The 144,179-nt window shown below is 50.5% G+C and overlaps 4 protein-coding genes and 2 non-coding genes across 9 annotated transcripts in view; 3 read left to right on the top strand and 3 right to left on the bottom strand.

The window, feature by feature from the left end:
* Positions 1 to 23,629: 23,629 nt before the first annotated feature.
* Positions 23,630 to 35,574, bottom strand: SNRNP48 (small nuclear ribonucleoprotein U11/U12 subunit 48). The gene is made up of 8 exons (XM_078873956.1): positions 35,388 to 35,574; positions 34,807 to 34,911; positions 34,273 to 34,333; positions 34,116 to 34,190; positions 29,635 to 29,820; positions 28,843 to 28,967; positions 27,878 to 28,041; positions 23,630 to 26,302 (listed from the first exon to the last, which is right to left on the bottom strand). The coding sequence occupies exons 1-8, from the start codon at positions 35,535 to 35,537 to the stop codon at positions 25,546 to 25,548; spliced, it is 1,623 nt and encodes a 540-aa protein (XP_078730082.1). The 5' UTR covers positions 35,538 to 35,574; the 3' UTR covers positions 23,630 to 25,545.
* Positions 35,575 to 36,520: 946 nt separating this feature from the next.
* On the top strand, positions 36,521 to 45,946 carry BLOC1S5 (biogenesis of lysosomal organelles complex 1 subunit 5). 4 transcript variants are annotated; one of them, XM_078873980.1, is made up of 6 exons: positions 36,521 to 36,553; positions 38,750 to 38,789; positions 39,088 to 39,170; positions 39,834 to 39,960; positions 40,862 to 40,920; positions 43,959 to 45,930. In XM_078873980.1, the coding sequence occupies exons 2-6, from the start codon at positions 38,753 to 38,755 to the stop codon at positions 44,142 to 44,144; spliced, it is 492 nt and encodes a 163-aa protein (XP_078730106.1). In that variant the 5' UTR covers positions 36,521 to 36,553; positions 38,750 to 38,752; the 3' UTR covers positions 44,145 to 45,930. The 4 variants fall into 4 exon arrangements, with proteins under 4 accessions (XP_078730106.1, XP_078730098.1, XP_078730113.1 ...); XM_078873972.1 differs by having other exon boundaries at positions 36,548 to 36,690; positions 39,808 to 39,960; positions 43,959 to 45,932; XM_078873987.1 differs by lacking the exon at positions 36,521 to 36,553 and adding an exon at positions 37,345 to 37,363.
* Positions 45,947 to 54,859: 8,913 nt separating this feature from the next.
* Positions 54,860 to 84,377, top strand: LOC144945426 (protein argonaute-2-like). Its single transcript, XM_078873944.1, has 22 exons — positions 54,860 to 55,116; positions 63,328 to 63,387; positions 63,907 to 64,001; positions 64,810 to 64,886; positions 66,306 to 66,423; positions 67,581 to 67,762; positions 68,177 to 68,313; positions 68,708 to 68,842; positions 69,537 to 69,624; positions 71,642 to 71,789; positions 72,239 to 72,358; positions 73,531 to 73,653; positions 74,874 to 74,891; positions 75,909 to 76,042; positions 77,390 to 77,574; positions 78,324 to 78,483; positions 79,409 to 79,499; positions 80,033 to 80,227; positions 80,486 to 80,620; positions 80,933 to 81,034; positions 81,439 to 81,638; positions 82,300 to 84,377. Exons 1-22 carry the CDS (start codon positions 55,095 to 55,097, stop codon positions 82,406 to 82,408), a joined length of 2,634 nt encoding a protein of 877 aa, XP_078730070.1. The 5' UTR covers positions 54,860 to 55,094; the 3' UTR covers positions 82,409 to 84,377.
* Positions 84,378 to 96,347: 11,970 nt separating this feature from the next.
* On the top strand, positions 96,348 to 96,421 carry TRNAI-AAU (transfer RNA isoleucine (anticodon AAU)). Its single transcript has one exon. It is a non-coding gene; the product is annotated as a tRNA-Ile (tRNA).
* Positions 96,422 to 110,153: 13,732 nt separating this feature from the next.
* On the bottom strand, positions 110,154 to 110,235 carry TRNAS-AGA (transfer RNA serine (anticodon AGA)). The gene has a single exon. It is a non-coding gene; the product is annotated as a tRNA-Ser (tRNA).
* Positions 110,236 to 130,499: 20,264 nt separating this feature from the next.
* LOC144945414 (uncharacterized) overlaps positions 130,500 to 144,179 on the bottom strand; it is a 67,228-nt gene continuing 53,548 nt past the window's right edge. Inside the window, exons 2-5 of the mRNA XM_078873935.1 lie at positions 142,574 to 142,685; positions 134,673 to 134,947; positions 132,942 to 133,224; positions 130,500 to 131,536 (exon numbers count right to left, since the gene is read on the bottom strand). Coding sequence (XP_078730061.1) covers positions 131,367 to 131,536; positions 132,942 to 133,224; positions 134,673 to 134,947; positions 142,574 to 142,685 — 840 coding nt within the window. The 3' untranslated portion in view covers positions 130,500 to 131,366. The remainder of the gene's footprint in view (positions 131,537 to 132,941; positions 133,225 to 134,672; positions 134,948 to 142,573; positions 142,686 to 144,179) is intronic.

The raw sequence follows: 144,179 nt of genomic DNA, 5'->3' as shown, positions 1-144,179 counted from the left end.
TGCGCTACGAACCTGGCGACCCGGGTTCGATTCCCGCTCACGGCCAACACCGGTGACGATTATCTGAACATGTCTTGGGCCTCCCCCTAGGTCGACTCAGCCTCAAATGAGTACCTGGTACGGTGTGTAAACATCGCCACTGGGGAGACAAAGGCGGTCGGGCGTGGTGCTCGCCACCCACCCCCTCGTGTATCGTTCCGGCCTTCATAGGTGCTGCTCGCTAACAGCACTTGCCCCAACAGTCTGTTAAGGCTACACGGGGGATCTTTGTCTTTGTGTGCGTGCGCGCGCGCGTGTGTGTGATGCTCCATCGGGAGTCTAGCGACCCGTGAGTAACTTTCGCGCGCGCGCGAATTCCTCGCCTCGTGTCGGAAGCGCGCACTCAGCAGCGGATTTACTCGGGCAAAAAGCGCACACGTGCGCGACAAAGCTAAAGACAAAGGTCCCCCGTATAGCCGTGCACGCAGTGTTGGGGCGAGCAGCACCTACGAAGGGCAGCGTGGCACACGAGGGGGTGGGGTGGGGTGGCCAGCACCACGCCCGATATTGTCTTTGTCTCCAGAGTGGCGACGTTTACACATCCCCACCAGGCACTCGTTTGCTGCTGAGTCGACCTAGGGGACGCCCAGGGCCGGTTCAGATAATCGTCACTGGGTGTTGGTGGCCGTGAGCGAGAATCGAACTCGGGTCGCCGGGTTCGTAGCGCAACGCGCTAACCGCGACACCATTAGTGCAAATACAAAGACACGCATGAATAGTAAGACAAATATAAAGACAAAGACCCCCCCCCCCCCCCGTATATCCTAAGTGTTGTTAGCGAGCACCTATAAAGGTCGTCACGGTACACGAGGGGTGGGTGGCCAGCACCACGCCCACGCCGCCTTTGTCTCTCCCAAGTGGCGATGAAAACACACATCGCACCGGGACATTGACACACACACAGAGGCACACAGAGGCTCAGACACACGGGCGCACCGAATTCGCTATTGCATCTCGATTACATCTCTCGCCCAATGCGCGTTGCATCAAATCAATGGCGACCACCGCTTTGTCGCAGGCAGAGGTTTGGGCGCGGTTCGAATTCCAGCGAACGCCCTGGTTAATACCGCGGTCGTGTATTACAAACACGGCGCGCCGTGCCAATCCGCTTCACGGAGTACGCTCGAGAGAAGGCCATTGTGCGCCGGCCACGTGAGTTCAAACCCGACCCCTGACGACGCCTGCTGTGTATTCGAAGTTTGCGCGTTTCTCTCCCTCCCTCTCTTTCTCCCCGTGGTCGCGTGGATTTTTCTCCGGCTCCTCCGGGGTTTCTCCCTTCACATTTAGCATCAACGGCACGCGTTCTAGAGTTTGTTGGCTACCGTTACAAATGTCCCCGTGATGATGATGATGATGAGCCACTTCGGCTGGGCTACCATTTGTGGTGGCCAGGTCGCTTCTGCAAAAAAAGAGCGACAAAGCTGAGTGGGCCTTGCCTGGTAAATAAATACAAATAGTTTCGATTTAAAGCTTTCGTGACTGCAGGGATTCATCTTCTTGCTTTTTTTTGGTAAAGTCACGTAGAATGGAAATAATAAAAGAATAAAAATAAAACATAATAAAATAATTCTCACGACGTTTCGGCCACAACGCAAGCAGCCGTCCTCAGGTGGAGAAAAGGTCTGTCGAGAGACTCTGTCTCTCTTATGTTAAATTTTTTTTATTTTATTATTTCCATTCTACGTGACTTTACCGAAAGAACCAAGAAGATAAATACAAATAGTTGAGTGGTTCAATAGTTTACACCGTCACCACCTTGTTGAGCTCTCATTCGTGGCCAGGTCGCTTTTTAAAAAAAAAAACTACAAAGCTGAGTGGACCTTACCTGGTAAAACAAATAACTAAATTAGCTTACAGTTCAGTTTATATTCACCAAATGAATCAATAAAAATACACCAAAAAAATCACTCGATTGGAATTCCCAGAACAATTAACGATCATCGTCCACTCCCCTAACAGCGAGAATGTGGCAGGACCCTCCGCAGAACGAGTCTTGGGACTCCGCGAGGCTTTGCTGGGTAAACACGCGCAGCCGCAGACGGAGTAATAACCCTTACAAAGCGGCCGTCCCGATCAACTTCACCTGTGTGACAGTCACATTTCTCAGCGCTGTCACCTCAACGCGAGTCGCCTCCCTCCCTCGCTCGCTCCCACCCTCGCTCCCTCGCTCGCTCTCGGCCTCTCTGCTGGGGGGGGGCGTTGAGAAAACCCAGACAGAGTTCGGTGGAAACTGCCCAACCGCAGAGACAGTGACAGCAGCACCCGGAGGGTGGCGAGGGGCAGGCAAGGCAGCCTTAACTCAAGTCTCCAAAATTAAAAAATTCGATTGTCTGATGTCTTCGTTAAACCGCTAAAGGTTTTTTTTTCTTCACATGCACAAAACAAAACCTCGTCACATTCGTCAACTTGAGGGCGGCGACACGGTGCAGCGGTTATGCGTTGGGGCCGCTCGTTGCAGAGGTTGGCGCGTTTCGGATCCGGTGGTCCGCCCTGTTCAATACTGCGGGTGGTGTGGTGTCAACCACCAAGCGGAACAGACGACTACGCGACCGCCTGCATCGCGGTGGATTATCGCAGACCCCCGCGACCTCGGTTCGAAAGGTCCAAAAATGTTTGCGAATTCTGAAGAATGTTTTTTTGTTACGCCGCAAGTTACTCTCAATTGGGATGACGCACGGCGGCGGTCACGTGAAATATCCGCGCACGCCGTGCGAGTCGCGGGGGCTACTAGACCATACTTCACCTCCTTGGGCTAGATCAGGGGATCGGCGACCTGCGGTTCCAGCTCCTTAGTAACCGCTTTGTGACCGTTACTCACCGCGTGCGTACTTGCGGCTCTTAAAATATTGAGGTTTATTATTTTTATTTGAGAGTGTGAGCGTGAGTATGTGAGAGTGTGAGTGAGTGTGAGTGTATGAGAGTGTGTGAGTGAGTGAGTGTGAGAGTGTGTGAGAGTGTGTGAGTGTGTGTGAGTGTATGAGAGTGTGTGAGTGAGTGAGTGTGAGAGTGTGTGAGTGTGTGTGAGTGTGTGTGAGAGTGTGTGAGAGTGTGTGACAGTGTTAGTCTGTGTGAGTGAGTGTGAGAGTGTGTGAGTGAGTGTGAGAGTGAGTGTGAGAGTCTGTGAGAGTGTGAGTGTGTGAGAGTGTGTGAGTGAGTGTGTGAGAGTGTGTGAGTGAGTGTGAGTGTGTGAGAGTGTGAAAGTGTGTGTGAGTGTGTGAGTGTGTGTGAGTGTATGAGAGTGTGTGAGTGAGTGAGTGTGAGAGTGTGTGAGAGTGTGTGAGTGTGTGTGAGTGTATGAGAGTGTGTGAGTGAGTGAGTGTGAGAGTGTGTGAGTGTGTGTGAGTGTGTGTGAGAGTGTGTGAGAGTGTGTGACAGTGTTAGTCTGTGTGAGTGAGTGTGAAAGTGTGTGAGTGAGTGTGAGAGTGAGTGTGAGAGTCTGTGAGAGTGTGAGTGTGTGAGAGTGTGTGAGTGAGTGTGTGAGAGTGTGTGAGTGAGTGTGAGTGTGTGAGAGTGTGAAAGTGTGTGTGAGTGTGTGAGTGTGTGTGAGTGTATGACAGTGTGTGAGTGAGTGAGTGTGAGAGTGTGTGAGAGTGTGTGAGTGTGTGTGAGTGTATGAGAGTGTGTGAGTGAGTGAGTGTGAGAGTGTGTGAGAGTGTGTGAGTGTGTGTGAGTGTGTGTGAGAGTGTGTGAGAGTGTGTGACAGTGTTAGTCTGTGTGAGTGAGTGTGAGAGTGTGTGAGTGAGTGTGAGAGTGAGTGTGAGAGTCTGTGAGAGTGTGAGTGTGTGAGAGTGTGTGAGTAAGTGTGTGAGAGTGTGTGAGTGAGTGTGAGTGTGTGAGAGTGTGAAAGTGTGTGTGAGTGTGTGAGTGAGTGTGAGTGTGTGAGAGTGTGTGTGAGTGGGAGTGTGTGTGAGAGTGTGTGAGAGTGTGTGAGTGTGTGTGAGTGTGTGTGAGAGTGTGTGAGTGTGTGTGAGTGTGTGTGAGAGTGTGTGAGTGTGTGTGAGTGTGTGTGAGAGTGTGTGAGTGAGTGAGTGTGAGAGTGTGTGAGAGTGTGTGAGTGTGTGTGAGTGTGTGTGAGAGTGTGTGAGAGTGTGTGACAGTGTTAGTCTGTGTGAGTGAGTGTGAGAGTGTGTGAGTGAGTGTGAGAGTGAGTGTGAGTGTGTGTGAGTGAGTGTGTGAGAGTGTGTGAGTGAGTGTGAGTGTGTGAGAGTGTGAAAGTGTGTGTGAGTGTGTGAGTGAGTGTGAGTGTGTGAGAGTGTGTGTGAGTGGGAGTGAGTGTGAGAGTGTGTGAGAGTGTGTGAGTGTGTGTGAGTGTGTGTGAGAGTGTGTGAGTGTGTGTGAGTGTGTGTGAGAGTGTGTGAGTGTGTGTGAGTGTGTGTGAGAGTGTGTGAGTTAGTGAGTGTGAGAGTGTGTGAGTGTGTGTGAGTGTGTGTGAGAGTGTGTGACAGTGTTAGTCTGTGAGAGTGAGTGTGAGAGTCTGTGAGAGTGTGAGTGTGTGAGAGTGTGTGAGTTAGTGTGTGAGAGTATGTGAGTGAGTGTGAGTGTGTGAGAGTGTGAAAGTGTGTGTGAGTGTGTGAGTGAGTGTGAGTGTGTGAGAGTGTGTGTGAGTGGGAGTGAGTGTGAGAGTGTGTGAGAGTGTGTGAGTGTGTGTGAGAGCGTGTGCGTGAGTGTGAGTGTGTGTGTGAGAGTCTGTGAGAGTGTGTGAGAGTGTGTGAGAGTGTGAGAGTGTGTGAGTGAGTGTGTGTGTGAGAGTCTGTGAGAGTGTGAGTGTGTGAGAGTGTGTGAGAGTGTGAGTAAGTGTGAGAGTGTGTGAGAGTGTGTGAGTGTGTGAGAGTGTGTCAGAGTGTGTGAGTGAGTGTGAGAGTGTGTGTGAGTGAGTGTGAGAGTGTGTGTGAGTGAGTGTGAGAGTGTGTGTGTGAGTGAGTATGAGAATGTGTGAGAGTGTGTGAGTGTATGTGAGGGTGTGTGACAGTTTTAGTCTGTGTGAGTGTGTGTGAGAGTGTGTGAGAGTGTGTGAGTGTATGTGAGAGTGTGTGACTGTTAGTCTGTGTAAGTGTGTGAGAGTGTGTGTGAGTGTGTGTGTGAGTGAGTGTGAGAGTGAATGAGAGATAGTGAGTTAGAGTGAGTGAGAGAGAGTGAGTGAGAGTAACAGTGATAGTGTGTGTGAGTGCGTGTGAGTGAGTGTGTGTGTGTGAGGCAGTCGCCCTCCAACAACAACGGAGGGCGGAGGAGCGACGCTCACAACAACGAGCGGAGCGCCGGGTGGCTAAAGCACAGCAAGTTGGCACAGTAGGGGGCACAGGTGGTGCATCAGCCAGTCATCTCGGTCATCTCGGTCAGTCGACCCGTGGCACCTGGGTCTGCCCCGTGACCTCCTGCCAGCGGGCGTTCGACACTTCACGTGGCCTCAGGGTGCACATGGCCTGGCACAAGCGTCGTGGTGACGTCACCGCCACTTAGTGGCGAATGGCGGTTGTTGTTGTTGTGTGTGAGAGTGTGTGACAGTATTAGTCTGTGTGAGGGAGTGAAGTCCCCGTGCTCTCTCTCTCCCCGGGTGACTGCCTCCGACATTGCGAATCAACACGCGTTCCGATTATTCGGCTGCTGCTGCTGCTCTACGTTCCCACGTGTGATGATAATGTTGATGTCAGCCACTTCGGTGATTAGCTGCCATCATCGGGTGCGTGGCCAGGTCGCCTCTGAAAAATAACTTGAGTCAAATAATTGAATTCTATTGTAGGCGGTTAAGCGATCCTGGCATCGCGATAATCGTCATATCGCGGGTTGTAATATCGTATCGTGAACCACAGCATAGCCGCATCATTAGCGTCTTAGGTGTTTCACAGTGACAAGATGTCAACTACCTCGCCTGGTATGCAGAAGGTCGTGGGTTCGATCCCGACCCAGACACCTGGCGTACATTTGGAGTTTGCGTGTCTCTCTCTCTCTCCCCGTGGTCGCGTGGATCTTTCTCCCGGTCCTCCGGGTGTTTCCCTCCACATTTAGAATGAAGGTGCCTTTAGAGTCGTTTGGCTTCTATGAATGTACACGTGGTGTTTAAGCCTACTTCGTCGAGCTATCATTTGTGGCCAAGTCGCTCATAACGCAAAATTGCGATACAAGCTCAGTGGGCACAATCTGGTAAACAAAACAAAAAAAAAGTTGAATTCATACGGCTTGTTTTGCTGTTTGTATAACACAATACGTATACAAAATATCATTACCCACTTACGAGCGTTTGGCATTGACGGTGGGCTGCGAGACCCAGCCCTGCAGCCATCCAGATGGGACTGCCTCGCTCACCACCACCACGACCACCACGCGGACGCCCACCCCCCACACACAACACACACGCGGCTCCTTCAATGGGAGCGGCCGCATGCCCGCTGGGCTACAGCGTTCCACTCATAGCATTCGTTGAAGCCCTGCCTTTTGAACTAGCCCGCTCTGGTCTAACCTCCACCACCACCCCCCATACCTCACTCGCCCGAGGCTGTGGGGAAGGGAGTGATCGATCGAACGGTTCGTTGCTTTTTAGTTGATTAGATGGCTGGGGCTAGCGGCGTGTACTCCGTGCCTGTGCGCATCTCGAGGTGCCGGGGAGCGCTACGAAACCCGGCTTGCCGCAATAACAGTGGCGAATATATGAGGCTGTCCTGGGTCTCCACTAGGTCGACTCGGCCTCGAATGGGTTGTCTGGCGCGATGTTTACGCAGGTGTTGGCCAAGCCACGCGCCCCTCGAGAGTCATGCCGACGTTCGCGGACGCTCGATAACAGCACTTGCCTCAAAGGTCTGTCAAGGCTATACGGGGGACCTTTGTCTTGCGCGTCTCGCTAATGGGAAGCTGCAGCGCTGCGATTGTGTCGCGGTTAGCGCGCGACGGGCTCTCGCTCACGACCAGCAAATAACGGCGGCGGATATTTGAAGCGATCCTCCGCTAGGCTCGACTTCGCCCAAAATGAGTATCCCCTGCAAACATCGGCACTGGGGAGACAAAGGCGGCCGGGCGTGGTGTTGGTCAACCCCACCTTCCCTCGTGTGCCGTGTCGACATTCATCGGTGACCTCTCTAACGGCACTTGCCCCGACAGTCTGTGAAGGCTACACGAGGGATCTTTGTCTTTGGGGGTGTTCAGAATAAGAATTTGTATTTATACTGGAGGAAATCCGATGGGCTTTAAAGCTCTTTTTTTCACAGATGTCCAGTCGGGGCTGGTCCCTTCAAAACAAGGTAGGGCGGTAGCCAGGTAAGCGGTGGAGGAGGAGGGGGGGTGATGGAGGGGGGAGGGGGGGACAGGGGAGTAGGGGAGGGGTAGTACAGGTATGCGGTGGAGGAGGAGGGGGGTGATGGAGGGGGAGGGAGGGGGGGACAGGGGGGTAGGGGTTATCCAGGTAAGCGGTGCAGGTAGGCGAGGCTTTGATTTATAATCGAGACCTTCTGCGACGCGTCAGTCGAGACCCGACACGCAGGGGCAGCTGACGTGACGGGTGAGCGATGTGAGGATGCGGGGGGGGGGCACGTGCGTGTGAGCGCGCGCTCGCGGGCGCGTACCAACGCGTGCGCGTGCACGTGCACGCGTTCGCGTGGGAGTAGTGGCGCAGTGGTGAGCGCACTGCGCTCCGACCTCCGGGCGACGCGAGTTCGATAATTACCGCAAACGGCCAACACCGGTGACGATCATTTGAACAGGTTCTTTGGCTTCCCCTATAGGTCGACTCAGCCTCGAATGAGTGCACTGGTGCGGTGTGTAAACGTCAGCAAATGGGGAGACAAAGGCGGCCGGGCGTGGTGCTGGCCACTCGTGTGTTGTTCCTACCAAACAGACGCTGCTTCGGTATGCGGTGGCTGGGCATGCGTGCTACATGACCCAGCCAACACACACAGTGTTACACACACACACACAAAGATCCCCCGTGTAGCCTTAACACACTGTTGGGGCAAGTGCTGTTAGCGAGCATCAACTATAAAGGCCGGCACGGCACACGAGGGGGTGGGTGGCCAACACCACGCCCGGCCGCCTTTGCCTCCCCAGTGTCGATGTTTACACATCGCACCGGGTATTCATTTGAGGCTGAGTCGACCTAGAGAGGGAATCGAACCCGGTTTTGTAGCGCAGCGCGCTAACTGCTACGCTACTGCTCCCCACTACACACACAGTGTGACACACACAGTGTTATACACACACAGCGTTACACAAAGTGTCACACACACACAGTGTCGCACACACAGCGTTACACAGTGGCACACATACACAGTGTCGCACACACAGCGTTACACACAGTGGCACACATACACACACAGTGTCGCACACACACAGTGTCGCACACACACACAGTGTTGCACACACAACAACAACAACAGCCGACATTCGCCACTAAGTGGCGGTGACGCCACCACGGCGATTGTGCCAGGCTCTGTGCACATTAAGGCCACGCGAAGTGTTAAACACACACACACTGTTACACACACACACAGTGTTACACACACACACTGTTACACACACACACAATGGTACACACACACTGTCACACACACACAGTGTTACACACACACATTCATGCACGGTGACTTAATTTCCCTCCAAGTGCTCGTTTTGCATTGAAGCCACGCGTGGCCGAGACCACCGTGACATGCATCGTACACATCACCTGTGTCCAGGTGTGCGTGCGTGACACAGAAACAACTTCTGTTGGGCCCGATAGAGGCGGGTGGTGGGGGGGGACACGGGCGTGCCACGGACTACAGAAGAGGCGAGCTGATGCGGTACGGGACGACGTGGGGCTGAGTGGATTTGCCAAAGACCCGTGCCAGTCGTGTCAAGATCCACCCAATTGTGTAAGGGAGCTCAGTGCCAGGCGCGGTGCACGTCGAGAAAGCTACTGAGCGGTTGGAGGCAGTCGCCCTCCAACAACAACGTAGGATGGATGAGCGACGCTCACAACATCGGACGGAGCGCCGGGCGGATAAAAACGTACGGCAAATTGGCAGAGTGTGCAGCAGAGGTGGTGGTGCATCTGTCAGTCATCTCACTCGCTGAAGCTACAACACGTATCATTACCGCCGACCTCAAAGCGCCAAATACTTTACATAACCTACTTGTGCGACGTTATCGTCGTCGCCTGGAATTGGTGCCTCCCCTAGGTCTACTCGGCCTTAAACGCGCACCCAGGCTGCGTGACACGTCGGCATTGGGGAGACAAAGGCGGCCGGCCGGCCGTCTTTATCTGGCAATTGACCTGAAAATTTGAAAAAAACCCGCGGCTATACGGGGGACCTTTGTCTCTGTCTTGTGCACTTGCCACGCCCGTAATGGTTTTAGTTTGAAGCGAGCCAAGCAGCGCACGTGACAGCGTGAACACCACGTGAACACCTCGTCACAACAACCTCGTCACATCACAGCCCGTTCACGCGATTGACTCACTCGGCTATTTGCAATCGCCCTCATCACCAGCCGTGCTCCGTCTACTGCTGGATGCCAGAACTTCCTTCCCAGGTCGTTGCCATCCATCGCAGCCCTCCCTGCCTCGTGGTTTGTGATATAAAACATCCAAAGATCCCCCGTGTAGCCTGTGACAGACTGTAGGGGCAAGTGCTGCTAGCACCTACGAAGGCCGGCACGGCACAAGAGGGGGTGGGTGACCAACACCACGGCCGGCCGCCTTTGTCTCCCCCAGTGGCGATGTCTACTCCACCGCGCCCAAGGTACTCATTTGAGGCCGAGTCGACCTAGGGGAGGAGGCCCAGGACCTTGTTCCAGATACAATCGATGTTGACCGTGGCCAGGAATCGAACTCGGCCGGCCGGGGTCCGTAGCGTCCACGCAGCGCGCTATAACCCCCCCCACCTCCTAACACTTGCACACAATCTGTTGCGATCGCTCCATCTCCCCGGCGTGAGCTTCACGAGGGCAGACGTGCACCACCGTCCACGCGTGAACTCTTCTTTGCCAGTAGCAGATGGGCGAATGCCTCTCGCGACCCCGCGATGTGCTTCGTCAGTAGTGACACGATCTATGGAACACGAGTTTTGTCGTTGGGTAGGAAGTGTTTAGTTTTTCTTTGCTCGTGTCTAAATAGTCGAGAAAATGGCTCTTATTCCACGCAAACTTTGCTTTTGTGACCAGGATTTCACGTGAAGGAATGACACACATGCACACGTTTTCTAATTGACAATAGGTACATTTCAAAATATCACTGTCCTGGTCACAAAGGCAAAGTTTGGGGGGAATTTTCTGTACTTTTGAGGCATAAGCAATTAGGAAATAACACTTACTAGCCAGGAACAAATTTTGTTTTTTTGTTCTCCACTGAATTATCCACCCAGAAACTGCGCGGGAGACACCGATTCCATCGATGTTGTTGAGTGTGGTGGTGTTGAGTGTAGTATTGTTGTTGTGTTGTTGTTGTTGTGTTGTTGTTGTTGAGTGTGGTGGTGTTGTTGTGTTGTTGTTGTGTTGTTGTTGTTGTGTTGTTGTTGAGTGTGGTGTTGTTAAGTGTGTTGTTGTTGTTGAGTGTGTTGTTGTTGAGTGTGTTGTTGTTGAGTGTGTTGTTGTTGAGTGTGGTGTTGTGGTTAAGTGTGTTGTTGTTGAGTGTGTTGTTGTTGTGTTGTTGTTGAGTGTGGTGTTGTTGAGTGTCTTGTTGTTGAATGTGTTGTTGTTGAGTGTTTTGTTGTTGAGGGTGGTGTTGTGGTTCAGTGTGTTGTTGTTGTTGCTGAGTGTGGTGTTGTTGCTGAGTGTGTTGTTGTTGAGTGTGGTGTTGTTGTTGTTGTTGTTGCTGAGTGTGTTGTTGTTGAGTGTGTTCTTGTTGTTGAGTGTGTTGTTGTTGTGTTGTTGTTGTTGTTGAGTGTGTTGTTGTTGAGTGTGTTGTTGTTGAGTGTGTTGTTGTTGAGTGTGTTGTTGTTGTTGTGTTGTTGTTGAGTGTGGTGTTGTTAAGTGTGTTGTTGTTGTTGTTGAGTGTGTTGTTGTTGAGTGTGTTGTTGTTGAGTGTGTTGTTGTTGAGTGTGGTGTTGTGGTTAAGTGTGTTGTTGTTGAGTGTGTTGTTGTTGTGTTGTTGTTGTTGTTGTTGAGTGTGGTGTTGTTAAGTGTGTTGTTGTTGAGTGTGGTGTTGTTGAGTGTCTTGTTGTTGAGTGTGTTGTTGTTGAGTGTGGTGTTGTGGTTAAGTGTGTTGTTGTTGAGTGTGTTGTTGTTGAGTGTGGTGTTGTTGAATGTGTTGTTGTTGAGTGTTTTGTTGTTGAGGGTGGTGTTGTGGTTCAGTGTTTTGTTGTTGAGTGTGTTTTTGTTGTTGCTGAGTGTGTTGTTGCTGAGTGTGTTGTTGTTGAGTGTGGTGTTGTTGTTGTTGCTGAGTGTGTTGTTGTTGAGTGTGTTCTTGTTGTTGAGTGTGTTGTTGTTAAGTGTGGTGTTGTTGTTGAGTGTGTTGTTGTTGTTGCTGAGTGTGTTGTTGTTGTTGTTGAGTGTGCTTGTGCGTCACTGCCAACGCAACATCAGTCCATTTGTTTACAGTAACGGTGATGGTGAGGATGTTGACAAGACGGAACCTGATGATTCTTTTGGTGACGATGATGATGATGATTCTGCTCCTATTGATTACTTTAATGCTGCCGCTGAAGATGATAATATATACGATGATTCTGTTGTTGCTGCTGCTTCTGATGATGATGAATGTGCTGCTGCTTTTGACAATCGCCCCGATTATGAAAACGATCACGGTTATGCTTCTGCTACTGCTGCTGTCGATACAAATATCATACGATGCTGTTGATGATGATAATGATGAAGATTGTAATATCTCAGACACACGCGGACACAACAACATCCACAGCGCTCGTGCCAGGCTAGGTGCACCGTGAGGCCACTTGAAGTGTCGAAGGCTCGCTGCTGACGGGAGGTCACGGGACAGACCCATGTGCCATGGCTTGACTGACTGAGATGACTGGCAGATGCCCCCCCCCCCCCCCCACTATGCAAGCTTTCTGCATTTTAGCCGCTCGTTGTTGTGAGCGTCGCTCCTCCACCCTCCGTTATTGGAGGGCGACTGCCTCCAACTGCCCAGTAGCAGCATCCTTCACGAGCCTCCTCCACAGAGGCCGATCTTCACACCGCTGGTGCCAGTCAGTTCAATCAAATTCATATCCTACCGTACCACATCAACCCATCTCATCCGTAGCCCGTGCCGTGCCAATTTATGCCCCTCTATTCGGCCAAACAGAAGCTGCTTGGGCATGCGGTGGCTGGGCATGCGGGCTACGTGACCCAGCCAACGCAGCCTCGCCTGCCGAAGGAGCTCACCGATGATGGCACTTTGTCCAGTTCAAATGGAACACACATGCGCGCACAGAGACCCAAGACCCCCCGTGTAGCCTGTAACAAACTGTTGGGGCAAGTGCTGTTAGCGAGTAGCACCTATGAAGGCCGGCACGGCACACGAGGGGGTAGCTGGCCAGGACCACGCCCGGCCGCCTTTGTCTCCCTCGTGGCGATGTTTACACACCTCACCAGGTACTCGTTTGAGGCTGATTCGACCTAGGGGAGGCCCATGACCGGTTCAGATAATCGTCCCTGGTGTCGGTGGCCGTGAGCGGGAATCGAACTCGGATCGCCGGATCCGTAGCGCAGCGCGTTGACCGTTACACCACCGCTCCCAACACAAAGATAAAGATCCCCCGTATAGCCTTAACAGACTGTAGGGGCAAGTGCTGTTAGCGAACACCTATGAAGGCCAGAACGGTACACAAGGGGGTGGGTGGCCAGCACCACGCCCGACCGCCTTTGTCTCCCCAGTGGCGATGTTTACACACCACACCAGGTACTCATTTGAGGCTGAGTCGACCTAGGGGAGGCCCAGGACCGGTTCAGATAATCGTCACTGATGTTGGCCGTGAGCGGGAATCGAACCCGGGTCGCCAGGTTTATAGCGCAGCGCGCTAACCGCTACACCACCGCTCCCAACACGCGCACAGACGCACGCGCACAGACGCGCGCGCGCGCGAGTTCACCTGCGAGAAAGGCGACGGCTCTGTCCGCCGGAGAGAAGCCGGGACTCCGAGGACTCCGCGGGGAGAGCCCGGGACTCAGCGGGGACTCTCCGAGCCTGTCGCTGCGACTCCTCCGCGGAGCGCCGGGAGCGCTCGGGGAGCGCTCGCCCGATGAGGAGGAGGAGAAGGGGTCCATAGCCGGGTCCCTGTGGCTCCGCGGGACGAGAAGGAGGAGACGGGGAGGAAGGAAGGATGGGATGGAGAAAAGATTGTGTGCACGACGACTCGGAGAGACACGGGGATATTATAGGTGTAGGTGGCGAGAGGGAGGGAATATGGGAGGGGAGAGAGATGGGTGGGTGGGAGAGAGATGTGTGGGTGGGTGGGAGAGAGAGAAAGAAATGGGTGGGTGTGTGGGAGACAGAGAGAGACGAGTGGTAGACAGAGATGGGTGGGGAGATGATTGGCGGGGGGAGGGGGTGAGGAAGATATGGGTATTGGTGATAGTTGTAAGGTCGGAGAGAGAGGTGGGGGGGTAGGAGGGAGACGGTGGCGAGATGGGGAGATGGGGTGTGAGATGTGGAGTGTGGAGATGATGGCTTACACGAGGGAGGGAGATGGTTGGGGAGGGAGATTGGCAGTTTGGAGAGGGAATGGGTGACGTGAGCGTGACAAAGTGCAACAATTATTACTTCATTTTATAATATAACGATATAATAATTCACATCCCTTTGTGAGGCTCACTGCTGGATGGAGGCTGCCCCACGCCTTGTTCATCGCGGGCGTTGTTTGACCATACTTCACCACGCTCGTCGATGCTGGCTGGTGAAGGCGGGGAGCGTGTACATGGGAGCATAGGAGTACAATACAAAACTGAATTTTTTTTATCTGCCTCGCACAACGTAGTTTTGCAGCAGCTGGAGCGGCAGCAGCAGCAGCCACCTGTTTCATGCACACGGCGGTCGCCCATCCAATCATCCGTCCAGTTTCAACCCTGCTTAGCTTTGGAGTAGGTTCTGTGGACGGCAAGTCATCGCTTAACGCGTGGCGGTGTTCACACTATGACGCGTTTTCCGCTATAACGCGGTTCCTCCGATAGGGAACACTTTTTTTTGTTTGCACAACGCCGAACGCGCCCTTTGATGATGCCGATGATAATGGTTGTGGCAAACAAGCTAATTATTCTGTATTTAGCCCACCATGTGCGCTGTGTTTAAGCCGACGGCGAGATGATGCAAACGAATGCACTCGGCACACAAACAGGCGCCGGTTGGATTGTTTGGCTGCAGGGTTTTGGTAGTACATGTTGATTATGCCATTTATTGTGAAAATTCCGTCACAGTTCCTATGATTGCTTTTTCATTGCTTTCATAGCTTTTTTTTGGTGATTTCGAAAAGTGTATTGGTTTAGCCATGTTTGTTTGTTGTAGTACAGAGTTAGACTGATGGCCTTAATCTAAGTTGTCTTGTGGTTGTTGTTGTTTGACTTGCATCCCACTGGGATTTTTGCACACAGCGTTGGTGTACGGTGTTTTTTCTGCAATATGTTGCTGTCATTTCTTGGATTTTCTGTTTGCACTTAGTCACATATTCACTTTAAGATGTTTTCTTGTTCATGTTTTTGTTTTTTGTTTGTTGCGGTTGCACCCGATTCAAGAGCCGAATGGCTCACAGGGTTCTACCTAATAAATGAACTTGAACATCGCAGGGGGGGTTTCGTGAGCGGTGACGGCGACTTGGTGAAGGAGGTCTTCCGTCCAGCAGTGGATTGATCATGGCTCACCGATGACGACGACGATGGTGACGATGCCGATTGATAACAATGATAACAATGAATGTATTACGATGGATTCATGCCAATGATTGATAGCGATTATTGAGAACGGTGATTGACGACAATGAATGAACGAATCGATAACGATGATTGAACAACAATTTCACAATGAATGTGATAACAATTATTCATTAGTTCCATGCGTATTAGTCGACCGGGCGCGCTGTGCCAGCATGAGCTTGGCGTGTGTGTGTGGGATTCTGTGAATGTGCCCGAGCCCCTTTGAATGTGTGGTATTTATGGGCGATTAAAGCAACATTGCTTGGACACTGGGAACCCAGGGCTCAGACAACTCAAACCATCCGTGCACCAGGGCCAGGCTTGCTTTTATACGCTTTTTTTTCCTCCCTTGCCCGAGCCACGGTCGTGCGATTATGGTCCCATGCAGCCCAAACTATGGGCCATGTAGTAAAACCCATAGAGACACATAGAGATACATAGAGACACATAACAACAACAAACAACAAAAACAACCGCCATTCACCACTAAGTGGCGGTGACGTCACCACGGCGCTTGTGCCAGGCTGTGTGCACTTTGAGGCCACGTGAAGTGTCGAACGCCCGCTGGTAGGAGGAGGTCACGGGACAGACCCAGGTGCCGTGGGTTGACTGACTGAGATGACTGGCAGATGCACCACCTTTGCCCCCTACTGTGCCTGCTTGCTGAGACCCATAGACATACATAGAGACACATAGAGATACATAGATACACAGTGAGATACATTAAAGACAAGCCACAGTAGAAATTCTGGCCACGCAACCAAAACTATGAATAATATTGGTCGCGAAAGCGTACGTCTTCAACCAAACTCTGGTCCACGTCGTAAACCCATAGAGACACAGAGAGATGCATAGAAACCCATAGACATACACAGAGACACAGAAAGATACATAGATGCACACATCGTGAAAACAATTAAAGACCGTCCCAACTCGTGTGATTCTGGCCAGGTATGGACCGCAGAGTAAACCCACTGCGGCCTGCGCTCCTTCAACGGAGGAGGAGAAACAGCTGACACCACACGAACTCTCCCTCGGCTGAAGCCCTCTGGTCGTGACCATCAGCAGCAGCAGCAACAGACCTCGACATTAGCATCGAGCTCCTTGAACACGATTTCTGCTGCTGCTGCTACTGCCATCATCATGCGTAGGAACAGAATCGAAGTTCAGTCACAAGTCTCGTCAACAGAGTGAATTAGAAGACGATCCACCTCCCACACATCTCTCCTTCCACTTGCATTTATCTTTTTTTTTACACATCCTATCAGCCGCAGGGCCTTCTGGGAGTGGATAAATTTCCTCAGCAGCGTTGATTTCGACTCTAGAAAAACGTTTGGCGATGCTGCTGCTGTTGCTGCTGCGTTTGGCAGTCGCGCACAATCACGATTAGCAACAACGACTAACAACAAACTCGACACGCTCGTGTCAGTAAAGCTGTTGGCCCTGAAACAAAATCCACGGCAACACCCCCCCACCACCCCGGTTAACGTCGGGGATGCGTTCCTGCACGGTGCGACGACGCATATCGAAACGACGCGACGAAAAGTCACATTTCCCAACCTCCCTCCCAGCCCCGCCGAATCGCCAAAATGAGCGTGCCTATGTAATATATATTGTACTCTGCAGCACGGCAACGGTGTCTTTTATGCCCGACGCAAAGATCGTTCGTGCACAGGGGAGTCGTACTGCGGCAGGGGGGGGGGGGGGCTGAGAGGCGACGCATAACGAGGAGGGGGCTTGGACGATGCCGTCAGCCGACGTTGGCTGTGGGGTAGCGGCGACGGCCGATCGGGTAGCGGCGATAATAATAACGCGGCGACGACGCAGCTGAGAAACGACGTAGAGGTGGGGAGACGTATATCGGGGTATTATTGTACGTATAATAGTATTACTGTATGTATAATAGTATTACTGTATAATTGTATTACTGTATAATAGTATTACTGTATGGGTAATAGTATTCCTGTTTAATAGTATTACTGTATGTATAATAGTATTCCTGTATAATAGTATTACTGTATGTATAATAGTATTACTGTCTAATAGTATTACTGTATAATAGTAGTACTGTATGTATAATAGTAATAATGTATAATAGTATTACTGTATGTATAATATTATCACTGTATAATAGTATTACATATGGATAATAGTATTCCTGTATAATAGTATTACCGTATGAACACTAGCATTACTCATTGCTGTATGTTTAACAGTACCACTCTATGAATAATAGTATCACTGAACCCGTGACGTCCTTGGCAAGACGAGGCCATCGTGTTACCCTCTGCTTTTGTCCCATATTCGTGTCAATTTCGGAAAAAGACACCGCCAAAAATGTACCCGACTGGGCATCTACGTGGCAGATCATCGCCACATCCAGTGACAAACTTTTGGGAGAAGCCTCCTCTAGACGGGTCTTGAGACCCCAACGAGGTTTTCCCCGGGTAAAGAAGTGGAATAATGATAATTATGATAATAGGGGTTTTCCCCATTTTTTATCTGGCAAACTGAAACCTTTTTACAAGGAATCGTGTGTGCATTAACCGCAATGCTTGTGGTCAAAATGCAAACAAAAAACACACTCTGATAAGAAATGCATTCTAGATTTGACTTTCGTGACTGCAAGGATGCATACTCTTTGTTTTTTTCGGTAAAGTCACGTAGGTAACAAAATAATAAATGAAAACAACTAAATTAAATCACGACGTTTCGATTGCAACACAAGCAATCATCATCAGGTGTGACAGCCACAGCAAGAAAATATATTACTGAAGTGGAGATGCTTTGTCCTTGAAACTGATTGGTCCACACCAGAGACGGCTTTCTTTTGAGCCTCGTCTCAATTATAATTATGATTGAAACAGCATTGTGTCTCTGTCGTGGCTTTGTCTTGGGTGGCGCGGTGGTGAGCGTGCTGCATGCACTATACGAACCCGGCGACCCGAGTTCGATATTTGAAACCGGTCCCGGGGCCTCCCGTAGGTCGACTCAGCCTTACATGAGTACCTGGTGCGGTGCATAAACCACATACGTGTCAACCCCTTATCAGTGCCCTACCTATTCTTAGGTTTTTTCGGTAAAGTCACGTAGGTAAAACCTCACAAAAATAATATTCAGGGCCTACCTTGGCTCCTCCCACCCTCAACCAGTATATACACAAGGACTGTTTTTTTGGAATTTCTCTCACTTGATACAGCAATCGTGCTGTGGCGGTTCCACCTGAAGACGGAAGCTTGTGTTGCCTCCGAAACGTCGTGATTTTTATTTTATTTTTTATTTTACTTTTATTAATGTTAATTTTTTACCTACGTGACTTTACCGAAAAACCCTAAGAATAAGTGCCGTACCTTATTACAGACCAATTCAGATCTTATTGGTCACCCCGTGCGCCTTATACATCTCAACGTTCATCCTACAAAGTCATATCACAAGAGAAACACACAAACAAATAGACAGAAAAACATAGTTTTGCCCGTATTGAAACGGCTGTACGCCGTATGGACCTGAAAACTCAACTTCCCTCTACAAGAATACGGGGTGAACCGTGTGGGTTGACAGGTGTGGTAAACATCGTCACTGGAGAGACAAAAGCGATCGAGCGTGGTGTTGGCTACCCACTCCCTCGTGTGCCGTGCCGGCCTTCAAAGTGCGAACAGCACTTGCCCCAACAGCCTGGCAAAGGCTATACGGGGGCCCTTTGTTGTTGTCTATATCTGTATGTGCCAATGTTTACGTGTACATATCACCTCCGGTTAGCACGGTTGGCTGTGTACGGTGCGAAAGAAGTTCAAAAAGACATACGTACATGTGTCTGCGTGTGCCAATGCGTGTGTGGGGGAGCGGTAGTATAGTGGTTAGCGCGCTGCGCTGAGAACCCGGCGACCCGAGTTCGATTCCCGCTCACGGTCAACATCAGTGAGGATTATCTGAACCAGGTCCTGGGCCTCCCCTAGGTCGACTCTGCCTCAAATGAGTACCTGGTGCGGTGCGTAGACATCGCCACTAGGGATACAAAGGCGGTCGGGCGTGGTGTTGGCCACCCACCCCCTCGTGTACCGTGCTGATCTTTATAGGTGTTCGCTAACAGCACTGACCCAAAAAGTCTGTTAATGCTATACGGAGGATCTTTGTTTTTTGTGTGTGTGTCAGTGTGTATATCTGTGTGCGCGTGTCGGTGCGGGATGCTAAATACACCACAGTGGTGATAAAAGAGGCGTTACTAATGAAAACAGTCACACTCATGCCCGTATCTATCTATCTCTGACTCACACTCACACACACGTACTCTATTTCACACAACCCTAGACTCTCACACCCACATTCCCTCACACACAGACACCGACGTTGCCACAGCGCTTGTGCCAGGCTAGGTGCACCTTGAAGACACGTGTAGTGTCGAAAGATTGCTCGCAGGAGGTCATGGGACAGATCCAGGTGTTGTGGGTTGGCTGAGATAACCGGTAGATGCACCACCTGTACTCCCCAGTGTTTCAACTTTGCTGCGTTTTATCCACTCGGCAAACCGCTCGTTGTTGTGAGTGTCGCTCTTCCGTTGTTATTTGGAGGGTGACTACCTGCAACTGCCCAGTAGCATCCTTCACAAACTTCCTCCAATGAGGCCAAGTCCACTCAATTCCACATTCTCCTGTACTGCGTCAGTCCATCTCTTCTCTGTCCCGTGCAGCACCCGTGTATCCCCCTCTATTCGGCCAATGGGCATGCGGGCTACATGACCCAGCCATAACGTAGCCTCGCTTTCCAGATCTGAGCTCCTCACACAATCCAGCCTGGTTAAACTCGGGATTGATCGTAGGCAGGCCGACCTCTGAGGCTTTAAGCCAGCGCAGATACCTTTCTATGGGGGTCCACATATCCAAAACGTAGAGAATGCTGGGCATCACTGTGACCGAGAAACCCCGGAGATTCTTATGGATTGATAGACCAGGTAGCTCCCACACAGCGTTACGCAGCTGATGAACTAAATGAGACCTCCGCTGCCAAACTGGAGCTGGCCATGAACACACTGCCCAGGTATGGAACTTCTCCAATCTTCCCACAACTGCCCCATCACTCATGGGGAATTGAAGGGGTGGAGTGTTCCATACCACAAAATACCCAGGCAGGTGCTTTGTTTTGGTGGGGCTGATGGTAAGGCCCCACCTCTTGTTGGCATGCTCCAGGCTCAGCAGCAGAGCCTCCAACTATTTCTCATGTCATGAATATTCATAACGCGGTTGATCAAAAGATACTATCCCTTGACTTCACTCGGGAAATTATCAGCCTCCCATTGTATCTGCGGCTGATGGAAATTCCTCTGGGACAGCAATGGGAAGCTTCTCGCATAAAGTGGTCACAAAAGATGTTAAACGGTGGAGGGGCCAGAGGACATCCCTGTCACACTTCAAGGTGAACAAGTAAACGGCTTAACACGTAGGCTTCCGCGACCGATATGATCCATAAAGGTTTTTTGGGTTCAATCGCGTAAATGTGTCGTTAAACCCGCCACTACCCGACAGCCAATTAGTAAGGTTTGGCATGTACACACACCTTACTAATTGGCTGTTGTTGGTTAACTCTCCAACACACCGGTGTGCTGAATTAGTAACCAATTGGCACATTTTGTTTACGTGACAAAACTCACAAATTTGGTTGTGTTGGGTCGTGGCTGGTTTAACGACACGTTTACATTTACGCGATCTCACCCCCCAAAAACAAAACTTTATTTAGGTAAACGACTCTAACCTCAGGCCACGCAGGATTGTCCGGGCCTGACCACCATCACGAAGGCCCTTAATCGTCACGAGCAGACGGCCAGCGACCCCGATGGCGAGAAGACTAACCCAAAGCCTGCTTGATGGCACCGTGTACGCATTTGCCAAGTCAACAAACAAGAGACATGCGTCCTGTTGAATACCCCGACATCTCTGCCGTGGGGGTGGGGGGTGAATGTTAACTTGCCAGAGTTAGTATCACCCCGTCCAACACTCCACTTGTAACATACACACGTGCATGGACGGCCCATTTGTCAATCCGCTGCTGGATGAGGGCTTCGACCAAGTTTGCTTTTTCTCCGGGTCCTCCGGTTTTGCCCTCCACGTTTGGATCAACGTGCGCCTCAGAGTATTTGGCTGCTAGATACATGTCCACGTGATGAGCCACTTCGTTGAGCTATCATTTGTGGCCAGGTCGCTCCATAGCTCAGTGGACCTTAGCTGGTAAAACACAATTGTTTATCTTCTTGGTTCGGTCGGTAAAGTCACGTAGAAGGGAAATAATAAATTAATAAATAAAAAAAAACATATTCTTTTATTATTTAATATTATTTTATTATGTTTTCTTTTTATTATTTTATTATTTACCTTCTACGTGACTTTACCGAAAGAACCAAGAAGATGAATCCCTGCAATCACGAAAGCTTTAAATCACAATTGTTTAGTTTAGTGATGGATCGTGAACAGTCTGGGTGCCCTCGGGTTGCCAACACAACAAAACGACCGCGTACGACACAACCGTACAAGGGCTTTGAGAACGGACGTTTACGCTACATATTTTTTTTTATATAGCCGACCACTAAATTGTCAATGTGGCGTGACCCACGACAGCTTATTAATTCTCGATGCCAACACGAGTCGGCGTTCATTATCGCGTGCGTGAGAAACACGCGGGGTTTATTATAGACCTAACGACTCTGGAATGGCCGGCAATAATTTCGCCCCGGCGTTTTCTGATGCCGGTGATTGACATCGGAGGCGACAAAGCCCTCGTCCGTCACTTTTGCCACCGCCCTCACGACGCGCCTGGTGCCTCGCCTGTAGGGACGAGCCCGGCTCGCAATGGGAAAATGTCCGGGTTCAGGTCCTGGTTGGGGTTCGGGGTGGGGGGTGACTTGAACCCATGAGCCCTCCGGGAGGACGGTCAAAGTAACCACTTTGTGGTGAGAAGTCAACAGTGGTCGAACCGTATTTGTTGGCGCCACGGTGTCGGGATGTTAACTACCTCTCCTGGTGTACATGAGTGCGTGGCTTCGATCTCGAAACTGACGCCTGCTGTATATTTGAAGCCTGCGTGTCTCTCTCACCGTGGTCGCGTGGAATTTTCTCCGGCTCCTTCGGTATTTCCCACCACATTTAGAATCAACAATATGCGTTCAGAGTATTTGGCTGCTATACATTTTCCACGATGAGCCACTTCGTTGAGCTATCATTTATGGTCAGGTCGCTTCTGAAAAAAGAACCAAATAGCTCAGAGGGCCTGGCCTGGTAAAATAAAAAAAACAATTTAAAGTCAATTCTAGATTTGAAGCGTTCGTGACTGCAAGGATTCATATTCTTAGGTTTTTTCGGTAAAGTCACATAGGAAAAAAATTCAAATTAATAAAAAATAAAATAAAAATCACGTTTCGGAGGCAACACAAGCTTCCGTCTTCAGGTGGAACCGTCGGTAGTTTTGTCAACATTTTTGTCAGTGAAAGTCCATGACCAAACAAGATTGTCAAGTTTGAAAACATTACCAATGTACGTGGCCAGCGTATGGATGCATGTATCAACAAGAGCACCAGCTTACCGGTGGCTTCATCAGGTATTGGATTTTCAAACGGAGTTATACCGCTAGGAACCTCCTGGTTACACCAGCCCACAGAGGATTATAGTGTCCGTCCGTCCGTCGTGAATCCAAAAATGGGAGGGGTGGGGCTGCATGGAGAGGGGAGGGGCTGGGTTGGTGGGGAGGGTGGGGCTTGGTGGGAAGGGGCTGAGTGGGGATGGTGGGGCTGGGTGGGGGGTGGGAGGGGTGGGGCTGGGTGGGGATCTGCTGGTCACTCCGTGGTGCCCTTATAAAACTCAAACGTTTAACCTACTCACGCCGGCTTGTGCCCGCCCTCAGTCGGGCATATTTACGGAATACACCACGCCGCCGTTGACCTGGCCATTGACCGAGCAACCCAACGTTCCTACCAGCTCCCTCCGCAGCAGGAATGTGTTTGTTCAAACCTGGATAGACTTGCCCCACGATTGGAACGCAGAATGTCCACCAGCGGCTCCGCAGGGCTGTTCACGGCAGACGAGCACCGCCTCAATGTTCATTAGAGCAGGAGACCTCTGACTTTTTAAACCACATCAGTGCCTTTTTTTTTTTAACTCTCTCCACGCCAAATAGGTTCACATTTCAGTGCTCCATTCAAGTGAGCAAAGAAGTGGTGGTAATTCCGACAGGTTATATTACTATTACTGTTTTCATTTCGCCAGGTAAGGCCCACGGTGCGAAACAGCTCCTTTTCAGAAGCAACCTGGCCACAAATGATAGCCCAACAAAGAGGCTCATCATTTGGAAACGTTAAGCAGCTAAATATTCTAAACGCAATTTTCTATTTGTGGAGGGGGAAAAATCGGAGGATCAGGAGAAAAGTCCACACGGAGAACATGCAAACTACAAGCAGACATGCGTCAGGATAGCAGCCACGACTTTCTGTATAGCAGGCGAGGTAGTTAACATCTCGCCACCGTGGCGCCCAAGGCAAGTAGGATGGCGAGAGGCTTGACGAGCTTGAGATTGGTTGGTATTTGGGATGGTGGATTGGCAGTTTTGCCTGGGAATGTCAGGTGTTGTAGCAGGCTTGGGATGCGAGGTGGGCAGATGGCAGAACAGCAATGGAATCTGTAACGCGTTGTGCGTCATCTCCCCCCGCACGTGCGGATTTTCTCTGGGCACTCAAGTTTCTTCCCACGAAGGGGGACAAAAAAAACACTCCATAACGCATGGAGCAGGAAGCCTACTGAAACTCAGCCTGAAGACTCATCGAGGGTTTATTGTGGAACAATGTTTTTCCCATCATAAGAGAAAGAGATGCAATTAAACATTCAGGTCAATAACAGAGCGATTGTGACGGAGCATTGGCAGTGGTGCACAAGCACAAAAAACTCAACACATCCGTCAACATCGCTGCCCCCTGACAGTAGTGATATATAACAGGTGACGTCAGGAAACGGACCTTCTTCATAGCAGATCACCTCTCTGCAGTGTCACCGACGAACGTACAGAATGTTTATCATTCGAGCCATTGCCTCAACATGCACACCTGTTGATTGTAAACGTAAAAAAAAAAACTTGAAGTGCAAGGACCGTCATTTGTAAACCCATAACTTCCAACTGCTCCTGCAGGTCGCGTTACAAATCACGCGTGTCCAGCCGGTGCATGTCGCCGCAGGGCTTTGCTTGAAATTGGACGTCGCGCGGACGTCCGCTGCGTTGGGGTCGGCTGTTGAAGAGCCGGCGCGTAATAGCGGGCGAGGAGGCCGGAGACCGAAGCAATTACGACCGACGCGGCAAAACCACGGCGCGAGCCGTGCGGGTTTGTTCAGCGGCGCGCGAGCCAAGGATGATGGTGTTTTTCTTTTTATCGCCAAATAAATCCATCCGACTTTTACACGTTGGAAGGCCCGAACCCGTTTATTACGAGGACACTTTACAGTTTGACGCCACGTCGGCCCGTGCGATGTAGGGCAGCGGTAGTTAACCAGTGGTATGCGTAACCCCGGGGGTATGTGCGACAGCTCTGGGTGGGAGGGGTGGATGACAGAGGGGGGGGGGGGGGCGTACGCGAGACAAATCACGCAACAGCAGTGGTCACCGTGTTAACAAAAGCACGAGTATTTCTAATGCCATGTGCTTACCTGGAGTGTGAAATTTGGGGAACCCGTGGCCTTGGACACCTCGGCCTTCCACGTGTTATGCTCGTGCTACCTCCCGTTCCGATTGTCACCATTTATTTCTGGAACTTATTTTACAAATTGTACAAAATACATTCTTGAATCCCATCAAAATATCTCTGAAGCGATTCTACACCCCAGCGAATTACGTAACTTCCTCCCAGTCGGCTTCACGGCACCGGTAAGGGGTTTTATTAGTGTAAATATTCAATTGTAAGCATTTATAGTTAACGGTTGTGAAGTGTTAACTGAATGTCGTGTCAATTAGATGTGAACATAATTAAAACGCAGTAATATTTTTGTGTTTGTTATTGTAGCATTACTCGTAATATTTGCCGGCAGGAGTAAGCGGGCAGTCGACTGGGCCGGTAGGTGGGGGGGAGAGAAGACAAGGAAAAGGGGGGATGGGAGCCACCGACGTTATGGTAAGAGTGGGTTCACACCGGATCGGTCCGGGCAGCAATCACCACACACATCACCATGTGACCCATAGAGTTAAGCTCCACCGCGGCTGTGTGGCGAACAGGTTTTATTCACGTCGACGTCAGGGCACGCGACGTCCACGCAACTCGGTCTAACATCCAGTGTGGGGGCCATAGGGCCTGCATCAGAGACGGTCTCTTTGAGGTCCTTTCAAATTACAGCCAAACTCCCGCGTGCCGTGGAGATGTGGTGGTCGTGACGGATCCTATCGCCCACGCTCAGCAGACCGGACGTGCAACCCAGACGACGGCGGTTCAACTCCATCTCGGGTTTCTTGAATCCCATCTACACCGTGTGAACGGGGTTTAACCACGGTCGGTCGGTCGATTGGCAGGCAGGCCACGCGCGTGGGTTAGTCCACCTCTTCCAGCACGTCCCGACGGTGTGGGGAGCAGACCAACTTCCCGTTTTAGAGTTCCCCAGAGTGGAAGCCCTTCCTCCAGTAGCAGCAAGAGCGAGCGGTTGCAGAGCTGCACCTTTACCCGCAGTTGCAGCACCGGCGCACACGGTGCGTCTACGTTGCCTCGCCGCTCTCCTCCTCGTCACCGCCGCCGCCACCACCACACTCCTGGCTCTTCCGATGGCTCCTCTCGCGCTTCCGTTTCCTCTTCTTCTTTTTCTTCTTGCGCAGCTTCTTCTCGGCAATCCCGTGGGAATTCTCGCTCCCGCTGCCGCTGCTGCTCCGGTCCGAATTTGGATCCGGGTTGCGATTCCGGCTCCGATTCCGGCTGCGACTCCGTTTCGGGCTTTGATTCGGACTCCGATGCCGACTGAGATTACTATTCCGTTCCGCGCTTTCATCCCTGTCCCGACTCCGGTCCCGTTTCCTGCTCTGCCGTTCTGGACTCCGATTCCGGCTGCCACTCCGTTTCGGGCTTTGATTCGGACTCTGATGCCGACTGCGATTCCTACTCCGCTCTGCGCTTTCATCCCGGTCCCGACTCCGGTCCCGTTTCCTGCTCTGCCGTTCTGGACTCCGATCCCGGCTGTGATTCCGGCTGTGACTGGCAACCGGGATTTGAATCCGACTCCGGTCCTGACGCCAGTTCTTGCTACGCTCCGGGCTTCGATTCCTCCGGCCCAGGTCCCGACTGCGATCCCTGCTCCCATGCCTGCTCCGCTCCGGACTTTGATGGCGACTCGTGTTCCGACTTCGCTCCCGACTCTGTTCCCGACTCCGGTTCGGATTGTGATCGCGGCCCCAGCCCCGATTCTGGCTCCGGGTTCTCGTCTCCCGGTCATCCAAGCGCCGAGTTTCTCGCGACCTCGACCTGAGAGACCAAACACAACAGCACAGGAAGGAGGACAATGCAAATCATTGCATTCATTGCCATTAGTTTCAAACCATTCAGCACAGGAATGGTGGCCCACAACAAGCACCGAAACCACAGTAAAGCGAGTAGAACCATGATAAAATGATGAGGATAAGCGTCAAGTGTTACAACATTCATACTCTCATTAAATTTGCAAGGCGAACTAATTTTACGTTAAAAGGACATTGAGCGGCGTGGAAGAATGCGCGAAAGGGGGAAAGCGTCTTCAGATTCTGACAGAAGTGACGACAAAGATGCCATTGCAAAGTCCATATGACTGGAGCTGTGACAGAGAACCGACGTTCGCCTTGTCTGGTTCCAGAGTCGGGCTTAACAACGAGGAGGCCGTTTGATGCCGATCCGTATGGATCCGACAAACGGATGCAGACAAAGAAAATGGAACGCAAGCCAAAACGTTGTGCACGGAGAATTTCACGCAATAAATCAAACCGAGACGTGACGAGGAACAAGTGGACCACGGAATGAACGCAGACAAGACATAAATCACGTTTAGCGTTCAGACAGGCAAGTGGGCTTGCACATGACAAGTCGCGGCTAGAAGGGACGATGGGCCGAGGTGGACACTAACGATGGACTGGCAGCCAGAGGTGGAAACATGGCCGGGAGTGCATCCACCACAAAGACAGAGCGATGAAATCAATTCTAGATTTGAAGCTTTCATGACTGCAAGGATTCATATTCTTAGGTTTTTTCGGTAAAGTCACGTAGGTAAAAAATTTTAATTAATAAAAGTAAAATAAAAAATAAAATAAAAATCACGACGTTTCGGAGGCAACACAAGCTTCCGTCTTCAGGTGGAACCGTCACAGCACGATTGCTGTTTCAATCGTGGAAGCTTGTGTTGCCTCCGAAACGTCGTGATTTTTATTTTATTTTTATTTAACTTTTATTAATTATAATTTTTTACCTACGTGACTTTACCGAAAAAACCTAAGAATACGATGAAATCAACTTGTGCAAAGTTGCCGATTTAACTGTTGCATCGCGAGACCCCGAGTGACAGAGACGTCTTGGAGAGGCCTTCATCCAGCAGTGGATAAATGACGTCTCATGATGATGGTGATTTTACAACCAAGGGGATGGATTTATTTTCAGGGAAAATATGACGTGAACTTCATTCCACAAATGCGTTGATCCACCAACTGTGCCGCCGACATCAATGTGGATAAGACGCGTTGCCCCGAACTCTATTCAGCAGCTGCGGCAAAAACTCAGCGCTGGTGCAATGGTCGCTCCCCAGTGTCCTCTCCCCCCACCACTCTCTCGCCCCACCGTCCTCTCGCCCCACCATTCTCTCACTCCACCACTCTCTCGCCCCAGCAATCCCTTGCCCCACCATCTCCTCGCCCCACTATCCTCATTCCCCACCATCAGCTCACTCCCCATCACCCCCTCGCCCCACCACCCTCTCACTCCACCACTCTCTCGCCCCAGCAATCCCTTGCCCCACCACCCTCTCGCCCGACCATCTCCTTGCCCCAACCATCCTCTCGCTCACTCAATGCCTTTTACCGGCTGCGTCGGTCGGCCGTACGATTGTCGGGCGCGTCCTCGTTGGAGGGCGGTGCAGCCGCTGCCTCCCCGCCACTCCCCTCCACCTCGCCCCCCTCCGCAGCATCTTCGCGCCACTGGCGCGCCAGCTCGCCCGTGTGCACGGTGATCACCTCCCGGAGGATCTGAGCGAGCGCCGCGGTGGCGATCCCGAGGGCGACGAGAGGGTTCGCGATGAGACACAACGACCACGCCGTTAACAAGGCGCCCGCGTCATGGAGTGAGGTGCAGCGGTCGTTGTAAAGGGCAGGGAGCTTCTTCCTTACCGAAGGCCGAGTTAGACTTTCAAACACCCTCGACACGGGAACCCACGCATTGACACGCGGTGGCGAGATGTTAACTACCTCGCCTGGTATACAGGGGGTCATGAGTTTGATCCCAAATCTGACGTCTGTATATTTGGAGTCTGCGTGTCTCCCCCACCGTGGTCACGTGAATTTTTCTCCAGGTCCCCCGGTTTTTCCCTCCACATTTAGAATCAACACACATTTAGAGTATCTGGCGGCGGTAAATTTACACGTGATAAGCCACTCCGTTGAGCTATCGTTTGTGGCCGGGTCGCTTCTAAAAAAAGAGCTACATAGCTCAGTGGGCCTTACCTGCTAAAATAAAACATTTTGCTTTAGTTTTAACTCACACCACGGTCTTACGCTGTTACAACGTAATGGGCGGGTACAGAGGCCCTTGGAGTGACAAAGATGACTTGTCAGGCCTAACATATGACCCTCTGGTATCCGATTAATGCGGCTAAGATGCTTAAGTGAGCGCACGAGCGTGTTGGTAAATGAAACCCATAACTCCCAACTCCGAGCGAGCGAGTAAACGTGCAAGTGAGCGAGCGAGTAAACAAGTAAACGAACGTGTGATTGAGCATGTGAGTCAGCGAGCGAGCGAGCGAGCGTGCGTGCATCGAGTGAGCGGGACACCTCGGTGTGGGAGCGCCGGGTGATGTGCACGTTCTTGGCGCGGTAGCTCTGGCGCCGGCGCTTGTAGTCACGCATCTCGGCCAGCACCTCGAGGTGCGACTTGGGGCCGCTCTGCTTCGCCTGGGCTGCACGAGGGACGCGACAACAGACGGAGAGACGGAACGGACAAAAGACGGATGGTGACAGACAAACGGATGGTTAGGCAGGGAAAGAGGAAATATTAAAAATCCAAAAGAGACCATTGGAACCTCATTTGCCAGTAAAAAATATGATAATTGTTTTTTTTACCCTTCTATCTGGCAACAAAACTTACACCTTTTTTACAAGGAGTCATGTTTGCATAGACCACAATACCTGCAGTCATAATGCAAACAAAAAACAAAACTCTGCTAATGATAACTCTGATAATGTGCAGGACAGTGCACATTATCAGAGTTGTGTTTTTTGTTTGCATTATGACTGCAGGTATTGTGGTCTATGCAAACATGATCCATACGGATAGAAGGGTAAAAAAAACAATTATCAATCCAAAAGAGCTTTTATCTCTTCAATGCGTCTTCAGGTTATAGTGAGTGTAGTTCAACATGATATCTCTACGAGACTCTGTGTAAGTCTATGGGTCGCAATGCAAGTCTACGGGCCATAGTACTAGTCTATGGGGCTCTATGCAATTCATTGGTGATGGGCTGAGACCATCAACTCAGTCTGGCGGCTGCTGAAATCCGTACTCGGGAGGTTTACAGCGGTGACAACTTGGCATCTCAGACCTCTCTGATCCACCCCGTGCCTCACCCTTCTTGAGCTTGGCCGCCCAGTCGATATAGAGCTCGTCTGTGATTGGCTGGCTCGCGGCCGCCCCCATCCTGGCCGCCTCTGCCACCATGAAGTCGTAGATGGCGACGCGATCGGCTCGCGTGAGCTCGCACGCCGCACGGTCGTAGGTCAGCGGCACCGCACCTGGTGCAACCGAGTACTCGCCTGCGCGTACACGGCACGTGCGAACACACACAGACACACGCGCACACACACGTACGAATAGACACACAGACACGCGTACGAACAGACAGGCACACACGCACACGAATAGACATGCACACATACACACACATAGGCACACAGACGCTCACACAGCCATACATACAGAAATGCACACACACACGGATACCGGGATTATTCAGTGCCGGCGAGTGTCGAGGTATATCCGTTTTCTTCACAAAACCCCATGATTTCCATTTGTCCCATTTACAGCTTGCAGTGATGTTATTTAAACCACTAATGCAACCACAAATCAAGATGCAGATTCTAGAACGCATGATCTAATGCTACAGTCGGTACTGCGCAAGGACGGTTCTGAACTGGGACTGCACAGATGTTTCCGCAGACGTGGCAACGCAGCTAACGACGAGTCAGGCATTGCTTTTCTGAAATGTGTTAATTTGTTGAACTTTTCCTTTAAAACTGCAGGATTTAGCAGAATTAAGTGAACAACGGTGTAGCTGCGGTGACGTCAATAAACATTGGCCACGATGGCTTCTTGATATTAATCGATTACAACCACGTTTCTGCAGTGTTCATAATGATGGTGAAGTTGAGGTCATTTCTCAGCGCGATTGCATGAACCGCCTGTGCACCGTCCAACGCGGAAAGTAGTCCCTGAAGTTCCCGATTAAAGTGATTATTGGTTTGTTATTTTAGTCCAGCTATAACAGTATTTGAGGTTCTTGCTTGTAACCGAATGGGTCAAAAACTTGATTGGCTTCTGTAAAAGAATATCGACAATGGGATTCATATATACTATTTTTTTAAACAAAAATAAACAGCCACTTGTGACCCTCCTGAAAAGTAGTCAGGAGAGGGCAACCGGGCGGCATATTTAGTCAAACGTGTGCGCAACACCTGCTCACGAGCACAACCACCCACGCTCATGCATCACAGGGAGAAGAAGATCCCCCCCCCCATGCCGCCCCCGCCACCCCCCCGATTGAAGGGCATTCTGGAAAAGATTCAGTTACCGTTCGCCACTGATGTTACACCCATGGCTGAGATTTGAACCATGGTTGCCAAGTCCGAACACTCAGTACTGTGCCACCATTCACTCGTGCACAAAGACAAAGATCCCCCGTTTAGCCTTAATAGACTGTTGGGGCAAGTGCTGATAAGCGAGCACTTATGAAGGCCGGCACAGCACAGGAGGGAGTGAGATGACCAGTACCACGCCCGACCGCCTTTTGTCTCCCAAGTGGCTTTTGTCTCCCCAGTGGCGACGTTTACACATCATACCAGGTACTCATTTGAGGATGTGTCGACCTAGGGGAGGCTCAAGACCCATTCAGATAACTATCACTGGTGTTGGCCATGAACGGGAATCGAACCCGGGTCATTATTTCTACAACTACCCCAGCTCTTGTCACCCGATTACTCTGCTTGTGTGTTCTCAGCTATTGACTCACGCCTGCAGGTCAAGAACCGGTCACTTCTACCACTGGCAGCGAGTGGATACATCTGGATGAAAGTGGTGTAAAGCGCAGTCTGCAACTCAACTCTTATCCACTGCATCTCTATGGACTCAGTGTTTGTATGAAATTACCCAAAACGTCACCTGTTACATTTTGTTCCTTTTTAGCGGCCAGCGTGATTGACAAGCATGTTCGGTTTTTGGTTATTGTTGCTTTAGCGCCTCTGGCCAGTGCAGCAACACCAACAAATTTGGATGGGCTGCTCAGAGATCTTGATACTTCAAGTCGTATTTGAAGTCTGACTTCTCATTTTCCATCAACCCGTCTTCCTTCTTTCATCAGCCTCCACCCTATCATCAATGTGTGCTCGTCTCTCATCTGATGGGTGTCCCAGCTTGCTGTCCTGCCCAACGCCTCTTCGCCGTTACGCTTCCCAAAAATATAACATGACCGAGCCTCTTCCATCTCCTCCAGTGAACAAGACAAAGATCACCCCCGTATAGCCTTAACAGACCGTTGGAGAAAGTGCCGTTCGCGAGGACCTATGAAGGCCGGCACACGCACTGCACACACACACACACACGCGCGTGTGTACACGTGCACGAGACTCGGCGACAGTGGGTGAGCTGGTGAAAGGATACCAGGCGGAAGGATACTGCCAGGGCAGACTATACAACACCCTGGCAGAGCGAGCGAGCGAGCGAGCAAGCGCTAAAACGACCAATGCTTCACTCCGTCTTTCACATACTCACCCCTGTGACTGGGGGAGGGGAGGGGGGGGGAAGGAGAGTGGGAGGAAGTAGGGGGAGCAAAAAAGTCAAAACAAAAAGGCTTTAACCAGCAATGTGATTAATTGTCCCAATTCAAAGGTTGTGAAACGGCTGAAGGCAACTACTCTTCAAATCTGGTTTTCACCCGTCATGTTTTATATATCTCCTTACATTCTCCCTGTCTCGTTTGTATAGTTTTGTTGAATCCATTTGCCTGAATGTAATGACCATTTGCACATATTTTTCATAAAACGCAAATAATCGACTCTCGTGCACTATACATTGTATTAAAATCAATAAACCATACTCTTTGGTTCTTTCGGTAAAGTCACGTAGGTATAAAATAAAATAAATCGCAACGTTTCGGGCGCAACACAAGCGTCCGTTATCAGGTGGGAAAGCTTTCCTACGTGACTTTACCGAAAGAACCAAAGAGTATGGATTCCTGCAGTCACGAAAGCTTCAAATCAAGATCGATAAACCAGTACATTGCTACGTGCCTGGTACCAACGCTGTTACCGTTCGGTGAACAAGAAAAACGAATGCCACCATAGCGCCCTCTAGTGACGTACAGTGACACCACTGGCGTAATAAGGTTGAATACGACTGCATTGTGGGAAGCCGGCACGCCGGCTCCGTTGCCACGCGTGGTAGCATCGTGGGAGCGGACATCAGCAAACAGCAAAAAGAAAACCTCGCTGTGCGTTGCAGATCAAAATGACACCATTCTCGTACGCATTCTGCACACTGCCTGGTGATAGGCACCGACAACTGCATACAGGTTGCAGGTTTCATCCTTGCTAAGGCTCATCAGTACAACATAGCCATCGACCAGTTTGACACGTAGGCTTTGCGACCAATATCATCCATAAGAGGTTTTTTTGGGTTAGATCGCGTAAATATATAAATGTGTCGTTAAAACCCGCCGCCACACGACACAGCCAACTAGTAAGGGTTGTGACGTGAACAGAACGTGGCCAATTCGTCACAAGTACAGCACACCGGTTGTGTGTTGGAGTGCCAAGCCACAACATTTACAATCTGGGCACGACGTGTCGCCAGTAATTACAACCAGCTTCATCAGGCGACAGCCATCTACCATTTCCGCCTGGTGGTGATGCCTTTTTTTTTGCATTTAAGTTATAATTATTATTTTTTTAGGCAGTGTGCGTAGTTATCTGCTTCTGTATTTAAATGCTTTATTTAGACTGGAGGAATCAAATGAGCTAGGAAGCTCTTTTTCACAGATGTCCAGTTTTGACAGTTTTGACTGGACATCTGTGAATGCAAAATTTTAATTGTGTCCTGGATGGCAAATTAATATGGGATTCATCGGTAGGGAGGGGGGCAAGGGAAAACCCATGTGGCACTCGAAGACCTGGGTGTGAGGATGGCATGCGATGGGTCGTTCTGAACGTCTCATTTCAAATTAGTTTTGCATCTCCTGGCCACCTGGCATCTTACTGAGTTTGGGAGTTTCTCAAATCTCTACCCGATTCAGAAACCCCTGTGCCTTCAAAGTAATCCGCTACTGATCCAAACATGCTCTTGAAAACGACATCAAAGAAACCTGTGGTAATGTTTTCAAGCACAATTAAGCACAGTCGCAATATCATTGCGAATTATAATGCTACTGTAATTATAATTGAGCGCAGATCTGCATGGAAGCCCAGCAGGTTTGGCAGTTGCACAGTTCTCCATGTGATCCACCAAACCCTTTCCTCCAAAGTGCTAGATCACAGGCATGCCACCACACCCGGTTGTGCTGTGCTACGTTCTGAATGGGCTGGCAAGCTAATCAGACTCAAGCTCGCACACACGACAGCCGCCATTCACCACCAAGTGTTGGTGGCATCTGCACGGCGCTTGTGCCAGGCTAGGTGCACTTTTGAGACCATCGCATTAAGTGCCAAAGGCTCGCTGGAACCCGGTCTTGTGGTTTAGCCGAGATGAATGGCAGATGCACCACACGTGCTCCCCACTGTGCCAATGCACGCACGAACACACGAGGCCCACAGTGAGTAAATGAAGATTCCCTCCCTCTCACCTGGTGCAAAGAGCCCCATGCCCTGTGAGCTCTTCACCCTCGCCTCACGGATGATTTGTGCTTGCTGCTCTTTGTCTGCAACACACAAAGATCCGAATGAAGTGGGCACATTGAAATCTTGATGGTTTCGTGTCGAGTCGTGATGTGCGACTGTTACCAATCTTGATCGACGGGACATTGGCCTTCTCGTAGAAAAAAGTTGTGTCGATCATCTTCTCCTGAAAAAAAACACAAAATGTGAAAATTTAAATGTTAAAATTCTTCATCCACCCGTGTTACGGACTTGGTCAACTAGACAAGACTGTTTGGTCTCATTCACACTGTGTTCTATCACCATACAAGACGAGACAATGAGCCCCTATGTAGCCTAAACAGACTTTTGGGCCAAGTGCTGTTAGTGAGCACCTATATGAAGGTCGGCACGGCACGCGAGGGGGTGGGTGACCAGCACCAGGCCTGGCCGCCTTTGTCTCCCCAGCAGCGATGTTTACACATCGCACCAGGAATTATATCACTTTCATGGGAAGGCCAATAACATGACGAGGTTTTTCTTAATTAGAACACCATCTTTTCAGCTCACTCCCAACAGCCCCACCTAGTGGAAATGTCACGAGCCACCCCCCGACGACTCCACTACCGCTCCTCAACCGCCATACACTACAGGTGACAAAACACACACTCGGGCACTCGCCTGGTCGTCCTTGGAGTAGCCCTGCGCGCTGAGTCGACATGTCTCGACGTGCCGCTCCAGTGAGGCGGCCGGCATGCGGTGCCCCGAGTTTATGGGACACACAACCTGCAGTTGGGAAAACACAATCCCATCTTTAGCCACGCGGATCACATTCACCAAGACGTACACCCCAAACTTGTGCCCGGTGTCAATAACGTGAAACAAATCTTGGTCACACACACACAAAGCCACCTACAAAACAATACGATGCAGCCACAACTGTTGCTTTACGATACAGGGAGGAAACGTTCGTCTCATGGTCCGGAGAAGACAGGACTGTATGGATGTTGAACCTCTTTCCCACCATACGTAGCCAACGTCAATTCAGTATCGTAGTCCACATAAGCACGTCGCAAAACGTCGCCCAATAGCTATGCTCGTTTTAAAGACACTCCAGAAGAAAGAGCCAATCAGAGGGGGCGTAACAACGTGCGTCGCCAATACGGACTACCAATTCGAAACAGCGGCGCAACGATCCTTAGGTTTCTACAGCGCAGAGGGGTACGGGTGGAGAAGTGAATTTAAAAGGGGGCACCACTTACCGGGCTCTCCTCGCTCGCCGCTCGCTCCAGGACCTCCATGCTCCACCCCAGGGAGGAGGCGACCTCCTCCAGGCGCCGTCGGCATTGCTGCGCGAAGTCCTCGAGTTCCCGCGCGCGACGTTCACGTTCCTCCGCCTCGGCGTCCGCCATTGATGCCGACAGCGGTGGGGGGAGGGGCGGTAGTGGGGGCTGTGACGTAATAGATTTGTTGTAATCTTCTTCTTCCGGAAGAAGAAGATTCTAAAGAATATTCTGAAGTGTCTTCCAGAATCGGAAGACGTCTGTGTGTATTCTGGATAATTCTATCGGACTCTTCGGTTTTTTCGGTAAAGTCACAAAAATAAATAATAAATGTTATAGAAATCTTGTTGTTTTATTATTATAAAAATATAGATTTTTTTTTTATTATAATTATTTTTTTATTATTATGTAATAATAGAAGTATATTATTTTTTATTATTAAAAAAATAATAATAGCAGTATTCTTATTTTTTTACCTGCGTAACTTTACCGAAAAAACCTAAGCGTATGAATCCTTGCAGTCACGAAAGCTTCAAATCTAGAATTCTACCGGATTTAAAGCTTTCGTGACTGCAGGGATTCATATTCTTGGTTCTTTCAGTAAAAGTCACGTAGAAGGGAAATAATAAAATAATACAAATATAAAACAATACAATTTTATTATTTCCCTTCTACGTGACTTTACCGAAAGAACCAAGAATATAATTCTACCGGATTCAAAAGTTGTCTACCGGAATCAGACGTGCAGCTAACGAGAAGGGCAATTCCATCTACTGTACCTGGATTCGGGAGGCCTTCACCGGAATCAGAAGACGCCTACCGAGAAAGAAAATGTACATCTACCGGATTCAGAATCAAATGTTTTTTAATTAGACTGTGGAAGAAGGATATTGAGCCATGAAGCTGTTTTTCGCCGAAGCCGGAAGATTCTACCGAAAACGCCGGGGGGCAGGGGCGGGGCTTTGGAGGGGGCGGGGCGTCGGAGGGGCGGGGCGTCGGAGGGGCGGGGCTTCGGAGGGGCGGGGCTTCGGAGGGGCGGGGCGTCGGAGGGGCGGGGCTTCGGAGGGGCGTGGCGGGCGACACTCGACCCGGAAGTCAAGCTGCACGCGGATCACGTGGGCCCAGTGTTACAGACGCCTTCAGGAGTCAGCTGATGATGATGATGTTGTTGTTGTTATTGATCTGAGTGTTAATTTAACCGCCGTGATTTGTAATTCAGTTATGAGATAAAAGACACTCGGGCTGATGCGAGTGCAAGCGCTTAAAAGCGGTGACGATAATGGTAATGATGGAATTGACGGTGATTGTTGACTACGGATGGTGTGATAGCTTGATGATGGTGGTGAATTGATAGTGCTGATTTCATGATGAATGTGCGACTCTAATAGTGGATTTAGGTGCAAATGATAATGCAATGTGATGATGATGACGCTGGTGGTGGTGGTGATTGTAAAGACGACGGTGTGGCGGATGAGATGGTAATGCAATGATGGTGGTGATGATTCTGATGATGCTGATGCAGAGTTGTTTTTTATGCTACGGTGATTATTTTGGTGGTAATTGATTGAAAATGCTGATGCCATTGATGGCGATGTGCTTGCGATGCAAAGATCATCATCGATGTATGCTGCTGACGTGATTATTGTCATGTTGCAATGACCCAGAATGCGTACGATCGCGTCAGATCTCGGAAGCCACGCAAAGCTTAAAGAAGCCTGGGTATTGCTTTGGTCAACATAACCTGGTGCCTCGAGTTTCCTGGCTGGCTGCTGGCTGGGCTCCTCCCCTGCACCCCGACGATAACTTAGCTGTTGGTGGCTGCTGGTCACCCAAACTGTCTGGGTAACTGGCTAAACGGGATTTTCCGTCTGAATGCATAAACGGCGGAAGAAATTTGAAAAGGTACAGTCGTGACCCCGAAGAGGTGTGGGAGTAACAGGCGGAAGACTGACACGGTTCGTTTAAAATTGCTCTGACTTGACAATTATTACTCCTTCTTGGTTCTTTCGGTAAAGTCACGTAGAAGGGAAATAATAAAAATAAAACATAATAAAATACAATTCTCACGACGTTTCGGCCACAACGCAGGCAGCCGTTGTGGCCGAAACGTCGTGAGAATTGCATATTATGTTTTATATCCCTTCTACGTGACTTTACCGAAAGAACCAAGAAGATGAATCCCTGCAGTCACGAAAGCTATAAATCGAAAATTATTACTCCAGTGTAATGTTTTCGCCAAAATCCTCGAGAATAGTTTTACGTAAAAAAAATTAACCAGATTACTTTTGTGCTTCGAGCTCAGAATTATGAGAAGAGTATACAAATGACAGCCGTCTCTTATTTGTCATTGCAGAGAAACGGCTTCTCGGCTAGTTTCAAATGTTTTCACCCGGATAATCCGCTTGCAACGGTGGCCAGTGTAAAGGAAATGTCACGGCAGTGAAGCAAATTCGAATGTTACACTGCACTGCTGTGTCCCCCCGCTTTGGCCAAATCGCAATGGCCACCGTGGAGACGTATGACCAGAGACCGGCACGACATTTGGAGGCCATCATCATTCAGGAGTGTACGAACTGTCTACGTGCATTGTAAAATGATACGGAAACTCTTTACCCGTGGGACACATGACAGGAACGGGAGTAAGAGTCAAGCAATTAATGCGTGGGAAAAAAAATATAAAGGAATAGGGAGAGGGAACGAATGCCGGGACAGATCAAGTTCATTTATTAGGTATAGCCCTGTGAGCCATTCGGCTCTTGAATCAGGTGCAACCGCAACAAACAAAAAACAAAAACATGAACAAAAAACATCTTAAAGTGAATATGTGACTAAGTGCAAACAGAAAATCCAAGAAAAGACAGCAAAATATTGCAGAAAAAACACCGTACACCAACGCTGTGTGCAAAAATCCCAGTGGGATGCAAGTCAAACAACAACAACATGTCCCAAAGATGGGCAAAGAGGAGGGCACGGCTCAAGATGAGCAGCAGGAAGAGAGGAGGAGGAGCACCCGTGCAGGAAAGAATGGCCGGACCAAGATGTTTGGAATGAGAGGGTGATGATGATGATGGGAGAAGGGGAAGAGAGGGAAGGAAGGAGCGAGCAGGAGTGAGCTACGTGGAGGAGCAACGTCTGTTTTCACAGGGGGCGGGGAGAGGGGGGGGGATTCGGAGTGGGGGTGGCCACTTAGAAGTCACGTGGTTTACCGGAAGCCTGAAATGATTTTGACATAGATGTGCGTTGATGTTGGTGCTGGGTGACCATGTTGATGGATTTTGTTCATTCCGATTTTGTCCCCGCGGGTTTACCCGATTTCAACTTCTCTTTCCACGGACACGAAGACGATGGCCACGCGAACCGGGATGGAAAAAATCGTGAAGGGTGAGCTCGTGTTGTTTCAGTGATAATGGTGACTGGTCTAAGGTGCAGTTGTTGATGGTGGTGATGTTGATTGTCATGGGAAATATTGGTGATAACGAAGATGGTAGTGGCATGATGATAATCATACAGGTTTTGATAGCATAAATTGATGGAAGTATTTTCAAGGAAATAATGGATGATTATGATGATTGTACTGCTGGTGATGCTAATGATGATGATTGTGCCGATGATGCCATTTGTGCTTTTGCTGATCATCGTGATGCTGCTGATAACGGTTCTGATGATGATCGTGTTGCAGATGCTGGAGAGATCAGCACCCGCCTCTTGGACCACAAAGCGTTCACGCATGGCCAGGCTCGCTTCATGCTTCGGGAGTTCGAGGTGAGCATCGCGATCATCGATCCGAAGTTGAGGATGTACAGCCGATGACCGGTAGCAGCGTTATCAAGATCGGCCTCTGGAGGTTCATGAAGGACGCTACTGGACAGTGCCAAGCCACTTTGAAGCTACTGGGCAGTTGGAGGCAGTCGCCCTGCAACAGCAATTACAAGCGGAGCGCCGGGCGGATAAAACGCAGAAAGTTGGCACAGTGGTGGGAGCACAGGTGGTGCATCGACCAGTCATCTCAGTCAGTCGACCCATGGCACCTGGGTCTGCCCCGTGACCTTCCGGCGGGCGTTCAATACTTCACGTGGCCTTAACGTGCACTTAGCCTGGCACAAGCACCGTGGTGACGTCACCACCACTTAGTGGCGCATGGCGGTTGTTGTTGTACTGTATATAAGGCGGTCAGGCGTGGTTCTGGCCACCCACCCCCTCATATACCGTGCCAGTCTTGATAAGTGCTCGCTAACAGCACTTGCTCCTACAGTCTGTTCAGGCTGTACCCGGGATGTTTGTCTTTGTCGCATTGGTTAGCGCTCTGCACTGCAAACTCGTCTATCCCGAGTTTGATTTCCATATTTCTGAACTACTCAAACCAGTCCTGGAGCTCCCCTAGGTGGGTTTAACCTGCAAGCGAGTGCCTGGCGTGCGAGAGAGCAGGAGCGGCGCGGGTACCGCGAGATGCGCCGCTTGCAGGAGACCGGGGAAACGATGACGCGCATGGCCGACTCGCTGCTGCCCGACGCCCTGGCCCTCGCCCAGGAGCTCCCCACCATGCTCGCTCGCCGTGAGTTCCGCGCAGAGACCACCACGATTGCATACAGGCATGGGGCACACGCGCACAGACGCAGGCACACGTAACCAACGACAACGTTCCCCCATGGGGAAGCCCCGTATGACAATTCGGACGATCTTCCATCGGCTAAGTCCCCGATAGCAAAACGTCCTGATAGTCAAGCTACATTCACATTGGATCATCCTCGGGTCGCCGAGTTGATAACGCTGTGCGATAAACACCCACTGAACCACCGTCCAGCAAAGACGAATATCCACCGGATAGCATTAACAAACTTTTGGGGCAAGTGCTGTTAGCGAGTTGCACCTGTGAAGGCCGGCGCGGCACATGAGGGGGTGGGTGGCCAGCACCACGTCCAGCTGCCTTCATCTCCCCATTGCTGATGTTCACACGCCGCACCAGGTACTCATTTGAGGCTGAGTCGACCTGGAGGGGAGGCCCAGGACCGGTTCAGATAATTGTCAGTGGTATTGTCCGTGAGCGGGAATCGAATCGGGTTCGTAGCGCATTGCGCTCACCGCTGTGCCACTGCTCCCCACACCCCCGCCCACCCCACTACCCTCTCAGGCACATTTAATTGAACATTAAACCCGGCCACCCAAGTTGTATTCCCAACCATGGCTAACGTCAGTCCCTCGTGATACCTGAACTTATTCTGGAACCTGCATCCCACCCTCCCCACCACCCCCGTTCTCTCCCTGCCTCCCAATTCACAAACCTGCACGGACCCGCGTGATGGATGAACTACGGCCAAGCAACCCTCATGTCCAACACGGCGCCGGTGGCCTTCGCCCAGCAGTAGTTTGACAAAGAGGCTGTAAATGATGATGATGGAGCGTCGTTACGAGATGTAATGAGCCCCATCATGACTTGCCTTCTGTCTGTTCCACAGTGGAGGCTGCAAACCGCATGTGCAACCGCATCCTGCAGCACCAGGATGAGCCTCGTGAGGTGAGGAGGAATGCCCAGCCCAAATAATCGGCATCATCACCATCGCTCCAGCCCACACACTCATCACCATCACTCCAGCCCACACACTCATCACCATCACTCCAGCCCACACACTCATCACCATCACTCCAGCCCACACAATCATCACCGTTACTCCAGCCCACACACTCATCACCATCACTCCAGCCCACACACTCATCACCATCACTCCAGCCCACACACCCATCACCATCGCTCCAGCCCACACACTCATCACCATCACTCCAGCCCACACACTCATCACCATCACTCCAGCCCACACAATCATCACCATCACTCCAGCCCACACAATCATCACCATCACTCCAGCCCACACAATTATCACCATCACTCCAGCCCACACAACCATCACCATCACTCCAGCCCGCACACTCATCACCATCACTCCAGCCCACACACTCATCACCATCACTCCAGCCCACACACTCATCACCATCACTCCAGCCCACACAATCATCACCATCACTCCAGCCCACACACTCATCACCATCACTCCAGCCCACACACCCATCACTCCAGCCCACACAATCATCACCATCACTCCAGCCCACACACTCATCACCATCGCTCCAGCCCACACACCCATCACTCCAGCCCACACACTCATCACCATCACTCCAGCCCACACACTCATCACCATCGCTCCAGCCCACACAACCATCACCATCACTCCAGCCCACACACTCATCACCATCACTCCAGCCCAAACAATCATCACCATCACTCCAGCCCACACACTCATCACCATCGCTCCAGCCCACACAATCATCACCATCACTCCAGCCCACACAATCATCACCATCACTCCAGCCCACACACTCATCACCATCACTCCAGCCCACACACTCATCACCATCACTCCAGCCCACACACTCATCACCATTGCTCCAGCCCACACGCTCATCACCATCGCTCCAGCCCACACAATCATCACCATCACTCCAGCCCACACAACCATCACCATCACTCCAGCCCACACACTCATCACCGTCACTCCAGCCCACACACTCATCACCATCACTCCAGCCCACACACTCATCACCATCACTCCAGCCCACACAATTATCACCATCACTCCAGCCCACACAATCATCACCATCACTCCAGCCCACACAATCATCACCATCACTCCAGCCCACACACTCATCACCATCACTCCAGCCCACACAATCATCACCATCACTCCAGCCCACACAATCTTCACCATCACTCCAGCCCACACAATCATCACCGTCACTCCAGCCCACACACTCATCACCATCACTCCAGCCCACACACTCATCACCATCACTCCAGCCCACACAATCATCACCATCACTCCAGCCCACACAATCATCACCATCGCTCCAGCCCACACACTCATCACCATCACTCCAGCCCACACACTCATCACCATCACTCCAGCCCACACAATCATCACCATCGCTCCAGCCCACACACTCATCACCGTCACTCCAGCCCACACAATCATCACCATCACTCCAGCCCACACACTCATCACCATCGCTCCAGCCCACACAATCATCACCATCACTCCAGCCCACACACTCATCACCATCACTCCAGCCCACACACTCATCACCATCACTCCAGCCCACACACTCATCACCATCACTCCAGCCCACACACTCATCACCATCGCTCCAGCCCACACACTCATCACCATCACTCCAGCCCACACAATCATCACCATCGCTCCAGCCCATACAATCATCACCATCACTCCAGCCCACACACACATCACCATCGCTCCAGCCCACACACTCATCACCGTCACTCCAGCCCACACACTCATCACCATCACTCCAGCCCACACACTCATCACCATCACTCCAGCCCACACACTCATCACCATCACTCCAGCCCACACACTCATCACCATCACACCAGCCCACACAATCATCACCATCACTCCAGCCCCCACACTCATCACCATCACTCCAGCCCACACAATCATCACCATCACTCCAGCCCACACAATCATCACCATCACTCCAGCCCACACACTCATCACCATCACTCCAGCCCACACAATCATCACCATCGCTCCAGCCCACACACTCATCACCGTCGCTCCAGCCCACACACTCATCACCATCACTCCAGCCCACACACTCATCACCATCACTCCAGCCCACACAATGATCACCATCACTCCAGCCCACACACTCATCACCATCGCTCCAGCCCACACACTCATCACCATCACTCCAGCCCACACAATGATCACCATCGCTCCAGCCCATACACTCATCATCACTCCAGCCCACACAATGATCACCATCGCTCCAGCCCACACAATCATCACCATCGCTCCAGCCCACACAATCATCACCATCACTCCAGCCCACACAATCATCACCATCACTCCAGCCCACACAATCATCACCATCACTCCAGCCCACACAATCATCACCATCACTCCAGCCCACACACTCGCCACCATCGCTCCAGCCCACACACTCATCACCATCACTCCAGCCCATAAAATAATCAGCATCGCTCCAGTCCATACACTGTCCCCTACAGACGGAACATTTGGAATTCACATTTTTAATTTACTGCCTTCTGGCGAGCCAGGGTATAGCACCTCCTCGACCGGCACGTGAAGGTCATTTCACAATATCTGTATGTGCGGTGATCCACCAACCCTCCTCGTTGCTGCCTGTACAGTGCTGGACTAAGGCAGCCATATGCAGCAGCGTAGCTACGACCACCACCACCCGGCTAAACTCCCATTTGATTTCGGCATTGTTTTTTATACGAGATAAGGCCCACTGAGCTAAATAGCCCTTTTTCAGAAGCGACCTGGCCATAAATGATATCTCAATGAAGCCGCTTATCGTCACGGGGAAATGTATTGCAGCCAAATCCTACTGCCACTAACGCAACAAGTTGTCGAAAGTCGGCGGGAGGTGGCCCGACGGTTTGACAGAAGGGCCGTTCGTCCGGCAGTGGATAGATCGCGTCATTCCCCCCCTGGTCTCTCTGCGGGGCAGCATGAGGCGCTGGGGAAGGGGCGAGAGCGGCGTCGCGCCGAGCTGGACGCGAGCGTGCGGCGGATGCGCGAGCACTGCGCCGGCACGGACGCCCGGCACGACCGGGAGATGGCGGAGACGCGGGCACGCTACGAGCGCCTCGCCGTCGAGCTGCAGGAGGGTTACGCCCGCACCACGGCGCCGTGACCCCTGCCCCATGACCCCTGCCGCCCGCACGACGGCGCCGTGACCCCTGCCGCCCGCACCACGGCGCCGTGACCCCTGCCGCCGGCACGACCGTCGCCACGACCTTCGCCGCCAGAATCGGAATCTTTTTTTTGACTGGAGGAATCCGACAAGCTCACGAAGCTCTTTTTTCACAGACGACCAGTAAATGTCCACCGTCGCCACGTGCAGCCCGTGGCGAATGGCGCGGCTCCTCCCACGCTCGTGGCTGTTGTCGTGGCCTTCAAGTGGGTTGCGGCAACAGCCACACGTGCGGCAACAAAGATCCCCCCATATAGCCTTAACGGAGTGTTGGGGCAAGAGCTGTTCGCAAGCACTGAAGGTCCATGCAGAATCAGCTTTATTTCTCCACTGTTGAATCCTTTGTTAAACTGAGCAATACAGGCACCAATATTGTTGGAAATAATTCCAGCACCGCTGAAATCCTGGGTTCGAATCCCGGCAGCTTTCGGTGGTTAAAACGGGGTCCTCAAGTGTAGTAGTGAGTTGATGGGTCTCGGCCCTGTCACCTATGATAGCACAAAAAAACACCACATTCATTCTTAATTTGGATAAATTCAAACTCTTGATTATGTAAAGCTATTGCTTTGTCACACCACTCTCATATGCAAAGAGATTTGTAAAGTGCTGCCCTCTACCGTGTGTGTGTGTGGTTGTCAGGTTTTTCGAGGACACGACTAAACCCATCGATTCGTCGCGTGGGGTGATTGGATTGGTCGTCACATGCCTCATGTACATGTATACTCTAGGTGTTGTATCGCTCTTTCATGATACGTGATCCATTACTAGGATCGCCAGTACCAGCCAGCACTACTATGCATCTGCTATGAAGGGCTTGGGGAATAGGGTAATGCCCCAGTTCAAAGACACTGAGCTGTCGTCCATGAGGCCCAAAACCAAATATTCCACTTGTCGGTGCCACGAGATGTGGCATAACTTGAGCGGTTCCAATTTATTTACTTGGCCAATGATGGTGAATTATGTGATAACCATTTGAAACGAGTGGGTTATCAAATTGCTCACTCTTATCGGCTACTCATTTATTTTGCTACTGTGGGTGATGCCAATGTCTGCTCTGGCCCGTGGACTACTGGGACCGCCTGTGGTTAAACTAGGTTCTCGTTTTCAGAGAATTGATGGTCGTGGTCCGATCACCAGTGACAACACAAAATATGCGTGCTTTGTGCGTTTAATTGAGCCTCGCCCAGATACAAAATTAGTAGTATGTTTTTGCGTTAGTGTTGTCGATCTCTCTGTATGCAGATTGCCCCGCGTGTTGTTCCGAAAATAATATTCAGGAACTGAAATTCAGTTCCCTGAATCTCCCAACACGTGGGGCGATATGGCGGGCATCGTGCCTAGCAACACGCGGTACAACCCAAAAAGCATTCGAGAGCTAAACTTCTCATTGGCGTGTCGACAGTAGCTTGACATTATCGTGCCGTTCGTGCAAATTGCATCTCAAAACGCCGCAGAATTTGTAACACGCGCAGATTTTTGCAGGGAGGCTCAGGAAACTACAAACGAGCGGAAAGGCAGCCACAACCAGCACCAACAATTTCCCAAGCTCTGTCGTCCTATATTGAAATGTTTGTCCAACTTCTTACGGCCTCGGAGCAATTCGCCACACATTGCTTTTGGAAGCAAGTTTCCCTGTTGCATTCAGATGTTCAGACACTTGCCCAGAAGCTATTTATGTTGTATGTTATAAACAGCTACGGTTGATCTAACTTTCAATACAAGTCTCGTGGTTGAATTTGTATGCTCAAAAACTCGTGTGCTTAAAATGTGGTTTAAAAATTATTCCTAATTCACATTACGTAGAGAAATGGAATTACAAAATGTCACGCTTAGGTCTAAGCGTTTTTGGAGAAATGGACATGAATTGCACATGTGCCTGTTTTCCATTGCCCTTGTCCAATTTTTATTTCACAAATACATAATGCGTTTTCAGCCACTTGTAAAGCCTCTGCTGATTGAAGGCATCCCCACACGGCATCTGCAATGGAGGTAGTTTAACCAGTCAAGCATGCTGGCTAGTGTGGGGGGGGGGGGGGTGAAGAGTGAGGAATGGGACCAGTTCAGATATGCAAATTAAAATATTTTGTTTTTGATATCGGGATGAAGGCCCATTGAGCCGGCAAACTCAAGTGCTACCCCCGAGGGATGGACGGGAGTGAAGGGGAACCTGAATGGCACAACAGAACGTTTCAATTACTTCCTACTCATGAGATCCCTGGCCAGGAATCGAACTCAGGCAGGTGGGGGTTTATAGTGCGGTGTGCTTCAACACCGACTTGACCACCAAACTTGTTTTATAACATGGATACACTCATCAGATCAACTGTTTTTATTTTGGAAGTGCGGACTCACGGTAACCTATGTGAGCATACACAGGCATCTGTAAAATAATGTGCATTTGCAAAGTGGATCAATGTTATCGCATCTCAAGTCACCGTACAAATGGTTGCTTGGGAGTTGGCAGATAATACGTATTTTCATCAAGATTAGCACGGTTGGCTATGTACGGTGCAAAAGAAGTTCTACATTATATCGAAGGTGGTTTTAAAAGTTTTTTTAACAGTGAATGCAAGAATGTATGTTTCGGCTTCAAAATGCTGTCGTTTAATTTTCTTTTACCAGTAAAGCCTGGCCAAGTTTCCACTTTTAGGAGGGTCCAGCTATTTTAATTTCAAGGAGTGTTTGGCTTCAGGGTCCAGTCGTGTCATGGTCAGCGCACTGGACTTGCAATCCAGGGCCACCGGTTCAATTCCATTTCCTGGCACAGCAGTTTAAAACCATGGGGAAAGTTGATTAAATCCGCCCCACTGCATTCGGTCCACCCAGGAAAATAAATAAGTTCACCACAGTCGATCGGCAAGCTGGGTGTGGTGGTGTTAAGTGTGTTTAGTCCCAACTCTTCCGAGACATCTGTCCAGTGTGTAAGAGTATGCCAAGATACCCCTACTAGAGTAGAGGTTGTTTTCTGAAGCTGATTATAGTGAACGCCCCTTCTGCCAACGATGGCGTGAGCAGGCAGTTGCAGGGCCTGCACCTTTACATTTTCGCTACAAGTTCGAGGGAGCAGGAGAGACCCCATCTGGCACGAGGTTGAGGTTTATGCAAGATTCCACTCGGAGTTTACAAACCCACTTGGGGGTGTCGTCTCGTGTCGTGGTGGCGTCAGCCCCGCGGGTTTGGAACTTGCACAGATCAAGGGTGGCACAGTCGGGTTTTTTTACAATCGGGTTTAATTGTATTTTTATATTAAACCCGATCATCTGAGATTGGGAGAAATCCGGTTTAATTGGTTCTAATTGCAGAACCGCACTTCGCCAACTTCTCAACGATGGGCTTCATCCATTCCAAACTAAGGAACTCAACGGTGCCCACGATTGTGGAGAAGCTCGTGTTCATCAAGACCAACCTGCCCGCATTCTACGGCTACCCCGTGCCTGATGGCCCCGAGTACGATAGCAGCACCGATAAGGAAGCAGCCTACGCCTATCAGAGTTTCGTATTCATTAAACCAGGTTTTAATTCCCTGAAATCGGGTTTAATTGTATTAATCGGGTTTTTCCTCCCATGACACGGATAACCTCCGTGATCCATCGACCCTTGCTTTCAAAGCGCTGCATCACAGGGGTGCAGTCACATCGCTGTCGACCCCTTATCGGTAACTACCTTATTACAGACCAATTCAGACCTTATTGGGCGCCCCGTGCCCTTATCGATCTCAACGTTCATCCTACAAAGTCCCATCACAAGAGACCCAAATAAATAGACAAAACATTTGTGCCCGTATTGAAACGGCTGTACGCCGTATGGACCTTAAAACTCAATTTCCCTGTAAAATAGGGGTAAAAACCTTATGGGTTGACAGGTATGCAATCACCACCGCGCGTGTATTTTGCTAGCGGATTAAAGTTGCAGGTTAATGCACATTTCAGTTTCAACTTTGCAATGTTTTAAACAAAAATATGTTAGCTCTGCCGCTTTACTGTAAGCGCATTTGAAGAATAACTTAAAACTTGTAACGAGCGAGGAGGAACCACGGCCCTGCGGGACAGGCCGCAACCACGTGGTGAGCGGGTGGGAAAATGTTTCCCTCCAAAGCTTTGCGGTAAGTTCACATGTTTGTGTTTAATTCGTGAGTTTATATGCAGGGAGAAAAATTCAGGCGTGCGTAGGGGGCACATTGTTTCCCCATGCAGATTGGAAGGGAGTTGGGGTGCAATCTCGCACATCTCTCCCGTGATCCACCAATCCTTGCTTTCATACGGTGGTCAAAATCCCAGGCGCGTGCCAATTAAAACCAATTAGGATCGTTGACTTCCGTATTAAAGTTATATCGCTGTTACGCACCGGAAGCATTACGATGGCACGTGTCGCCGTTTTACACGACTGATTTATTAGCAACAAGAACCACTCGCGGAATTGCGCGTCGTATAATTTTAAGAGCGATTCGCAAGCGATGTGGATGTCTTGCTATTCGTTTTGCCACATTTCACGGTGTTTTATATTTTACTAGGTTAGCGATATCATTGTGCACGGCGTGGTCTTTGCAAGGTGGTAATGAACGATGCCCCCCGAAAACAGGTTTCAAATGAACGTTGCTTATTCCAGATCGACATTTTTTTTTATATATATGGCGTTTTAACATGAGCCTATTTTTAATGTAAAAAGTACGGATAATACGATGCTAACATAACAAACGTATGTTAATAGCTTCAAAAAGGCAAGTCTCGACTTGTTCGCCATCATTGTCAACACACGCCTGGAATCTCCGAAGCCTGGAGGCACATCGTGTTATTGTTGCAAATTCTCAGAAGTCTTAACATTAATTTTAAAGCACCCTGTATATCTTCTTGGTTCTTTCGGTAAAGTCACGTAGAAGGGAAGTAATAAAATAATAAAAATAAAACATAATAAAATAATTCTCACGACGTTTCGGCCACAACGCAAGCTGCCGCCTCGACAGACCTGGTTTTCACTTGAGGACGGCTGCTTGCGTTGTGGCCGAAACGTCGTGAGAATTATTTTATTATGTTTATTATTTTATTACTTCCCTTCTACGTGACTTTACCGAAAGAACCAAGAAGATGAATCCCTGCAGTCACGAAAGCTTTAAATCCCCCTGTATATATTAAAAAAAACAACTTGTAAATCCACCGCAGCACGCACGGTCTTCCAACATTTAGCGGTGCTATTTATCGATTCGTTTTACGGACTTGCCACTTTCGTCTTGTGTGATAGCGAACGTCGACCAAGAGGGGGGCCCAAAACGCGGCCTCGTACAGACACCGAACCTGTAACCCCACGGAAAACGCGACGGTCCAAATCAAACTATGTATACCAAAACAATTCCGACGAGATGCTAAGCTCTTTTTAAAAAAAAAAATTACCGTTGAAAAAAAAACACATGTAAGAGGCGGCCAGAGGTGCAATCCCCACCAATCTGGGGGAAGCCCATCGGAGACCTGAACCCTCTCGTTACTCTCGCATCGTGGAGCCCCCCCCCAGGACTCGGCTCGCGTGGCGGCGGAGACGAACTCCTCCCGGCGGCGAGGGCACGAAGGCCGGGCACGCCGGGGCCAGGCGAGGCCGTGAGAAGCGAGCCCGATGAGGTTTGGGGTGGGGGGGTAAACTCGCACCCGATTGCGGAGGCCTTACTCCCCGAATGGTGGGAGCCGAGGTTTGTCAAGTTTTAAAACCAACGTCCGTGGAACGCCTCTCTCGTTTTGCTGGACCTCGGCCAAAACTCAGCAAAAATTGAGAAGAGGCCAAATGAAATAATTAGGGTTAGAACGAGCAAAAAGCTCGGAGGCCAACGGGGAGCGGCGCTGTTTCGGCCTGACACGGCGCCTTATATAGGCGGGAGGGGAGGGGGCGTACCCTGGAACGTGAATACACCACGCACGCTACGCCCCCGAACGTGAATATACTACGCTACATCATAAAGAGGATATGCGCCCCGGAACGTGAATGTACTACGCCACATCATAAAGACGATATGCGCCCCGGAATGTGAATGTACTACGCCACGTAATAAAGGGAGATGCGCGCCCCGGAACGTGAATGTACTACGCCACGTTGCGGCTGGAAGCGCCCCAAAACGTGGATGCACCGCGCCCTATAATAAAGGGGAATCTAGATTTGAAGTTTTGTGACTGCAGGGATCCATACTCTTTGGTTCTTTCGGTAAAGTCACGTAGGTATAATTAAATTATACTGTTTTATTTTATACCGACGTGACTACCGAAAGAACCAGAGTAATAAATGAGAAATGCGCCCCGGAACGTGAATGTACTACGCCTTAGAAAAAAATACGATGTACGCCCCGGAACGTGAATGTACTACGCCACGTATGAGCTGTAAGCGCCCCGGAACGTGGATGTACTACGCCACGTATGATCTGTGAGCGCCCCAGAACGTGAATGTACTACGCCCCGTATTGGCTGGAAGTGCCCCGAAACGTGAATGTACTACGCCACGTATGAGCTGTAAGCGCCCCAGAACGTGAATGTACTACGCCACGTATGAGCTGTAAGCACCCCGGAACGTGAATGTACTACGCCACGTATGAGCTGTAAGCGCCCCGGAACGTAAATTTATTACGCCCGTATTTGCTGGAAGTGCCCCGAAACGTGAATGTACTACGCCACGTATGAGCTGTAAGCGCCCCAGAACGTGAATGTACTACGCCACGTATGAGCTGTTAGCGCCCCGGAACGTGAATGTACTACGCCACGTATGAGCTGGATGCGCCCCGAAACGTGAATGTACTACGCCCTGTCGGCGAGACGCGCGCCTTGGAATGTGGAAAAAAGTACCCATGCCTCATTAATCACTTTTTGGCACGTGGCTTCTTGTTAATTTTATTTTACAGTGCAGCGCATTTTCCGAAGCTTTTGATACAGTCGACCACAACACCCTGCTTAGTAAACTAAGTTGCCTTCGTTTCTCCAAACACGCAGTGGAATGGTTGAAAAAATTACCTCTCTTCTCGCACCCAAACTGTATTCATAGATGGTTGGAGGTCAAACAGTGTTAAGATAACAAAATGGGTTCCACAGGGTTCCATCCTCGGCCCCTTCTTGTTCTCTCTTTATGTCAATGACTTGGGAACTGACCTGGATCATTCCATGGTAAATCTATTTGCAGATGACACAATACTGATTACTGCTGGCCGCTCTCCGGATGACGTGATCGCTAAGTTCCAGGGTGATTTCAACAAACTACAACATCAGCTAGTTGCTCTTAAACTAGTCCTGAATACCTCCAAAACCAAGGTGCAATGCTTCTCACCAGGACTAAAGCAGGAGGTATTTTTTCCCCAATTACATTCCTTAAATAATGATCAAATAGAGCAAGTCAATATATATAAGTATATGGGGTCATCTTCGATTAAAAACTTAATTTTCAAGATCGCATTGATTATATTGGTAAAAAGACAATTAAAAAATGGTTTTCTGTATCGACACAAGCATTGTTCCGTTTGGAATTGATACAAGCTAACATACTTCCTCTACTTGATTACTGTGACATCATATATAAATCAGCCCCGAGTACTGTACTGAAGAAGCTTAACTTAATGTATCACTCAGCCTTAAGATTTGCATTGAACTGCCCATATAGGACCTACCTCTGCGATCTCTACATTGGGTCATCGACAACAGGCCGATTCGCGCGTCTTCTTCATACATCGAAAATATGGTGCCATTGTGGCCAGGAAACACGAACTATATACCATATAGCAGAGGTGTGGACTCGAGTCATGTGACTTGGACTCGAGTCAGACTCGAGTCATGAATTTGATGACTTGCGACTCGACTTGGACTTGCATAACAATGACTTTGTCCCACCTATGAGATGTGGACTCGAGTCATGTGACTTGGACTCGAGTCAGACTCGAGTCATGAATTTGATGACTTGCGACTCGACTTGGACTTGCATAACAATGACTTTGTCCCACCTCTGCCATATAGTAAACCCAGAAAGACAGAAACAGATGCACGGAGACACATAGAGACCCATCGAGAGACCCGTAGAGATCGATAAAAGACGAGCCACACGAATGCGATTGTGGCCATGCCACCCAAACGATGAACCGTGTAGATATCGAAACTACGACGCAGGCTCACTGCTGAAATCTTCTCGTCGTGACCAGCAGCAGACATTGGCATGGAGCTCCTATACTTATTGCTTCCATCACAAGCATGGATAACAACAGTGAAGACCAGAGGTGGGACAAAGTCATTGTTATGCAAGTCCAAGTCGAGTCGCAAGTCATCAAATTCATGACTCGAGTCTGACTCGAGTCCAAGTCACATGACTCGAGTCCACATCTCATAGGTGGGACAAAGTCATTGTTATGCAAGTCCAAGTCGAGTCGCAAGTCATCAAATTAATGACTCGAGTCTGACTCGAGTCCAAGTCACATGACTCGAGTCCACACCTCTGGTGAACACCCTGGCATTGCATTGAACTTTCTTCCAGGTCCGCACGTGGTTCCTTATAACAAGGTGTAATACAGGGCACCTACACTTATTTAGGGTATTGGGATGACAGAGAGGTTGGGTCCCACTGCGCTAGAGTTTAGAGCGAATGCAAAGTATCTTGTGTTTGCACCTCCGATTAGCACGGTTGGCTACGTACGGTGCGAAAGAAGTTCAAAAATACAACTTAAGAGACAAGGATGAGTCTCATTTGCAAGAGTGACCCGGGCCACCAACATTACAAAAGAAAAAAAACCTGAAAAACAAGTACAAAAAAACAATGCAAACAAAAATCTGTAAATAACTGGTCGAAAACAAACGCGTTCCAGCAGAAATTGTAAAGACTGTATTGTACAAACACATCAAACTTATGGCGGGACCCCGGGGTCCCGAATAAACGTAAGTCAAAATCGTAATCAATTACATTTTTATTTAAAGCTTTCGTGACTGCAGGGATTCATATTCTTGGTTCTTTCGGTAAAGTCACGTAGAAGGGAAATAATAAAATAATATAAGTAAAAGTATAAGCATTATTTTATTATTTATATTACTAGAAAATATACACATTTATTTATATATTAATATTATTTTATTATTTCCCTTCTACGTGACTTTACCGAAAGAACCAATAATACGTAATCAATTAATTTATGGCGAATCCGTCCCACCGCGCACATCAACGCGCGGATCATTCTTCTACTGTCATGTCGTGTCCAAGAGCAGCAGCTGCGAGGACGAATACGCGGAAGAGCTGAGCAAGCGAATGCACTCCATGCTCGGGTATGGGCAGGATCACAAGTCTTTTCCAAAGCTGCTCAAACTGCCCACACGACTTAAATCCTTTATTTGTCATCACGGGATGCATAATACAGTGAAACTGCTCTCGTATCTTCATTATTATTTGTGACCAACCAATGTCAGCAGCCAGAATCAATCGATGGCAATCCTATTACCTGCAGATATTTAACAGCGTTGCACCGTTAATTCATCCTGTTTGATAATACTTCTCTTGTCTTATGCATCTGTGCAGATTGGTTTTTTTTTGCGGTTAAGCCATAGTCCCCACATTAAAAGAGCAAAGTTTTTGGTTATATATTAAAACAAATGTTTACGCGAGAGCTGGGGGCTTATGGGTCCCCGGGGTACCCTCATAAGGTTCATATATGTTTTAATTCAATTGAAAACAATTCCAGTTACATATATTACGTTAAGAGTATGTGCTTAAAAAACGACATCTTCCAGATTTTTTTCGATTTAAAGCTTTCGTGACTGCAGGGATTCATCTTCTTGGTTCTTTCGGTAAAGTCAAGTAGACCAGACCTGGTTTTCACCTGAGGACGGCTGCTTGCGTTGTGGCCGAAACGTGAGAATTATTTTATTATGTTTTATTTTTATTACTTTATTACTTCCCTTCTTCGTGACTTTACCGAAAGAACCAAGAAGATCTTCCAGATTATTAGACGCACTTTTCACCCCCTGTGTTTTGAATAAAAAGTTTCGGGGTGTATCTTACCTTACGGGATAAACACGCGTCGGTGACGCTGCTGCTGCTGCTGCGTTGGCTGTGATGCACATGCACAATTGACGATACAACTCAGAAAATTCGCGTCAATACGACTGTGTGTGGCCTGAAAGAAAACTCACACGCACTCACATATGCCAACTTTACACACACACACACAACTCAACATATTGGTCATTAACACTGTGGCCTTAAAAGACAAAAACATATTTAATAGACGACGTTTCGGTCAATGGCCCTTCTTCATAGCACATGCCTAATGTGTTAAAGTTTCTGTGGAATTTGTTAAAGTTGTTCTGTTTGTCACTTTCAAAACGCGTTGGTAAAGTGCAATATGTGTAAAGACACGAAATGAAGATTATCTTTGGCTTGTGTAAATATGTAGGGATCTCCATGACCGCTTTAATTAAACACAAACGATTGCCTAATCTCTTGAGCAAATGCAAAGGGAGGAGTGGATCATTAAAATTAATAAATAACAGCGTGTGGCAACGCAACAAGACGCGATATAAATTAACATAATTTCGCACGTTCCGCGCACATCGATTGGCTTAGGCGGGGCCCACGTACTCATGAATTATTAATCGCGTCTCATGCATAATTCATGAGCCCCAGCGTGGAGCTCCACCGTGGAGCTCATGAATAATAAATTAAAAGCGGGGGCTTTGCCATCCGGGCCAGCCATGCCTCGCTGTGGCGCTTGACCATTATTAACACAAGCGGCGAAGAGCGAGAAGGAACGAGACGGAGAGGGCCCGACCCGCGGAAACAGCGAAGCTAGAACCAGTACGGAATAAGCTGAAGACGACGTTGATTTTGGGTTTTTTTATTTTATATATTTTTTATTTCCTCCTTGTTGTTGGGCAGAGTGCGCTGGCTGCCTGCGCGACCATGTTCCGGCCTATGGAAATCGGTGAGGACGTTTAAAGGGACGGCTCGGGCAAGTGGTAGAATCGCTCGTAGAAGTAGTCCCCCCCCACCCCATGCCCCCACGTTTTGACGTCTCCCAATTCACCTTTGTCGTTGGGCTTTGGTTGATCTACTGCTGGATAGAAATCAACCAAAGTCAGAATTTAATTAAAGCCAAACTCCAGTAGTGCGTGCCATCTACACGTATTTGTATGTCAACCAAAACCAACCCGCTCTTGTTAGATATACCGTTAAGGCCATTGGCTTTAAATGAAGGTGTTTATTGATTGGCACGACCCATTCATTCATCATCATTATTATCAGCAGCGGCCATTGCCACACCACTACTGGATGAACGCCATCTCTCACGTAAACTGCGACGTTTTAAACAATTTGCCGAGGCAATAGCACGGGATACAACACGAGCATATTTGGGGCTCAACATCTCCCACAGTAGACGCGCTATCGGAGTCCCGACTGTGGAGTGTTGTTGGCTCTTGATATGTTTCACCTTCCAATGCCCTGGTTTGTTGCGCTTAATTTTCGGATCGTTGTGTTCCTGGGTGTTTTGTATTCGCTGTGGTCGTCGCATACGAAATTGCTGCTTTTTGTTGAGCTACTGTTAGATGAAGGCCTCCCCATGCAGTGTGGGTTTTTTGGGGGGCCGAGGGTTATTTGACCATACTTAACTATGCTGGTCCATGGGGGTTTGTGATAGCGAGGACTAACACTACCCGATAAGAAAAATAACCACGCAACTGGCTAACATTAAGCATGCCCCTTCCTAAAAGGGAGTGTTTTAGTCTCAAATTTGAGGCTGTTCTGGGATAAACAAGGGACTATCGAAAACCCGTGAGGTTTGCCAAATATCTTGAGCAGGAACCGCTTGGAAACGAGTCTTGAGACTCACAAATTATTCGTTTCGTAGGATAAATACTCACCTTGAACATTTAGAATAACCGCGCTGTTTATGCCACCGTGGCAGTGTTTATTAAGCACCCAGTGGTTAGAGTACAGGTGCTTTCATTGTTAAATATTCCCACGATGTTCAGAAGCCATAGGTTTACTGGCGGATAACAGACATTAAACCGGTGCCCTATGTTACAAGTGTGTATGTCACAGCCCTTTGTAAGTTTATCCTCACGGCATGGAGGCTTGTCGGCACTGTACATAAAAAAGCACACTTGTGTACGTTACAGTACGCAATGCGATATCGTCCAGTGTAATGGAATTACCGTACTCGATTTAAATTGTTAAATTGCCCCCTAGATGTGTTGCGTAGAAGTCATCGGGGATGCATGATGTGTCCACCACAGGTGGTCTGGATGGAATGAATGAAAATACCACAAACATTGTTCCATCCAGTTGCACCAATACTAACGCCATTTTAAAAGTTCCTAAGTGTAGGTGGGCTTCAGTGGTTTTTGTTTTTTCGTGGTTGCCTTTTTGGTTAATTTCTTTTTCAGGTTTCTCAGTTTAAGGCAATGCAGTCATTCTCAAAACCCACCAGTGGATGAGAGCTCCCCCCTCCTCCTCCACGAAACGTGGGTTATGGCGTTTTGTTTACGATACGTCACGCTGGCCAATCCAGGTTGATGGTGCAAGGAATGAGGATTCGGAAGGGCAAGGGGCCGGTGTTGATTATGTAATCGGCCACTGGTGTTAGCCGTGAGTCTGTGACAGGCGAATACGTGCCGCGTAGGACAACGTATTGTTGAGGCGAGGAATTGTGAATAAGAAATTGGCATTCAATTTTCAAACATGGTTGATGGTGTGTTGTTTTGTTTTATTGGCGACAATTGCAGATCTCGGGAAATCTGAATGGAGGCTGTTTATTTTGCTATGTCCGGTATTGGAACCAAGTTACTCTTTAAACAATCAGCTGCCAATGTAGCAGCAACGGGGGGAGTTCGAGGGCGAGGGGGATGCAAGTTAACTGGCGCTGTAAAAGTTACAGAGTGTTGCGGTCTCCATTCACTGAACTGGAAACTCAAGTTTGTCACTGGGTCATTTGTAATTACGGAATGTAAACATAAACCACTACACTCCCCACAATATTCTCTTGTAATTTACAGTTCGGCGTATGATACGTTTCATTGCCAGCCACTGGTATTGAAACACCGTAAAGTATCACAAGTTTTAGACGTATGGACAATCTTGCCTGTGTGTGTCAGTGTGTACTAATACACGAGGCGTCTACAGCACCAGGCCGCACTGACCAGGGTGATTACCACTGCCCAGATCTCATCAGCGGGGCCAATTGTCTCAAACGAACCCGTGTACCAAATAGGCGACGTTTCGGGCAATGCCCCTTGGTCTCTTGTTAGGCAGGCGGGCAGGTTAGAGGCGCCTACCAGCCTCAAGAGGCTACTACTCGCTCGAGCCCCCCCCCCACGCTGTGGCTATGGCGGCTCATTGTGACTTTAAAGGGGACGCGGTTGGGGCGTGCTGTGTCGCACTTGGCCACACGGATAGCTTCACCGTCTCGTCGAGTACAACTGGCGAGGGCATAGCGGGTGAATGATGTCCCCCGGGGCGGCTCTTTCGGAGTTTTGGTCGGCCGAGTTTGAGTTGGCGTGGCAATTTAAGAAGATTGCCTCCCGAGAGCGCGCGCCGCGAGGCCCTAGCTGTTTTGCGAGAGCCTACGGTCTTGCCTAGCGCGGCTGCCGGGGAAGGGGGAAGGTGCCCCCGCCTGGGGAAGCAGGATGAGATGGGTGGGTGGGGTGTGTGGGTTCGGGGTCATTTAGTAATGTTTGAATCGCACATTTAATGTACGTTTCGTAGTGGTTTTTCCGCTAAAATACAATCAGCGAGTGATGGAAATTCCACATGGTCTAGCGGCAGGCGTGATATCGTGCATCTAATGTTCACTGTAGACTTCTCGTATAATAGTGCACAGAATTTCATCCTGCAGGGGGCGATAAACGCGCAACGAGGCCATTGGGATTTCTACTCTACAGGGGGCTTTAGTGCAGCAGATACTCAAACAAGTACACTTACATTCCCCGTAATGTATTCCCTGGCCACAAACCGTGGCAGCCCCAGTTACAGTCCAGGCCACGGCTCAACGTGGTGAAGTATGGTCAGAATCGGATAACGTATTTGTTATTACTGGAGGAATCCGATGGGATACAAAGCAATGTTTTCACAGATGTCCAGTTGACAGTTTTGACACGGCGTGGGGAGATGGTGGCCTTCCTCCAGCACTGGATTGACAAAGATATGTGCCTTGTATGCCAATGGTTTGTTTTCCATATACATTTTAAAAGTCATACTGCAGTTTGATACATATATCTTCTTGGCTGGGGGGGGGGGGCAAATACACCAGAGTTAGACCTTACAGCATACAGTCCAGACGTTAAAATACCATTAGCCTTTACACGCGCAGTACGTGTGCAACATTTATGAAGTGACTTTAATCCCGTCAACCATTAACGTGAACACAAAGTGTTCTAAGTGATTTACAACACACTACATTAGTTACTTGAGAGTAATTGTTGTACGGAATGCGGTACTCATGTGTGCATATACGTTACTGTATAGATATTACAGATATATTTTGACGATTGCAGATTCTATTTTAATTGATGTAAAGACAAATTGGTCATTATTTCAAAAACACAATGCCCCGTATACGCCCGGGTAAGTACCACGCACATCGTACAATTCCTCTTTAAATCCAGGTACGGTCAAATTGATCCCATAAGTGTCCTCTCAGCTGAAGCCTCGATAATAGCATAGCACTAAACCTTACAACTAAACCAAACGGGACACTTCACGTGGAATTATTGCGCATACAGCACATATGATCTCTCTTAATTACACAGCAGACACACAAAAAACACCCACCAGAAAGCCCTAAGGATATAAAAGGAGTCTCTTTTCCCCCACCTCCTTATTGGGCTGCTTAACATCAAATACAAAAGACCCCCGTTAAAGCCTTAAGACTGTAGGGGCAAGTGCTGTCAGCGGGCACCTATGAAGGCCGGCACGGGATGGGGTGGGTGGCCAGCAACCACGCCCGGCCGCCTTTGTCTCCCCAGTGGTGATGTTTTACACACCGCCACCAGGCACTCATTTGAGGCTGAGTTGACCTAGGGGAGGCCCAGCACCGCTTCAGATAATCGTCACCCGGTGGTGTTGGCCGGGTGACGCTAACCGCTACACCACCGCTCCCCCATCACAACCACAACAACAACCACCACCACCAACCACAACACACTCTCTTGAGAAATCCTCCTGAACTGGTTTAGCCAGCTCGTGTTGCAAGTCGTCCCCCGCACGTGGCAGCATTGAGGGGATTCCACAGTTGTCCTTGAATCCTTGGTGCAGGCGCATGAGCACGGACGCACGTGTCAAAGGCATTCCTGAATTTAAACAAAAATATATATTTACATATTTTAACACGTAGGAGGCTTTCGCGACCAATATCCATAATGGAGGGTTTTTTGGGCTAGGTTGCGTACATTTTTTAATGTGTCGTTAAAATCGCCACCACCCGACAGCCAACGAGTAAGGGTTGTCACGTAAACAGAAAATGCCAATTCGTCACTAGCACAGCACACCGAGTTGTCTGTCGGGTGGTGGCGGGTTTCACGATACATTAAATTTATGCGATCTAACCCAAAACGCCTCTTATATTTACACATATATATGGGGTGGCATGGTGACGAGATGCTATTTACCTCGCCTGGTATATGGGCGGTTGTGGGTTCGGTCCAGACCCTGACGCCTGTATATTTGGAGTCTGCGTGTGTGTCTCTCCCCGTGGTCACGTGGATTTTTCTCAGGTTTTTTTTCCTCCACATTAATGAACATGTGTTTATAAGAGTATTTGGCTGCAATACATTTGCACTTCATAGCCCACTTAATTGGGCTGTCATTTGTGGCCAAGTCGCTTTGGAAACAGAGCTACAGTATGTGGCTCAGTGGGTCTTACCTGGTAGAAAATAAAAATAGTCGTTAATTGTGAAAACATGAATAGGTGCCACAGTTGCATTCCCTCCAGTTGATTATTTTTTTTTATAAAAACTTACATGCACATATGCACACTTTACACGCAATAAATCAATATTCATCATTAACACTGTGGCTTCAATATGAAATATATATAATAGGCGAGGTTTCAGACAATGGCCTTTCTTCAAAGCACATGCACACCGAGTAGTTGAAGAAAATGCAGCAGTTAATAGATGGGTAATTCCAAGGTCACTTGCAAATGCGACTATCCTGGTCTCTCCGAGTTCTCACCTGGTTACACAAAACACTTGAAACGAAACACACTCGAACTAATAGCAACCATTTAAATTGTTGACTTTAGGAAAGTGTCACTGCTATAGAGTATAATATGGTTTCGTATTTTACCAGGTTTAGGTCCACTGAGCTATGTAGGTATTTTTCAGAAGGCACCTGGTGATCACAAATGATAGCTCAACGAAGTGGGGTATGATCATGTGTTACATTGATCGCAGCCAAACACTCCCAACACGCGTCGATTCTAAATGTGGAGGGAAAAACTGGAGGACCCGGAGAAAAATCCACACGACCACGGGGGGAGAGAGAGAGAGACACACATGCAAACTCCAAATATACATGAGGCGTCAGGGTTGAGATCAAACCCACGACCTCCTGCATACCAGGTGAGTGATTTAACAACTCGCCACTGCAGTGCCCCAATGCAATTTGGATTGAGAGAGGCTGGCAGGATCGGAGTCTCAAGACATCTTTTCAGGATCCTCTTGCACTGGGATGTTTGGCCAATATTACCTAGCGAGTTGTTTAGCCAATGCTTAATGTGGGAGAAAATTCACCCATAAAAGGGCACGCCAATCAGCAGTGCCATCTCCTTGCAACCTCACAGGCCCATGCTGACAATCACTGGCAAATCCCAGTGGGCAGTTTATTTGGATCATTTTTTAGATGGATTGAAAGGACAATAGCTTTTAGAGTAATTATTGCGTGATATATAAGCAAATTATATTTTAACAGGACAATCACTAACCAGGTTAAAGTCTGCTTCGCTTCCAAGACGTGTTGATATAGTGTGCGTTTAGAGTGATTTGGTCGGAGGCATTTCAATTGAGTAAAATGTGTACGTGTTATGTTCCCTAATTACATCAGGCACGCGATGCATTTTTGCGAAACCTGAATTGACCCGCGCGCTTGCTGCGGCGCTATTATTTTATTGATTCTTGCGTTGATGTAGGCTTAAAATAAAAGGTCAATAATTGACATCGGCCTTCCTCTAGATCGCCCACTCCCCACGCCCATGTGAATGCCCCCTGCTCGTGCATGTGCCACACTCACTCTCACATCAGTAAAACAAGGTGAGGGTTTGCACATTATCTACATATAGTAAGGGAAACCTTGGTGAATATTGTAGGGGGGGGGAAACACGTTTAGATTCATTTTGGAGCAAACATAGTCACAGCAAAAAAACTGAACATTTCATAAATAATACAACTCATCAGGATATAATGAGGTTTTTGGGCAATGGTAATTCTTAATGAATTAATTTTTTGAGTTTTTGGAAACCCACCTCTGGTCGAGTTTCGCACCAGACATGGGGATCTCATTTCGCTGGCCGTGGCTGCAAATTGTATCGGCTCCGGTCCTCGGGAGTGAAATCCAGTCCGTATTCTTAGTTTTTTTCGGTAAAGTCACGTAGGTTAGCGAAAAAACCAAAGAGTATGAATCCTTGCAGTCACGAAAGCTTCAAATCTAGAATCCAGTCCGTATGTTCCCCAGAGTCGGTCTGCTCCATTGACATGTAAATTGCTGAACATTTGTTAAATGTCCCTAATCCAACTGCAGCCTGCAGATAAAACGCAGGGGACGTCAAACAAGCACTGCCAGCTGCTAATTTGCACCTATGTGAAAAAAAACCTTGACAACTGTTCGAAAGAGACATGGCCATTGTGATCCAGTTCCGTGGCCAAACTGGGAGATGTGCGTGACACGATAACGCTTATTAAATTGCACCTCTCGGCCCAATGCCTGTGAGAGACAAGGCTGTCGCTACGTGAATTTCACCGGAATGCGATACTGTACTGTATGGTTGATGCTTGTATGATGATGATGGGTTACATCCACTGACCAATTCTGTTGATGTGAAACTCTGGAGTGGAGTAATCTCTGGTCTCCATTGAAAAATACACATCTCAGTAGGTTTTCACGGAGTTTAAATAATGGTGACTTACCTAGATATCTACTCGCCCAGTCACATGTCGACTTATTTGCCTAATAACGTGTCTACACATAGAGCTACTTATTATGTCCTCGCCCACTTCTTTGCCTACATATCCACCTTTTAACCTACTTACCCATGCACCTACTTGCTTAAAACTTACCGACTCATCCACTTGCCAATCTTCCTACCGAATGATCAACTTGCATACCTATCTAACGAATCTTTACCCACCTAGATCCCCACCATTCTGCCTACCCATCCATATACCTACCTGCCCATATACCTTGATACCTAACATAGCTATTAACAATCTCACCCAAATATCTGCCTACCCACGTGCCCTACCCACTTACGTATCTACCCATACATATCGCTTCAGAAAAAGATCTCGCTACCCAAAGCTCTGACCCACCGACCGACCCATTTGCCTACGACTTAACTGCCTACCCGTCCGCCAACCTATCCAATATAGCTGCCTACACATATAATACATAGATACCTATCGACCTGTTAACCCACCCACAATGAATCTATCTGGGTGTTCATTGAATTTTTGTTACATTTCACGATTGTGTTGTTTTTTTCTTTTATCAATTGTAATCGTTATCATTTTGATTTCAGCCAGTGTTCTATTTTTGGTTGCTGCATACACACACACATCCGATTGTCCGTGTCTTTGTTTTATGTTTGTATTGTGTCTCCTGCGTCATACGCGTGTTTTTGTTTTATGTTCGCATTGTGTCTCCTGCGTCATATGCGTGTTTTTGTTTTACGCGCCTGTTTGTGTATTCTCTGTGGCCGTGCTTGTTTTAGTTTTACACAAGTGTGTGTGTGTTGTTTTACGCGCGTCTTTTCGTTTTGTATGTGTTTTGTTGGATTTCCGCGCGTGTTGATCGCACTCGCGTGTGTTCCCTGGCGTGACTGTGCGCGCGTTTTCGTTTTTACATGCGCTTGCTCCCGGCGTGATACGCGTGCGTTAGTTTTACGCGCGTGCGTGTGTTCTCTGCGTGGTTGTGCTCGTGCCAGCGGTGTGCCCTGCCAGCGATGTGGACGACGCTGAGCAGTCTTCCCACCGCCGTAGCAGCTGTATGTGTGCGCAGACCAAAGACGCACCGCTTTTTGTGACATCACATCCTTTTTCTTTTACGTTTCCTTTCACAGCGCATTGCACATCACCACGTTTAGTTCATAAACATCCTTGATTTTTATTCCATTACAGCATACACATATATACACACTCTCTCTTTAATTGCTAGAAAAAAATTCTAAGATGTAACCCAAAGCAAATAACAACTGTCGCGTACCAAGCAGGGATTAATGTTTGCCGGGACTGTCTGAGTCGGTGACGCGTAAAAAAAAATCCCACGCCCGGCACACCACGTCGAGTTCACCTCTCGCTTTTGCTGTGCCTGCGTCTCGTCACGTGCGAGCCGAAATATATCTGAAAGCTTAAGCCCTGCTTGGTATCGTCAGACATCGTAAGACTTTCGCCGCGGTTTGATTCTTAAAGCCGCGCGTCGCTGCGTTGTTGTGTTTGCTCGTGTTTGCGTGTGTTTGCGCGTGTTTGCGTGTTCGATCCATGTGTGCGACGCGTGGACGTGCCAGCGGTGTGCTCACCGGTCGAGGAGTTCCAGCCGCCGCTGCGGCCTAGCCTGGGCTCCCTGGGACGAACGATTCGCCTGCAGGCCAACTTCTTCCAGGTGGGTGGAGCCTTGCCCCCCGTGCCATCGAAAGGTTACCTGTACCGTCATAGCCCTTTTTCGCTGGCAGATACGAGCCGAGCCAGTGCCGGGCCCTCGCTGTGCATGTGTGTTTTCACCGGCTCTTATTCCGTGCCAAGCCGAAAACCAAACCACGACACGCTGGCCTCACAAGACCTGTGAATCCAGCTCCAGGGCCAGGGGTAAGGCTAATGACGACAGTGTGCTATGAGGACCACGGGGTCGCCTTGTAATCTCCGCGAGTCTTGACTCGTTCAATGTGTGTGACGTCAGTGGTAAGTCCCAGTTGTTCAGTGGAAAAGAGGTATCACAGTGGGTCTTCCCAAAGACCCGAGGAACGTCTCCCTGGTTTACTAGCCTACCCTTTTGTTCAAGAAAATTAAAGTTGTTACACGCCGCGGGAACCTGATGATTGTTAAGCATGTGGCACATGTCTCTCGTGGCACAGAGCGTTGATAAGAATTAATCTTAAAAAATCTCATGTGATTTGCGTCCCGAGAGTTTTTTTATTAGTTAAAAAAAAATGGCGTGCATCTGTGCTTGCGGTGTCTCGCACGACGGAATGGTGTGCGTGTGTGCATTACGTGTGTGTACGACGCGACATACAGTGCACGCTGATAACCTGTTTGTGCATGGCGGTCAAGCATCTTAGCCACTACGCAGGACAGATGGTTCCTGCGCTGTAGAATGGATTTTTTATCGAACGACGGGATGGATGGATAGATGGACGGGTGCTCCGATCGTCACACGCTGATTGGCCGGTCTGTGCGGCTGTCTCTGCTCTAAGGTGGATATCCCCAAGGGCTTCCTGCAGCACTACGAGGTGGAGGTGAAACCGGATAAGTGTCCACGCCGTGTGAACAGGTACGCCCATGCTCGCGCACGCACGCACGGGCACACATTGCCACTGCTGCCTCGAGCATTGACGTAACGGAGCAGGCAACTACATACCTTACCTGTCAACCCCTTATCAGTGCTGCCTACCTTATTGCAGACCAATTCAGACCTTATTGGTCACCCCGTGCCCCTTATAAATCTCAACGTTCATCCTACAAAGTCCCCATCACAAGGGAGAAACACAAACAAAGACGAACAAAAATGTGTCCGTATTGAAACGGCCGTACGCCGTATGGACCCGAAAACTCAATTTCCCTGTGCAAGAATCCTGAGTAAACCGTACGGGTTGACAGGTATGCAACTCAATATGCTAAATAGAATTACAATTCGCAGGATTTCACAGCCAATGTTGCGCGATGCATGATCGAGTTGTATTGTATCACGTGGCTGTCGAGCGGCCCGACAGAGCCAACGATTGAAATTGTCGCGCGTGGAAAGCGGTTTTTTTTTTACGGGCCAATTATAAACGTTGTTTCTGCTCCGTGATAAGTTGGAAGAAAACATTTCACAACCGAACTTTGCAATTAGTTACTCATTGGATGTATCTAATTGGTTACAAGATATCTAATTGTTATCTTATTATGCTGCATAGGGTTATTTTCGGCTGGCGGGCAGTTGGGGTGCGGGGGGGAGGTTAGGGGTAGGGTCCCCTAGGCTCAACTATCACAGCTCACTGAAATAGTTGAGACCCTTAGATATTCTGGAGCATTTAACTCGCGTGCTCCACAGGTTTTCCGCGTTCTATGCGGGTTTCGCTTCGTGCGATTATCGCATATATGCGGCGAAACCTATTTGGGCACAAAATTCGCTCTATGCGGTTTAAATTCTCTCCTTATGCAGCTGTGTGGTGGGACGTGGGGCATGGTGGCGAGATGTTAACTCCCTCGGCTGGTATGTAAGAGGGCGTGGGTTCGATCTTGACCTTGACGCCTGCTGTATATTTGGAGTTTGCATGCTATCTCCATGGTCGCGTGGATTTTTCTCTGGGTCCCCCGGTTTTTCCCTCCATTTAGAAACGTGCATTTGGCTGCTATAAATTTCCACATGATGACGAGCCACTTTGTTGAGTTGCCATTTGTGAGCCAGGTCGCTTCTTAAAAAGTGCTCTATAGCTCAGTGGGCCTTACCTGGTAAAATACAAATCGTTTAGTAGTTTAATTTCGTACTGTGTGCACTACTCGTTAGGTAGCCACCTCGTGCGGTGGTGCATCTTGGGCTGGGTGACTGCGCGCGGTCCACGCTTCGCGATTCCGCCTCGTGCGCCCCCCCCCCCCCCCCCCATTATTTTGTTAATGCACACTGCTACGACCGCACCAAAGCGAGGGAAAACCTGTAACGTGCAAATCCCTGAGCTGTGTGTCCCCCACTCGCACGTCGCCCCTGCAGGGAGGTGGTGCTTCACATGGTGCAGCACTACAAGCAGATTTTCGGCGAACGCAAGCCAGTGTACGACGGGCGCCAGAACCTGTACACGGCGACTCCTCTGCCCATCGGCTGGGACCGGGTAAGTGGTCCGGCGTGGAATGTGCCACGCAGATTACCAGCACCGCCATAATTACGGCTGCGGCTGCCACCATCCGAAATCACCGCCACCGCCACCGGCGACACCACCGTCGCCAGCATCACCATGATGAGCATAAAGATCGTTAAATTAGCCGTCGCCGCTACTATCATCACTAAGGCCACCATAGAAATCGCCATCGGCAATACAACCGTCACCGGAATGACAATTTTCATCATAAACACCACTGAAATGACCACCACCAGCACGACAACCATCACTCTGCCTATGACCACATCACCATGAATGTATACACCTGATAATGAGATTATTACTCCTTCCATGAACGTATAGTCGTGCGTTTCAGAATTCTGTAAGAATTCTGGATCATGGGCAATACTTATATGCTCCCACTTATCTGCTCCCTGCTTTCACCAACGCTCACTGACCAGTGTAGTGACATATGGTCAGAAATTCGGCATGATCCACATTAAACGCCTGTGTGTGTGTCCCAGTTTGAGGAGCAGTCGTGATCCGAATTCGATTCCCGCTCACGGCCACCAACACCAAGTGACGATTATCTGAACCGGTCATGGGCCTCCCCTAGGTCGACTCAGCCTCAATTGAGAACCTAGTGGGATGTGAAATAAATCGCCACTGGGGAGACAAAGGTGGCTGGGCATGGTGCTGGCCACCTACTCCCTTGTGTGCCGTTGCAGCCTTCATATGTGCTCACTCGCAGAACTTGTCCCTACAGTGGGTTGAAGGCTATGTGGGGGATCTTTGTCTTTGTACGTCCCAGTTTAGGGAGCGGTAGTGTAACAGTTGGCGCACTGCGCCACTAACCCGGCAATCCAAGTTCAATTCCACTCACGGCCATCATTCGTGGTGAATATTTGAACCTGCCTTGGGCCCTCCTCCCCCTAGGTTAACTCAGCCTTAAATGAGCACCTGGTGTGCGGTATAAACAGCAGCACCGGGGAGACGAAAGCAGCCGGTCGTGGTGCTGGCTCCAAACCGCCACATCGCTCGCCACAGCGGCCTTAACATGCGCTCGCAAACCAAACTTGCCCCAACGGACTGTTAATAGGCGGCACGTGGCACCCGTGTTCTCTGCGCTGTTTTCCACCCACCGCCCCCCCCCCCCCCCACCGCTGTAGGTGGAGCTGGAGGTGACCCTGCCGGGCGAGGGGCGCGACCGCAAGTTCTCGGTGTCGCTGCGCTGGGTGGCCTCGGTGAGCCTGCAGATGCTGAGCGAGGCGCTGGCCGGGGAGTCGTCGAGCGTCCCCTACGACGCCGTGCTCGCCCTCGACGTCGTCATGCGCCACCTGCCCTCGATGAGGTGCGGGGGTGCGGGGGGGAGGCAGGGGGGCGGCTTTTACCGGCTCCCCTCGTCGTCGCGTTTGCCAGCTCCCGCGGCCACCCACAACTCCCTCGCTGGCACGTCCGCCCATCCGATTCCCCCACTGGTTCATCTGCTGGCTCGTCCGCTGGCTCGCCCATGGGCTTGTCTGCCGGCTCTCCCAACTGGTTTACCGGCTGACTCGCCTGCCCAGCTGCTCCTCCGGGGGTTTGCCAACTGTCTCACCCGCTGGCTCGCCCGCTCCCCCATTGGCTAGCCCACTGGCTCGCCCACCAAATAAATAACCTAAACAACGTTGGCGTGGTGAGTCTGCGAGTTGCACCTGTCCTGGGGGCCCTCCACCCCCACGTCCCCCCCCCCTAGGTTTGACTCGGCCTTGGCGACTCGTTGCAGGTACACGCCGGTGGGACGCTCCTTCTTCTCGGCCCCCGAGGGATACTGCCACCCGCTGGGCTTCGGCCGCGAGGTCTGGTTCGGGTTCCACCAGTCGGTGCGGCCCGCCATGTGGAACATGATGCTCAATATCGACGGTGAGCGATGGGATGGCTCGGGTGGAAGGGTGGCTTTAGGGGAGGGCCTGTAGTGGGTTGAGACGTGCCGGGCCAGTGGTGATGTTGGGATATGTTCACCGTGGTGGGGACGGTTTGACCCATATTTGGGTTAGGCCCGCAAGGCACCCAATAGGTCAGGCCCACAATATTCACAGGATCTAATCCGTCTTTATTCTCCAACGAGGTCCTTGAGATCTTCGGATCGCCTTCTTATTCGAAGTACTCTTGAGGCCAACCACACCGTTCCATTGTGTCATCGTTTTGCAAGCTACGTCGAGTGCCTCTAGGTGAAGGCGCTCTGCATGAATGAGATCCGATCGCATCTTCCGTTAACAGGCGGACGGTGTGAATGAATGAATGTCGGTGACTGCAGTGTCGGCGACGGCGTTTTACAAGGCCCAGCCCGTGGTGGAGTTCCTCTGCGAGATCCTGGGCGTGCACTCCCTCGACGATCAGCGCAAGCCGCTCACCGACTCGCAGCGCGTCGCCTTCACCAAGGAGATCACAGGCACGGCCGCGCGCACAGATCAACCCCCCCCACCCCCCGCCAGCAAGGCCCATAGTTGGAATGCCGCTGTCGTGCATGTCTGTGACGGAGCGCTCAAGTTCCTACCCCCGCCGCCGACAGCCTTTTTGCAGCGTGATAGCGTTCGGTGTGAAGCAGTCGTCGCGTTGATTGATGATTGGTTGATTGATCCAGCACATCACCGTTTCACTCCAGTCGCTTTCTCACCGGCGGTCAGTCGGCCTCCTCGCCCCCCCCCCACCGACAAGGCACAACTTTGCCCAGCTTGGAAAACTGTTGTCGTATCTGTGGTGAAGCACCCAGTTTGTACTGAACAACTATGCCGCCACCTCTTCGCAACAAATTACAAGACCAAGATACCCATATAGGCTTAAAATACTGTTGAGGCAAGTGCTGTTAGCGAGCACCTACGAAGAGAGGGGTGATGCAGTTGGCATCACACCCTGCCACCAGTGCTGTCTTCCCAGTGCTGATTTTGACACATCCCATCGTTTAAGGTTGAGTCGACCTAATGGAGGCTCAAGGCCGGTGCAGATATTCGTCGGTGATGTGAGCGTTTGCCGGGTCCGTAGCACAATGCGCTAACCACTGCTCCGCCGCTCTCCGCTGCCGCTTTGTCTCTGCTCCCGCATCTCTCGCACACACACACCTCGATCCTCGCTGTCCGCACGCGCAGGGCTGAAGGTGGAGATCACGCACTGCGGTCAGATGAAGCGCAAGTACCGCGTCTGCAGCGTCTCGCGCAAGTCCGCCAGCCACCAGACGTACGTCCGCACGCACAGGCACAGGAAACAGGATCGGGGTTCTGAGCGCAGTGTGCTAACCACAGCGCCACCGCTCCCCACAAGGCAAAGATCCCCCGTGTAGCCTTAACAGCCTGATGGGGCAAGCACTATTAGCGAACACCTATGAAGGCCGGAACGGCACACGATGCGGTGGGTGGTCAGCACCACAGCCCGGCCGCCTTTGTCTCCCCCTTGGCGAGGTTTATACACCGCACTCGGTACACGCACAGGTAGACACATTGGTATGCACATTTGTCGTACACTTGCACGGTACGGTTGCCGTGCCGTGACGATTCTACGACACATCGCGCAATTATAAGGTCGGTGGTAACAGCAACGATCTTTGCACTTGTACGGCGCCCTTAAATTTCCTCGGCAACTCAAAAAGAGGCTTACATCTCATCTCAATTTGAATTGTAGTCGTTACCCCCCTTTGGCGGCTGTCCCTGTGTGGCTGAAGGTGACCCGGCATCGACCAGTAGGGGGCAATGATCGCCGCTGTGTGTAATACAAATCGAGTTCGGCACGTTCTGTTTACGTGACAACCCTTACTAGTTGGCTGTGTCGGGTGGTGGCGGGTTTTAACGACACATTCATATATATTTACGTGATCTAACCCAAAGAAACCTCTTATGGATGATATTGGTCGCGAAAGTCTACGTGTTAAACTGACAAATTGAGTAGTTTGCGAAGTGATTTTTTGGCAAATTTGAACCTTGACGCCGGCTCGCAAATGATGGCCTGCTCATTTTGAATGATGTCATGGGATTTTTAACTTTAATTGTCAAACTGCCATTCCATCATCAGTATTGTTATCATTACTATTATTCTACTCTTGCGCACGATGGCAGCACTGTGGTTCAGGAGCTCGATGCCAATGTCAAGGTCTGCTGCTGTTGCTGCTGGCCAAGACGAGAGGGCTTCAGCAGAGAGAGTTTGATAATTGTTTTTTTACCCTTTTATCTGGCAAAAAAACTGACACCTTTTTTACAAGGAGTCATGTTTGCATTGACCACAATACCTGCGGTCGGAATGCAAGCAAAAAACACAACTCTGATAATGTATGCACTGCCTTTGAAATTGATTGGTCCACACCCGAGACAGCTTTTCTTAGAGCCTAGTCTCACATGGTGTTGGACCAGATGACGCCTTAAGGCGCACAACTCAAAGACAATGCACCATCAGAGTATGAGAGCTCGGGCGAAGCATTTTTAAAAAAAGGTGTCAGTTTTGTTACCAGATAAAAGGGCAAAAAACTATTATCATATTTTGCTACTGGCAAAGGAGGTTCCAATGGTGAGAGAGAGTTTGTGTCATTTTGCTGTTCCTATTACGTTGAAGGAGCGCAGACGACAGTGGTTTACTCTTTGGTCCGTACTCCGGGTTGCGTGGTTCTCTTGTGGTGCATTGCATGTGTAAAGGACCTCCAGCCGGGCGAGTCCTTGAACTTCATCTTCATTACGTCTTCCACACATCAGGGAATCGCTCTGTTCAGGCGTCACCCCAAATCCCCCCACCCTTTCTACCCCTCCTTTATTTCTACCCCATCCTTCCCGGAACTTTCCACGACTCTCCACCAATCCCATTCATTTCCAATAACGGTCTCCTAACCGACCCCTCATTTACAATTAGTTTTCCGTGACGGCCAATCCCATCTTTTTTTTTAAATGTTCTCCTTCGAATCCGATTGGGTGTGCCCCCCCCCCCCCCCCCCCCCCGCGATTGCTCCTCACCAATGAGAGTGGAGGGCGCTATTCGAACTCGCGAGCCGTCAGACTCGGCGAGTGCACGTTCGTTTGTACGTTTCCCAGTCTGCCTGCCCTGGCGGTCCCCAGACCTACCTTTCCCTGGCTACGGTCTCTAGCTATTTCCAGGCGTTCCCAGGCCAGCCGAGCGACACTGCGTATTGATTGATTTCCCAATAGGGCTTTGCCTCTCGTCAACCCTTCCGCACGCAACTTGCCGAACGCTCTTTCCGTCGCTCTCCACCGCACAGGTTCCCGCTACAGCTGGAGAGCGGGCAGACGGTGGAGTGCTCGGTCGCTCACTACTTCCGGGAGAAGCACAAGCTGCAGCTGCGCTACCCGCACCTGCCGTGCCTGCAGGTCGGCCAGAAGGAGAAGCACACCTACCTGCCCTTGGAGGTGAGGTCACACGCTCCCCCCCCCCCCCGCCCTTCTAGAACCAACCTTTCACTTGCTTTCTGAACCCTTTCCCGTTCCGATGACGTACGTGTCCATCGTCAGTTTTTCTTCCGGTTCGGAGGTGCGTGGAAAGGACAAAACAAGCTAAGCACGAAAAGCAGTCCTAAAGAAATGAGCTTTCAATCTAGATTTAAAAGTGCATAGCTCCAGTGGCTTCCTAACATCGGAAGAGCATTCCAGACGGACCGCAGGAGCGCTTCTGAAAGCGCGCGATGCAGCGCCAGTTTTTGTTCGATGCGAGGATGACCAGCGTTACGCATGACGGTTTACGCTCCTTGACGAGATCGGCGAGGTATTGTGGCAAGCGCTTTGTGTGCGTAATGAGTACGACCTGATGTATTCCTTCCGCAATCGGAAGCCTGATCTAACCCTGTCCCCATCCCGCCCAGGTGTGCAACATCGTGCCGGGCCAGCGGTGCATCCGACGCTTGACGGACAGCCAGACGTCGACCATGATCAAGGCGACGGCGCGTTCGGCCCCCGACCGTCAGGAGGAAATCAGCAAACTGGTGGGGACGCAAGCCTAACAAAGACAAAGATCCCCCGTATAGCCTTTTGACAGGCTGTCGGGCCAAGTGCTGTGCATAAGCAGTGCCTATGAAGGCCTGGAATGGCACACGATGGGGTTGTGTGGCCGGCACCACGCCCGACCGCCTTTGTCTCCCCAATGCCGATGTTTACACACGGCACCAGGTACTCATTCAAGGCTGAGTCGTCCTTGGGGCGGTGAACGAACTACGTCGCGCGAGTACAAATAAGCGGCCGTACGGCTACCTCGGCGTAGCATCACACAAGGTGGGATGCTGCTGGATGCATCCGGATGCTACCCACGTGCCTCAGTCTTTGTTTAGCCTGCGCACGCATCTCACGAGTTATCACGGACTGTGTTTTACCCTACATTATATATTATTTATGATAACGCAGTGTTCTTCAGGAACACAACTACCGCTTTATGGAAGAAGAGACTGTACACCACTGCGCACACTCGCACTACACATGTGCACACACATACTACACCAAGGCAAAGATGATCTGTGTAGACATGGATGAATTTCAGTCCGTTTGGTCTGGGTCCGTGACCCAAGAACATTTTTCTGCACCCAGAACACCACATCCAGTATACCTCCAGCTATGGCCGTGGCTTACGAGACGCGTGCCACCTCTGGTAGAGACACAGCGATTCGGGAAATATTCGGTGATGAAGCCCTGCAAACAGGTTCCATAGAATAACGCGCGGCCCGTAGACTTACACAAGGTTCGCGCTCAGTTCGGAAAAAGTTCCCCATCCGTGGCTTAAGGAATGACCAGGTCCCACCACAGCAATGTGGAATTTCCACCACTGGTTCGTGATCAGCAGCGGAAGAGGAGCACGTAGACAGATCAATCGTGATGTTTTACTCCCGATGTGGACTGAAACTGCGGTCGCTGCACCGTGCGCTTTCGGGTGCGCTTCTTTGCTGCCGTCTGGAAAGCTCTTCCGATATTAGGAAGTCGCTGGACCTATGCACTTTAAAATCTAGATTGAAAACTAATTTCTTCAGAACTGCTTTTTGTGTTTCGTTGTTTGTCCTTCCCCCGAACCTCCGATTAGCACAGTTGGCTACATACGGATGCGAAAGCAGTTCTGCATGCATACGGAACGATGACTGTAAATCGAACCATGTCCGTGTGTTATTTTCAGATGAAAAATGCAAACTTCAAGGGCGATCCGTTCATGCGCGAGTTTGAGATCCGGGTTCGCGACGACATGACGGAGGTCACAGGCCGGGTGCTGCCCGCTCCAATGCTGCAGTACGGTGGCCAGGTGCGTCCCTTCCCTATGCCTGAGCAAATGAAATGGCTCTCTCTGCATCCCGACACATCGCTCACTGTATACACCAGTCGACAGATTAACATGTGGGGTGAGCGTTTTACCAGAATCGCCACTCTACAAACTCACGCATTACACTTTGTTTTTACCCGTCTTCAGATTTGCATTGTGGGTTAGCGGTTATCCAGACTCGACAGTCACGTGTATACAGCTCGCTATACAAGCTAACACTTACGAAAAAGCGATTTAGGAAAACCGCTCTCTATAGATGAACATGCGGATTGGAGTTTAACCAGGTTCAACAGTCATGTACAGGCAGTCCTTGACTTACGAACACGCAATTGAGGAAAACCGCTCTTACCAATCAGCTTCCATGATTTTTTTTACATTAAGTTAAAACACAAACTCGCACTTGCAAACCGAACCACTGAACTATTTTGTTCAGCGGAGCTATGAGATGTAATGAGTCGGCCTCATGCTGGGAGTGGGTGTCCGTGTGTGTGCGTGCGCATGTGAGTGCCCGTGTTTGTGTGTGAAAGTGAGTGCGTGCATGCACACGTGTGTGTGCCTGTGCACACACATGCCCCCCCTGTGTGTGTGTGTGTGTGAGGAGTGGGTAGTGCAATGGTTAGCGCACTGTGCTACCAACCCGGCGACCCGAGTTCGATTCCCGCTCACGACCAACAACAGTGACGATTAACTGAACGGGTCCTGGGCCTCCCCTAGGTCGACTCGGCCTCAAATGAGTACCTGGTGCGGTGTGTAAACATCGCGACTGGAGAGACGAAGGCGGCCGAGCGTGGTGTTGGCCATCCACCCCCTCGTGTGCCGCGCCGGGTTTCATAGGTGCTCGCTAACAGCACTTGCCCCAACCGTCCGGTGAAAGCTTTACGGGGGAGTTTTGTTTATGCACGGCAGTGGGTGGTTATCGCACAGTGCTACGAACCCGGCGACCCGAGTCCGATTCAATGTGAATGTAGCTTGACTATCAGGTTGTGTTGCTATCGGGGACTTGGCCGATGGAAGATCGTCCGAATTGATGTGCGGGGCTTACCCTGTGTCCGTCAACACTTGCGCAAACAGTCTGTTAATGCTATACGGGGAATCGTTGTCGTTGGTGTGTGTGTCTGTGTGCGTGTGTGCGTGTGTGCGCGTGCGTGCCCCGTGTCTGTATGCAATTGTGGTGACTCATTGCGCCCCTTCCGACAAGCAAGTCAGCATCAGGACTCGAGGTAACGAAAAATATTTGTTTCTTTATTTTATGCTTTATTTACTATACCGTATTCATGACAGTATTACATGGCAATGTACATTTTTTTTTCTTATTCATGAGTTTAACAATGCTTTCCTTTTTTGTTGAACCATAACACATTTCATAACACTGACCGTGTGGGCATTTAAATACGTTACAATATTGTGTTCCGACTTACGAGAACCGTTCGACTTTACGAACGTGTCTCAGGAACGAATTGTGTTCGTAAGTCGAGGACTGCCTGTATTGCAGCTAACACATTGCACTTTGCATCTACCTGTGGGTTAGCGTTTTACCAGGCTCAACAGTGATGTCTACAGCGCACTCTTCAAGCTAACACATCACACTTTGTTGACACCTTTCTAGAGTTGAACATCTGGATTAGAGAGTTTAACCAGACTCAACGGCCATGTAATACAGCTCACTCTGCAAGCTAACACATTGTGCTCTGTATACACCTGTCACAGATGAATATGACCCACATTGCTCTGTCACATCGTGTCCATGAGATGGAGTATCCATTCAGATCTCCCAGAGTGCAGTCCCCCAACCCCCCTTTGGTGGGAGAACGGCCAACGCAAGCGGATATCCCAGAGCTACCTCTGAGAAAACCTTCACGTGACTTCTGGTCCATGCAGTAGAGGGTAGCACATTCCCACCAGACCTGCATGTGAACTTAATGTTCGTCGCAAGGCACTCAAAACCGAAATGTCATTCTCGGAGCTGGAATTTAGCCAAATTAAGTGCCGAAACCAAAGTTTAAAAAATGTGATGGGTTTTTGCATGTGTGGCCCTGGGGCTGACACTATCAACTCCCTCCGCTTGAGAAACCCCGGTTGTTTATAACCACAGACAGTTGCCTGGATTCGAACCTCGAATTTTCAGCCGTGGTGGCTCCAGCGCTCCGACCTCCTTGAGCCCCCACCCGGCTTCCTCCGCGCTAACGCGTCCCCACCGCCCTTGCCGCTGGCGCCACGGTCTCGTGTCGCCTGTGCAGACAAAGACCATGGTGACACCCAACCAGGGCGTGTGGGACATGCGCGGGAAGCAGTTCTTCACGGGGATCGAGATCAAGGTGTGGGCCGTCGCTTGCTTCGCCTCGCAGAGGGACTGCCGCGAGGAGGCGCTCAAGTGAGTCTTGCGGTCGAACGGTGAACCGGTCTGAGAGAGGCCCCCGTCGGTAATGATAACGATCGTGAATAAATACAAATTCAACTTGTAAGGCTGCGTCGTTGTCGTCGTCGTCGCCGCCGCCGCCGCACGGGATTCGTGTCGAGAGAGAGGACGACTTGGAGGGCGCGTGGAGGAACCGCGGGCGAGCTGGAAGGCAGTCGTGCGGTGAGCCGGCGCTGGAGATTGCCAAAGCTCTGCGTTCCTCTGTATACATTTCAAGGTGTTATCGGCCAGCTATTCAGCAGTGTTTTTTTTTTTGGTGGGAGGAAACTGGGGCACCCGGTGAAAATCCTCCACGCGTGCGTGGGGGAAGCGCTCTCTATCCCACACAGTTCGGGACAGGCAGAGTCCACATTTGTCTGTACCGCCTGCTGGCAAGCCCAGGGTTATGACTCCTTGACTCCCACAGGAAAGGAGTTTTTTTTTTTTGTTGCAACATTTTGTGCGATCCACCAACCCCCGCTCTGCTTTGTCTCCTCTCGATAATATTTACAAAACCTTCTCGATGACAATCTGTTAAATATTACAGCACGACATGGAGCGGTGGAATCCGCCCGAGTGCGGGTGCCGGGGGTGTGAGGGTTGTGTGGTGGGGATTGGTGTGATCCAGCAGTGGCTGGCCAGCACAAAGGCGGTACAGCAAAAGTGTTCACTCCACCCGTTCCGTCTGTATGGGATGGAGTGGTAACCCCCTGACACATGTGGCATATCGCCGGGTACTCTGGTTTCCTACCACATGTGAACGCGTATCATTAATTGGCCGATAACACCTTTTATATATAGAGGACCGCAGAGCTTTGGCAGTTGTTGGCATCAGTTCATTGCGTGGCTGCCTTCGTGCTCGTCTGTGGGTTCACTCCTCGCGCCCTCGGAGTCGTTCTCTCTCTACCAGAGGTCGCAAATGGGTTTTGATTCCTTACCCGTACCCATACCCGGCCGCACCAGGGACGCAAATGGGTACCCGTACCCGGCCGGGTACGGGTACCCGTTCCCTACCCGTACCCTACCCGAAATGAGTGACAAACAGTTACTCACCAGTGACTCACGGCCTACCCGTACCTGTACCCGGCCGCACCAGGGTCGCAAACGGCTACCCGTACCTGGCCGGGTAGCCGGGTGGCCGGGTAGCCGGGTAGCCGGGTAGCCGGGTAGGGTACGGGTATCGGGTACCCGGTTGCGACCTCTGCTCTCTACGAGAGCGAGGGGTGATCCTGTGTGGCGGCAGCGGCGGTGCAGCATTACAAGTTGACATTATTCTTGTTGCGATGGCGGTGGTGTAACGCTGGGAAAAACCGACCATCGCAGGAACTTCACGGAGCAGCTGCGCAAGATCTCGAAGGACGCGGGAATGCCCATCCAGGGGCAGCCGTGCTTCTGCAAGTACGCGCGTGACGCCGAGAGCGTGGAGCCCATGTTCCGGCACCTAAAGAACACGTACGCCGGCCTCCAGCTCATCCTCGTCATCCTGCCGGGCAAGACGCCCGTCTACGGTGAGTGCCTGCCACGGCTGGTCCTCGCCCGAACCCGGTGCCAGGAGTGGAAGATGTTTTTGTTTGCCGAGCGTCGGCTTTGCGGTGCAGGGTAAAGTGGTGAGCTATGTGTCTGTGTCTGGAAGGCCAACAAACTAAACACATTAAAAGCAGTTCTAAAAGAAATGAGCATGCAATCTGCATTTAAAAGTGCATAGCCCTGGTGGCTTCCTAATATCGGAAAGAGGAGTGTTCCAGACAGCCGCAGATGCGCGTCTGAAAGCACGCGATGCGGTGACCATCTTTGTTCCGCGCGACTGATTTATGCTTCTCGACGAGATCGGCAAGGTGTTGTGGTTCATTTGTCGCAAGCACTTCGTGTGCAATGAGCGCGGCTTGATATGCTGCGTTGGGTCGGCAACTCGAAGCCCCAAGGCCTGCCGGTTTCGAATCACGAACCTCCGCAACGAGCGGTGAACGCGCTGCCGCCTGTGCCGCGTCGCTGCCGCGTTGACAAGGCAGGGGGCGCAGGCACTGCATCGGCCGGTCATCTCAGTCGGTCGACCCATGGCACCTGGGTCTGTCCCGTGACCCCCTGCCAGCGAACCTTCGACACTTCACACGGCCTGAAAGTGCACATAGCCTGGCACAAGCCGCCGCGGTGACATCGCCGCCGCTTTAGTGGCGAACGGCGGTTGTTGTTGTGCGGACTTGGGTGTGCGCGCGCGTGTGTTTAATACGTGTGTGTGTGTGCGCGCGTGTGGCGGCAGCGGAAGTGAAGCGTGTGGGCGACACGCTGCTGGGCATGGCGACGCAGTGCGTGCAGATGAAGAACGTGATCCGCACGTCGCCGCAGACGCTCTCCAACCTCTGCCTCAAGATCAACGTGAAGCTCGGCGGGGTCAACAACATCCTCGTGCCACACCAGAGGCCTGTCCCACCCACCCACTCGCCCAACTACCCACTCGCATCGCCACCTATCCCACCCACCCATGTGCTCACTCGCCCACTCGCCAACCTGCTCGCCGACTCATCTACCCACCTGTATGCCAAACCACTAGTAGACCAACCCATATACTTGTCCGACTACCCGTATGCCCACCTACCCACTGTCCCGTATATTCACCTAAACGCCAATATGCCCACCAACCCTTGTACTCGCCCAGCCGCCAAAATTTGGTCACCCACCCATATTCTCACCTATACATATAATCGCTTGTATACTCTTCTGCCTATATACGCAACCATCCACTCAACTACCCATTTAATCAACCACTCAACCATATATCCACCCGCCAATACACTCGCCCACCCATAATCACCCACACATAAGTACCCATCCAACCGTATATCATTCGACCCACCCATATGGTCACCCACTCGCCCATATGCTCACCCACTAATTTACTCACGCACCTACGCCCCCACCCAAATACTCGCCCACCCATCCATATACCCACCCACATATCACCCACTAATTTACTCGCCCAACCACCAATACACTCGACCACCCATCCAAATGCTCGCCTACTCATTTACTCACCCACCCATATACCTGCCCATCCATGTACCCATACACACAATCACCCACCAGTATACAGGCATACATCTTATAGCGCTACCTATTATTATTATAATAACGCCGTTTTGTATAGTGCTCCGTTTTTGAGAGGACCGCATCTGGAGTGCTATGATGGGGGGTATGCCTGTACCCACTGCGCCCGTGTGTCGGTCGACCTCCGCCCGCCGTCGCTGTTCCGTCACGTGCCTCGTATTGACGTCGTCCCCCGTTGTCTTCTTCCGTGCTCCCCCCCCCCCCCCGCTTCTTCACGCCCCCCGCTCGTGTTCCCCGCAGGCCGGCCGTCTTCCAGCAGCCAGTGATCTTTCTGGGCGCCGACGTCACCCACCCGCCGGCCGGCGACGGGAAGAAGCCGTCCATCGCTGCCGTGAGCACTGGCCCACGCACTCTCCCGAGGCGAACACCGACAATGATTCATAAATGTCGCCCGGTGGGCTCTCGCGACATGTATACACACGTGATGATCCGTAATTGATGGTTGGCTCGGGTCGCGCGAGTAAAACTCTTGCGTGTGTCGGAAACCCCTCCTCCACCCATCCCACCAAAACCCCCAGACGTACGTGAACCAGCGATAATAGTAACAATAATAATAACACAAACATGTTGTGCAGCGCCTTTAATCGTAAGATTGCTAAGCGCTGTCCATGTGAGCATTTCAACATTCCGTACAAAGTAAGAACTATCAAGATATGAGATGATGAGCTCTAAAAGAGGCCTCTGGTGCCAAACGGGGTGAACACATTCCACCGAGTCGTTGGATCTGTAGACGCCCGGTCTCAGCCTTGACTACAAAACACCGACCGTGCCCGAGTCACGGATACGGCTGACGGGGTGAGGGCACTTGCCCCAAAGAGTCTGTTGAGGCTACACGGTGGAACGCGGGGATCTTCGTCTGTGCAGGTGGTGGGCAGCATGGACGCGCACCCGAGCCGCTACTGCGCCACGGTGCGGGTGCAGCAGCACCGGCAGGAGGTGATCCAGGACCTGTCGCTGGTGGCGCGCGAGCTGCTCATCCAGTTCTACAAGTCGACGCACTTCAAGCCCACCAAGATCATCTACTACCGCGACGGCGTGTCCGAGGGACAGTTCCAGCAGGCATGCTCCCGCAAGCTCACTCACTCGCTCGCTCGCACAGTCGTTACACACGCGCCGTTGGGCAGGATTCTACGCACACACGCTCGCTGGCTCGTGTGCTCATTCCAGCAGGCATACGATCGCTCACTCGCGCACACACACTCGCTTGCTCGCACACTCAATCGAACTAGCAGGCACCCGATCGAGGCCTGCGCCCGCTCTCTAAATCGCCTCTCGTCCTCTTCCTCCCCCTGCTGCCCCCCCCCCCCAACCCCCCAGGTCCTGCACCACGAGCTGCTGGCGATCCGCGAGGCGTGCATCCGCCTAGAGGAGGACTACCAGCCCGGCATCACCTTCATCGCCGTGCAGAAGCGCCACCACACGCGCCTCTTCTGCTCCGACAAGACCGAGCGGGTGCGACCACACTGACCCGCCCGCCCGCCCGCCGCTACCCCCTCCGCTACTGCCCCCTTGCCTCCCCCGAACTCTGCCCTTTCCGTCTGCGGTGCCGCGTGAGTGATTTCGCGAGCGTATGATTCAGTTTGGATCGCTGCGTCGTCACTCACTCACTCCTTCCCTTTCCCAGAGCTGGGGGGGGGGGTCTCAAGTGTGAGGGGGGGACAAGTAATCAGCCATCCCCCCCCCCTCGCCCCCCAAACGCATCTCTCGCTTCCCGCTCTCGCAGAGCAACAAACATTAAAACCGCGCGACGCTTTCTTTTTGCAGATCGGGAAGAGCGGGAACATCCCTGCGGGTACCACCGTGGACACGAAGATCACCCACCCCACGCAGTTCGACTTCTACCTGTGCAGCCACGCGGGCATCCAGGTGAGATCGCCGGCGCCAGCGCGACGGGTCCACCGTGATCTTGCACCGTGACGGGTCGAACACCAACTGTGCCGCTGGGGTTGGCGCCCTGCGCTGCAGACCCGTCGATCCGAGTTCAATTCCCGCTCGCGGCCACCAACACCGGGGCACGATACGTACCGGTCCTAGGCCTCCCCTCGGTCGACTCCGCCTCGAATGAGTAACTGGTGCGGTGTGTGAACATCACCACTGGGGAGGTGAAGGTAGCCGGCCGTGTTGTTGGTCATCCAACCCCCTCATGGTGCCGTACCGGCCTTCGTAGGTGCTGGCTTTTAAAGCACTTGCCCCGACAGTCAGTTAGAGGCTATACTGGTGATCTGTGTCTTTGTGTGTATCACCCCCCCCTCACCCCACCCTCCGCTTAGGGCACGAGCCGCCCCTCCCACTACCACGTGCTGTGGGACGACAACCGCTTCTCTGCGGACGAGCTGCAGGTGCTCACCTACCAGCTGTGCCACACGTACGTGCGCTGCACGCGCTCCGTCTCCATCCCCGCGCCAGCCTACTACGCCCACCTGGTCGCGTACCGGGCACGCTACCACCTGGTGGAGAAGGAGCACGACAGGTACCTGCACACCTGCACACCTGCACACCTGCACACCTGCACGCGCGTTTAGCTCGCTCACGCGCTGTCTCGCTCGTTCGCTCGCTCGCTCGCTCGCTCACTCATTGGCACGATCGCTCAATAGCGTGCTTGCTGACTCGGTGGCAGCTCGCTCGTATGTACATTCACACGCTCGCTGACACGCTATTTGTGCATACTTACGCCTCTTCGCTCCCTGTGGAGCATAAGGCTGCGACAAGCCCATGCCATGCTGGACGTGTCCATCATCTTTAGCTGTTTGTGCATGTGTACGCGCCAATTTGTTTACACACTCGCGTGTCCGTTTACACGTGTGTGCGCGTGTGTGTGTGGGCGCAGTGGAATGGTAGAGCAGCGGTTTGTTGGCTGTACAACGAACCTGGAGAGTAAAATTTGATACCCACTCGCAGGCAACACCGGTGACGATTATATGAACTGGTCATGGGCCTCCCTTAGGTTGTCTCAGCCTCAAATGAGTACCTGGTGCGATGTGTAAACATCACCACTCGGGAGACAAAGGCGGCTGGGAAGTGGTGCTGGCCTCCCACCCCCTCGTGTGCCGTGCTGTCCTTCACAGGTGCTTGCAAGCGGTACTTTCCACAAATGTGTGTTAAGGCTGTATGGGGGGTCTTTGTCTTTGCAGTGGAGAGGGCAGCCACATCTCAGGACAGAGCAATGGACGCGACTCGCTGGCGCTCGCGAAGGCCGTGCAGGTTCACCAGGATGCGCTGCGCACCATGTACTTCGCCTGATGTGGAGCTCCTCCAATCGGGACGCAGGAGGGATGGATGTGGGGGGGGGGCGGGGAGGGAGGAGCCAGGCGCTGGCGCCGGAGGGGAAGGGTGGGGGGCGGATCGCAGTCTCAAGACGTCACGACCTCTTCAACGAGGAGGATGAGATGCGAAGACGTCGCTCCTTTGCCTGCCATAGTAGGAGGGGGGGTGGTGGTTGAGGTGTGTGGGTACGTGCGTGCGTCGTGTGCGTCCGTACGTGCGTGACCGCGTGCGTGTGTACCTAGAGCAGCGTGGTGGCTACGCCATGCTGATGAATCCCGACAGCTCAGAGACGTAGCTTCTTTTTTGACTGAGCCAAACACTTTTAGTGCGTGCGTGCGTGCGTGCGAGTGCGTGTGAGCGTGCGAGTGAGTGTGTACACACCAGACTACATCTGTAGCCCCATGTATTAGCACGGACATTGCGCCGCAGCCCAGCGGCATTGTACATGTTGTCCGCCGCCAGTAGGGGGCGGGGAGGTGTGGTGGTGGTGGTGGTAGGGGGAGAAGGAGATTAGTGAAAGAATTTTGCCGCTGGCGGCTGGGCCATGCTGGGGTCCGGTTTGGCGCTGTTTCCGATTTTACAACACTGCCGTGAAAATCCGACCGCATCTGCACCACGTGATAATGCACGGTTTTGTGACGAAGAGGCACTGCTGGCCAGGTGGGGGGGGTTGGGTGTTCGAGTTGGGGGGGGGGGGGTGGTCGAGTGGACGGATCGTTCGTGGGTGGCACAGCAAGGAACGGAGAAAGACAGAACGGTGGCCGAGGCGGCGATGGGCGGTGGCTGCGACTTAAAGAACGGCGACGCTCGTGGACGCTGCCCCGTCGTGCGGACGAGAGGTGTTCGTCGTGGCGGCTAGGCCACGATTTTTCCGCTGAGCACCGCAGCTTTGGGAGTGGAGCGTACGCATGCGGACGTACGTACGGAACGGACGGGATGGACGGACGGGTGAAGACTCTTTTGAGAACCGACCGTTGCTATCTGTGCGACGACGCTCCCACTCCGGACTGCGGACGACAGGGCCCCGCTCTTGGATTCTGATCGCTCATGCGGTGGGAGAGTTGCCCACAGTTCGACCGATGGATTACTATTTTAACCGCCCATTTCCGCCGTCGTTTTTAAAAAAATGTATTAGTTATTTGTTGTAATTCTGGTTCGTATGAAGGCGATGGATGCCGTGCACGGAAGCTGCAGTGGTCATTTTGTCGGGTTACATTTTGCAGTCTCGGGGAATTCAGCATGGAGCTACTGCGACACTCGCGAATGAAACTGTTCTGCAATCGGACTGAGGTTTTGTGTTCTTGACGCAGTCCTCGGCAGCCGTCGACGGGAACGTGTGCAGCAACACCCGTGCACAACCCCTGCCTGGTGGCCGAGTCGCGAACGTCGCAACTGGCGTGTGTGTTCTTTTTGAAGAGTTTGATGGCAAGAGCCGGCGATGTTGTCACCGAGTCCGTGGGCCAGAGCATTCGATTGGTGCCACGGAAAGTGGCGAAACTGTTGATCGATTTCTTACAATTCGCTTTTATTGACCAAATAATTTTAATTTCAACTGCGAGAGTTATTTTTGGTTTTGGCGAGGCGCGTGCAGTGTTCCTGCTCGCCGCGCTGCTGCACTACGAACCCGGCAACCTGCGTTCGATTCCCAGCCACATGGCCACCATCACGGGCGAGTGATATTCGAACCGGTCCGTGGCCCCTTTCCGCATTTGCCAATCCCTGACCAGTGGTGGTGAACTTTGGTCGAACACCCCCCCCCCCCCATCCTCTTCCAGGTGACCGAACACGGCGTGGGGGAGGCAGCCGTTCATCCAGCAGCAGATTGAGCTTTCCAATTTTAACGATGACAGTTTCGCAACTGTGTTTTGGGTGGTTACCGAACAAGGGAGACATCTGACGTGAGCCCGTACACGCCGGGGAGGGGACTTTATTTCGAGACTAAAGCCGGGATGTGAAATGGGGGGGCGGGTGGGGGAAGTGGGCGGGGCGGGGGGGTATAATGGGAGCGGGGGAGTGGTGGGAGCCCATCTTTCAGTATAAAACCCCAAGTGTAAATAATTTTGTAAAAATAACAACGCCAGCAGCTCGCTGGCTCATTTTACGAGATCGGAAGGAATGCTTCCGAGTCGAATTTTTCCAACTCTTCAAACGGGGGCGGGGGGGGGGCGCCCGCCAGATTGTTTCTGGTTTCCCATGGCTTCACCTTTGTAAACGTTTGTGGAGAGGTGCATGGCGGTGGGGGCTGGCGGGGGCTGGCGGGGGGTGCGTTTCTGGTCGGTTGGGCAAATGTGTTCTCTAGCGCCACGAGTGAGCGGGCGGGCAGGCTTGTGTGTGTGCGTGCGTGTGTACGCGCGACACACTTGTGCACCATCAGCAAGGTCTGGGGGGTGGGCAGGTCAGGCCCGGAACAACAAAATGTATCTTACTGGAACGGTCAAACTTCAAACTTCCTCAATGAGACATTTGTACGAAATGTAAAAAAAAATCTGTCGTGTTACGGAAGTGAGAAAAGAAAATGCCATTTTTAATGTTTAAGCTGCACACATACACACAACGCATCTTAGCGCGAGTTAAGCCGGGAAGCTCTTAACTGGGCAAAGGAATGCATCGGTGTCGGGAGGAAGTTCTTGGTAGTCCCGTAGATCGTCGTCGCGTACGTCTCTAGCTATTTGCAACGCGCCGTGCGAGTCGTCTTTGCGTCGTGTCGATCGGGAAGGGAAGGGCCCCCCAACCCTCCGTGGATCAACGTCTTTGCGACGCGGACGTGCGCGTCGCTCCTCTGTGAATATTCTTTGTTGAGTCTTTACGATCTTTACTTAAACAATAAGCGAGGTAAACAAAAAACTTTTTGATAGATGATGTTTTTTTTGCGTGCGTGCGCGTTCGCGTGAAATGTTGAGGTGCGGCGGGGGGGAGATTCTGCACCCCCCCCCCCCACCACTCTTATTGTTATCAACGCTGTTCTCCTGCTTTTTTTTATGCGTTTATTTTTTTAATCGTAAGGTTTTAAAAACAACAAAAAATGTGGCGACGCGGATCGCCGAATTTTTATCGTCAATTTGTGATTTAAGAATTTTAAGTATTTCTCTTTCGCGCTCGCTCTGTGCAGCTGCCCACACAGATACACACACACACACAGATACACACACACACAGACACACACACACACAGACACACACACACACAGATATCACACACACACACACAGATACACACACACACACACAGATACACATGCACACACACACAGATACACATGCACACACAACAAAGACAAAGACCCCACCCGTATAGCCCAAACAGACTATCGGGGCAAGTGCTATTCGCGAGCACCTAATGAAGGTCGGCATGGTGCACAAAGCGGTGGGTGACCAGCACCGCGCCCGGCCACCTTTGTCTCCCCAGTGGCGATGTTGACGCATCGTACCAGCCGCTCGTTTTAAGGCCGAGTCGACACGGACACTCTCGTGCGCGAGAAATTGAATTGCAAAAGCCCCAAGCAAAAAATTTACAATTTAGAACGACGCTTTATCTGGAGATTACAACCTGCTTGAACAAAATCTCGGCTCTGGATCTTAACCATCGTACGCTGTGGCCAGTGCACCGCGTATCTCAATTTAAACACAGACTTAGAGCAACAGCCCCTGCACTGACGACGACGACAACAACGTTGCATGTACAAGACGCGCCGTAACTGGTGCAAAAAGGGGCTTGCGTGCGCCGCGCGTGACCCCGACCAGCCGTGTGCAGTATCTTTGTTGGCTCCTAACCTTTGGAACTCCTTGCAACGCGCGCCCCCCTCTCCAGCTAGGGTCCGTCGATTCTGGTTGTCCGTGTTTTGTTTTGTTCAATGGCCATATCTTTTGGATAAGGCCTCTTCTTTGTTGTTGTTTTCAACTGACGGTTTGCCGGCTCCGTGGATGCGCGAGTTCGTTGCGTTTGCCGTTATCTCCCCTGTATCTTATCGTTTTTTTATTTTTTTAGGGCCCCTGCTTTTACGCTGCAGCGGTTTGATCGATAAGCGCTTGGAGAGAGAAGGGCGAGATCTTTTTGTCCCGCAGAGCGCCATATAAATGCAATGTTGTTGTTTTCGTGGTTATTGCCACTTGTTGCCAGGCAATCGATGGTTTGCCCAGCACGCCGCCGCCCCACCTCCACTACCCCTCGTGTTTCACAAATTCGGGGGGCGCTGAGAGGGGGCGGCGGGGGTACTCGATTGGAGGCATTCCCACGGTAACTTTTGCGGTGAAACGTAGCGGCAGCTCCAGTGGATGCGTCGTATTAATAACAGTTGTACACTGCCGTTTGCGTTGCGCCCAGTTTTACTCTTAGCCCTGGGGGGACCCCCACCCGCCCACACCTCCACCACCAATGGCAACTTGCATGACACAGTTTGAACACGTGCCTACTTGCAGGCCCGTGAGCTTAATCCGGCAGTTAGGGGGTCGAACGTTGCTATTTTGTTATTCCACTGAAGTCCATGTGTCGACGAATGAGTCCATCTACGGAACAACGGGCGGCGACGGACGGGAGTCCGTTAGCTTCTAGGCTTGTTGGGTTTTTGTTGTTGTTGATGCACAGGATATCGATGTTGTTTAGCTGACCGTTTATCACGAGCGTGAAAAAAATCTCCTTAAGCATCTGGTCGCTACGTGCCCAGGCTGCATCTCCCGGGGCTTACGCGACACGGGTCTGAAACTCTGAATTAGAAGTGAGAGAGAGGAGGGGGGGGGGGGTGAAAACATACTTTAAAAGTCACCTTTCGGGAGCGTTCTCAGTGACGCCACTGCGCAAGTGATGCTATATTTAAAGATACACGACGGGTGTCGTCGTCACCGGAGAATGCTCCCGAATTATTTAAAAAACTTTTATTTCGTTGTTTGTTGTTGCTGTTCGGCGATGTCGCTGGAGCGGCCTGCTGCAAGGGGCACGGCCAACCCACGAAATTCGTTTTGTCACTAACGGAGCTCGGAGCTCTCGGCGTGTCTCGACCCCTGGGATGCGTAGTGCGGTAGCCCCGCTCGGGGCGAGGGATACGCAGAAGAGCGGAGCCGTTTTCCCCTCCCGAGTCGCGTCTTCTGGAGAATCCCAATTCCAGTACAGCCCCCCCCCCCCTCCTCGTCTTTCCGCTTGCAAGGAGATGGACCGACCCAGCCACTTAAATTCGCACAGAGAGAGAGAGAGGCTCCTGGTTCCGTACAAACTTTCTGAGATGTGGTTTGGTAAAAAAAAAAATTTCACACCCATGCGTGTAAATTATTTGTCAAGATATAACCCACGATAGCCTCGTTCATAGAACACTTCACAAGGGAAATTTGTCGTTATTACATCTACTCACAGTCACCTTTTTATAGTTCAATGTTTCATTCATTGAATCCGTCTACTCTCAACAACGGCAGTCTTCGTCTGTGGACGACAAGGCAGATGTTGTGGATTATGAAGTTGTTGGGTTTTTTTCCCAGGCCCTAACCACCTCAAATAGTCTGCGACTTGCCGAAGCCGGCGGTGCAATTTCGTGCCGGCGTTAAAATAATAAATACTCGCAAGTGAGATGTGTCAGCTCACTTGGGACTGTTTTAAACTGTTAATTTCTGTAGGATACAAATTTATACGGACGATTCGCCACGGGCAAAGCATTGGTCGGTGTATCGTCATCCTCATCGTCATTATCTTAATTATCGGCATCATTGTCCCCATCGTCATCATCGTCCCCATCGTCATCATCGTCCTCATCATCATCGTCCCCATCACGTGGCGCTCGTTTCTACCCTGCGCCGGACGGAATGGTGTGGTGACGAGGGTGACGAGGTCAAGGTGCAGGGAACCAGAGAGACGTCTCTGTTGGCGTCTCTCGCGATGCCGTTCCGCGCCGTGTCGTCAGCACTCTCGGGTTGCCGCGTCAACGACGATGAATCATCGCACGATGCAAGGCCCACGAGAATCGTATCGTCCGTTTTGCTAGATATCCGTGTATTGTGATTATCATTGCTCATTACATTTTATTTTTATTTTATATTGCTATTTCAGTTGTTTTGTATATATCTATAAATAGCAAACACGACGATTAAAGTTCTAAAGTAAAGAGCTATTTACCCATTAAATTAGCGCTTTGTAAAAAATATTATTTTATTCGGCGTCATTTGCGCTACGAGTTATTTAAACGTTTGACTTGTGTGTTGGGGTAGCGTGTGCGATATACGTGGGTATACATTGTAAAGTTGCAATGACTCGAAGATGTGTGGGGGTGGTCTTAAGTTGAGAAAACTGCAGTTGAATAACTTTTTTTTTAAGTACCATATTCTCTACAATAACCCTCCCCCCCCACCCCATATCCCGATTTTTAAAGAAAAAAACTGTGGAGCTGTGTTGCAATTTTCCGGAGCGTCTTATAACGTGGCGGTATTTTGTGTGAGCGTGTTCTGGCAGTAAGGCAAAGCACAAACAAACAATAAAAACAACAATGCAAGCTACATTAAAACAGGAAGCCGATATCGCGATAATCGCCACGTGGTGAGAAATGATATCCTATCTTGATATATGATATATCTTGATATATCATATCATATACATAGATGAATTGATATCATGTCTTATCAGAGTTATGTTTTTTGTTTGCATTATGACTGCAGGTATTGTGGTCTATGCAAACATGACTCCTTGTAAAAAAGGTGTCAGTTTTGTTGCCAGATAAAAGGGTAAAAAAACAATTATATTTTTTACTGGCAAATGAGGTTCCAATGGTGACTTAGTATTTGTTGAAATTAACCCTCTCAATTTAAATTGGCCTCCCTCCCTCTCTCGGCGTGCGGATCCCGTGATGCTACACCGTGCGTTGTGTACGGAACCCAGTGGCTCCAGAAAGTTCCTCTGCAGAAGCTCCCAAGCACGGGGCAGCGAAAGGTCTGAGAGCGTTTTTCAGCCTCTCTAAGCCGACAGTCTAAACAAGAATCTGGCCAACAACAATAAGCTCAGCTCTGCTGCTGGTGTGGTCTGGACAAGGCTGAGATTAGCATTGCCCGTGCAATGTTGGTGGTGGTGGTGGCCACACCTGACCATGACGATGCACGCAAGGCGGGGATGGTAGTCGCCGTGCCTTCCTGCCGTGTGTGAGCAGCAGCAGCACCAACTTTGTACAAATCTGTTGTGCTGAACCACCACCCCCCCACCCCCCAGGTACAAAAGAGAATAGGCTTTACCCCTTTCCGGCAATTATACAGGGATGTGTTAACATGCCGGCAAGGGTATAATACCTATTTATTTCCCATAATCTTAATACCGGCAAAAAAAAGTGTCCCATAGATACACGCGGCTTCAACCGAATAACGCAACCCCGGCGAGCGCTTGTACCGCGCACAACTGGAAAACAACAACAACGCAAACCCTATATAGTGGTCATCTCAGGATGGTGGCAAATAAATCTCGTTCAAAACACATTCCTGGTGCGTGGCCGAGCTGCTGCGGTGGTGGGAATTGGGGGGGGCGGCGCGTGTCACTCCCGTTTCAAAATCCAGCTGTTCAAACTCAAAACCTTATTCGCTTTCGGTTGTTTTTGGTTATTGGGGGCGCGTGCGAGGACCGCGTGTACACTAGCAAACGCGAGTTGTTGGGACGGGGGAGGAGGGGGGTTTTTCCCCCCCTTCAAACGCAAAGCAAATATTGTACAACTTGGCACTTATAGCCATACAATTGTGCCCGGACGCAGGGCTCTTGACACTGAACCTTAAATTATCTATTTAAAATAAGCATGCTTCACACGTCCCCTCCCCTCGCTGCATTCAATCCCCACTTTTATATTTTATTTTTTGTAAGTTTTATGGGAATTTGACTGTAAAAGTGCACTATATGTTTGACTCCATTGTTTTTGCCTTTTTTATATATCATAGAAATGTGGACGTATTTATATATACAAAGCACCCGTTAGTTTTTTTTAGGAGGTTAAGGAAACGATGTTACTGATTGTTAAACAAGCGGAATACACAAGGTCGCACAAGATGAAGCCACCATTGCGAAACCGTTTATCACGTCACACTCCTCAAAGAAAAACAATCTTGGCGTTGCAATTTCTCTCAAATGTTACGCCTTGTATGATAAAAATGATGTTGATGGTGGTTGGTGGTGGTGACGACGATTTCGATGTCCCTTGTGACCACGGTGGGTATCACAATTGGCACGAGAATTCGCCGGTCGCAAGTGACCCACAGCGGCTGTTCTGTTCAACGAGTAACGAGCTAATTACAAAACGACACACGTGTGTGTGTGTGTACACATCATGCCGCACACACGCACGTTCGCCTTTTTGACTAACTCTTTTTTTCTCATTTGGTAAATGAAACGTGGTCGTTTCATTGGGGGGGGGAGGCAGGGGGAAACCAAACAAAATTAGTTTTTTAGCGTAACGTTTTGGAAACTCACATTTTGGTGCGTGTGCTCGCGTGCCCATGCGTGCACACGCGCTTTGGATCCATGCATAGGCTGTGTGTTTTACCATGGCGTACCACGTCGCTGTCGGACTGGGCCTCCTCATTCCCAGTCTGAAGGCGCTCGCTCGGCCGTTTTAATAGCAGCGCCACATCGGCAGCCACGCGCGACTGATTGAACCAGCAGCTGAAGCGTGATAAGAAAAAAACACAAGAAGCTCGATCCAGACTGTTGGGTTGTTTCGTTGCCGTGTTTAATGACATAATTTGCGGACATTCATATCCCTACAATCACGCATCTGACGGTAGCCAGGAATGACTATAAATAACTGTTACACTTTCTGTATATTTTTTGTGGTTAAAAGTTTTGCGCGAGCGCACAAAGAGAGCGAAGGTATTTTACGGCAGGCAATCGATCACATTAACCAGCATGACTCGGGGCATTGTGATGAAGGGATTTCTTATTTTTTTGTTCGTTTTTAAAATGTAGATCCTGTGGTGGCGGTGGTGGTGCGAAGTGTGGGTAAATCCCACGTCTTCCAAGACGTCTAACCAGCGTGGAAGAGTAGGCCAAGTACCTTCTGAGTGGAGCCTCTCCTATAGATCTCCGTCGAGTCGGGGGAAGAGGTCCTCGTGCCGGTAGTGACGTGAGCAAGACATTCAAGGGCTGCATCTTCTACATATGCTGTTCATGCAATCTGCAGTATATATAAAAGACCCCTCCCCCACCATATAGTTTTGTATACGAATTTGGTACGCGTACTGTGCGTCTAGGAAGGTTTTGTCGGAAGCTCTCTTCACCCCCCCCCCCTGTCTCTTAAATTGACCCCAGGTTATTGGGGTCAATTCCAGTGTGGAGCGGTGCCCCACAAACCTGCCCACCCGAGTTTCCAATTCCCAGTTGCGGCCACCGTCAGTGACGAGTGGAATCTGAGCCGGCCCACTCCTTGCGACCTGACCGGCGTGGTGAAGTATGGTCAAACAACCCCCCACGACTGACCGGCGTGGTAAAGTATGGTCAAACAACCCCCCACGACTGACCGGCGTGTTTTCGGCAGGCCCTCCCCATCCAGCCGTGGATTGACAAAAGAGCTGTGAACAAAATCTTGACCTTAAAGCTTTCGTGACTGCAGGAATTCATATTCTTTGGGTCATTCGATTAAGCCACGTAGATAGAAAAATAATGTGGAAAAATAATGAAAAAATTATATCGACGTGGCTTTACCGAAAGACCCAAAGAATATGGCTGTAAACTATGGTTTTTAATCGTTAACGTTTCATGTGAGCAATTTGCCATAACTACAACGCGTTGCACGGGCTCCCTTGTGGGCTGTTTAGAGTGAATAAATTAAGTAACCACAACATTAACGAACGATGTTTGTACGTTGAACGTCTTTCGCGGAGCCGACCGTGCTAATCGGATGCGAGGACGCTCTTTTGACGATAAAATCCCCATTTAACTCTGTCGACCTAGATCACGACAAAGCCCTCCGACCTTCGCTAATTGATTCGCAGCGCTGCTAAGATCTTCAACGATCCCTCCGTCACAGACTTTATACTTGGCTCTTGAGGCAAGTGCTGTTAGCGAGCACCTATTAAAGCGCTGGTCGGTGCGGCAGGCATCACGCGCCACCACCTGTTCATCTCACCATCCTTGTTTGTTCCACACGTCGCACTAGGAAGGTGTAAGTTCTTCCTTGAAGGCCGAGTTGATCTCGGCAGGACGTCGGGGACTTGATTCAGACACCGGCTCGCCCACTCGTGTTCAGCCGTGGCCACGAATTGAACTCAAAAGTCTCCAGCGGATGCGTGAGCTAAATCACTGCCACTTTAAACCCATTCTTATAGGCTCAAATTTTCAGAGAAAAAAATTCCGTCCAGGGTTTTAATTTTTTTATTGATGTTTTAGAGCGTCATTTTATTTTTGTGTGCCAGGTAAATGTTCTGAGCGTACACACAACGACGTGTCGGGTTTCCCTCGCTTCGTGCGGATTCGATGTTTTTTTGTTGTTGCGATTTCGCTTCGATGTGACCGATGTTTTCTAACCAAAATTCTCTCGCTCGACTACGCGGTTTGAATTCGCTCAGTCGATGCGGCTGTGCGGTTCTGTACTGTGCGTGTGTTTGTCCTGTGGACTGTGTGTGTGCTGTGGACTGTGTGTGTGCTGGATGTACTGTGTGTGTGCTGGATGTACTGTGTGTGTACTGGATGTACTGTGTATTGTGTTTACTGTGTGGTCAGTGTGTGCTGTGTGTACTGTATTTTCTGTGTGTAATACGTACTGTGTACTGTATTTCCTTTGTGTAATACGTACTGTGTGTGTACTGTTTTCTGTGTGTAGTATGCACTGTGTACTGTATTTTCTGTGTAATACGTGCTGTGTGTATTGTATCTTCTGTGTGTAGTGTGTACTGTGTGTGTGTACTGTGCGCCACTCGGCAGGCAGCTGTCTCCTCGTGCGGGTTCGCTTTTGTGCGCCCTCTTTTTTTTTGGGAACGCATCTACTACCGCATAAAGCGAGGGAAACCCCCGTATTGATGATGAACGGCGCGGGTTACTATTCATACGTTTGGACGTTTGGTATGTGCATAACTCCCTCCATGCATTCTCATGAATATCCCTGGTCGTGCTGCTAAAAAAGTCGGTTAAGCTCGGAGGTGCTGGTGGGGCCGTGCCAGCTGAAATTTAGTCCCGAGTCTGGTTACTGTGTTCAGCGACAACATTTTAGAAGCATCAACGAATACTTCACCGTGTGAATTCGGCAACAAATTTCGTCAAAATGGGTTTTTGTTGTTAACGTGAGAATTGTGGGTTTTTTTGGTCGACGCTATCTTGTAAGGCTTCTTCCTGTGCCACGTGGCTTGCTGCGTTTCCTGAATGTCACACACAAAACACGTCTTTTGAATCGACTGTTCGCATTTAATACGCGAATTCACTAAGGAATTACAACACAACGACAAAATATGGATAATAATGTTGATAACTATGATGAAGAAAAAAATGAATACGTAGCATTTTTTATTTTATTTTTTAATGTTTGGTTTCGTATCGTTTGTAAAAGTTAATTTGTATAACTTCTCTGTTGTTGCTATGACTACCGACGGTACACTGTAATGTATGTTCGGTATGTTGGTGAAGTCTTTTTAAGTATAGAACTGTTGTTATTAAGGAATAAAAATGGAATTTGAGAGCGTCATCTGTCCCACGTGTGTGTGTGTGTGTGGGGGGGGGGGTCGATGGAAGATCTGGACTCCATCAAGCGTGGGGTGATGTTGACGGGGTCATCTCACCCAGCATGGCCAGACCACCGCATGCCCAACGCAGCTTCTGTTTAGCCGGAAAGCGAGAGGCCAGACGGGCGCTGCACGGGCTAGAGAAGAGCCGGTCTGATGTGGTACAGGAGCGTGTGGGAATGATTGGACTTGCCAAAGACTCAGGTACCAGCGGCGTCAAGATCGGCCTCTGTGGAGGAGGCTCGTGAAGGACGCTGCTGGGCAGTTGGAGGCAGTCGCCCTCCAACAACACAGGAGGGCAGCGGAGCGACGCTCACAACAACGAGCGGAGCGCCGGGCGGCTAAAATTCAGCCAGTTGGCGCAGTAGGGAGCACAGGTGGTGCCATCTGCCAGTCGACTCAGTCGGTCAACCCCATGGCACCTGGGTCTGTTCCGTGGCCTGCCAGCAAGCCTTCCAACACGTCACGTGGCCTCAAAGTGCACCGAGCTGTGGTGGGGACGTCACCACCACTTTGTGGCGGAACACGGCTGTTGCTGAGCGGTGGCGCACTGGGGATACAAAGGCGGCCGGGCGTGGTTCTGGCGACCCACCCCTCCTCGTGCGCCGTTCCGGCCTTCATAAGTGCTCGCTAACGCTCGCTCTCACAGCCGGTTAAAGCGATACGGGGGTGGGGTAGGAAAGGACGCCAAGGGATTTTCTCGATTGCCCTCCTGACCTTTTTCGCACGGTGGCCGCAATTTCAAGCGCTAACCAGGCTCACGCCTGCTGAGCTTGAGATCTGCCGATAATGGTTGGGTTCACTGTGAATTTCTTTCGTACCGTACGTAGCCAACCGTGATATTCGAAGGTTGAGCGGGGTGGGGGGGGGGGCACAACAAAACTGAACGCAAAATCAGTTTCTAAGGAAATGAGGTTTCAATCGAGATGATATTTTATTACACGCTTTTATTTAACTCACTTTGTTGTATCCTCAAAAAATAAATCTTGTAACGATAAAAGCAGGGGAGGGAGGGGGAACAGTGCGTAGTTTGATCGAGAGAATGCGGCAATGGATAACATTTCTACAATCTTAGTCCCCCTATCTCTCTCAATGCACATCGACTCTGTCCACGTGGCGTCTTCTATCCGTGTGCTTATGAATAAGGGGCATTGCCCGAAACGTCGCCGACGAGTACACGTACTAGGCCACGGTGCTCTTGGCGAATGCGTCTCAACGTTTTGCCGTCTCGTTCTCAGCAGATGGCAGCACACTTCAAGCATTCGTAATCTCCTGCAATGACGACCGCACAGCCATCGGCAGCCGTGGTCTCTCTACTGCTGGATGAAGGCCCTAACGACCCCCCCCCTCCGCGGTGCAACAAATCTTTCCCTCCGCGGTAGGGCGCGAATCATCAACTCGGGGGCCGTCCATAAATGACGTCACGCACCTGGCGGCGGGGGGTGGGTCAGATTTTTGTGACGATGTGTGACTTGCGGGGGGTTGGGAAATGTGACGTCACATCAAAATGCGCAACTTTAAATAAATATATAAATGTTATAACAACACTAATTGTTATAACAACACTCCGACAACATCAGAGTGCAGCGCCACATTAAATACGCACTTACAATGACTTTAATAGTTTAAAGCGATTTGAAGCATGTTTTATTTTCAAAATGGAAATATGGTTTGGGGGGGCAGAGCTTTGTGACGTCATATTTGAGGGCGGGGGTTTGACTTTTTGTGACGCTGTGTGACGAGGGGGTGGGGGGTAAAAAATCGTCCAAAATCGCGTGACGTCATTTATGGACGGCCCCTCGTGCAAACGGCGCTTTGCAGATTGATCGTGTTGTAGTACAGCAGCAGCAGCAAGTTGCTTGTTGAGCAATGGCTGCGCCGCGTGTGGATGTGTTTGTTTGAGGGGCTCTCCCTTCTCCACGCGAGTTGTGGCTCTCTCGCAGCCAGGGACACCCCCGCGCCCCCCTTTTAACAAACGAGTCTCGGGGTCTGGATGAGGATTACCCGGATACGTAACATTACGCAGTGGTGGATCGCACTTGCGCCGTGACATCCAATCAACCTGAGTTCGATTCTTAATCCGCATTGACCAGCAAAGGTGAAGTATGGTCAAACACCCCCCCCCCCCCCCCACGACCGACGCGGCGTGGGGAAGCCTTCATCCAGCAGTGGACTGACACACACACACAGCTGTGCACGTGCTGCCCCGTGTCTCTATTGGTCCTGAGAATCAATGACAAGAGACTTGGTGCTGTCTGTCAGCTGGCCGGTTAGCTCAGCTGGTTAGAGCGTGGTGCTAATAACGCCAAGGTCGCGGGTTCGATCCCCGTACGGGCCACTAACTTTTATTTATTTTAATTTACATTACCCTTACTTCACTTGCAATCTTCTTAGGTTTTTTCGGTAAAGTCACGTAGAAAGTAAAATAAAATAAAAACAAAAAATCACGACGTTTCGGAGGCAACACAAGTCTCCGTCATCAGGTGGGACCGTCACAGCCAGATTAGCTGTATCAAGTGAGGCAATGATTCAAGATGTAATCCCTTAAAAGCGAGTTGAGGGGGGAGGGAGAGGGAGGGGGGGAGCTCATCAGACTATGGTAGCCAATGAAAGGAACGTATCGGGAGGGAGGGGGGGCGAGGCCAAAAGGGTGGGCGATGGACGTGGAAGCGCTTGTGCGCAAGCGGCCAATTACTGCACACGCCAACACAATGGAGCGATTGTGCGCAAGCGGCCAGCCACTGCACCCGCCAACACAATGGGCAGAGAGGAGGAGGGGAGGTCTAATACACATGATAGACAAAATAACGAAAATGATGATGGCGTGTGCAGTAATTGGCCGCTTGCGCACAAGCGCTTCCACGTCCATCGCCCACCCTTTTGGCCTCGCCCCCCCTCCCTCCCGATACGTTCCTTTCATTGGCTACCATAGTCTGATGAGCTCCCCCCCTCCCTCTCCCTCCCCCCTCAACTCGCTTTTAAGGGATTACATCTTGAATCATTGCCTCACTTGATACAGCTAATCTGGCTGTGACGGTCCCACCTGATGACGGAGACTTGTGTTGCCTCCGAAACGTCGTGATTTTTGTTTTTATTTTATTTTACTTTCTACGTGACTTTACCGAAAAAACCTAAGAAGATGATTCCTTGCAGTCACGAAAGCTTCAAATCTAGAATTCACTTGCAATTGCGTTCCTACGCCACTGCTGGGGGAGAAGGCTCCACTAGAGGGAGCTCGAGAGGGCTTCTCTCTCTCTCTCTCGAGGGGAATTCGAGAGCCTGGACATGCACGCTTGGACAGACCTCTTAAGTTTAGCACTGTCGTATTCTCTGGATTATAAGACGCAGACTGGCCCACTCAATGTATTTTAAATCAAAATATGATTTCCCTGTACCAAATATACAACTTTCTTGACACTGGGCACGTGTTTTTGGGGTTGCTTCTTACTTTCCGGAGCATCTTATAATCCGGTGGAAATAAAAAAAAACCTATATACACGTCTGCTTTGGCAGTAAATGGTAAATAATATTTTTTTTACGAAGAACCCCGGAGACTTACTTAAATAAGCATGTAAATCATGTGCGGGCAACGTGGTCACGGAGACGGATGTGGCTGGGGCACATAACACCGTGTGTGTGTGTATATATTTATATATCATGTTTTTTTTTAGAACAAACCTTTGAAGCGTTGCTAACAGCAGACCACGTGTGCCATTGGAACATCTGCGTGACTTCACAGCAGCCCCGTAAGCGTCGTTGTGGGGGGTTAGAGGGGGAGGCTTAGCCCACTCCCCTCCCTCCTCCCCCCCCCCAAATAACACTTTTATAATCTTGGGTCTTTCGATAAAGTCACGTAGATAAGTTCAAAAAAAATTACAAAAAATAACAAAAAACTACGACGTTTCGATCACAGCTTTAAGTCAAGATTAAAATGATGAATCTTTTATTTTCACAATTGTTGAGATCAACAATTGCAGGCATCTGCTAGAGCACTCATAACAAAAAATAACAAAAAAACTACGACGCTTCGATCGCAGCACAAACGTTCTTCATCAGGAAGAAAAAGAGGGGTACAGCTGCTGAGGCAGGCTGTTTTAAAAGGTTTAAAATGGGTGTAGCCCAAGGGTCATAAACGAAGTGGGCGGGGCTAGTGATGTTAATGTGATAAATTAACATGTTAATGTGAAAAATTAGCATGTTAATGTGAAAAAATTAGCATGTAAATGTGATAAATTCGCATGTTAGTGTGAAAAATTAGCATGTTAATGTGATAAATTAGCATGTTGATGTGATAAATTAGCATGTTGATGTGATAAATTAGCATGTTGATGTGATAAATTAGCATGTTGATGTGATAATTTGCCATGTTAATGTGATAAATTAGCATGTTAATGGGATAAATTAGCGTGTTAATGTGTTAATTTAGCATGTTAATGTGATAGATGAGCATGTTAATGTGAGAAATTAGCATGTTAATGTGATAAATTAGCATGTTAATGTGATAGATGAGCATGTTAATGTGAGAAATTAGCATGTTAATGTGAGAGATGAGCATGTTAATGTAAGATCGGAGAGCCGCCTCCACGTGGGCGTGGAGGCGGCTATGTGTGTGAAATTTAAACCTGTTAATGTAAAATCAGCAAGCCGAAAATAACAACTAAAGTGGTAGGATGGGAACATCACAGCCAGTTATGACTTCAACTGGCTGTGATGTTCCCATCCTATCACTTTAGTGATTATATTCGTCACAAATCCACATTATTTACAATCTGAGTACGACGTTTCGCCAACAATTACAACCGGCATCGAGTTTTGCGTCGTGCCGTTAACGATGCCATTGGATGACCCCTCCCGCCGCCTCCCATCTCAACAACATCAACCGCTCCACGCGAGGTCGCTTCACAGACGCTCTCGAGCGAGCTCTCGTTCCATCCTTCGTCGTCGTCTTCCCTGGATGCCTCTCTCTCTCTTGTCCGTGTCTCGCCGTCAAAACGCCGCTTGTCTCTCGCGAGCCTGAGATGTCACGAAACGATCCCTTCGTCCACACGGGTCAGCAGCGATGTCATTTCCATCGCTCCATCTCCTCGGAGTTAAACCGCGCGCGGGACGCACGCTGCTTTGTTTTGCCACAAACAACAACAACAGCAGTAGCAGCAGCAGACAAAACTCGAGGTGCGTGATTAACACTGCGGCCCTGCAATGAAATAAAACATATGTACAACAGGCGACGTTTCGGGCATCAGCCCTTCTTCCTAGAGACGGCTCGTCTTCATCTCTCTACTCTGAACAAGGCTCATTTCCCAAAGACGTCGATCGCCTATGACCGGGTTTATCAGACCGCTCCGGAAAGAAAGTCGCACCTCCAAACCTGACACCAGAGGTGTGCACAGTTCTGGTTCGGGACACACAAACGCCTTCCGGATTATAAGACGCACTCTGATATTTTCCTTTAAGATACAGCGGACGGGATGGCGGGGGGGCAATGCAGCAAGTAGGATAATGACGTAGATTCATTATCTGGAAGGCAAAACAAATTGGTGGTGTTCATCTTCTTGGTTCTTTCGGTAAAGTCACGTAGAAGGGAAGTAATAAAATAATAAAAAATAAAACATAATAAAATAATTCTCACGACGTTTTGGCCACAACGCAAGCAGCCGTCCTCAGGTGAAAACCAGGTCTGTCGAGGCGACAGCGTCGAAATTGGTAGTGGTTGGGTTGAGACGATGGGAACGTCAGCCTTGTGGTGGGTGTTTTGGGGGGAGGGGGTGGAGAGAGAGGCGCGCATTTCATAATCCGGAGCACATACGGCAGACATCATCATCATCGCCGTCATCTCAGACAACGTTTCCCACTCCTTGGCTGCTGCTGCCACTGGGGTAGTCATCAATTGCAGTCAACCATCGTGACGCATCCCTCTCTTAGCTGTGACGCCCGCTCTACCCACCCAAGCCTCCTCCTCTTCCCTCGTCGCATGGGCGGGGTTCTTCTACCTGTTCATAGGGAAAGCGGGCGATTGAAAGCATTCGGAAAACACCTGCAGCAAACGATGTGTCAATCACCTAGATAGAGACCCACCTCCCCCCCACCAGACATAGCAGAGGATGAATGGAGGAAGACCCCCCCACCCCCCCACCAGCGATCTCCGATCTCGAGCCTCATCCAGCGGGGGACAGGAGAGCGAGCCTCCAGCTTGGGGACACCCGATGGGTGTCGAGCAAGGGACGGGCAGGAGGGACGGGCAGGAGGGGCGGGCAGGAGGACCCAGTGGTGGCCGGCTCCCTTCCTCCTGGGACGAGGGTGGCAGGCCCTGCGAGTGGGCCCATGGCGAGAGACGGCGAGCCTCGTCACCTCGAAGTCGACTTTCTTGCGAATTGTCGTCTCAAAAGTGGGCGGTGAACGCCATCCAAGGCTAAACGTGCCGTTTGAGGGTGGATGGCACCTGCCGGGTCTGCCCCGTGACCTCCTGCCAGCGGGCCGTTCGACACTTCACGTGGCATCAACGTGCACGTAGCCTGGCACCAGCGTCGTGGTGGACGTCACCGCCACTTAGATGTTGTTACTCTGTGGTTCTTTGGGTAAAGTCACGTAGGTGTAAAATAAATTACATTAAATCACGACGTTTCGGGCGCAACACAAGCAGCCCTTTTGCCCACTTCAGCAATTGTTTTTTGCTGTGGTTGTCCCGCATGATGACGGACGCTTGTGTTGTGCCCGAAACGTCGTAATTTAATTTATTTTATTCTATACCCACGTGACTTTACCGAAAGAACCAAAGAGTATGGATCCCCGCAGTCACGAAAACTTCAAATCTAGATTTAGTTAAATTTCTATTTAAAGCTTTCGTAACTGCAGGGATGCATCTTCTTGGTTCTTTCGGTAAAGTCACGTAGAATGGGAATAATCAAATAATAAAAATAAAACATAATAAAATAATATTTTATTATGTTTTATTTTATTACTTCCCTTATACGTGACTTTACCGAAAGAACCAAGAAGATGGCTAGATTTAGTTGTTGTCCGGGAACGCTGAGCCTCGGGTGTGAGTGTCGGAACCAAGGGGTCGTCCTGTATGGTAGAACGCAAGCGCGTCGGGGTTATCCAGACACACGCGATGGTGTGAAAGCAGGCAGGGGGAGCTTCTCTACGAATTAAAGACGACTCAAACCCCTCTTAAATCGCCTCCGCGTTGGTAACAATTACCCTCCAACTCGACTTCGACCCACGTGATACACGTCGCGTGACTTTGCTCACCACCAAAAGAAACACACAACAGCGGCGGCAATGAAGGCGAGAGCCTTGAGGGGTAACTCGAGAACCAAAACGCGCCACGCTCATCTTGTTCGCTTTTCTCGGCGAAACTTTGCGAAATAAATCGACGGAATTTCGACTTAAAGCTTTCGTGACTGCAGGGATTCATCTTCTTGGTTCTTTCAGTAAAGTCACGTAGAAGGGAAGTAATAAAATAATGAAAATAAAACATAATAAAATAATATAATGATTAATAATAATGTATAATATAAAATAATAAAAAGAAAACATGAAACAATAATATAATAATTAATAACATTTTTTCCTGTTTTATTTTTATTATTTTATTACTTCCCTTCTACGTGACTTTACCGAAAGAACCAAGAGAAATCGACGGAAGTGAACAGCGGTGGCACGCGCCACGCACCGCCGCCGTGCGTGGAAGAATCTCCGCCCCGCGTTACGAGGAGAGAGACGGCGGTGGGAGTGGGGGGTGGGGTACACGACCCAGTGAGTTTGCGTGCCGCCGTGGTAGCCGGAACCTCTCGATGCTGTGTGTGAGTCATCGCCATCTGTTAACACGACAAATTCTCGACAATCAATTCACTTGTATCAATTTTTTTTGTACGTTGTTGTTGTATTTCTTCTTTTCTAAGCACGTGGGTGGTGGAGCGGTGGTGCATCGGTCCGCGCACTACAACATTGAGAAATATGCCCAGGGCCGGATTAAGGCGCTGGGGGCTTTAGGGGCTGCAACCCAAGAGGCCTTCGCCAGCTGGAGGGCCTCCAGAGATGAAGCGAAAAGTCATTTCATTCGTGAATGCTGAATTTTATTTGTTGTTAGCCTTGTAAAAATATAAATTTATTTTTCTCTAACTTTGTTTTCTTTTTGAAAATATTACTGGGGGCTCTCACACGACCTGTAGCCTAGGGGCCTACAAAATCTTAATCCGGCCCTGAATATGCCTTCAGATTATTTTGCCGCTGTACATTTTCACACGATAAGCCACTTCGTTGAGCTATCATTTGTGGCCAGGTCGCTTTTGAAAAATAAGCTAATATGTCAGTGCGCCTTTCCCGGTTAAATAAAACAGTTTAGTTTCATTTCTATTTTTAAGCATTATTTATCCAGGAGATAAATAAGTACAATGCATGGCCGCCAAACCAACATTTTCATTCTCAGAACCGGAATTTAGGCGAATTAAGTGGCATTGACGCAGAGCCTCACGGTTCCAATCCAGCGGCCGCCCTGATTAGTACGGCGAGTGGCACTGCCCCTTCAAAACACGCGCCGCCCTCTTCACCGTGGTCGTCAAAGATCCCGTGACGGCATCAGGGTCCACGTTTACCAAATTTGAAAAGGAGAAAACAAATGACCCACAAATAACTTAACGCTCTGCACTATGAAAACTTGGCAGGGCCCTCTTGAAAACGAGTCACAAGACTCGCTGACGATTTCCTGGGTTTCGAATCGGAGTAATAACAATACAAAATAATAATAAAAACATATTCTTGGTTCTTTCGGTAAAGTCACGTAGAAGGGAAATAATAAAATAATATTAATATAAACCAATACAAATTCTCACGACGTTTCGATTGCAACCCAAGCAATCGTCATCAGGTGTGAAATCCACAGCAAGAAAATTTGAAGAAAAAAATATTCTTACTGTGGATTTCACACCTGATGATGATTGCTTGTGTTGCAGTCGAGACGTCGTGAGAATTTTTATTGTTTATATTTATATTATTATTTTATTATTTCCCTTCTACGTGACTTTACCGAAAGAACCAAGAATATGAATCCCTGCAGTCACGAAAGCTTTAAATAAAAAAAATTATAAAAGCGTCGAACCATCTTTAATGTGATGTGGTTTTTCAATGCGCAGTCTTTTAGGAAATCGCACTAGGAGGCACCATCAACTCGCTGCACTTCAGAACCCCGGTTTACCCAAGCGCGGTTGCAACCCGGACTCGAGCCCAGGTTTCTCAGCAACGTCGGCCTCGGTGCACTGACCTCTAAAGCCCCCCACCCCACCCCACCCCCCACCCCACCCACCCCCCACCCCACCCACCCCACACACACACCGCTTGCCACGTCCGGTAAAGAAGTGGAATTTTAAAGACTCGGTGACGTCATTGCTGCCCCGTGGAGGTTTGTGGGGGGGGGCATTGTGAGCCCGAGCCAGCCTCGTGGAATGTTCGCCAGACCCGGGCGCTCACGGGGCGCTTTGGGGGCGTTGCGTCAATGGGGTGGAACGTCGGGAACTTCCGCGGATCTCTCAATACCAAACTCATTGAACGGTGGGGCGGGGGCGGGGGGCACGTGGTCTACTTTGTTTGAGCTGTCGTTTGTGGCCAGGTCGCTTCTGCAAAATAAGTTAATACTGTACCTCGGCGGTGGGCACTATCGGGGAAGATGAAAAAACTAATGGTGGAGTTGTATTCGTGTGTCTTTTAAGTTATTTGTTTAACACGGAGGCTTTCGCGACCAATGTCATCCATAAGAGAGTATTTTTTTTTATATCAGGAACGAAACAGGTGGACTTCTCCACAAACCTGGCTGTCGCCTGATGAAGCTAGTTGTAATTACTGGCGAAACGTCGTACAAAGATTGTGAATGTTGTGGCTTGGCTCTCCAACACACCGGTGTGCTGTACTAGTACACTACACTATACACTACTACACTCCACTATACACTACACTATACACTACTACACTACACTATACACTACGCTATACACTACTATACACTACACTATACACTACACTATACACTACACTATACACTACACTATACACTACACACTAGTGCTGTACTAGTGACGAATTGGCCACGATCTGTTTACGTGACAACCCTTACTAGTTGGCCGTGTCGGGTGGTGGCGGGTGTAACGACACATTTACGCGATCTAACCCCAAAAAAACCCCTATTATGGATGATTTGTTTACCTTTCCGAAACTTTGCAATCGTATCGTCATTTTGTGTTGTTTGTTGGTGTAATGTTCTGACCCGCCCCGACTGGAACATCTGCGGAAAAAAGAGCTTCATAGCTCATCGGATTCCTCCGGTATCTATACTAAAGATGCCGCGCAAGTTTCAGCCGCGGTGCTCTCCCTCCGGCGCGTGGTGGCGAGTTGATGGTCTCAACCCGCTCACAAGTGAATGCGTCAACGTTGGATCTGCACTCCCATTCGGCGAAATGACCACGCGTCCACACCGACCTTCTCTAACCACGTTCGCATGGCAAGGTGGGGTGGGGTGGTGGGGGATAAGTGCTGCCCCCCACTGTGCCGAACAGTGGAGTGCGTGCAAACCGCGCCGTGTGCAAGTGGTATCAGAAGCTGGTTTGGGCCACCATCAGGTCGACTCGGCCTTAACATGATTAACCCCCGGCTGCCTTTGTGAGTATTATGGAGACAAAGGCGGCCGGGCGTGGGGCTCGCCACCCACCACCTCGCGTGCCGTGCCGGCCTGCATAGGTGCTCGCACATGGCACTTTACCCAAAAGTCTGTGAAGACTATACGAGTGATCTTTGTCTTCATACTGAACAGGCATGTTTGTGTGTGCGCGCTTGTATGTGTATATGTGGGGAGCGGTGGCGTAGCGGTTAGCGCTAAGCTGTGCTTCGAACCTGGCGACCCGGGTTTGATTCCCGCTCACGGCCAACACCCAGTGACGATTATCTGAACCGGTCCTGGGCCTCTCCTATGTCGACTCACCCTCAAATGAGTACCTGGTGCGGTGTGTAAATATCGTCACTGGGGTGACAAAGGCGGCCGGGCGTGGTGATGGCCACCCACCCCCTCGTGTGCCGTGCCGGCCTTCACAGGTGCTCGCTAACAGCACTTGCCCCAACAGTCTGTAAAGGTTACACGGGGGGTGTGGGGGGGGTTCTTCGTCTTTTGTTGTTGTTGTTGTGGTCATCGCTTACCCTACGTTGGGTGCTCTGAGCGAACGCCATCGTGGGGAGAGACGCTACCAATATCTCTCTCTCTCCCCCGGGGTGGTCACATCCACACCACGGCGACTAACGGTGGACGTGCAGCTACGTGCAGGGTGCGAGATGCTGGGATCACCCCCCCCCTCCTCCCCCTTGCCAACCCCTGCCACCACACCTTAAACTTAATGACCAATTTTACCTAATTACCAGCTTCGATTCCAGCCGGCTCAGTGTCTTTGACGCAAACCCATTATGGACACCTCCCTGCCCCCTCCCCACTTCAAGCGCCAATCCCTTTAGAAATGTGGCCACGGTCCCACGCGTGACCTGCTCCCGGCAGGTGGACCACCTCGTGCTGGATGTTCACCATCACTGTGGAGCGAGGGTTGGTGGATCACCGCACACACCCACACACGCAGATGTTGTGAAACTCCCTTCTCGTGGGCGAAGAGGAGGTGCCATACCCCTGGCTCGGCCAGGAGAAGGCGGTACATCACGTGGACTAATCGCCATCTGTTTCCATCTGTACGATGATAGGGCCTTGCCCTGCCCCCCCACCCCCCTTGCGCGAGGCGTGGGTTTTCTCCGCGTGCTCCGGGTTCCTGTCATGTGAATAATAAATTTCAACTTAAAATTAAAACCAACATTTAGCAGCAGCAGCATCGCTCCTGAAAAAGAGATTCGTACCATTCGGATACACGCGCTTTCGTTTCATTTCATTTTTTTAAATCGCTCCATCTCCACGGCTGTCATTCTTCTACTAAACGGGAGGCGGGGGGGGGGTAGCAGGGGGGTTCCTCTAATTTTTTTTTGATCCTCCGGTTTCCGTCGTCTCGAAGTGTCGACCATTCCGAACGCAATCGCCGTCTCGGCCGGCGCGACTGCCCCACCCCACCCGTCCACGTGACGCTGCGCGCGGGGCCTGCTGCTGTCACCCAGCGGCAGAGGTCGCAACCGGGTACCCGATACCCGTACCCTACCCGATACCCGGCTACCCGTACCCGGCCGGGTACGGGTACCCGTTTGCGACCCTGGTGCGGCCGGGTACGGGTAGACCGTGAGTCACTGGTGAATAACTGTTTGTCACTCATTTCCCAACGTCTTGTGTCTCTTCTCACAATTCAAGTTCCTAGAACCAACCCACCCGCGCCTGCAACATGGCTTTATCCCAGAGGTCGCAATCAGGTACCCGATACCCGTACCCTACCCGTACGGGTAGGGTACGGGTACGGCCGGGTACGGGTACCCGTTTGCGACCCTGGTGCGGCCGGGTACGGGTACGGGTAAGGAATCAAAACCCGTTTGCGACCTCTGCCCAGCGGTCCCAAACCTTCTTGGCACCAGGGACCGGTTTTGTTTAAGATAAAATTTTCACGGAACGGGGTGGGAGGGGGGATCATCATTGGGTCTTTCCCCCTTTTCAAAGCAGCTCTCCAGCCACGTTTGTTCTTTACTCATTGTGGCTACTAGGGGTTAGCAGCTTGTGGGCTCACCGAAAACTGTGGCTGAGACGAGTGCGCAGTGCGGGAAAGAGGCGCGGACGGAAGTGGTGAATTATAAAACAATGGGGGCGGGGACCACGTGCGAACTCACCGCTCTCACCTCCTGCTGCTGTGCGGCCCGGTTCCTAACAGGACACGTGACCGGTACCGGACCGCGGCCCGGGGGTTGGGGACCCCCCTGCTCTAACCCACAGGGGTCCTCTCGCCGGGCTCTCCGCGTATTTGGCTCACCGGGTGCGAGACGTCCCTCCACTCGGTTTAACACGCGGTGGGATAGGGGATCTCGCATAAATATAAATGTGCCGTTAAACCCGCCACCACCCGAGACAGTCCAATTAGTAAGGTTTGTCACGTAGACAAAACGTGTACAAATATAAGAATAGGGCTTTATCCTTTCTGGCAATAAAACAGTTGTGTTAAGATGTTAAAACACCAAACAGAAACCTGACTGCATTAACCACATATACTTGTGGTGAACATGCAAATAAACAAAAACGTGCTCTGCTAGGATGTGCATTGTCTTTGAAACGCGCCAATTCGTTACTAGTACAGCACCACCGCTTGTGTGTTGGAAAGCAAATCAACAACACATTTTTCAAACCGAGCACGACGTTTCGCCAGCAATTACAACCGGCATCATCAGGCGGCAGCCAGATTCGTGGAAAAATCCTCCCCCTCACTAGCGGAGCCAGTGGGGGGGGGGGGGGGTGGCTCGTGCCCCCCCCCTCATTGGGGGTTATTAGTAATAAATCGGCATTTTGCGACCCCCACTGCCACTGTGTAGCATATTATTACGTGCCAGGGACTCTATGAGATGATAGGACAATAGTCTGAGTCCATAATTGTCAATAAGTAACGGCAAATCAGTTATAAGTGACTCACAGAATCGTGCGCAGTTGTGTATACAGAACACGACTTCCCTGAAGGCATCAACACCTTCAGCGAGCGCGATGCCGATCACACAGCGCGGTTCGAATTCGACAACTCGATCGATGGCTGCGCCATCGCCGCACACGCGTCGAATAAGAAGCAAGGGACAAGTCCTTACTTACTAACAACTCCTTACTCACTAACAACTCATTACGCACTAACAACTCCTTACTAACAACTCCTTACTCACTAACAACTCCTTACTTACTAACAACTCCTTACTCACTAACAACTCCTTACTCACTAACAACTCCTTACTCGCTAACAACTCCTTACTCGCTAACAACTCCTTACTTGCTAACAACTCCTCTATCATTGTTCATTGCTGGAGGGCTTGCCGCCTCCCCCCCCACCTGAAAATCCTGGCTCCGCCATTCCTCCTCCTGTTTCGTTCCTGACATCGAGGCATCGATGTGACGGCGTCACTTGTGAGCCCTTCACGTGGGAAGGGGGTGGTGGGGAGGGGAGTCCATGGGTTTTCGTTTCTTCCCCCGATCCGCGTGCCCTGTTCTTCCCCTTCACTCGTCGTGATGGCGCGTGCTGAGTCACGGGCGATATGTCTTCAAACATCCCGCTGAGCAAACAATTGCTCTTATTCCCGACCATCATACCAACCCGCAACGACCACAACAATAACACCACGAACCACAACCACAGAGTCGCAGCCGCCTCCGCCCGGTGTCCGGGCTGGGGTCGTGAGTCGCATTTTGTTTTTCTTACCCCAAACCCACGCTCACATTTCCCGACAACGAAATAACATCACGAGGGATTATACGCAAATCGACTCGTGTGTGTGTGTGTGGAAGTGTGTGTGGGAGTGTGTGTGAGGAGCGGTAACCGCTACGCTGCGATATGAACACGGCGACCCAAGTTCGATTCCCGCTCACGGCCAACACCGGTGACGATGATCTGAACCGGTCCTGGGACTCCCCTAGGTCGACTCAGCCTCAAATGGGAATTTGGTGCGGTGCGTAAATATCGTCACTGGCGAGACAAAGGCGGCCGGGCGTGGTGCTGGCCACCCACCCCCTCGTGTGCCGTTCCGGCCTTGATAGGTGCTCGCTAACAGCACTTGCCCCAACAGTCTGTGAAGCCTTGCCGGGGAATCTTTGTCTCATGTACGAAGATTTCCTCGGTAATTTGTATTTTTTTCGCATTTGCGAATGTGGGTCAGAGTTATCATCGCGAGATGAAACAAATAAGATGATCCAGCCCCTAAACCAAAGCGTCTCTCAATTAAATCCACAGTTCCCACATTTACACGCTCAAATTCGTGATGTCACTGATGCAATCAGGGCTGCTAATGAGGATGACTCGGAATTAACTGAACATTTCATCGAATGTAACGTGAGGTCAAATTAACGTCAGCGCGACGTTCGTCAGTGCGATTCACACGAGACAAAGACCCCCCGTATAGCCTCAACAGACGTTTTGTGGCAAGCGCTGTAAGTGACCACCTATGAATGTACAACTAGGCCAAGAGGTGAAAGATCAGCACCACGCCCGGCCGCTTTTGTCTCCCTAGTGACGATGTTTACACATCGCACCGGGTACTTATTTGAGACTGAGTCGACCTAGGGGAGGCCCAGGACCGGTTCAGATAATCGTCAACGGTGTTGACCGTGAGCGGGAATCGAAATGGGGTCGCCGGGTTCGTAGCGCTACCGCTCCCACGGAGATTTAAACCCACACACACAACGACACACACACACAAACCTGCATGACACACACACACTGCACGACACACACCACACTGCATGACACACACACGTGCATGACACTCACACACACAACGACACAACCACCCACTTAAAAAAATAGACAAAGACAAAGATCCCCCGCATAGCCTTAACATACTTTGGGGGCAAGTGCTGTTATTAGCTAGCAGCTATCACGTCCGCAAAGGCACATGACGGGGGGGGGGGTGGCCAGCCAGAACCCCGCCCGACCGCCTTTGTCTCCCCACATACAAAAATCTGCACGGATCGCCGAAGAGAAGGTTACGCGCCCGAGTTTGTGCGTCCGCCGCGGAGATGGAGCCACGGAAATCAGCTCGTTCACGGCAGCCGCACGATCCGTGAGAGCTGGTGACGGCTGGTCCTCATCATCCAGCAGTGGATTGATCATGGCTAGTTGATGGTGATGATGATGATGGTGATGATGATGGTAGCAGCGTGTCACGTGCTGGCGGTGTGAGTGTGGTGTTTTATGTTGTTTCACTGCTATTCAGAGAACTGACATTCTGTTTATATGAAATAAGGGGTAGCTATGCCTTGTACAAACACATGACAATTTCCCAGACGTTTTCTCAGCTACTTATAGACCTAGAGGAGGCCGGGGATCACTTCCGACATCGCATCGGCTGGGACGTCGTCGGCCGTGGCCGGGAATCGAACTCAGCTGGCTCGGATGCCGAGGGTCAGCAAAATTTAAATACCAAAATAATTGCGTAGTCGGCAGGATTCGAACCTGCGCGGGGAGAACCCAATGGATTTCTAGTCCATCGCCTTAACCGCTCGGCCACAACTACCTCGTTCATTTACCCCCGTGGTGGTGCATCTCACGCAACAACCACTGAAGTCACCCCACAGCACATGTGCCAGGCTAGGTGCACTTGGAGGCCACATGCAAGTACAGAAGGCTCGCAGCTAGCAGGAGGTCACGGGACAGACCCAGGTGTTGTGTTGATTGACTGAGATGACTGGCAGATGCACCACCTGTGCTCCCAACTGCACCAACTTGCTGCGTTTTATCCGCCAGTTGTTGTGAGTGTTGCCTCTCCGCTCTCTCCGCTGTTGCTGGAGGGCGACTGCCTCCGACTTCCCGGTAGCGTCCTTCACGAGTCTCCTCCACGTATTAGCACGGTTGGCTACGTACGGTGCGAAAGATGTTCAAAATACATCTACATTCATAATACCAATTAAAACAAACTCTACACATGTATCGCTAACACTCTCTTAAAATGGATGGGACGTTTTTGGCACCAAATTGAACTATTAAATGTTTTAATTATTTCACGTATTCGCTTACTTAATCCATTCATCTTCTCAAACTTCCCAAATGCAGGATCCCTCCTCTAAACATCGCCTCGTCCGGCTAGACAATCAAGGCCCGTAACAATAATGAAGAAGACGACGACGATGGTGACAACAACAATAATATTATTATTATTATTGAAGATATTTTCTCGGCAAACTGGCCTCAATGGACAGACATCTATTTCAGTCTCCCTACCTCATCCCCCAAGACTCCACACACCTGTGCTTCGACAAGGATGGCAGCCCACGGTGTTTTGAGTCACGAACAGCAGCAGATGACATCATGGAACGCGCGTGCGTTTTGGGGAGCGGTGGCGCGGCGGTTAGCGCACCCGCACTGAGGAACGTGGTCGACACGAGTTCGATTCCCGCTCACGGCCACCACCAGTAACGAATATCTCAACCGGTCCTGACCCCCCCCCCTATCTCGGTCGACTCAGACACAAATGGGTACCTGGTGTGGTGGGTTAAATATCGTCACTGGGGAGACAAAGGCGGCCGGGAGTGGTGTTGGCCACCCACCCCCTCGTGTGCCGTTCCGGCCTTGATAGATGCTCGCTAACAGCACTTGCCCCAACAGCCTGTTAAGGCTACACGGGGGATCTTTGTCTTTTGTACATGGGGAGCGGTAGCGTAGTGGTTATCACGCTGCGTTGCAGACCCGGCGAACCGAGTTCGATTCCTGCTCATGACCGCCACCAGTGACGATTTTTTGAACCGGTCTTGCCCCCTCCCCTAGGTCGACTCAGCCTCAAATGAGTACCCGGAGCGGTGTGTAAGCATCGTGTACGACACCGGTGGTGCTCGCTATCAGCACTTGCCACCAAAAGTCTGTTAATGTGACCCGCGTGCGAGTCACGAGCACAAATGAAGGGCCCTGCACGGGACACGAGGGGGTGAGTGACCACCACCACAGCCGCCTTTGTCTCTCTAGCGGCAATATTTACAACATTTCAAGGCTCAGCCGACGGACAATACATACATAGAAACACACGCACACACACACACATCGACACCCATGGCATAGAGCACGTGCATTGTCCATGCTGTCACGTGAGTTGACATAAGGGATTATAAATACGTTCACGACGTTGTAAACTTCCGTCTCTTTACCCAAACCCCAGCTCCTTGTAGAGCCGCTCTGTTTAGTTGTGCGGGCGGGGAAGAGCCGCTCCCTCTCGCCGTCACCGCACATTAATACAGAGACGAGGTTCCCTCGCTTTATGCGCTAGTAGTAGATGTGGTAGCAGGAGATGTGGAAGTAGATGTAGTAGTAGATGTAGTTGCAGTAGATGTGGTAGTGGTAGATGTGGTAGTGGTAGATGTGGTAGTGGTAGATGTGGTAGTGGTAGATGTAGTAGTAGATGTGGTAGTAGTAGATGTGGTAGTGGTAGATGTGGTAGTAGTAGATGTGGTAGCAGGAGATGTGGTAGTGGTAGATGTAGATGTAGTAGTAGATGTAGTATTAGATGTAGTTGCAGTAGATGTGGTAGTCGTAGATCTAGTACTAAATGTGATAGTAGTAGATGTGGTAGTAGTAGATGTGGTAGTGGTAGATGTAGTAGTAGATGTGGTAGCAAGAGATGTGGTAGTGGTAGTGGTAGATGTAGTAGTAGTAGATGTTGTTGCAGTAGATGCGTTCCAAAATAAGGGGCGCACACAGCGAAATTTGCAAGAGCAGACAGCTGCCTGCCGAGTACACACACACAGTACACACCTTACACACACAGTACACACACACAGTACACACACACAGTACACAGTACACACACACAGTACACACACAGTGCACCCATCTTACACATACACACAGTACACACACACAGTACACACATGGTACACACCTTACACACACACAGTACACACACACAGTATACACACACGCAGTATACACACACAGTACATGTACACACACAGTACACACACACACAGTACACACCTTACACACACACAGTACACATACAGTACACACACACAGTACACACACACAGTACACATACACAATGTTCCTCGTCAGACCGCATTACCGCATGAGTGAACTCAACCGGCAGACTTCGTCGCGAATTTTGGGTACAAATCGGTTTCAGTCGCACAGAGCGAGGGGCACGCTTTATCAGGGTCCTGGCATCCTGGTTGAATTTACGAGTCAATGTATTGTGAATCTTCTTCTCAATAGAGCATTTGCCCTTCTTTCAACTCGTGCGACCACACCTCGATGTAATTGTTGTTTTCGGTGACACGTTCAAGAAATATCGGACGTCTCGTGCTCTCCCGTTGCCCGGGTGCGAAAGTGTGCCGCGTCTCGGCGCAACCTTGACTCGCGGACTCGACACACGAGGCGAAAGTTGAGCCACTCCCGGAGCAGCGACGACTTCGTTCCGCGAGTGCATCATTTCCCAGCCAGTCACTCGTCTCAAGGCTGAGCAAACTCGATTTCAACATTGCACATCCCGTGGTGGCCTCCCATCGGCAGCAGAATCGAGGCTCCCTCCCTATACACTCAAAACATCGCCAGCGAACGTCGCTGTGTGGGGACTATCGTGGGGCTTTTGGTGAAAGTTTTGCTGGCTGGCTGGCTGGCTGGCCCGGGTGGCGGGACGGACGGTCGCGTTAAGAGGATTATCTGGCACCAGGATGTGAAGCTTATTGGACGTGCAGAAGACTGGTTCCAGTTGTCTCATGAATCGGCCTCTGTGGAGGAGGAGGAGGCTCGTGAAGGACGCTCCTGGGCAGTGCCGGATTATCCCAGTAGCACAAGTAGCTGCACGTGTAGTAGCTGCACGTGTAGTAGCTGCACGTGTAGTAGCTGCACGTGTAGTAGCTGCACGTGTAGTAGCTGCACGTGTAGTAGCTGCACGTGTAGTAGCTGCACGTGTAGTAGCTGCACGTGTAGTAGCTGCACGTGTAGTAGCTGCACGTGTAGTAGCTACAACACGTGTAGTAGCTACACGTGTAGTAGCTGCATCTGTAATAGCTACACGTGTAGTAGCTACATATGTAGTAGCTACGGGCCCCGCACTTTCAAGGGCCCCGCGCTAAATGCTTTCAAGCGATCAATTCGGCTTCAGTGATTCTGCACTCGCTCTCTTACTATAGTACTATACCGCCTTCGACTTTTAAGAACGACTGGGTGTTTAAGGTTAGCGATTTGTCGTTTTATCTGGCTGTATAGCAAATGAAAAAATACAATTACTTTACTGTGCAAGTAAAAAATGTATGTGTTTTAATATTTACGTGTTTTTTTTATTTAGGGCCCCTTTATAACATTTGCTACAGGCCCCGCACTAGTTCCATCCGGTATTGCTCCTGCGTGGTGGGAGGCAGTCGCCCTCCAACAACGACGGAAGGCAGAGCAGCGACGCTCACAACAACGAGCGGAGCGCCGGGCGCCTAAAACGTAGCGAGTTTGCACAGTGCGGGGAGCACAGGTGGTGCAATCGGCCGGCCAATCCGGTCAGTCAATCCATGACACCTGGATCTGTCTTCGATACTTCACGTAGCCTCAAAGTGCACCTAGCCTGGCACAAACGCATAGTTGGCATAGTAGGGGGTACAGGTGGTGCATCTACCGGCCAACCCATGGCCCCTGAGTTCTTTCCTGTGACCCACTGTCAGCAGCGAGCCTTCGATACTTCACGTAGCCTCAAAGTGCACCTGGCCTGGCACAGGCGCCGTGGTGACGTCACCGTCGCTTAGTGGCGAACGGCGGGGGGAATTTGATTGGTTTGTGTCAGTGTGCGTGTCCGTAAGTGGTAGGGTTAGAGTGTGTGAGTGTGTATGTATGCGAGCGTGAGTTTGTGTGTATGTTCGTGAGTTTGTTGAGTGTGTGTGTTTGTGTACGTAGGCGTACGATGGTGTGTGTGTGTGTGTTTGCGAGCGAGTGTATGCGTGTGTGATGTATGTCACTTGAGAGTCCATCGCTAACATCACTTGTCCCAAAAGCACGTTTCGGCTATAGGGGGCATCTTTGCCTTTGTATATATAAAGGCATGCGCGCATCGTGTGCGGATGTCGAAGGTGCTCGCTTTCACCACTTGCCCCAACAGTCTGTTTAGGCTATTGGGGGGGGGGGGGTCTTTGTCTTTGTTGTGTGGGTGTGTGGGTATGGGTGTGTGGTTGTGTGAGTGTATGGGTGTGTGAGTGTGTGGGTGTGTGAGTGGGTGGGTGTGTGAGTGTGTGGGTGTGTGAGTGTGTGTGTGAGTGTGTGTGTGAGTGTGTGAGTGAGTGTGTGGGTGTGTGAGTGAGCGAGTGTGTGAGTGTGTGGGTGTGTCAGTGTGTGAGTGTGTGGGTGGGTGAGTGTGTGTGTGTGGGTGTGTGAGTGTGTGTGTGAGTGTGTGAGCGAGTGTGTGGGTGTGTGAGTGTGTGGGAGTGGGTGTGTGGGTGTGTGGGAGTGGGTGTGTGGGTGTGTGAGTATGTGGGAGTGGGTGTGTGGGTGTTTGAGTGTGTGGGTGTGTTAGTGTTTGTGTGAGTGGGTGTGTGAGTATTGACGACTACTACGAGCCACGTATCCAGGTAGGCCGGGTCTCTTAGAAGTCCCTTAGTGACAAGCAGCGCTCAAACCAGTCAGGTGAGTTTACAGACAGAGAGGGGGCACGTGGGGCATGGGTGGTGGCTGAAGGGGAGGGGTGGGGGGGGTTAGAGGGGGAGGAAAGGTGGGGTCATGGAGGATATATTGGGGGACAGCATGGGTGATGGGTGGTGATGGGGGGGAGAGAGGGGTGATGGGGGAAAGAGGGACGAGTGATGAGGGCAGAGAGGCAAGGTGATGGGGGCAGAGGGGTGATGGGGGGCAGAGGGGTGATAGGGGAGAGAGAGGCGGGGTGATGGGGGGCAGAGAGGGGTGATGGGGCAGTGAGGGGCGGGGTGATGGGGGAGAGGGGCGGGGTGATGGGGCAGAGAGGGGTGATGGCGAGAGAGAAGGGCGGGGTATGGGTGGAGTGGGGGGCGGGGTATGGGGGGAGAGAGGGGCGGGGTATGGGGGGAGAGAAGGGCGGGGTATGGGGGGAGAGAGGGGCGGGGTATGGGGGAGAGAGGGGCGGGGTGTGGGGGAAGAGAAGGGCGGGGTGTGGGAGGAGAGAGGGGCGGGGTATGGGGGGAGAGGGGGGCGGGGTGGTGGAGAAGTGGGGCGAGTGGAACGATTTCCAAATCGGAAATTGCATAAAGTGGAATCTTCATCAGATTACAAATATATATTAGCTTCAAAATATAATTAGAGCAATGAATGTTCACGAATGACTTTCTCAGTATAACTACACAGTCTTTGTGTGGGCGATGATGATTATTCAAACGAGTTAAAGCTCTATAGAACGAATACAAAATATGCATTATTTTAAAACCTCAATCACGTCACAATTATTTACAATAATGCACTTTCATTATCCAGAAAAACCTCGCTGAGCCCCAAGTCCTTCCATCATGAAGTTGATTCTAGATTTGAAGCTTTCGTGGCTGCAAGTATTCATATTCTTAGGTTTTTTTTCGGTAAAGTCACGTAGGTAAAAAAATCGAAATTAATAAAAGTAAAATAAAAAATAAAATAAAAATCACGACGTTTCGGAGGCAACACAAGCTTCCGTCTTTAAGTGGAACCGTCACAGCACGCTTGCTGTAATCAAGTAAAAAAACAGCAAGCGTGCTGTGACGGTTCCACCTGAAGACGGAAGCTTGTGTTGCCTCCGGAACGTCGTGATTTTTATTTTATTTTTATTTTACTTTTATTAATTTTGATTTTTTTTGCCTACGTGACTTTACCGAAAAAGCTAAGAATATCATGAAGTTGTTTTGGGTTCGATCGCGTAAATATAAATGTGTCGTTAAACCCGCCACCACCCTACACGGACAATTAGTGAGGTTCGTCACGTCAACAGAACGTGGCCAATTCGTTACTGGTACAGCACACCGGTTGTGTGTTGGAGAGCAAATCCACAACTTTTACACTCTGAGTACGACGTTTCGCTAGCAATGACAACCGGCATCATCAGGCGGCAGACAGATTTGTGGAGAAGTCCTCTTGCTTCGTTCCTTAAATAGAAGAGTAGGTGTGATGACGTCACTTGTGCGACGGGGGGGGGTTAATGAATTTATATAAACTACAATGGATATCCATTGCCGGTTGGGTTATTGATATTGTAATCAATGTGCATTATGCATGCACATTGTTCTTTCTTGATTAGAAGCTTTCGTGACTGCAGGAATCCATACTCGTTGGTTCTTTCGGTAAAGTCACGTCGGTATAAAATAAAATAAATCACGACGTTTCGATCGCAACACAAGCTGTCGTCCTCGAGCCGAAAAAATAGAATCCAGCAGTGGAACACACAGACGCTGTCTCCCCGACAGACCTGGTCTTCACCTGAGGACGGCTGCTTGTGTTGTGGCCGAAACGTCGTGAGAATTATTTTATAATGTTTTATTTTATTATTTTATTATTTCCATTCTACGTGACTTTACCGAAAGAACCAAGAAGATGAATTTTTATTGTGTTTTATTTTCATTATTTTATTATTTCCCTTCTACGTGTATTTACCGAAAGAACCAAGAATACCAGATATTAGTTTCTGTATTTTATGTACCGTGCTAAATCTGACTCGGATGTTTAGTTTTTAAACATTCTGCCTAGTTTATCAGTTACTCCCGCAATGTACGATATTTTAATAGTTTAAATTACTTGGTCAGTTTCAGCTCTCGTGTTATTTGATTTGTTTTTTTTTGCATTCAGTGCCCTGTTGATGTGTGCATCATTGTAGCCGCTCAATTGCAGCACAGCTTTAACACTGTTCAATTTCACTTCTCAGACTGTCACCATCTGACACCTGCTTAGCCTGATGTATGAGCGTCTTGATAAGAGAGGATTTCTGTGCGGGGTGATGTAATCAGATAAGCGTCAGTGTGCGTGTTTTTTTCGGTAAACGCGCGTGTTATTTTTCCATTTCGGTCGCGCAAGCACAGAATATCCAGAAATGGGAGAATTATGTCAGCTTCCACTTCCAATGGTGAACTGGTTGGATGGGTTTGCGAGTTGAGATGATTTAGAAATTCGTTAAGTGTATCTTTGCCGTGTGGCCAAACCACCAGTGCGTCATCCACATATCTAAACCAAGCAGAGGGTTTAAGTGTGCTTGAGGCTATTGCTTTTGTTTCAAAATCTTCTTCAATGTACACATTTGCAATCACAGGAGACAAAGGAGAGCCCATTGCTGCTCCTTCCTTTTGTTGATAGAAATCACCTTTCCACAAGAAGTAGGTGTTCTTTAGACAGTCTTCAGCTCGTCGCGGGACATCTATGGCTAAACCTGTTTTCGTTACCAGCGTATCGAGTAATTTAATTGACTCGTGAACAGAGAAGTCACGTAAAAACTTACAAGAATATCATTAGGGGTAAGCGTTATATATTGAATTATATTTACGAGATGTTCTGAGTTTTTAATGAGCGAAGAGGTCCTACTAATGTAGGGCTGTATTTGTTTTAGTTACATATATTGTTCTAATTTGCATGTGGCCGAGCCTATTGTATACTCACTATGGGTCTTAATGGGACGTGAGGTTTGTGAATCTTTGGTAGCCTATAAAGTATTGGTGGTGTTGACGCCCTTGGTTTGGCCATGTCCTGCTCTTCCTTGGCAATTGATGACTTGGCAATGATTGCTGTTGTTTTACGTTCCAAGGTGTTGGTTGGGTCTCGTTTCATCGAGTAAATCTTTGATTTTATGATCGTAGTCCTCAAGGGGCATCACGACAGTTGATCGGCCCTTATCAGCAGCAAGAATTTGGATATGTTGATTTGCTGTCAATAATCTTAAGGCTTTTGCTTAACTAAGTTAATATTTATTTTTGGCTATTTACTCTTCTCAATAATGTTGGCAACCTCATGCCTAGTCATCTCAGCTTGATTATGTGGGAGATGTCTAACTGCTGATTCCACTTCAACAATTATCTCATCGACAGGGATTGTACGTGGGGTAATAGCAAAGTTAAGCCCTGTAGACGGGACTGAAACCATATCGCTGGATAATTCAACTTTAGTCATGTTGATAGCCGTTTTGTTTTTAAACGGTAACATGTTTAGTTTAGAATTGTTTGTTAGTTAGCTACCTCTCAAAGCACATCATGTGATTATGTAATTATTATAACGCGCAATATTTTTCACAGCCAATATTTTCATGATTCATTCGTAGATTTATTTGGGCTTGGTAACGTAATGATCCGATCCTGACTTGATTATGCTTTTGCCGCATTGACGAAAGGGTCGGATTTGCTGGAGGATTATTTTTTCTGTTCGTTCGTTTCCCAATACATTCGAGTGCGCGTGTAGGAACGAACACGTCCGACGCGGCGTGCCGAGTCCATCACCATGATCATCACCACTACCACCACCATCATCACCATCCAGCAATGGATTTGCCACGCGTGCTCTACAGAACGGCGTTGCCACATGCACGTAGGCAAGAGAAACGCCATTTCACGACGACACGGGGTTGTACACCCCCCCTCCCCCCACCGTTGTAATCACTGTAATTAAATTCCGATTGAAAAGGGGATGGAGTGCATTTACATTTACGTATTTATTTGTTTATATATGTTTAGGAGATGCCGTCAAGGGTGAATTGCAAATCCGCGAGACAGCCCATTAAACACGCGCTTTGGGACATGGCTCACTCGTCACCGCGCCTTATGTAACACAAACAAGACGAAGATTTACCCCCCCACCCCGCAACCACCACCGGTATTGCCTCAACTGGCTTTTGGAGCCAAGTGCTGTTTGCGAGCACCTCTGAAATGCCGTCACGTCCCCAGCAGGTATTTAACTTGAGGCTGAGTCGACCTAGGGGGAGGCCCTGGACCGATAGTGATTTTATTAGTGCGCCAACCACTACTCTAACGCTGCCCACCTTATATAACAAAGGCAAAAACCCCCCGGCTAGCCTGAACAGACTGTTGGGGCGAGTGCTGTTAGCGGCACACGAGGGGGTGGGTGGCCGGGCAGCCTTTGTCTCCCCGGTGGCGATGTACTCATTTGAGGTTGAGTCGACCTAGGGGAGGCCCAGAACCGATTCAGATAATCGTGAGCGGGAATCGAACTCGGGGCGCCGGGTTTGCAGCGCAGGTCGCTAACCACTACACAAACAAGACAAAGATCCCCCGTGTAGCCTTAACAGACTGTTGGGGCAAGTGCTGTTAGCGAGCACCTATGAAGGCCGGCACGGCACACGAGGGGGTGGGTGGCCAGCACCACGCCCGGCCGCCTTTGTCTCCCTAGTGGCGATGTTTATACAACGCACCAGGTACTCTACACCACCTTATACTAATACTAGGCCATTCGCCACGAAGTGACGGTGACGTCACCACGGCGCCTGTGCCAGGCCAGGTGCACTTTGAGGCCACGTAAAGTGTCGAACGCTCGCTGACAGGTGGAGGTCTCGGGACAGACCCAGGTGCCATGGGTTGGCTGACTGAGATGACCGGTAGATGCACCACCAGCTGTACCCTCCACTGTGCTAACTTGCAGCATTGTATCCGCCCGGCGCTCCGCTCGTTGTTGTGAGCGTCGCTCCTCTGCCCTCCGTTGTTGCTGGAGGGCCACTGCCTCCAACTGCCCAGTAGCAGCGTCCTTCACGAGCCTCCTCCATAGAGGCCGATCTTGACACCGCTGGTACCAATCATCGGCAAGTCCACATCCTCCCGTACCACGTCACTCCATCTCTTCTCCGGCCCGTATCGTGCCCGTTTAGCCCCCTTTATGCGGCCAAACAGAATCTGCTTGGGCATGCGGTGGCTGGGCACGCGGGCTACGTGACCGAGCCAACGCAGCCTTGCCTGCCGGAGAAGCTCACTGGTGGGAACGTGTCCAGATCTGGACCACCTTATATAACACACACACGCACACACCTACACGGCCATTGCTTACCTAACTGCTGGGCAAACAGCCCGACCTGCCCTGCCGTAAATATCCTAATCATTGGACAAGAGAATGGATTATTATTATTATTATCAAACCAGCACTGCCCGCGTGTTTGCGCAGAATATAACTCAAGTTAAACGCATGCGATATGGATTTATAATGAACCATACTTTGAAGTAATTGATAACATTTTTTTAATGTTGGAGGTGAATGATCCTTGATGACGCTGCTGCCCCATGCAGCTCTCCCGCTCTCATCATCGCCATCACCGCCCTCTCATCATTACCATCATCACCACCACCTTCTCATCATCACCACCAACACCTCTCATCATCACCATCATCACCACCACCTTCTCATCATCACCACCAACACCTCTCATCATCACCATCATCATCACTACCTTCTCATCATCACCACCAACACCTCGTATCATCACCACCACCCTCTAGAGTGCTCGAGGAGAAGTTGGATGAATTACCGGGCCACGATGTCAGAAATGAGAGGGTGGTGCTGGTGATGGTGACAGGGTGGTGGTGATGGTGACAGGGTGGTGGTGATGGTGAGAGGGTGGTGACAGTGATGATCAGAAGGTGGTGGTGACGATTATGGTGATGATGAGAGAGTCTAGACTCTAGAGGTTGGTGGTGATGGTGATGATGCTCTCGAGAGCATCATCACCATCACCACCCTCTCATCATCACCATAATCGTCACCACAACCTTCTCATCATCACCATCACCCTCTCACCACCACCACCACCACCACCCTCTCATCTCTGACATCGTGGCCCGGTAATTCCTCCAACTTCTTCTCGAGCACCGGCGCTGCTCCTCCTCCCCGCCGCTCATCTTGAGCGGTGCCCTCTTCTTCGTCCGTCTCGGGGACGTCCGTCACGGCCATCCCTTCCCTCCCCCACTCATCTTGACCCCTGCCCCCTGCCCCCCCCCCCCCTCCCCCCCTCCTGCTCCCTCTAGAGCAGGGGTGGGAAACGTTTTTTCTGCCAAGGGCCATTTGGATATTTATAACATCATTCGCGGGCCATACAAAATTATCAACTTAAAAATTAGCCTGTTATATTTGATTTCGATTTAAAGCTTTCGTGACTGCAGGGATTCATCTTCTTGGTTCTTTCGGTAAAGTCACGTAGAATGGAAATAATAAAATAATAACAATAAAACATCGTGAGAATTATTGTATTATGTTTTATTTTTATTATTCTGTTATATTTGGTCAAACATTTAATTAACTCACCCCCAATGTGATGGCTGGAACTGCTTCTCTTAGGCGAGGCGTGGTGATGTTAGCTGGTATTGATGATGTTGCTACTCGCAACTGCTTTTCCAGGTTTGCTCCGAGATTTATTGAATTTCGAGTGCAGAATCACTGAACCGGAATTGATAGCTTGAAAGCATTTAGCGCGGGGTCCTTGAAAGTGCGGGCCCGTAGCTACTACATATGTAGCTACTTTTGCTACTCGGATAATCCGGCACTGCTCGTGACGTTGTTCACATTGCATTGCTGCTCTTGAAATATTGAGGGGCGGCGGGGGTTGGGGGGGGTTGTTGTTTACCGAATTCGAACAACAACAACAAAATATCTTCTCATGTTTTCTTGGTTCTTTCGGTAAAGTCACGTAGAATGGAAATAATAAAATAATAAAACATAATAAAATAATTCTCACGACGTTTCGGCCACAAAGCAAGCAGCCGTCCGCTTGCTTTGTGGCCGAAACGTCGTGAGAATACTTTTATTATGTTTTATTTTTATTATTTTATTATTTCCATTCTACGTGACTTTACCGAAAGAACCAAGAAGATGAATCCCCGCAGTCACGAAAGCTTTAAATCGAAATCTTCTCATGTTGTTTGCCGATCTCTGCTCTGGAACGATCTCGCTGGAGCCACGAGTTATTCACACGAGAGAGAGAGAGGGGGTCTCTAGAGCTCCCTCTAGTGGAGGCCCTTCCGCCAGCAGTGGAATGAGCAGGGAATTTCACGGCTGCGCCAAAATACAGGACGAGAACGGGGGGGGGGGGGGGGGGTGGCGTCTTATAATCCGCAGAAATAGAGAGTGTTTGTTTAAGATTTTCATGCAGTGCCTTGGCGGGTCTCAAAACTCACTCTGAAGAGGACCGTCCACTGAGTGGGGCGTGGTGGTGTGTAGTTGAGTGAGCGAAATAATTGCTGGGATTACTTTGCTAATTACTCCTGGAGAGAGAGAGAGGGGAGTGGGTGGGTAGTTGTTGGGCAGGTGTTGTTCAGGCTTGGATTGAGGTCATTCTTGATTATTATTTTCAAATGCAGATCCCATCCCTACCGCGAGCTCGGGCATCAGGACAATCACAGCAGTGGTTCTAAAACGGGGTGGGGGTGGCGGTGGGTTAGTTGGGGGGTGAGAGGTGGGTGAGCAGAAGCGCATCTGAAAGCGCACGATGCAAGTCCGTGTCTTTGTAAGTCCGTGTCTTTGTAAGTCCGTATCTTTGTAAGTCCGTGTCTTTGTAAGTCCGTATCTTTGCAAGTCCATATCTTTGTAAGTCCATATCTTTGTAAGTCCGCATCTTTGCAAGTCCGTATCTTTGCAAGTCCATATCTTTGTAAGTCCGTGTCTTTGTAAGTCCATATCTTTGTAAGTCCGTGTCTTTGTAAGTCCATATCTTTGTAAGTCCGTGTCTTTGTAAGTCCATATCTTTGTAAGTCCGTGTCTTTGTAAGTCCGTATCTTTGTAAGTCCGTATCTTTGTAAGTCCGTGTCTTTGTAAGTCCGTGTCTTTGTAAGTCCGTGTCTTTGTAAGTCCGTATCTTTGTAAGTCCGTATCTTTGTAAGTCCGTGTCTTTGTAAGTCCGTGTCTTTGTAAGTCCGTGTCTTTGTAAGTCCGTGTCTTTGTAAGTCCGTATCTTTGTAAGTCCGTGTCTTTTTAAGTCCGTATCTTTGTAAGTCCATATCTTTGTAAGTCCGTATCTTTGCAAGTCCATATCTTTGTAAGTCCATATCTTTGTAAGTCCGTGTCTTTGTAAGTCTGTGTCTTTGTAAGTCCGTGTCGCTGCTATTTGACGCAAGGCGGGTGATGGAACAGGACTGGCGACCACAGACCCGTCGCTCGTTGAATTCGTGGTTTAATTTATTTTTATGGAATTGTAAACCAAACTGGCACAGCGTTTGGAGGCAATGAAAACGAAACAAACATTTGCTCTGTGTGCGTGTCTACAAAACGAAGAAGAGAGTTTCCTCGGCAGGTTCAGAAACCCCCAAAAATGCACAAACTCGACGTGACAGCCACATCTTGAAAACAACAACAAATGTGTGAACTCAAGACACACTGCACACGAGCGCTTAGTTAAACATCGGGGGGTTATTTTTATTTCGGTTTTGTTGCATAACCGGTAACCGTATGGATAAAACCGGTTCGTAAAACAATGTTGAGAAATGTCTCCTTTTCTCGATCGACGGTCAGCGGCGCACCGCAGGATTTGCAGTCCAGAGGCCACCGGTTTGATTCCATCTCCCACCCAGTGACGGCGGTTCAAACACTGCGGGGAACTCAGTCGCGTTCGTTATAGAGAGATATATGTGGGGCTGTCCATAAATGACGTCACGCGATTTTGGACGGTTTTTGACCCCCCCCCTCCCCCATCGTCACACGGCGTCACAAAAAGTCAGACTCCCCCCCCGTCAAATATGACGTCACAAAGCTCTGCCCCCCCCCGCCGCCGCCGTGAAGTGTGTGGTCCAACGACACTTCACGACGGACCTGGCATGGGGAAGGCAACGCACTTCAATCCCGCAAATGGATTGCCAATTTTCGTTGTCGTTGTTTCTCGTGGATTCGCATTTGCCTGCCGCAAAATGCAGACGTCAAGAACCAAATCGGGAAGCAATCATAGGCGGCGCTTCTGATGGATCGCGGAGAAATTGGTTTTGATTCAGGTTTTTCAATTTGCCTGATTCCTTCGCAAGAGTAGGCCGTCGCCTGCTCGTCTCCAAATTTGGACAAATTCGAAAATGACAGCGCAAATTACTCAACTGGGAATCATACACAGCAATCATCGTCCCCCCACCCACCCACCCACTCCGCCAGCCACTGCAAGCAGACTAATGCCCCAGCTCACTCTTGCAAATGAGATGCATCGAGGTGTCTTGCGTTCTCGGCTGGTTAAACGAAATAAACTCGAAACTAAGTTGAGATTTTTTTTTTAACTCCCCCGGAAAGCGTTCGAACCCCATCTGTCTTGTCGGAGACGAACAAACGTGTCCCGGTTGGTTAGCTGGACGCACGATCGCGTCTCCATCCACGCTTCCACGTGCGGCCGAATTTACGGTGAACGGCGAGAAACACCGTTTTGCATTTACACGTCTTAGTCCACCGGTAAATACCGTGGCCGAGCCAGAACACCGAAAACCCCAGCGAAACTTTGGCTTCGCAACAAAAAAAAAAACTTCCGAGGGTTTCTCTCTTGGTGCCAAGCAGGGCCAGTCAAATAATGTATCTATCAACGGCTCGGCTTCTTGCGGTGGCACGGCTCGGTTGTGCAGTGGAAAGAAAAGAGGGTTCAGATTCACGTATCAGCCGGGATATACAGCTTCTCAGCTTCATATAAACTTAAAGAAAAACGAACTCTATGATTTTTTTCCGACAGTTCAGGTTCACGTTTTATTGTTAGCGAAGGAGCTTAAGACATATTTTTAAAGGGGGGGGTAGGTGGGGGTCTCACACTTTGGTCTCACACTTTGTATCGCTTAAGCTCGTAGACTTAAAAAAAAATCCGGACAATCATCGAATAAACACGACGGAAAAACAGCAAACAACCAATTACAAACAACAACGGAGAGACCTCTCGTCATATCCGCTCCACTTACAGCGACCCTCCCCCCTAAACCGGGCCCCCAATCACACGACCGCGCGCCTCGCAAAAAAAAAACGTTGTGCAAACAAAAGCCAAACAACAACAACAAGAGACAACACTTATCCGAAGTAAAGCGGCGACAACGGCGGAAAATTCACGGGCAAACCTTGTTACTGTTTCAAATCTGTCTTAGGAAAAAAATGGTGGGAGGGGAGGGAGACAGTCACATAAATTACACGTGAAACCAGAAATACGATTACGAATGTCTGCCCGTCCGTCTGCGTGTCTTGAGAGCGACCTTCTGCACCAAGCGACGCTCATGGGTTCGCCAACATCGGCGGTGGTTCCGTCAGGGGGGTGGAAACGCCTCCAACCTCCCTCCAGCCCCCCCACCCCACCAGCTACCTACAATCAATGACCTCACGAATCGGCGTTGCGTTCTTTGAATGCGGATGACGACACAATGGGTCGACGCTTGCGTAAGGCACGGGCGGTTGCTTAAAAAAATTGCGGCCTCGTCTTTTTTTGTTCTTCTTCAGAACGCGGTTCTCTGTGACACCATCGGCGGGCATTTGATTGGGACGTGCCTAATCGTTTGAATATATTGCATTAGCGAGCTGGCTGGCTGGCTGGCTTCCTGGCTGGCTGCCTGGCTGGATTGCATCCAAACACATTGTTTCGTGGACACAACATGACGTTACCGTAACTCTCCGGATTGTAAGACGCATAACCCGCGAAAAACTCACGCCCTGTGAAAAATAAAATTGTCTAATTCCGGTCCCTGGACTCACACACGACAAAGACAAAGATCCCCCCGTGTAGTCTTAACATACTTTTGGGGGTGAAATGCTGTTAACGAGCACCAACCTATGAAGCCATGTATGGTACACGATGTTTAGAAACAGCACCTGGTTACTCGTTTGAGGCTGAGTCGACCTAGGGGAGGGCCAGGACCGGTTCAGATAATCGTCACTGGTGGTGGCCATGATCGGGAATCGAACTCGGGTGGTCGGGTCTGTAACACAGCGTGCTAACCACTACACTACCACTCCCCATGTACAAAGACAAAGATCCCCCGTATAGCTTTACCAAACTGTAGGGGCAAATGCTGTTAGCGAGCACCTATAAAGGCTGGCACGGTACACGAGTGGGTGGGTGGTCTAACACCACGCCCGGCCGCCTTTGTCTCCCTAGTGGCGATGTTTCTATATCGCACCAGGTACTCATTTGAGGCTGAGTCGACCTAGGGGAGGCCCAGGACCGGTTCAGATAATCGCCACTTGTGTTGGCCATGAGCGGTAATCGAACTCGGGTGGCCGGGCTTGTAACACAGCGTGCTAACCACTACACCACCACTCCCCATGTACACACACTGACACACACTCATGCACACAAACCTATTGGATCGTGAAACGTACCCTGAACGTTTGTTTCAAAATGCAGGGAAAACACAGCATGTCATAATCCGGAAAGTTCGGTACAACAATAATTACATACTATTATAAGGGGCACTTTTCATTTTTGAAATGCACAGTTGTTGTCAATAACGTACGTAGCTCGTCTTCTCCGTAGCCAACACAACGATACCGTGTTGTATTTTTTTTGGCTTAGATGTTTCGTTTAGATGTTTTGTCGCATTCATTTCAGCAGGAAGGGCCGATGAGCTGAGTCATTCATGGGCGTTTTGCGACGGTGCAGACCTCAGCCACAATCATTAGGCCACGTACGGGGAGTGGTTTTTCTACGCGAACGTCGTCACCCTGAACCTCTCCACCACCCGACGGCGATCGTGACATGTACACAGACATCATCATCATTATGATTACGAGTCAAACGCGTGCCAAAGCATCGATCACATTCTGGCCGCGTCAAGCTCCAGCTCCTCACCAATGGTGCCTTGAGACTAAACTCACCCCCCCCGCCCACCACCCCAAAACCCTCTCGTCGTGAGAGGTCACAAGGTCAGAATCCGATCGACGCGTTGGCTCGCAACGGTGAAGTCTGCGCCGCGAACGTCACAATCTTTGGGGTTCACGACAGCCACGTCGGTAGTGAGACTCCCACCCAGCGGCCTCGGCCGAAGCGAGCGACGAGCAGGGCTCACGTTTGTTTCCTCGTCGCCACTGAATTGCGGCGTGTGACTTTTTAAAAAAGGTAGAAATCTTGAGTGTGTCCACGTAGCGTAGTTGGCTGGGTAAGATGCCAGCTGTCATGTCCAAACCAACGTACTGGCGGTACACCGGTAGTGCGCCGTATTTATATATTACTGGTAGGAACCTCCTGGTTACACCAGCCCACAGGGGATTATTGTGTCCGTCCGTCCGTCGTGCATCCAAAAATTGGGAGGGGTGGGGCTGGGTGGAGAGGGGAGGGTGGGAAGGGGCTGGTCACCCCGTGGTGCCCTTATCAAAACTCAACATTTAACCTACTCATGCCGGCTTGTGCCCGCCCTCACAGTCGGCCATATTTGCGGAATACACCACGCCGCCATTGACCGAGCAACCCGACGTTCCTACCAGCTCCCTCCGCAGGAATGTGTTTAAAAAAGCAAAACATTTTCGCAGTAATTATTTATTTTGCCGCGATTCGCAATCCCGGTCACAAAATCTTGCGGGGTGGTGGTGCTGGTGGTGGTGCTGGTGGTAGTGCGTTAAAAGCCGTTCTCATGATGTCGAAGTAGTCGGAGGATGAATGTCAGTTAGACAAACATTTATTTTAGACTGTTTAATCAGAACCGTTGTGCTATGCTGCACCGGTGTACCGCCAGCACGTCCGTCGGTATGGCCATATTCAGAACGACGTTTCGGGGTGTTAACCCCCGCACGCAAAGTCGCATCAAGGGATGGGAATCCCACAGCGCACCGGAGCCGCAGAGAGGCTTTTAAAAGAGTTAACGAATCACCGCTCGTTACAATTTAACTCTCCTCCTTCTCTCTCTCTCACTAACGACTACCACCTCCACCACCACCACCACCCCGTCCCCAACGCGACTGTAACAGGCATGAGAAAATAACTCCGCTTACAAAGAAGAGAAAGAAAATCATTCTTTAAAAAAAAAGGCATTTAACGACTATAACGATGGGAAGAGGATAGGCAGAAAGAAGTAACTCCATGATTGAGCCCAGCCGGATGAAGCTATCCCGACGATACTTATGCAACTACTTACCCTAAACCGCGTTACTATATTTTTGCTTTAATTCAAAACATTTCTATAAACAAATGTATATAGGGGAGGGTGGCGTAAGAGGCCAACAGTGCGAGTCACAAGGCCTAAGTTGTCCTGGTGCTCGCGGAACCGATGTCGCCCGCCACCATGATCAGCTTGAGCTGCAGACTGCTGCTGGTTTATCCACAATCGAGTTTTTTTTGGGGGGGTTAGATCACGCAAACACAAATGTGTCGTTAAACCCGCCACCGCCCGACACACAGCCAATTCGTAAGGGTTGTCACGTAAAATAGAACTTGCCAATTTCGTCACTAGTACAGCACACCGGTGTGTGTTGGAGAGCCAAGCCACGACATTTACAATCTGAGTACGACGTTTCGCAGGTAATCACGACTGGCTTCATCAGGCGGCAGCCAGACTTGTGGAGAAGTCCTCCTGTTTCGTTCCTTAAATCGAGGGATCGCTCAGTAGGCGAGCCAAGGTGTGAGCTCCAGGATAATACAGGCCCCTCGCTCCAGCCGAGTATATAATATTAAGATCTGTCGTCGTACGTTTCATGACCGTCATTGTTCCCCGCAAGTGCTCGCGATTTAAAAGCAGCGAGGTTAAAGCTTTTTTTTTATGTTGGGGAGTGGGGGGGCGGTTAATATTTTTTTTACATTTTCAGTAAATATTTTTTTTGGTTAGAATGGCAGAAACATCTCACGAGAGAGACAGCGACGAGTGATTATTATTATTATAAAGAAATTATTGGAACACTTAAGATTATGAAAACACCCCTATCCCCCCCCCCCGCCCAGTTTTTGAACAGGAATCTGCCCACAAGCACACGAGTTTCATTAACCCTCTAACACGCGTTTCATGTACCCCCTTACTCGCGTTTCATGGACCCTCTAACACGCATTTCATGTACCCCCTAACACGTGTTTCATGGACCCCCCTAACACGCGTTAACATTCACACACACACACACACGCGTACGCACCACACATCCTGTAACATATACACACACACACGCAGAACATACACACAGAGGAGATTCGATATTTCCAATCCCGGCTTGGCCGAGGCATAGCAATGGGCAAGTGCTGTCTGTGTGTGCCTGTTTAAGTGGGCCTATGGGGGTGGTGGTGCCCTGCAAGCAACGGGTGCTGCCTTTTAAAAACTAAGCTGACCTAGGGCTGTCCAACGGCATTTTCCTATTATTGCTTGTGATGGCTGTCACGCATATATCACGTGTACGCACACAGGGGATACGACTCAGAGTGCTGTTAGCGAGCACCTACCTATGAAGGCCAGAACGGTACACGAGGGGGTGGGTGGCCAGCCACACGCCCGGCCGCCTTTGTCTCCCTCGTGGCTGAGACTCCGTAGCGGGGGTGTCGGGGGTGCCCAGATAATCGCCACCGGTGCTGGGCCCCGCGCTCGGGAATCGAACCCGGGACGCCTGGTTCGTAGGGCAGCGCAGCTCAGCGCACTAACTGCGACACTGCCTCTCCCCCCCCCACCACCCCCCCCCCCCTCTCTATAACGACTTGCACACTCACACTCACACGCACATCCAGGGACACTCAATGCCACACACGCACACGGACAGACGCGGGGGAAATTCACGCACGAACACGCGGCCTGGAGAGAGTGTATTCCCATTTACTCGAGGTACACGGGTCCCGGGAAACAGAGAGGACAAACAAGAGACGCACAGAAATAAAGGCACAAGCTTGACGTTCTCATCGTCTTTCCCCCGAACCACCACCAATTTGTCCCGCCCTCCAGATAATTAATCTACGTAATTATCCTACTTGCTGCGTTATCCCCACCCACCCACCCACCCACCCCTCCTCTCTCTCTCTCCCTCCTCCCCCGCAAGAAAAGCTGCCGTCTGCTCTACGCCTCCCTGCAAGGCGATGGTGGCTCTGAAGCGCACAATCTTTGAGTGATCCACCAACCCCCTGCCTCCGAGCCGCTGGTTGACAGGCGCGCACCCACACTACACCTGGGCATGAGTTAACCCATGCCCCTACACTCAGGCAAGAGCAGCGGGCAGCATTGATGATCCAGTTCCATTGTGGCTGGAGCCGGTGGTGGTGTTTGTATCTCTTCGTGGTGGTAGTGGTGGTAGTGTTGGTAATGATGACGGTGGTAAAAGTAGCGATTGTGGTGGTGATGATGATGTGAGTGATGGTGGTGGTGGCATGTTTGTGGTGGTTAATGGTGGTAGTCATGATGAGGATGGTTGTGATGGTGACGGTGTTGGTGGTTATGATGAGGAGGGTTGTGATGGTGAAGGTGTTTGCATGTTCCCGGTAGTGATTGTGGTGATGGGAGTCATGGTGGTGGTGTCTTGGTGCTGGTGCTTTCGCTGCTGGTTTTGGTGGCGATCGTGGTGATGTTGGTCTAGCTGGCAGTGTTGGTGATGGTGTTTGTGGTGGTGTGATTTGTGGTGGTGGTGGTGTTGTTGATGATGTTGTTCCTGGTGGTGGAGTTGGTGGTGTTTGTGGTGGAGTTTGTGGTGGTGGTGTTGTTGATACTGATCTTGGTGGCGGTGCTGGTGGTGTTTGTGGTGATGGTGGTCTAGGTGGAGGTGTTGGTGGTGGTGGTGTTTGTGGCGGTGGCGGTGGTGTCGTTGATGCTGATCTTGGTGGTGGTAGTGTTTGTGGTGGTGGTGTCGTTGATGCTGATCTTGGTGGTGGTGATGGTGGTGCAGGCGTCCCATCTAGGCGTAGATCTCCTGCGTGGGAGCGATCTGGTAGTCCCCGTTGGTCTGCGGGGGTTTGTTGGGGTCCAGCGCGTAGCTCCCCGTGTCCTTTTTGCGGATGCGGTGGACGAGGAAGGCGACGAGCAGCGCCGCCATCACCACGCCGACCGCTCCCCCCGCGATCACCGCTGCCACACAGAGAACAGGCGCTCGTTACAGCAGGGGCACGTGGTACAACACAGGGTACAGCACGTGACACAGCAGGGGCACGTGGTACAACACAGGGTACAGCACGTGACACAACAGGGGCACGTGGTACAACACGGGGTACAGCACGTGACGCAGCAGGGGCACGGGGTACAACACAGGGTACAGCACGTGACACAGCAGGGGCACGTGGTACAACACAGGGTACAGCACGTGACACAGCAGGGGCACGTGGTACAACACAGGGTACAGCACGTGACACAGCAGGGGCACGTGGTACAACACAGGGTACAGCACGTGACACAGCAGGGGCACGTGGTACAACACAGGGTACAGCACGTGACACAACAGGGGCACGTGGTACAACACGGGGTACAGCACGTGACACAGCAGGGGCACGTGGTACAACACAGGGTACAGCACGTGACACAGCAGGGGCACGTGGTACAACACAGGGTACAGCACGTGACGCAGCAGGGGCACGTGGTACAACACAGGGTACAGCACGTGACACAGCAGGGGCACGTGGTACAACACAGGGTACAGCACGTGACGCAGCAGGGGCACGTGGTACAACACAGGGTACAGCACGTGACACAGCAGGGGCACGTGGTACAACACAGGGTACAGCACGTGACACAGCAGGGGCACGTGGTACAACACGGGGTACAGCACGTGACACAGCAGGGGCACGTGGTACAACACAGGGTACAGCACGTGACACAGCAGGGGCACGTGGTACAACACAGGGTACAGCACGTGACACAGCAGGGGCACGTGGTACAACACAGGGTACAGCACGTGACACAGCAGGGGCACGTGGTACAACACAGGGTACAGCACGTGACACAACAGGGGCACGTGGTACAACACGGGGTACAGCACGTGACACAGCAGGGGCACGTGGTACAACACAGGGTACAGCACGTGACACAGCAGGGGCACGTGGTACAACACAGGGTACAGCACGTGACGCAGCAGGGGCACGTGGTACAACACAGGGTACAGCACGTGACGCAGCAGGGGCACGTGGTACAACACAGGGTACAGCACGTGACACAGCAGGGGCACGTGGTACAACACAGGGTACAGCACGTGACACAGCAGGGGCACGTGGTACAACACGGGGTACAGCACGTGACACAGCAGGGGCACGTGGTACAACACAGGGTACAGCACGTGACGCAGCAGGGGCACGTGGTACAACACAGGGTACAGCACGTGACACAGCAGGGGCACGTGGTACAACACGGGGTACAGCACGTGACGCAGCAGGGGCACGTGGTACAACACGGGGTACAGCACGTGACACAGCAGGGGCACGGGGCCCACGGCTCCGATGTTGGTGGCATGGCGGTCGCGCTGCATGGTGCTGGGCTGACTCACCGGCCAGAACCTCCGTCTTCTCGAAGGGGCTGTCGTTCACCGCCGCGCTTGCGGTGGCCGGCATGTCGGGAGGTCCCCTCGGACCTTCCTTGACCTCTTCTTTGTGGACGGGGATGATGGGCGATTCCTCCACCATGGGAGGCTGACCCATGCGGCCGTGACCTTTGCCCACGTGGCCGTTCACGTTGCTGCTGGAGCTGCCGGTGGTGGTGGCGGCGGCGACGACGTCACTCTCTGTGCTTCCATCTGCTGGGACCGGCGATGGGCTCGGGGCGTCCGCCGCCTGGTGAGAGGGTGGGTGGGCGAGTGAGTGGGTGGGTGAGTGAGTGGGTGAGTGAGTGGGTGGGCGAGTGAGTGGGTGGGTGAGTGAGTGGGTGGGCGAGTGGATGGGTGGGTGAGTGAGTGGGTGGGTGTGTGTGTGAATGGGTGGGTGAGTGAGTGAGTGGGTGGGTGTGTGTGTGAATGGGTGGGTGGGTGGGTGAGTGAGTGGGTGGGTGAGTGTGTGTGGTTTGGTGATTGTGTGCGTGTGTGTGTGAATGAGATGGTGGGTGAATGAGTGGGTGGGTGAGTGGATGCGTGAGTGTGTAAACTCAGATTAATGAATGAATGCAAACCACTGCTCGTTAACTACAAACATCCAAAGGTTGCAAACACCCAAATAACAAACACTACATTTTTGAGTTCTGCTGCTGCTGGCAGTGGTGCACAAGAACAATAAACAACAACAACAACAACTTTAAACATTCATCAACAAAACTGTGCGTCGCCTTAAAATAAAAAAAACCCTACATAACAGGTGACGTTTCGCGCATTGACCCGTCTTCATAGCACATAGATTGACGACTGAGCTAGTATGCTACGTGAAAGGGCCATTGCCCGGAACGTCGCCTATTATATATGTTTACGTTTAATGCCACGGCGTTTACTAACCACCCCTGTGCAGGTGTGCACGTGGCTGTGTGCAGGTGCACACCTGTAGAGGTGTGTATGCAATCGCGTGCAATTACGCAGGTGTTTGTATGTGCGTTTGTACGATTGTATGTAAAGGCAAAAATCCCCCGCGTAGCCTTTGCCAGACTGTTGGAGCAAGTGCTGTTAGCGAGTACCTACGAAGGTAGGTAAGGCACACGAGGGGGTGCTGTGGCCAATGCCTACGCCGGGGCTGCCTTTGTCTCCCCAGTGCTGATGTTTACACACTGCACCAGGTACTCATATGAGGCTGAGTCGACCTAGGGGAGGGCCCAGGACCGGTTCAGATAATCGTCACCAGTGTTGGCCGTGAGCGGGAATCGAACTCGGGTCGCCACCACTTCCCCCACATGCACACACAAACACACACAGACACACACACATACACAGACACACACAGACACACACAGACACACACAAACACAGAGACACACAAACACACACACAGACACATAAACACACACAGACACACACACACACAGGCACACACAGACATACACAAACACACACAGACACACACAGACACACACACACAGCCACACACAGACATACACAAACACACACAGACACACAGACATACACAGACACACACAGACACACACACAGACATACACACACAAACACAGACACACACAGACACACACACACACACACAAACACAGACACACACACACAGACACACACACACAGACACACAAACACACACACACAAACACACACACACAAACACAGACACACAGACACGTGCCCCCACCACCGCACCTGCGTCGTCGCTGCCTCCGCGCTCGTGGCCCCCCCCTGCACGTCTCCTGCCGCACCCTGGGGGGGTGAGGAGCCGGGCTGCTCGTGGGGGGACGTGGGCTGCTCGTTCTCGTCCGTGGGGGCCTCGGACGGCACCATGGGGCCCGAGGTCGCGGGGCCCGAGGTCACGGAGCCCGGGGTCACGGAGTCCGAGGTCACGGAGCCTGGGGTCACGGAGCCCGAGGTCACGGGGCCTGGGGTCACGGACGCCGACTCGGTGAACGTCGTCGTGGCGCCTGGCGGTGGAGACGGAGGCGACAAACAAGTTGGCGACGACAACAACAACAACGACAAGAACAACAACAACGATGACAACAACAACAACGACGACAACAACAACAACGATGACGACAACAACAACAACGACAACAACGACGACGACGATTGTCGTGGTGTTTTTTCTATCCTCGCCCCCGCAGGCTCACCGAGTCTCGTGACTCAATGCCCAGGAGGGTCCTGCCCGAAGCTTTCGCCCCTTGCTCTATCCCGTGGCCCCCGATCGATGATTGCTACGGACATGTTCCAGCTGAGAGGGACTTGCGGCGTGCAATTATTTTTTAAACTTGTCACATCTAAACGATATAAACTATTCAAAACTAAACTATTTAACACGTAGGCTTTCGCGAACAACAGCATCCGTGTTATAGTTTTTTGGGGTTAGATCGCGTAAATATATAAATGTGTCGCTGTACTAGTAACGAGTTGGCATGTTCTGTTTACGCGACTGACCTTACTCATTGGCTGTGTCGGGTGGTGGCGGGTTTAAGCTCACGTGTATTTATATTTGTGCGATCCAACCCAAACAACCTATAATACGAACTCAACTATGTTTCATTTGACCAGGTGAGGGCCACTGAGCTATACGGCTCTTCATCAGAAGCGACCCGGCCACCGCAAACGATAGCCCAACGAAGTGGCTCGTCGTCACGTGGACATCTGTAGCGGCCAAGCAATCTGAAACGCACGTTCGTGCCAAATGTGGACCGTGACACTGGCACGCAACGAGCCTCCTCCGGCGAATGCCGCCCACGGGATCTTCAACATCCCAACTTTGAAGCGGACGGCGCGTGGAGGCGTTCATTTGGTTCCTCCCCTCCCCTCACTCCCTCCCCCCCTCCCTGCAGAAGGTGGTGGCCCCCGATAGTAGACCAATGGTGAAAACACCACCATCACCACCATCATCATCATCACCACCACCACTACCACCATCATCATCACCATCATCATCACCACCATCATCATCACCATCACCACCACCACCACCACCATCACCACCACCACCATCACCACCACCATCACCACCACCATCACCACCATCACCACCACCACCATCACCACCATCACCATCACCACCACCATCACCACCACCATCACCACCATCGCTGTGCTGTCAAATCCCTCGCGATGGTTTCTAATGTGCGGCGTGGTGAGGATCACTGGGCCAGTGCGTGGCGGCTCTCAGCCTGCGGTTTGTCTGCTGCTGATGATTAACAAATGGGACGCAACGCGATTAACGCAACAAAATTGTTGCTGACGTATTGGTGGTGGTCGTGGTGGTCGTGGGTAGATGATGAGTGAGCGGATGACGCATTGTCTCGCGAGCACAGATTTTGTTTTAATGGCTGTGTTTATATTTTTGCATTCTCTATCATCCACCAATTCTATTCCGGCCGCGCTATCGGTTTCATGTCAAGCAGAAGGCATGCACGCGTACAGACAAAGACAAAGGAGCCCCCCCCCCGTATAGACTTTAACAGACTGTAGGGGCAAGTGCTGTTAGCGAGCAGCACCTATGAAGGCCGGAACGTCACACCACGGGTGGGGGGGAGGGTCAGCACAACGCCCGACCGCCTTTGTCTCCCCAGTAGCGATGCTGACATCCCACCAGGTACTCGTTTGAGGCCGAGTCGACCTAGGGGAGGCCCCGGAGCGGTTCAGATAATCGTCACCGGTGTTGACCGTGAGCGGGAATCGAACCCGTAGCGCAGCGCGCTAACCGCTACACTACCGCTACACACACACACAGATAGCCACAGACACACACACAGACAGCCACAGACACACACACACAGACAGTCACAGACACACACACAGACAGTCACATAGTCACACACATAGACAGTCACAGACACACAGACAGACACACACACAAACAGACAGCCACAGACACAGACACACACACAGACAGTCACACACACACACAGACAGTCACAGACACACAGACAGCCACAGACACACACACAGACAGTCACAGACGCACACACAGACAGTCACAGAGTCACACACACAGACAGCCACAGACACACACACAGACAGCCACAGACACACACACACAGACAGCCACAGACACACACATAGACAGCCACAGACACACACACAGACAGTCACATAGTCACACACACAGACAGCCACACACACACACAGACAGCCACAGACACACACACACAGACAGTCACATAGTCACACACACAGACAGCCACACACACACACAGACAGCCACAGAGTCACACACACAGACAGCCACAGAGTCACACACACAGACAGCCACACAGACACACACACAGACAGTCACAGACACACACACAGACAGCCACAGACACACACACAGACAGTCACAGACACACACACAGACAGTCACACACACACACACAGACAGCCACAGACACACACACAGTCACAGAGTCACACACACAGACAGCCACAGACACACACACAGACATTCACATAGTCACACAGACAGCCACAGACACACACACAGACAGTCACATAGTCACACACACAGACAGCCACATAGTCACACAGACAGTCACAGAGTCACACACACAGACAGCCACAGACACACACACAGACAGTCACAGACACACACACAGACAGTCACATAGTCATACACACAGACAGCCACAGACACACACATAGACAGTCACAGACACACACACAGACAGCCACAGACAGTCACAGACACACACACAGACAGTCGCAGACACACACATACAGGCAGTCGCAGATACAGAGTCACACACGCACCACACACAGACACACGCAGACAGACAGTCGCAGACAGAGTCACATACGCACAACACACAGACACACACAGGCAGACACACAGTCGCAGACACAGAGTCACACACACGCACAACACACAGCGTGAGCGTGAGAGAGTGACAGAGAGAGAGAGAGGTGGTGTTGGTGGGGGGGGTATCAGCCTGGCGTGAACTCGCTGGGAACAGCGCGTCACATTCCTTCGCCATGAGCCTTCTCGCTTCTCACACGAAGAGCGCCAGACGCCCGCCCCTGCACCGCAGGAACCACCACCACCACCACCGTCTCCCCCACACCCTCAGTGCCGCGACGGGAGATCGGGAAGGGCCGAATTGGTGCTGGGAACGCAACGAACTTGGGCTGCGTTCACCCAGGAAGAGCTTCACGGTTGATCGGATTCCTCCAGTCTAAATAAATATTGTGATGCTGAGTCTCACCACCAAATGCACAACGCCTCGTTTCTCCATATATGTTTATCCGCATTAAATAACAGAAAATATATGATTTGAAGCTTTCGTGAGTGCAGGAATTACTCTTTGGTTATTTCGGTAAAGTCACGTAGAAAGAGAATAAATTAAAAAATATAGTACGATGTTTCGATTGCAACACAAGCAACCGTTTTCAGGTAGAACACACAGAACTCTGTGTGTCTATGTTGTGTGTCTCTGTGTGTCTATGTGTTGTTTCTCTCTGCTTGTGTGTCTGTCTGTGTGTCTATGTTGTGTGTCTCTCTCTGTGTGCCTCTGTGTGTCTATGTTGTGTGTCTATGTTGTGTGTCTCTCTCTGTGTGTCTTTGTGTGTGTCTCTCTCTGCTTGTGTGTCTGTCTGTGTGTCTCTGTGTTGTCTCTCTCTGCTTGTGTGTCTGTCTGTGTGTCTCTCTCTACTTGTGTGTCTCTCTCTCTGTGTATCTATGTTGTGTGTCTCTGTGTGTCTATGTTGTGTGTCTCTCTCTGTGTGTCTCTATGTGTGTCTCTCTGTGTGTGTCTCTATGTGTGTCTCTCTCTGCTTGTGTGTCTGTATGTGTGTCTCTGTGTTGTGTGTCTCTCTCTCTATGTGTCTATGTTGTGTGTCTCTCTCTCTCTCTGTGTCTCTGTGTGTGTGTCTCTCTCTACTTGTGTGTCTGTCTGTGTGTATATGTTGTGTGTGTCTCTCTCTCTCTGTGTCTCTCTCTGCTTGTGCGTCTGTCTGTGTGTCTCCGTGTCTGTGTTTCGTCTCTCTCTCTACCTGATGACGGTTGTTTGTGTTGCAATCGAAACGTCGTCGTCCTCTATTATTTAATTTATTTTCTTGCTACGTGACTTTACCGAAAGAACCAAAGAGTAACAAAAATATACAATAAAACATTTTTGTTACATCCTATCAGCCTTCTGGAAGTCCATCTCATCTTAAGCATTTCCGTTCCAATCCACGCAAAGCTCCGAATGGGTTTCTATCAATGAGCGTCTTCATCCTCGAGTCAGCGCTCGCTTGATGAATCACCCCGGTGCTGCTGCTGAATTGCCAGATTGCCAAGGGGAATACCCAGTGAACATGACAACGTTCGCCCGACGTTGGGCCGACCTTGCGCTCGTGGGTTAGAACTGTTGAACCAAGCGAGGAGCAATGTTGATCCAACGTTTCGTTCTAGATTTGAAGCTTTCGTGACTGTAAGGATTCATACTCTTAGTTATTTCGGTAAAGTCACGTAGGTCAAAAAAATGAAATTAAAATTAATGAAAATAAAATAAAAATCACGACGTTTCGGATGCAGCAAATCTGGCTGTGACGGTCCCACCTGATGACGGAGACTTGTGTTACCTACGTGACTTTACCGAAAGAACTAAGAGTACCAACGTTTCGTGTTGACCCAAGTCATCGTCGTTCGGGAGGCCGACATCGCTCGCCTAGAACAAGAATCCGGCTGAATGATGTTGGTCAGTGACGATTAACTGACACAACTCCTGGGGCCCTCCCCTAGCTCGACTCAGCCTCAAATGAGTTCCTGGGGCGACGTGTGTAAACATCCTCACCAGGGAGACAAAGGCGGCCGGGCGTGGTGCTGGTTATCCATCCCCCCGTGTGACTTTACGGCCTTCATAGGTACTACTCGCTAGCTGCACTTGCCCCAATAGACTGGTCAAGGCTAAATGGGGGATCTTTGTCTGTGTGTGTGTGTGTGTTTTTGAAAATCTATCTCCGTGTGTTTTTTTATTTAATCGAGCCACGATTTATTATTTTATAATAATCCTTGTTGACTCTGGGCAAGCAGAGAAAGAACGAGCAGAGAAACTTTGTAAGAAGGGAAAATATACACGGCTCATGGACATCACCCACCCACGCTCCCCACGGCGCTTCCAACCCCCCCTCCCTCCTCCTGCACAGACACTGGGCATGCGAATTCGGGTTCAGACGGCGATGGAAATAATAAAAATAACAACAACAATTATGAAGGGCCGTTGCCTGAAACGTCGCTTATTATATTTATACTTATTTCCAGACCACAGTTTTGTTTTTGACGAATGTGAGGATCAGTCTGACAGTAGAATTTGACGATGACGATGTGAGCGTTGGTGGATGGTGAGAATATCATTGATGGATGATGATGCTAAGGATGTTTAAAGTTTATCCCCCAAAAAATGAAACACATTCGTCAAGTTGTTTGTTGTTGATTGTGCACCACTGCAGCAGCATCACCAAAGAATGTCTAATAAAACATGTTTAACTGCGCCACCACCACACGGTATCTCCCTCCTCGCTATCGCAGAGATAGAGAGAGAGGACGACTCAGAGAGAGAGAAAGGACGACTCAGAGAGAGAGAGGACTCAGAGAGAGAGAACGACTCAGAGAGAGAGTGGGAGGACGACTCACGGATAGAGAGAAAACGACTCAGAGAGAGAGAAAACGACTGAGAGAGAGGACGACTCGGAGAGAGAGAAGACGACTCAGATAGAGAGAGAGGACGACTCAGAGAGAAAGGACGACTCAGAGAGAGAACGACTCAGAGAGAGAGGACGACTCAGAGAGAGAGAACGACTCAGAGAGAGAAGACGACTCAGAGAGAGAGGACGACTCAGAGAGAAGATGACTCAGAGAGAGAGAGGACGACTCAGAGAGAGAGAGAGGACGACTCAGAGAGAGAGAACGACTCAGAGAGAGAGGACGACTCAGAGAGAGAGAACGACTCAGAGAGAGGACGACTCAGAGAGAGGACGACTCAGGTAGAGGACGACTCAGAGAGAGAGGACGACTCAGAGAAAGAGAACAACTCAGAGAGAGAGAGAACGACTCAGAGAGAGGACGACTCAGAGAGAGAGGACGACTCAGAGAGAGAGAGAACGACTCAGAGAGAGAACGACTCAGAGAGAGAGGACGACTCAGAGAGACAGGACGACTCAGAGCGAGAGAACGACTCAGATAGAGGATGACAGAGAGAGAGGATGACAGAGAGAGAGAGAGAGGACGACTCAGAGAGAGAGGACGACTCAGAGAGGACGACTCAGAGAGAGAGGACGACTCAGAGAGAGAGAGGACGACTCAGAGAGAAGATGACTCAGAGAGAGAACGACTCAGAGAGAGAGGACGACTCAGAGAGACAGGACGACTCAGAGCGAGAGAACGACTCAGATAGAGGATGACAGAGAGAGAGAGGACGACTCAGAGAGAGAGGACGACTCAGAGAGGACGACTCAGAGAGAGAGGACGACTCAGAGAGAGAGAGAGGACGACTCAGAGAGAGAGGACGACTCAGAGAGAGAACGACTCAGAGAGAGAGGACGACTCAGAGAGAGAGAACGACTCAGAGAGAGAAGACGACTCAGAGAGAGAGAGGACGACTCAGAGAGAAGATGACTCAGAGAGAGAACGACTCAGAGAGAGAGGACGACTCAGAGAGACAGGACGACTCAGAGCGAGAGAACGACTCAGATAGAGGATGACAGAGAGAGAGGATGACAGAGAGAGAGAGAGGACGACTCAGAGAGAGAGGACGACTCAGAGAGGACGACTCAGAGAGAGAGAGGACGACTCAGAAGCGCTCGGAGGAGGTTCCTTACGCCGACAATGTATGTACTGTATGTTGAACTTCTTTCGCACCATACGTGATCAGCCGTGCTAATCGGATGTGCAGGGAAAGGGCAGCAAACTGAACACAAGAAGCACTTCCTACACCAAGGTAGCCGAGCAGGGTTCAGGGACAATTCAGGAGGGAGAACATTTTTTAAGAGCCGTGGGCATGAAGAGGTGCAAACTCTTTACTCTTTTTGTTACATTTTAATTTAAAGCTTTCGTGACTGCAGGGATTCATATTCTCGGTTCTTTCGGTAAAGTCACGTAGAAGGGAAATAATAAAATAATAAAAATATAAAACAAAAACAATTCTCACGACGTTTCGACTGTAACACAAGCAATCATTATCAGGTGTGATATTTTTATTATTTTATTATTTCCCTTTTACGTGACTTTACCGAAAGAACCAAGAATATTTTTTGTTACTAAAACTATTTTTTTATTTTACCAGGTAAGGCCCACTGAACTCTTTCACTCTTTTTCAGAAGCTACCTGTTCGCAGATGATAGCCCAACGAAGCGGCTTATCCCGTGGAAATTGATAGCAGCCAAATGCACGATCATTCTGGATGTGGAGGGAAAAACCCGAGAAGACCCGGACACAAAATCCACGCGACCACGGGGGGGTGGAGGGGGGGACACGCAAATTCCAAAATATACAGCAGCAGGCGTTAGGGTCGGGATCGAACCTCCGACCTCCTGCATACCGTGCGAGAGAGTAAACATCTCTCCACCGCGGCTCCCGCGAAGACGTTTAGTTTTTCACGCGGATGAGTCACCTGATCCGAACTCATCGGAGTCATCTTCGTCGTCCTTGCCCGCTTGGCCGCCAACGCCGGAGCCCTCCTCGTCGTCGATGAAGATGTCCGAGGCCTGGGCCGACGCCGTCTCCTGTGAAGTCACAGACAGAAACCACGCGGGCGCAGGCAACGGGTTCAGTGACGGAGAGAGCGAGTTTTCGATTCGGTGCCACGCTTCGCGGAGCGGCGGTGTGTCCACGGGTGAAGAGGGGGGGTGCAGAACGGCGCAACACTCGCGGCGAAACAAAGAGGGGTGGGGTGGCTGGCTGGGAGAGTGCGCAAAGAAGAGTGGAGAGAGAGATTGATAGATAGATAGAGAGACTTTTGACTTTTAAACAACTTTTATTGCCGCCAGCAGCAAAAGCACTGGAGGCGATTTCGACATGAAATGCACAAAGTCACCAGCAAACAAATGAAAATATCAACGCTACAAATCCACGCGCTGTGGCGCTAAAAGCACCGCGCACAACACGAAAGAAAAGTCACGTGGTGGTGGTGGTTGTGGTGGTGGTCATCGCGCACGCCACGGTGACGAGCGAGCGCTTCAGAAGGTGAACACGACGAGATAGATGGAGATATAGATGGAGATAGAGATGGAGAGAGGCAAGCACGTGCGCGCTTGTGATTCGACTGGGAGCCTGAAGAGGAGCCGCTGTTTTCAGAGAACGCGCGCCTCCTGAAAGAACCATGAGACCCGTCGAGGCTTTTTCCTGGCTAAACCCAGCGTGATAATACACACACGTGTCATAGAATTCAATCACGATGGGATAGCAGTCTCTGATGTGTATTAGTCGAAGGGAGCGGTGAAATTGCGAGTGGCGTGCGCTGGCTTCGCCGTTGGCTACGTGCCGAGCGAAATCAGTCCATGGCACAGGAGGTGCACACGAGAGTACCAACACAGCCGAGTCTCTTGAAGCCTTCACCGACTGTTGGGAGGGCAAGTGCTGCTGGCGAGCGCCTCGTGAAGGCCGGCAAGGCACACATGGGCAGCACCCCCGACCGCCTTTGTCTCCCCACACACCGCCACCAAGGGACGAAAGAGAGACCTGGGGTGTCGCGCAGCGAGGAGTGCTGCACTCTGCCGATATTGATCATCATCGTGAACATCACCAACGTCAGCCATCGTCTATACACTGCCAGATGACGCCCCCCCCCCCTGCCCTGCCCCCCAATACATCGTGTCGCCGCACGCGGGCAGATCAAATGCACGACCGCTCCATCACGGGTCCGCCTCCGTTTGGCTGTCAGGTCCGTCACCAGTCTCGGCCATTTGGCGATCGTTCCACCGCGAGAGGCCGTTCTCGCTCGAGGCGTCGCCGGTCAACGTGACGGACAGATGTTTGGCCCTGCACGTGATCACTCGGCATACGTAAAGTGGGTTTTCAATGGAATCTGGAGCATACGACAACGCAACCTCCGTCTCGTTGAAATAAAATACAATCGGGTTCGTGGCGCATGTCGGCTTACCACTGCGCCACTGCTTCTCACGTTCCCACACAGACACAGATCCCCCGTATAGCCTGCAGAGATTGTTTAGACAAGTGCTGTACACACACACACATACATTCACACACATTCATTCACA

Source organism: Lampetra fluviatilis, chromosome 2 (genome assembly GCF_964198595.1).
Source record: "Lampetra fluviatilis chromosome 2, kcLamFluv1.1, whole genome shotgun sequence".
In the NCBI taxonomy this organism is placed as follows: Eukaryota; Metazoa; Chordata; class Hyperoartia; order Petromyzontiformes; family Petromyzontidae; genus Lampetra; species Lampetra fluviatilis.
The sequence above is the reverse complement of the archived record's forward strand: the minus strand, read 5'-3'. Positions and strand labels throughout refer to the sequence as shown.

Coding starts and splice junctions, on each gene's coding strand:
- SNRNP48 (XM_078873956.1), bottom strand. CDS start 35,537: ATGGCGGACGCCGAGGCGGAGGAACGTGAACGTCGCGCGCGGGAACTC. Junction 34,334..34,806: donor GCTACTCCAAGGACGACCAG/GCGAGTGCCCGA, acceptor GTTTTTTTTCAG/GAGAAGATGATCGACACAAC. Junction 34,191..34,272: donor TGTCCCGTCGATCAAGATTG/GTAACAGTCGCA, acceptor TGTGTGTTGCAG/ACAAAGAGCAGCAAGCACAA.
- LOC144945426 (XM_078873944.1), top strand. CDS start 55,095: ATGTTCCGGCCTATGGAAATCG. Junction 77,575..78,323: donor GGGCAAGACGCCCGTCTACG/GTGAGTGCCTGC, acceptor GTGTGGCGGCAG/CGGAAGTGAAGCGTGTGGGC. Junction 80,228..80,485: donor CCGAGGGACAGTTCCAGCAG/GCATGCTCCCGC, acceptor CCAACCCCCCAG/GTCCTGCACCACGAGCTGCT.
- BLOC1S5 (XM_078873964.1), top strand. CDS start 38,671: ATGTTGATGGATTTTGTTCATTCCGATTTTGTCCCCGCGGGTTTACCC. Junction 38,790..39,087: donor GATGGAAAAAATCGTGAAGG/GTGAGCTCGTGT, acceptor ATCGTGTTGCAG/ATGCTGGAGAGATCAGCACC. Junction 39,171..39,807: donor TCATGCTTCGGGAGTTCGAG/GTGAGCATCGCG, acceptor TTAACCTGCAAG/CGAGTGCCTGGCGTGCGAGA.